We start from the raw sequence: 144,179 nt of genomic DNA on the forward strand, positions 1-144,179 counted from the left end.
GTCTTCATTTATTTTGTCTATTTTCTTCTCTTTAATTTTTTGAGTGTCTAATATGGGATGCCCAGCGTATAAGAAAATTTGAGCAGGTGTCTGTCCAGTAGTGTCATGTTTAATTTTATGGTTGTATGTGTAGAGGATTGTTTCTATCTTGCTTAATTTTACTTCTTCATCATCAGATGAATTGATTATACGAATTTTTTCATTTATTGTTTTGTGTAATCTTTCGACGTCTGCTACCCCGTTTTTTGCTGTATTGAGCTGTAATTCGACTTCTTCTTCTTCAAGCCATCGCTTCAAAGCTAAACTGGAGAAAGCGCCGTCTCTGTCTGCCTTTAGTAATTTGGGTTTACCTAGTTGATTAAAAATGCGCATTAATGCGTTTCTGCATTCTATCCAATCCTTAGTTTTAATTTGCTCAAGTGTAGCGAATTTAGAATAAATATCAATGCAACTGATGTAATGTTTTCCCTCAGATGAATAAATATCTACTACAAATTTTTCTCGGCAATGTTCCGGGTTGGGTGTGATTTTTAAAGGCATTTTTGTGTTTCTATGTTCTGTTTTGGCCAAATTGCATATGTTGCATTCGTTTATTATATTCTGAATTAAAAGTTGGCTATTTGGAAAGAAGTGATTTTCTTTAAATAATTTTGTCATTTTCTGTATACCAGGGTGTAAAAGTTTTTCATGTGATTGAAGTATGATTTCTTTGAATTCGGCGTATGAACCAACGTTCCTTAATAGGAAAAGACTGCGAATTACTTTTGTGTAGGTGGTATTAACAATTTCTATGTGTGCTCTTTGAATAATTTCAAAATCTACATCGCTCTCAATATAAATGGTAATGTTTCTATGGATAAAGTGATCGAGTAAAATTTGTTTGGCCTTTTCAAGTGTCATTACATCATATTGAATTGTGGTAATGGAGTTACCGAATATTTTTGAATGCTCTACTTTATTTTTATCGGATTTAATAAAGATTATTTGTTTTTTAAAATAATTTATTGGTTTTTCTGTTAAATGAATAAGGTTGCTATTGTCCTCTTCTGCACTATGTTGAGTAGCTTCACTATGATGATTTTCTTCAATTTTAATTCTTGATAATGCATCGGCAACTGAATTTTCTTTCCCTTTAATATAATCTATTTTAAATTGGTATTCGCTTAATCTAACTCTCCATCTTTCTAACTTAGCATTCGGTTCCTTTAAGTTATGAAGCCATCTAAGAGGTTGATGGTCACTGGCAATGAGAAATTGTCGTCCTAGTAAATAATGTCGAAAAGTTTTTGTGGCCCAAACTATGGCAAGTAATTCTTTTTCGATAGCACTGTAATTTAATTCGTGATCGTTAAGTGTTCTACTAATAAAAGATATAGGATGACCGTTTTGAGAAAGGACAGCCCCGAGGGCCAAGTTACTTGCATCTGTGGTTAAAACAAATTTCTTTTCAAAATCAGGTAATTGTAAAATTGGGTCACGAATTATCAAAGCCTTAAGTTTTTCGAATGCCTCTATGTACTCAAGTTTTTGTGTATCTATCTTTGCTCCTTTTTTTAAGCAGCTGGTCATGGGTTTTGCTATGTCTGCGTAATTTGGAATAAATTTGCGATAATAACCTGTTAATCCAAGGAAAGCTCTTATCTCCTTTACTTTTGTCGGAATTGGGTATGAAACTATGGCTTTAACTTTAATAGGATTTGGTTTAATACCATCAGGGGTAACTATGTGACCAAGAAAGTTAGCTTCCTTTTTTAAGAACTCACATTTGTCTAGTTGCAATTTTAAATTTGCATCTGCAAGCTTTGTAAAAACTAATTGTATTGAATTTAAATGTTCTGTAAGGGATGTTGAAAAAATTATAATATCATCCAGATACACCAAACAGTGTTTGTTAAGCAACGGTCGAAGGATATTATTCATGCACCTTTGAAAAGTAGCGGGTGCATTCCTAAGGCCAAATGGCATTCGAAGGTATTCGTAATGACCGCTTTTTGTGGAGAATGCAGTTTTAGAAATTGATTCTTCGTCCATTTCTATTTGATGAAATCCCTTTGCCAGATCGATCGTTGTAAAATATTGGCATTTACCCAGTTTGCCAAGAATTTCGTCCATATTTGGAATTGGATATCTGTCAGGTATGGTTATTTCATTTAGCTTTCTATAATCAATTACTACCCTGTACTTATTTACGCCAGAAGCATCCGGTTTCTTTGGTACGACCCAAGTAGGACTATTGTATGGAGAATTACTTTCCCTAATTAATCCCTGATTCAGCATTTCCTGTACTTGGTTTTCTACTTCGATTTCGTGTGTTTGCGCAAGTGGGTATTGCTTCGAATAAATTGGGGAGTTATGTGTTGTATTTAGTACGTGTTTAATTGTATTTGTAAATGTTAATTTTTCTCCCTCCTTATATTCAAGATTTCTAAATTTATTTAATAAGCCTTTTAACTTAAAAGTTTCCTCCTGATTTAGGTGATCTAATCGAAACTGTGAAAAATCTAATTTTTTTATTGATTCCTGATCTGAGCTTGCAATTGATTCTGGTGTCCTTTGGATATACAAATTTTGGTTTCTTTCGGATTCTGAAGTAATTAATTTGTATGTTTGATCAAAAAGGGTAACTGTATCATTTTTGTAATTAATAACTGATTGAGCATTTTTCAACAATTTTCTGCCAATTAGCATATCGTAATTATTAGAAAATCTGTGCACATAAAATGGTTCGGTTTTTTTGAAAATACTATTTCTGGGTAACATAATCAAGTCGTTCAAGGTAATAGGGCCATTTGATGTTAAAACTTCACATCTACTATTTTGAATGGGAAGACAAAATATATTTTCATTGATCATATTAATTGTTGATCCTGTGTCTAGAAGGCATTTGTATGAGCGCCCTTTGTATACTATTTTTATGTATTCGTATTTTCCGGGGCTGTTAACCGAAAATTTTTCGTTTAGTTCAGAATTATTTTGGTTTTGTTTGTTATTAATTTGTACAGATTGGACTTGTTGTTGCCCTTCATTAATGAAGCTATGATTTTGATACGGATTGTATTGATTTTGGTTAAAATACTGTTGCTCGTAATAATTAGGTTGGACTTGTTCGAATTCATGCGCGTCTTGGAATCTAATTTCGTCAATAGACATTTTAGTTTGTTCACTGTCCGATGGTCTTAGTCGTTTAGTAATCGGGAAGTTAGTATTTTTATATGTAGAGGGTTGTTGTAGTCGAGGGTATGTATTTCCTCTAAAATACGTTGTTTGGGGATTTTGGGCTTTGTTGGGATATTGTTGGAAATGATTTTTTTGAATAATGGGTTGTGGGTTTATGTATTGGTTGGGTCTGAAATAATTAGGTGCGTGCCACATGGGTGGGTTGTTAGTCATCTGCTGTGTATAGCTAGGTCTAAATGGTTGAATGTATTGATTAAAATTAGGTTGGAAGGGTTGGGAATATTGTGAGTAACTTGGTCGATTTTGAGTTTGAACATTTGTATTGAATTTTTGTGCTTTCGAATTCTGATTAGAATTTGAATTTTTATTACGATATTCTGGTTTTTCATAAAATTCAAAATTAATGTGTTCTTCATAAATTCCCTCATTTTGTGCAATGGTAATTAAGGATCTTAAGTCTGTAATATCGTGATGGGCTAAAATAGTGAATAATTGTATTGGTAGTTTCCTTATCAGTATCTTAATAGATTCTTTAATACCCTGAATATAAATAAGAAAATCCGATTGGTTACCTTCCAGGTGTAGTTTCGAAATTAGTAATTGACGTCGTCTCTCCGCTTCTTCGCAGAATGCTCTTAGGCTTCCTCTGTATGGTGTCTCCCTGAAGTTCTCCAGTAGTTTGTAGTTTGGTGTTTGAATTTTAAATTCCGCGATGAGTCTTGCTTTAAGGGTAGGCCAATCTTCGATGTTCGGAAGTCCCAAAGATCGTGTAATCTGTCCGTCCAAGTTCCTTTCGATGGCTCCCAGTAGAATCCTCTGTTGTCGGACATCATTTGTTTGGTAGAGCGAAATTACGTAATCCACTCTGCTGATAAAGGTGTGAAGGGTTTCTGGATCACCCTTGAATGGCATAATGTCTTTAAGCTGCCGACGGGCTTCGGCAAGGTTGATGTCGCTCAGCGCAATAATTGGTTGTGACATTTTTATTGTAAAATTTTTAACTTTTGTGTTTTATTTTTTTGTTTTGTTTCGGATTCAATGTTATTATTATTTTTAAGCTTTCTAGTTTCACTTGTTTTTTTTTTTTGTTTTGTAAATTTTTGTGTTGTATTATTAAAATTCTATATTGTTTTAATTTTTTATTTTTATATGTTGGTTTTAAAACTTAGTTGCCTTTGGACTTAATATTTTTGTTTCGTATTTCACTTCCACTTATTATTGGATAACCGAATTGGAATTATAATCCAAGTTGAAGAGTTTTCACGAATTTATTTTGGGAGATGTTTCGAGCACTGGACTATAAAATTTAACTTATTTTCCACTCGAAGGTTCTTTTTTCGGATACTTTTGTATCCTACCGACTGCGCCAGTAAAATTGTTGTTTTATTTATGAGTCGAACTAATGTCCCGTCAGTTGACTAAGGACAACGCCAAGAAATAAAAAATAGTTTTTAGGAGAAATAGTTTCACGACTTTATTCTTTGGATCTCAGCTTAAGACTAAAAATCAAATGCAAATTGGATTGAGGAGAAGCCTCAGTATTTGAACAATATTTGTATTTCGGGAGAGCCTCGCTCTTGGGTTCTTAAGATTAGGTAGCGTTGAAAGAGGGCAGTCAAATCTGCTTAGGTCAGGCTTTAGGATGTTTACAAGAACGGCTGCGCTGCCAAAGATAAACGAATGCTGCGCAGCTGGGATACGTTATGGAAAATTACTAGAGTGCATTACTGATTTCTTTGAAATAATGGAAGTGGCTGGTTTGGACCACCCAAATACGTCACTATATTACATATAGATATTATGAATTAGCACACGTTATCAATTCTTCCGTCCCACAAGTTAAACTCCAATCGTTTATTTCCCCGATTTTCCGCGTCAAAGCGTGCCGCCTATGGCCGCTTTTCATATTTTGGTAATTTTGACAAATCGTTGCTCATCAGCGGCAGAAAGCGAATTGTCCCAAATGGTTTAGAAAAATGCCCGAGGCGCATGAAGTAAATTAATTACGCCTTTCAATCATTTTGAAATGTATCTTTTTCCTGGCCCAAATTGGGCGCATCATTTGTCAGAGGGCAATCCGCCCCCACCCCTCCTAATTCGGTATCCCCAAAACATTTGCGTGTTCATGTCAGTTTGCCCGGTCGAAATGCGTCGATGGCGTCGAAAAAGAAATGGTAGGAGGAGTGCCTTCAAGGGAGTGAGTTAATCGAAAGCCATCAACTCGACGGCGGCGGCGGCAGAAGCAATAATCAAAAGCTGTAATTATGTATTATTTATTTTTTATTTATTGTGCATTACTCACGGCGAGAATCGGTACCGATATGAGGGAAGCCGATCGCCAGCTGATTTATTGTTGATAAATTTATGAAAAAATTTCCTTACCGACCCTTTTCTGGCCAGAACTTGCTGCCAGAGCGGCCCGGCAGGCTGGAACTCATCAATATCATTAATCATAAAATTAAGTATCATTTATATTAATTTATTATTGTGCCACAGAAATTTCAACAGAGCATTCGTTGCCATTCTCGGCACCACCGCTGGCTCCACTGATTTATCATATAATGCTCATTATCGTCCTCATATTTATCATGATGATGTTGTGCTCATTTTCGTCAGTCTCACGTCTCGCTCTGGCCGGCTACTCTGTCTCTGTCTCATTCGCTGGCCATCATTAATCAGCGGCCAATCCCCCCTCTCGCTCGCTCGTCATTAGCCCTCTCTCTCGCTCCTTTCGTGCCCAGCTCGAAGCGGTGTAATTAATTATGGTCTTTTGTATTCCGCCGACAATTTTCAGTGCTTTATGGCTCTCCTCTCTTCTGGGCTTATGAAATATTGTGTATAAATTGGAAGCACTTAATCATTTCGATTTACATTTTAATTAAAATATTATATATCAAAACGGGTCCCCGATGATCGGATGCCGGGTGCCGGCCGCCAGGGGGCGCTTAACCCAAAACATGTGTCGATGGGTAATGCCGCAAAGTGTCTGGCTTTTGCCGGGGTTCCCCATTATGGAGTAATTTGTAAGTTTTATATACTGGCAAAAAGAGTCAATTAAATAACCCAAACTATGAATTTAATTCCCGCAAACACGTTACATCCGGTGAGCTCCTGTTGGAAGGACATTTTAATCTACAACATTGGGTGTCAAAGGGCATTCCAATGGAAAATAATAATGGAACAAAAAGGGGACTCAAAGGCAGGCCAAGAGTCAGACAGGAGTCACTGCCGAACAAACAATGAATGGCATGAAAGGAACGACTCTAAGCCAGAATAGGAGCCAATCTAACGACTAGCTAAAAAATTAAAACGAAATGCTATGGCCAAGCCAACACGAATCGAAGAGGGAAAACGTCTGGGACTCCTTGGCCAATTCACAATTTAACAAACTAATAAATATTTTGCTTTCGCCTTCCGGCGCTGCAGGCTCTGAGCAATGTGCTCGCTCCAAAGGACATGGATTCCAGTGCCTGGAAAAATGGAGCAATTTCTTTGGCATCTCCAAAGTGCTGGGGACCCAGGGGCAGGGGGAAAGCACTTGGGAGAATGGTAAGGAGGAGCAGGCAGAAATATATAAATCAAAGGTTGCACTAAACTTTAGCCTGCTCGATGTCGTTGCCAGGATAACAACAAGAACGATGAGTATTGCTGGTGAAATGCATCTAGCAATGGCAACGTGAGTCGTGCAGACGAAGTAAAATAATGTGATAGCCCTGATAAAACTTAATTCAAACTCAAAAATTTATATAGTTTTGATTGTAAGCAGACTATATGAAGACGTTTATTAAATAAATACCCATTAATTCTGATAGTATCGAGATTAAATGTAGCACTAATCCAATAAACATGCAGATCGTTTGCGATCAAGTCGGATACTTTAATGGAACTACAAATGGTGTATATATTATTTATTTATTTCTATTAATTTTAAAGAAAGTTCACGTAAAATAAAACTTTAAAGAAAGTTGAAATATTCAACAAAGTTAATAATGAAGTTTATTTATTTAATTTTTTATTTTTTGGTGTTCAAATTGTGTTTCGTGGCACGCTGACATCACCAATGGGATCAGCACTGCGGAAGCCTTTGGCTGCTTGATAACTTGATAGGTGCTGGCTGCATTGTTGGTGCCACCGTTGTTGTTATTTCTCTTGTTGTTGTTGTGCTCCTGCCAACAAGGACACTTCGGTGTTGGCCTCAAGAAGGAGCAAGGCGACGGAGGGAGGGGGGATAGGATTGCGACTGGGGCTCCGGGATCCGCACATGGCTTGCAACTGCCAGGCTGTCGGATATGCACTGACATAAATTGCTTCAACTGACAACGCCAGCGGACAAGAGGAGCGTGGGGGCGAGACCTGCAGGATGGATACTGCCGTGCCCAGGACCTTGCCCCATGATTACTGCCTCTGTCTCTGTCTCGGTCTCGGCGCTGGCAATAACTTTTCTGTGTCCGGGGCCCCGTCTGCTGCTTTGGGGTAAAATTAATATTAAAATGGAAGCATCGCCTTCGCCCAATGTCCGACGCATTGCAATGCCAGCAAGGACCCACGTTTGGAGGTACACACTCTAAAAAAGAGACTTTCCCATTATTCAGACGGTTTTCGACCAATAAATCGCTGGTAAGACATTAACCGAAAATTTGTATTTTAACTTAATCATTAATTTAATAGTATTAACTGAAATTAAACAGGTTTTCCATTTTTCAAGAAAAACATTCTCGAAGTATTTTTCAGAACATCATATCGTTTTACGACTGGTGGTACATTTTTCAAATTAATCTTTAGAGTGATTACTGTATAATCCTTTTTCTCAGTGCACTTTCGAACTCCCCTCTTCGTAGCTGATGGGGGCACTGCCAGGGCAAAGGACATTTCCAATTTATTTACGCTCAGAGGCACTTTGTCTGCTCCGCTCTTCTTGGCCAAACTCCTCTGATGCTCCTTGTTCGGACTGCTCTCTGCTCCTCGTTCACTACTTTCTCCTGGTCCTTTCCCGCTGTATATGACAGTATTTGTGTAGCTTGTCAGGGGGAAACAGATTGGTAGAAAGGGGGGATCAGAGGTCGAATCTCTTTGCCTCTTTGCTGGTCTGCCTTTTATTTTTGACAGCAAAATGTTCCTTCTGGTCGTGTTAGCGTGAAAAGTGTTGAAAGGTGTGAAAATGAAAATTTACTAGTTGGCCGTCAAGATTTATGCTGCCCAATATTTTCGTTTTTCCCTTCGAAATGGGAGTACGACGGAAAGAGAAACTTTTAAACCTTTTGAAGCGGAGAAATGATAACATCATAATTCGTACATCACCTGTACAAAATAATGTAATTGGAACATAGCCCTCATAATTATGGTCTTCTAGAGGATAATCATATACATTTCGATCTGTGTCCTACTCGTCTATGTTTACTTGTAACAACTCACAGAATTATGAAACGTAAATATTTACATTTTTGTAAGAAAACCAACCGTGTCATCATGCTCTTCACATCAGTAAGGTATGATATACATATTTTTTCCAATTATTAATTCCCATGCTGCAACGCCTCTAATATCAATTTCCGCTTGTGCTTGGGATCCATTGCGAATGTCCTCCCCTGATTGTCTTATCGATTGCCGACAACCTGATCCAATACTTCACTCCCGTCTGTCACTCACACTGTCGTCGATTGGCATCCCGACTTGACATATCCCACAGCAGCAGCAACAAATCTTGTGTCAAGCATCCCGACACGCACTTGATAAATTATTATCTGCAGTCCGGGTGATGAAAGGCAATGAAGTTAGTGGAGGAGAATGGGCGAAAAGCCCCCACAGAGTTCGCATCGGTGCCCTCAGTGCCCTGCACTTTGCACTTTGGCTCAATTTATATTTAAAAGACAGGGGGTATTTGCAGTGCGATCTAAAGGATTGCAATGCAGAGAAAAAAAGTGGAAGGCCAATCGTAACCGGAAATGGAAGCTTAACCAATTTAATTCAGCCATCTTTCTCCATGATCTCTCAAATTGAAAATTACCAATTAGCTAATACTTTTATATACGTTTTTAAATAAGCAAAAACATAAAAGAAAAAATTGATCTTTTACTTTTGAAATACCTTATATTGCGGTTGAATAATATAAAATAGCTTTTATATTGAAGACAGTAATCGCTATATTTTTAATCGCAAAGCAGAGTGATATCGCTTCCACAAAAGAGTGAATCTGAGTGCAATATTTTTCTTTATGAAAAACACACAAACAATTCAGAATAATCTTTTACTTATATTTTCTTAGTATGGTATTTTTACACAGAATTGATTGATGATATAGTTTCCCTGAAATCTGACATGTTTGCATACATATTTAACGCATTTGTGATACTTGTTTTCAGTGCATCTAGGATGGACAATCTCCAGCCATGACCAGGGAAAGGGAAGGAGCTTCTGCAGGAGTGGCCGGAAAAGTGTCCAACAGTTCTCCAGAGCGACGCGTAAGTGGAGCGGTAAACAAGTGACCCGACCACGCCCACCGGGCACCCGCAAGGAGGCCGCAGGATGTTGGCAATCGAAGGCAGGGAAGGCATAAGGAATAAGGAAGCTGGGGAAGCCGAGAGTTGTGGGCAAAATGTTGGCTGCAGTCGCTCAGCGGGCGGGCGCCATTTACCAAGTGTCAAAAGCAAAGCTAAAGCTATTGTCGACATGACTTTGGACGACAACAACAGCAAGAAGAGTGCTTTCTCACCGAAAAAGTGAAATGCTTTGTTGGCAATTGCCGAGGAGTTTCCCGGAGCAAGTCGGAGAACTTGCAGCTGTGCAGGATCTGCCGGCTCTGTCGGTCTTGCTGGAAAGGATAGTGGAAAAGGAGCGATGGCGGCAGCATGTGTCAACTTCTTTTCAGACCGAGAAAGGGATTTTCCTCTCCGGCGGGTCAAGACGAAGGCGGACCCGATAGAAAAGTGGGTGACAAGTAACCGGAAAATGTATTTTATTGTTTGCATCCGGACATTTCGTTTTCCCGACCTCTGCCCCGACTGTTCGGGCATTTCACCCCGCAGAATCGCCAACCGACTAGTGACTTGGTCTTCTGGCACTAAATTTGTCGAGTAATTGATGATATTGCACTTTTTCTCCAAACTCGTTCAAGAAGGAGAGCTGCAGATGTTCTAAGAGTTGAGGGCGTTATTGTGGTAATGTCCTGGTTGAGAAGAGTGGCAGCGTAATGGATGGAGATATGTACTCGTGGATAGTTGAAAAAGGAAATGCTGGTGCTATTGGCATAAATGGAGTGGTGGCATATTATCAGCTCACCTTGGTTCAACAAAATTTTATGGGCCCTTAGCGTTTGGAATTTCTATTATAAGATTAACCAAAATATTTTATTGGTGCATTGTAATAAACACCGATCCTCAGTGCTCAATGCCATGTTCTCTGTCTCTGTCCACCTCCCACTGACCACCCATTTGAACCAGTTCGAGTCAGGCTAACTTGATAGATTGTCTAAATGTGCTGCGTATGAATGAATGAATGAATGAATAAGCGAGTGCGAGTACAGCCCCTTCTGCCAAGCAAGCCCCCTGTCCGCCAGCTGATGGCCACCTCGAATACGCCCGTTGGGTCCGCCTGATGCTTCTACGAGATTGATGGCCAAAATGGCTGTTGAAACAACGGCAAAGCGAACAGGCAGCAGTGACTGCCGCTCAATGAAGAAAAATAATCACCAACATCATTTATTTTCCGTTTTGCCTGCCGACGTCGTACAGCACACATCAATCTTTTGCAACAGCAACAGCCAACTATCGACCATGACCAGGCCTGGACTCTGGCTGAAAAGAGGGGGATTGAGATTGGTAACCGGGAACTGGGAACTGGGACTTTTGGCCGTGATGTATACTTTTGTGAGCCTGACAGCTTCTGACGTGGATGTGGACGTGGACGAGAAGCCAGGCTTCAGCTTGATGTTTGATGCTTGATGCTAGGAGCCTCCTGGTGGTTGGAGGATTGCGGGGTTTCTGGACTGACAGACGACTTTTGACGTTTGCCTGCAATTAACGATGCCATCCCACAGGCTCAGTGTTGAAAAATGACTGCAGCTGCAGGTGAAAATGGCACGCCAGAGTGTTGGTTAATGACACGACAACAGTTCGAGTCAGCCAGCGAAGAAGAAGACCCCTCCCCCGCATTTAAATCATTAATCCCAATGACAAGGACCCCACACACGCAGCCCCATCACTCAGCCAGAGTGATGTCAAAGATAGACGAGCAGCCCGGAGCAGCGGAGGACGTCTCTGGAAGTGGAAGTTGGATGTGTCAGGAGCAGGGGGAGACTACTCGGAGATGGATCTGGGGTCGGAGTCAGTGTCTAGGAGTCGCGTCCTCGTTTGCTGAGACTAATTTGTGGCTCTCTTCTGAGACGCCCACTATGCGAGCCATTACACTTTGAGAAAATACTGAGATACATGAAACTTAATCCTATGATAAAATGTATATGTTTAAACAATCATTGTTCAGATATTATTTTTATGGTTTTGTAATAAAAATAAAAAATTTTCGATTTGTTAAGTTCAGCGTCATATAGCTTTTTTAATACTTTATGTAGTTAGTATACATTTCGTATTACTTCCTGATATACAATCTGGATTTTCCACAGTGCAGCCACGATTTTTTGATCCTGGCTGAGGCTCGTTATGTGACTGGTGACTTGGTTTTGTTGCCAGTCACTTGAAAAGTCATTAATCATTTTGGGGGATTTCGCTTTTTGCGCCATTTGGGGCGTAGTTGTGCGCCGAGCTGTCGGAGTCGCTGGATTTCGACTCGGAGTGCTGCAGAAATCCATCACGCACCCAAATGGCAGCCACTCGCATCAGCCACCACCCAACACAGGCAACACATTCAAAGAGGCAACAGCCAACAGCTAACAGGCAACATCAATGTCAACGTCAGGCGGCGTAGCAGGACGCGGATGTGTTCGCGGATGGGAGCGCGGATGTGAGCGCGGACAAGGCGACGGCAGCGACGTCTGACAGGCGGAAGAAAAGAGTCACCCATCAAGTGAGCTGGGCCAAAAAGGACGAGGCGGGGTAGAGCAGTCACTGAATGAAAGTGCTTTGTGATTAGGAGTCAAAGCATATGCTTTTTAATTTGCATGTCAGCTCGCGGTGCCAGATGATGTTCTACACGCGCGGCTTAGATTAGGATGCCTGTCTATTCTACCATGCCTGTCTATTCTAGTCAGCAGGTTACTATCCGCAATTTGTGTTCTTGCCATGTGGGCTTTTGGGAAAATTGTAGCTTAAATGGATTCGTGAAGACTGGAAAGCAAGGGTTCAATTGGTCATATTTGCAACTTGCAATTGATCGTCAATAGGGGAAAAGCAAAACATAATATACATTTATAACTAAAAACAAGAATGAAAGCTATTCCTATCAGGTAGTACTTAAGTAGAGTGAGTGCTAAGAAGAATTTTATATTGTATTCTTATTCTAGCGCTCACAGATCCCGAGATGTTATCGTTCATATTTGGGTGTCCATACCTTTTGAAAACTACTGCAAAAAACTAACAAATCTTTTCTAAGATGCGCTATTTTATTACCACTTGATGTCAATTGTATTCTTTTCATGATCAGTTAACCTCTTCTTCCATGGTTATAAATAGGTTTGCCGTTCCGCATCAGCTCCGTGATTGGATAGCTACCGCCTTGGGCGGCGTCGGCGGTGGGTTCGCACTGTGGGAGATTGCCGAAAACTGGAGCGGCAGTCATCAGGACAACGGCCAAAACGGCGAAAAGAACAGCCTGGTGAAAATGGATTTAAATGTTTAATTAACTCATAATGGATTGAGAAATCTGTTAAACTCACAAACAACTTCATCTTGCGGGATTTGAATTTTAAGTATGAATTTTCTGCAGAGCGCAGCGCTTTTTATACCCCAGAGCAGTTTGTTATCGCTTCCACAGTATGATTACACACTAAAGCCGCGATAATTGGGAGCTGGGTCATATTGTAACTCGGTGGAAGAACATAAATATTTCCAAAGAATCGCAGTAATCAAGAATATTTTTTTTCCTGGTATTACTGCATTGGAGAATTACCTATATTCATCATGAGCTTTTATTATATTGGGTTTATATGGGGGTTTTAATTCGACATAGCTATTGATTCACAACTAGACACGTTAAAGACATCTTTTACATAAAGCGCTTGCATTTTTTGGGTATTTCTTAGGCTAACGCTGAGTTATGTCATTGTTGTTTATATCAAATATTATGTGAGGATTTAGTTGACTTAAATTTCTGGACTGAGCCAATGTTCTAGTTATATTTTCCAGTCGACAAATCAAAACTGGTCAACGGCAATCCACTTCTTTGCACTCCAGCTAGCTGATATCGCGAAGATCAACTAAATGTTAGAAAACTGATGTAAAAAGCTCAATTTTCCGAGCCCATGAGTCTAAGAAATCTCACCCTGAAGTTAAGGAATATATCTAAATCCATTGCACCATTTTAACCTTAATTTGGTTAAAAACCGAAAGTTAAAAATGTTGGTCAGAAGTTCTTACTTCTTTTTCACGTTTTGGCTTTTGAGATTCCCCAAATTTTCCCAGTATATACATACCTATGATGGTATAAATGTGAAATAATTTGGTCGTAGTATTGAAGTATTTTTATTTTATTTGTTCCGAATTATTGTTGCGAATATGCATAAATAGTTCATTTAAATCTATATGTCGTGTTCATCTTAGGATGGATAAAATTTAATAAGCAGACTTAAGATCAAACATACGGTCATGGGAAGATCGTTCAACCTGATACTGTGCATTACTGTGCTGGGTCATTACATTACGTTCCACGGAGGAAAAAATAAATGCACATCAATGTTTCCCAAGAAGTTATTGTTTTCATCAAGTTATAGCTATTTATTTATTTAACTATTAATTTCTTAATATCATGCAACGATTTCGTTTTTAATTGAAATTATCTGGTCAAGGCAATGAGATATATTTTACGGCCAACAAAACCAATTGCCTACTCCCCATTAAAATGTTGAAAAACATAACAAACTATTCCACTAACATTATTATTTTATAAATCTTTTAAAATTTTTCTCATTCAAAAATATGGCGCCACCCAGCGGCAATGAGCAGCAAGAAAATAATAAAGGGTAATTTTACTTGTAGACTACAAATGGTTTAACGTTATTACGAGTGTAAATTTAAATGTAGCTAAGTTTCGAACCAAAAAGTCTTGTGTATTGGGTAGATTAACTTAACGAAGTAGCGGCGACACCTGAAAACTTATCGAAGCGTTGACAGAACTGTATAACTTCTGTTAACTGTGAAACAGTGAATTCTGTGACAAGCTTTCCTTTTGTATCCTTTTGTATTTGAAATTTAGTTTATTCCTGTGTTCTTAGGAAGGAGAATCCGGCGTCGGGTAGGCTTGCTTTTTAATTAAGGTAGTCCTCGCCTTTTGAAAATTTATCGAATTAAAGAAAGACCACTTACTAAGAAATCTGCCATGTAATCAAGGCAGAAATGAATAATGAATTTCTAAGGACTTTGACTTTTCTCAGAAAGAGTAGACCGGAATGTATAAATTATGTATATTTTTCAAGAAGCTTAATACCTATTTTTAAAATAGAGTTTGGGATGTTCGTAAAACATGATTTAATGGCAATTAAATATTTTATATTAAGAGTTTAATGCTTTAAAATAACAAATATGGCTTGTGACTTGTGCCAAAGAAAGCCACCAGAAACGCAAAGGTACTAAAAGTTGCTGCTGCTGCCTGTCACCTGCCACTCGGCCATTGAGATCGTCTGCTAAAAGCCGGACAATTAATAACGCGCACACCCCTCGCGAAACCCAAAGCCAGTCAGTCACTTAATGCTAATACTCTGGAGGCGCGGTGACTAATTAAAACAGCAGTTAAATTAGCAAAGTAAAGCTGGGCGAGTAGTTGACAAATTGTCAGCCAGATCTCCACACAAACCAAACCGATCCTATTCGAATCGAAACCCGCCGCATCTATCAGCGGCGACAGAAACACTTTGCCTGTCGTCTGCCGGCTTGTTGGTTTGTTGGTTTGTTTGTTTGGCTTTAGCCATCTGGCGAACACTATGAGTTGGCCAATTCTGCGCCATAAGATGCCGTTAAATGGACACGCAGCGCGAGCCACATCTGGAGAACGAGCTAATGCCGAATCCAGAGTCAGAGCTGGAGCCTCGGATTGCTGCTAGTTCTCGCTCTGCGTAGCCAGAGATGCTTCCTGTTTGATAAATTTGAAAATCAATTGAAAATGCCTGAAAGGCCGACGCATCTTGGTGGGAGACAGACGGACACACACACAAGCCGAGAGAGATTCGCGGAAAAGCAGCTGGAAGCTGTTCCGACTCGAATCGGAGATGCTGCCCCTTGGGAACTGGAAACGCCATTCAGCACTTGGCCAAATCAACTGCTTATGTAGGACAGGAATTAAGTCAGCCGAATTATTTGAAAGTAATTTGGATTAAAACTAACCTTTGGATGTTCTAATTATTTCGGCTCGGATTTAACAAGTTCTTATTTCATACTATTCATAGCAATGGGACATTTGGAATTCTTCAGGAAGTACTAACTCCAAGTAGCACTCAATATGCCTGTCACTAACTGCAGTCACTCCATGAGCACGCACTGGCATTCGCATCTCTGGCACTGGCCATAACCTAGAATATTTTAGTTTTTTATTGATATTTTCTAGCCATCTATTTACCGCGACTGGATCATCTGCCCGATGCTCGATCCGCCAGCCCCGCGCCAATCGATGCAAATAAATCACTATGGAAAATGCAGTCGATGAAAAAAAGCGACGCGTAAGTGCCGCCAAATAAATTTCGCAATTTATTTATTGCAGAGCCGCGCGGGCTGCCGTTCAATTTGGATGATGATGGTGGGATGGAGTGTGGGGATTTCCCCCCTGCTGCACTCCAACTACTCGGAGTGGAGCGTCCATGGTCAGGTTTTTGGCTATCGGCAACAAACAGGCGCGTCGCGGAAGAAAAGTATTTTATTTCATTGCCAGCAAATTGGCAATAAGTGAAATTTGTTGGCCCCGCTCGGCAGGTGTGCGTGTGTTTGCGAGCTGGCCAATGGCGATTGAAGGAAATGGAAATTTGAATCGCACGCAGATTCCCTTACCGGGGAAAATTGGGTTAGCAATGCCATCTTTTGGGGCGGGCGTGCTCGGGCATTTTTAACAGGTCCTAAAGAGCCACTTAATATATCATCGGGGCGGTTTAATTTGCCGATTAAGTCGCTGCAGCAGGCAGCAAGCACCTGCGAAATTCCCGGGAAGCGCAAGCGTAACCGATCGACTCTGACCCATTTCGCCATTGTTAACATTCACTTTTGTGGCCGTAATTTATTGTTTTGCCTGCACCTTCAACGGCATGATTTTTGCATAAATAAATCAGCGGAATCAGTCGAGCTGGCGGGGCAAAGTGCAAATGAATTAGCATTTGTATTCACCCGATTCCCATACGCATCATTAGCCTAAGAGGCGGCATCAAGTGTAATTTAACCGTTAACAAAAGCCCATTGTGGGCTAACAACCCATTGTGAAGAGAGTGTGTGTGTGCGCGTGTGTGGAAAGCCTTTTACCCGCCAGCCGGAGAGAAAAGAATCCGCGCGGACGCAAATTGATTGAACGCCGCGAAGGAGTCGCACTGCAAGATGCACTGCAGTCGGAGCTCCAGCTGGAGTTGGAGTTGGAGTCTAAGCGAGAGATTCTGGCTAATGACCGCAAATTAACACTGGCCAAGGAGCCGCAAGACGAGTGTCATTAACAGAAGTGTTTGCCAGGCGGTCGCTCGAGTGGCAGCCACTCACTTTGGTCTTCGGTTTGGCGCGGGCTTTTAGCATATCTTCTAATAGATCGCCAACTTGGCATACTTAACTTACGTTCGCAGTTAGTGTTTTCCTTAACTCTTTCTGGCCAGTTGACCGTGCTAAGTTGGGCCATAAATCGGCAGTTAACTCTGGAAGATCTGCAGCTACCGTAGTCGCTGGGGGCACTCATAATTTAAAGATTCTTAAAGTTCGGCATGGGTGGCGGGAAAAGTTTTGGAGAAAGAAGAAGTCCATCTCTGTTCTGAATGCAGTAATTGGTGCTGTTATATTTTACTGCCAGATAATGACACCCATAAATGTTATGTTCCCTATTTCATTTTATTATCTTAACATTCTGGAAGTCAACTAAAGTAGCCCCAAAATCAAGATAATCCTATCAATATCCTGACTTTAATGCACTTACCATGTAAGCCATGACAGACTTTTATGTGGGAAGTTTCACCAAACTAACCCAAATCTTGCCCAATTATCTTACGCTATGAAAAGCTATCTGGTCCACCCCGCTCTTCAATTTGCAATTTTGAAGCGAAATGCAACATTTCGTTTGCAAATTGCTTGTGTGTAGGTTTTGGACAACTTTTTATTTCTGTTAGCATCTTTCTATTCCTATAATTACCGCAGAAATCGCATAACAAGCTGCTGCAACGATGATAAAAAACGAAAAGTTCGCAATGGGGGGAGTAGCCGGGGAAACTGGGTCAGCTGTGTGGCATTATTGGTTTAGTGGATCAAACCCACAGCGACTACGCAAAAGGCAATTTGAGTTGCAGAGCAAAACGACATAAAACAAAAAGCATGGACCTCCACCGGCCACATTTATTAGATCAATGTCTCGGCAACCAGAGCACCAACCGTAGTGCAACAGCTACCCACAAGACCAAGACTTGGACTGCTGAATAAATTGCAGAGGCTGCGGCCTACTCGAGCAGCAAGGAAAACAAAAAACCTGGGGAAAACACAAAATCAAACGAATGACTAGCATGAGGCCAATATATAATAATGGTTAAACGCCCAGGCAGCGTTGCACTGCACTGCAGTGCACCGCAGCAACATCTAATAACAGCAGCAGCAGCAGCAACATCTGCAACAACGGCCACAAGAACAAGCAAACATCCAAACAAGCAGCAAGCTAGCAACTGCCCATTAAACGGAGCTACGGAGAATCCACCTCGATTGGCACTGGCGAAACAATTTAAATAGAATTCGCCAGCATCAGTGGGAAATTCGAATTGAATTTGTTGCTGATGCATGTCCATGTTGCTGCTGTTCATGTTCAATTTTCCAGCACCACCCAACCGAAAAATCGGATAGTGAAGATTATCATTAAAATATATTGCTGCCTAAATATGTGAGAGATTTATACACTCTTGGTGTAGCGGAATATAACTGTTTGAAAAAGATAATATTTAGAGGAAATGACAAGGTTATAAAGATTATAGCTTTCCAACTTGTTATTATCTGCTTTAAATATAATTCCATTTCTTATTTCCGCTCATTTATGGACATAGCATACATATAGCTACGATTAAGGCTTAGTTAATCTTCCATGAAATTGATTCCATATTTTATCGGCTAAAATGTAGTCAAATAGGATAGATATCCATGGAAACCCTTCTTCATCTAGGGTAGCGAGCAGCGATTGTAGGAAACGCATGGGCACACTTGCCGCAAGATTTATATGCATGCATGATCGGTATTAGAAAATTGTCTGAGCAAATGTTTTTGGCAAGCATGTTGCACATGTTGCTCATTGCTGCCGCACTGCCACATACTCGTAGTTTCTCCAGCAAGATCAATAAAACCTGGCCGGCTACTGGCCTTGCCTTGGTCGGTTCCGCCTATTGCCGTTTGTTGTCTGCCAGCCTGCATATTAATTTATGTTTCGACATTTGCCTTGGCCCGGAGAATTTCCAAACCGCACTAAAACCACACCCAACCACAATTTGTTGTTTCGCCTCTGCCTCCTGCATTTCGGCTGTTTGGTCAGTCCGCCTGACAGGCGAAGCCTAAAATTCAATTAAAACTATTAAGGCTGAGCCTGGGCTACTACTGCTTATTAGACTTTTTGGCCGAACATTTCTTTATGGATGTTGATTTGGGGTTCTTCCGCCCTGCCCTCGCCCCCGGGGCTTGAGAACATTTTCGATCACAGATATCTGATCGACCCCTTAAGCCCCTTTAACCGATAGTTTGGTCGATTGCTTTGGCTACCGATCAACGACCGAAAGCAATCCAAAAGTGTGTTTATCTAAGCTGAACTGGGAATTATCACTGCTCGTAAAGAAAGACAGCTAAGTTTTATGACTTAATGGTGAAAAATCACAGTGTCGACGTCCAAGATCTTTTTCGCATTCAAATCAGAACAAGCACTTCCTTACGACTGCTTTAAAATTGCACTATAATCGTGCTGATAAAGATTCTAACCATAAATGATAATCATAATTATAGGCATTATAGGTTTTGAAAGATAGAAGCTACCTAGTGTTAACTTAAATAAAAATTTGAGACATTTTACTTAACATATCTCCTAATAAAGCTCAGTATATCTACAAACCATCTCTTGTATCTTTCAGTAACACCTACCACTTCAGGCCCCCATCCGCCTCACTTCGTTTCGATCTTGAGGCCTTATGATTCGCGATGATCTTGACCATGTTAATTCCCTCGGGGGTGTGTGCTCTGTTACGTTAACTTTGGCTACAAGCCGAAAAAAGATACGCACTGTGCGCGCTCCGTTAACCGGCAGAAACGAGAAACGGTCGACAAATTTATGACTTCACAGTTAACCACGGTCGGAGATGCAGATCCCAGAAGGGGGATCTTTTGACTGTGTGCCCAACTACCGCGCAATTTACGATCGGTTCATTTAGGTGGCCCATTGTCCACCGATGCACCGATGTTTATGCAATGTTTTTGTGATTTCATATCGGCCAGCTGGGAATTTGTAGCGGCAACGCCTTTGCCATCGCCATCGCCATCGCCTTTCATTGTGGGCGTTGGGATCTGGGATCATTTCCCTTTTCCCCCAAGACTTCGGGCATTTCAGTGCCATCTCCGTTGAATCTTTCTCCACTTTTCGTTGGCTGCTCATTCTGGGAGAAGCGCACCCTAGCCAAATATGTGCGAGCCAAAAACGTGAGCCGAACAAATTGTTACTGCCTTAAATAGTAAACAGATTTTGTCGTTCATTCCAGCCACGGCCAAAAACGGGCTCTGCGTATTACGGCAGCGACAGGCAAGAGGCTGCATTCGATTCTTCCCAGCCGATTCCCAGAGGGTTGAGCTGGGTCAATCCTCGCCAGAGGTCCCCAGGAGCATTTAAAAATCAATTTAGGCGCATTTATGTTTCACACGATGGCCCAGAGAGGAACCAAAACAGAAACGTCGCAATGTCTGAGCCGGGTAAGTCTTGAGTTTGATGATTATCTCGGTTTGTGTGACTTTCGGTTTCCAAGCTCGTGTACGATTCGTGTAGTATATGGTGTGTGCCTGTAAAATGGATGGAAATGTGTGTCACCGGGTCTCTGTGTCTCCCCATCCACCTCATCCTCCTCCTCCTGGCTGGCTGGCAATCCTCCAGCTTTAGATGCAACTCCCATTCCCAATCCACTGGCACAGCCTCTGCCATTTCCATTTCCATTCCCAATTCGAAACAATTACCAATTGTTTATTTGTTCTTACAACTTGTTGTCGACTTCCCCAGTGGCCTGATGGTGCTGGTGGCCCCACCGATCTACCGTTTTCCTCTTCGCCTCCACGAATTCATCAATTGCCACACTATCTTGATCTCGAGTCGGCGCACAGAAGTTTGCTCTGTCGAAACGGTCCCAAGCCTAAACTTTCCTTGGCCACTTTGACAGTCGGCACTTTATCTTCGCCGGCTTTTAATTTCACTAATGACAATTGATGATCGTAAACGTTTATGAAAATGGAAAACCTAATGAAACCGAATTTCCCCATGTGTTTAAGCCAAGTTAAATAAGCGTAAAGCAGTCCGAAATGAATTCAATAAATCAGTGGCTTTAAAATATATATACTTTTTTTCAAGTTCAATATGAAAATTATTAGTCGAATTGAATCTTTTAATAAATATGGTTCTCTAAAACAAACAATTAAATTTTAAAAATATTATTTTCCGCTGGGTATATAAATTAAATATAAATAAAATTTCAAAACTTTGAACTTGAATTCTCTTAAGTGTTCGGTTGGCATCCAATTAGCTCAGTTATTGAATAAAATGTGGCACTGCCACACACATTTGGTGAATGCTCGCGGAGGCATTTCAAGATCGCGGCACTCGTAAATCGCCGACCAGCCCACAATGCGATCCCAAAGACAATCCGCAACAGGGATGACTAGAAAAGTATGCCAGCAGCCTTTTGGACTCGGATTTTTGCTGTTCTGCTGCTGCTGCTGCTGCTGCCGCTTCGGCGGCACAGAAGTTGTCATCGTCAATTAGTTTAAAGGCAGTATAAATTTATGTTAACAGCAACCAAACATAATATCCCCCGAGAGTCCAAGCAGAAAGCAGAGCGAAAACGAAACGAAACAATTTTCCCTTTTCACCAACATCAACGCCAGCTACCGTTTCTGCCACTGTTGCAAGTCGCTGATGTTGCTGTTGCTGTTGCAAGTTGCAGATGTTACTGCGGCTGCTGCTGCTGATTTTGTTGTTGCGGCATTGTTTTGGGGCGCGCGATTTCGTGGCCGTTATAACAGGCCCAAAAGAATCCGAGGCAGACGTTATGCCTCAATGAAGTCAGAGTTGGAGTTGAAGTTGGAGCTGGAGCTAAAGATATCTGGGACGGGGAAGCGATCCCCCTGCCCTGTGAGAAGAAGGCCAATTGGGTCGTGGCTGGGCCTTTGATGTTGTCGCAGTTTGTTAGAATCAGTTGCGGCACAATAAGCCGCAATAAGAAACAAAAAGTTGCACATGGGCCCAGGCGTAGCATTATTTAATGTAATCGATCGTGATGGGTTTGTTCTAATTTGCGGTGATTTTGTTTTTGGCGCTTGTTAAGAACGACCGAAGTGAAAGAGCCAAGCGAAATCCTTTGAAGTTGGCCAACGATTTAGTGTCGTATCTTTTATGGTGTATCATAAAAGTTTACTGCCCGGGTGTAATTAGTCGAGGGGCATAAAGAAGTCATTTTTCGCCGTCTAAAATTGTGGTTTATTAACTGGATTAATGAAAATGATAACCAACCGAGAAAAGCATTTCAGTTGCTTCATTTACATTTATAATTATTATTACAAAACAAGTACTAAGTCCCCATCATACGTTTGCAGGAAGTCTACATCAATTTTTATTTTGAGAATGAATATATGAGTTTAATAAGTAAATTCAGGATTCTTTCTAGATACATTACTGGTTTCATGGCCATGTTCTTGTTTCCAGTTGTGTATCACAGACTAATCAGAGCTTGTACCTGCATTATATACATATGCGAAGACTTTTCTCAATCTCAAGCTGGAAAATTGCATGGACAACTAGATGGTAATTGCAGGTGTGCAACATGGTAATGACGACTTTGGCCAGCGGCCTGGTATTGGGTGGAAATGGAGGCCCCAATTGGGGGATGATTGGATGGGATGGGCCGGGCCGGGGCGCGATCGGGAATTGCGTTGGGAAGAGGCGGACGACTTCCACCCGATCATGGTCATTACGTGGGACTTGTTATGGTTGCCAATGATCAGATCACTGCTCATAGGTGACCCAAATTCTGGGCAAGCTACTTGTACATATTCGTAGGCAAAACAGTTCCTTTTTGTTTAAATATGTTACACTAAATACCCCAAAATCTATCTAAAACGGTCCAAAAACAGGGTTCAATGACCACCGATGGAATCACCTGCCTGCGCTTAACCCCGCTTAAGATTCGATGCCACTGAAGTCGGCCTGCCAATCGCTTGAATTAAGTAATTTCGATTCCGTCACGTCAGACGGCAATCCACGCGACGGCAGCTGAGGAGATAATCAAATAAATGCATTGTTAGCCGGGTTTCCAAGTTGAAAGAAAAGCGCCACTCGGGATTATTTGCTTTCCCGAGTGTCCCCACAAGGGTCAGGGCCAGACTCAATGAAAAGCCGGTCAGAGTGAGGGGGCAACCCGAACGAATTGTATCGATGGCTTGCCAATGAAGTGAAAATCGTGATTGCAAAGGCAAACAGCGGCCTGTAATTTTCACTAATTTCTACACGTTTTGTTTTACCTTTGGCTTGAATTGGCTTGCTTTTCTAGTTTTTTTCATCGTCAACATTTTGTCGATTTGCTTCCCAAGTAGCAAACAATTATGCGAATTAATGGCGAGCGGGGGAATGAATCGCGCAATTTCAATAGTCATTCCAATTGCCAAAAGTTCAAATCAATTGCGACTCATTTGAAGTGACGTCACAATCGCTCTGCTGCCAAAAAAGGCAATCGATCCACAAGGAAAACACAACCCAAGTGTCCATAGCAGATTTTCCAGAGTTCTCGCGAAAAACTCCATAACAGCAAATGCATTCTGCATTTTAAACTGACCAAAGGGTTTTTTTAGTCCATCTCAAGTCGCACGTCTCAAGGGAACGTTATCCGACGTTTATGGAATGGGACTTCTTGTCTTCCAACGATTGACCATGGGCGTAGTCGGTTCGTAAAGGTCTCCCGACTGTTATAAGAAAAGTAAAGTATTGTCTGTGAAGTGTAAAGTCTTTGTAAACAACAAAGATAGTTAGTTTGTAATGCGCATTTCCCCTCCGGATGAAAATCTTTACTACGCTCTTGGCCAGTTGATTTTCTTTCTGAGATTTCTGAAATCCATTTGGATGCGGCAGACTGCTTGGAACCATCGATGTCTGAACACGCTTATTTATTCAGTAGTTACTGTTTTTGCTGGCCGCAGCTGGAATTACTCGAAATGGCATGTAATGAGTCGAGTTCTCGTTGCCCTTTCGTTTTTTGCCGGCGTCTTCAGTTTTCCTGGAAAGCTTATGCCAGATTTAGACAGCGCCAAAGCTCTCTTCGCACTTGCATATGGAGTGCCCGCCATAACAAAACGGATTTTAAGCACGCAGTGAGCAACTGGCTCGTTGGTCTAGGGGTATGATTTCCGCTTAGGGTGCGGGAGGTCCCGGGTTCAAATCCCGGACGAGCCCAAGAAGAAGTAGTTTTTTTATTGTGTTTATTTTTTATTTCCTTTAACTGTAACAATTGCTAGTATAATTATAGAGGATGTAAGAAGAAAAGAAGAAACAGCTAAACTAAAATTCATCTCTGGCAATCTCAACAACTTTACTTAAATTAAAATGAACATCATTTTGCACATATAAAAAAAACTAAACCAACTTGAAAATAAATACTCAACGTGCAACGGATTCATATACACAAATACAGAAACAATCTTTGAAGTTTGATTACGAAATATTTATTATAAGAGCACTTAAGCGAACAGTTAGAATTACATACATGTATGTATACCACATCATATTATTTGCATGCGCACAATGTTAAGCTTTTAAAATTAAAAACTATCGAAGGGCTTTAAATGTTTTTGCTACCATCCTTTTTGCTATTTACTATCTTTTAAGCCCACTATATGAATGTATGCATATGTGAGTAAAAGATCATTATTGGGAAAAAAAGAAAACAGTCTTGGGCTCGTCCGGGATTTGAACCCGGGACCTCCCGCACCCTAAGCGGAAATCATACCCCTAGACCAACGAGCCAAGTGATCGTCGCGGCTCACATAATCAGACCAATTTTGCGCAGTAACAGTTGGTCTTGTTCACAATTTCCATAAAAATATTTTCAAAATGTATAAGAACTGGTTTCATTGCTACTTTCAAGGCTGGAGCTTTCTGTTGACCATGAAAGAAACCTGCTCTTTTCGTGCTGTGATATGAATAAGCTTTTTGACCAACTTGTGGCAACTGGCTCGTTGGTCTAGGGGTATGATTTCCGCTTAGGGTGCGGGAGGTCCCGGGTTCAAATCCCGGACGAGCCCAAGAGAAAACACATTTTTGCTTCAAATTATAAACTTTGCTTATAGTTTTTATTTTTGTTGCACAAATAACGACTTATGGGTAAATAATATTAACATTTGTTGTTTTGCCCCGCTTATTTAGTAAGATTAAAATTGCTTTAATTAAGGTAAAATATATATTGATTAATACCAATGGTTAACAAAACAAAAATAAAATTAGACGATATATTGTTTGTATTTTCTTTATGTATAATGCATTTACATGTATGTAAGCTGAAAACAATTTCGATTTATTTAATACAAACGAAAAATGAAGCAACTAAGCTTGAATACTTGTTGCTCGCTTGAAAGTTGACCTATGAACTACATAAACATAAATAAATGACACATTTTGTGGACATAGAGAATTGGATAAACGTACAGTAGAATAACATACAGATACAAAGATAGAATAGATGATAAATACATAAATTTGGCCCAAAATTGTTGTGGTTTTTATTGCTGTTGATGACGCAGTGGATGCTGCTGTTGTTACATTTGTGGGGGTTAGTTTTCCATTGCTCGACGTCCCTTCCACTTTTTGCATTGGAAGGGGGTGAACAGTCGTTGTTAGCTAAACTCCATTCGAAATCTGAAGCTCCTCATATATGTATGTATATATTTCACTTGACTGCTACATCACCAACATCATCATCATCATCATCTTAGTTATGATCTTCAACCAGTTTTGCGCTCTGTTAGAGTAATGTTATTCGTTTTATGTACATACATCATGGATGCTGTGCCGTTCGATTTTGTCTTGCATTTGGTAGCTTGTTTTAATTAATATATTTTAAATAATTATAATTATTTAGTTATTATTAGCACTAATTATTCTTTGGTTGTTCCACTGGTTCTGTTTGTTGTTTTCTTGCTCTTGGTTATTGCATTTCATTTTCGATATTATTTGTTCGATTTGTTCATTGTGCTTTTTCTTCCTGGGCTACCTGTTGCTGAATGTTAATGACGGCAGCCGTTTTAAACATTTGCTTGTGACTGGGCTTTTTTGGATCGGTTGTTCGTGCTGTTGTTGTTGTTATTTCTGATGATGCTGGTGATGTCTGTGCAGCGGATTTCCTTAAACTCTTGCCAAACGTGGAACTGCCCTTCAGACCTGCAAAGAGTCCCAAAAAGAGGAAATGTATCTACAATTAGTTATATTTTGGATTTTCACAGGAAGACAGATATACAAATGTGTGATTATAACGACAGGAGAACAGGGAAAGGATCTGGAGAGATTTACGGAAAGACAGAAGACAAAAGCAGGGACAGCCGTGATGATAACGATTACGTGTATAGAGTGTAGAGAGAAGAGTGCGCTGCCCCAGGAGGGAATAGAGTGGATCGAGAATGGCGTTTTTGCGTTTACCTTGGTAGCTCAAACGATTCTGATAGATGGCAAATATATCGAAGGGCCTGTAGCATGGCTCGTAACCATCCTCGGGCCCATCGAGATCTCGATAGAGTTGCGATCTCTGACTCTGATCAGAAGCGTTTGCGGCTGGCACGAGGGAACTGTTTAGCATATGGGAGGGTATCACGAAGAGACTTTGCTCCATTTTCTCGGGTGGCGCCCGCGATGAATCGGCGGTTTCTCTATCGGAATCGGGATTGGACTCAGTGTCGCTCGGGGCCGCTGATGTGGTTGTTGCTGTGGTTGTAGCTGTGGTTGCGGCAGGGGTTCTTGTTGCTGTGGCACCCAATATTTGAGGTGCAGGCTTGGGTGGTTGGTTGTAGTTGTGGTGTGTTGTTTGTGTTGTGTTTTTGTATTTTGTATTTTTTATTTTTTTTTTTGGGATAGTGGAAGATGGTAACAAAGTGGATTAGTTGTTGTCTGCTGTTGTAGTGATTAGTGTTAGTCACAAGTTATACTAATTGATCTAGAGTTAATTAAGGGGTTCTAAGTGATATCACTGCAATTTCTTACCTCGCTATCTTCACAATCAGCATCTTCTCGAGCGTCGGAGGTCAGGCCCTGCACGAAGTGAACATCATTTGATGGATCATCGGAGGCCAAGTGAGCACGAAATTGTTTGTTTCTGCAAGATGTTATTAATGTAAGGCTGTCCAATTGAATATAAATTACCGTACCTCAGCTCCAGTTGCTGCATCTGCTGGAAATGTCTCAGCTTGCTGTTGGCCATATGCAGTTTTTCCTCCAAAGCCGCGTTCTCCACACACTTGATGGAATACTTTTCGGAAAAAGCGAGAATTTCCATTCGCAGCTCTCCGAGATCCTCCCTAAAAAGTAATTAATGTTAATTTTCGTTTTAATCGAATTTTGGTCAAGGATTTAATAGTTAAAAACATGTATTTTAGGTCTCCTTCCACAAAATATTCATTCTACACTTACTCTTTCAGTTTGGCGCCATCCCCTCGCATTTGCTCGCCTCTTTGGACCTGTCGCAGGAACTCCTGCTTGAATCGAGCCACCTCCCGCTGTACTTCACTCTGGTGTGCTTTTCTCATCGCGTCCAGAGCAGCCAAAGTGGCCTGTAAATGTAGTAAATAAATCCAAAGAAGTTAAGAATCCAATAAAGGTGGATTGGTGGGCTATGAGCTGTACCTGAGTTTCCTCGGCCAGGGCAGTTTCCTTCTCGGCCAGCAGGCGCTCAATCTCCATCTTGTGCTTCTGCTCAAGATCCAAAGTAAGCCGCTTATGCGAAGTTTCCATGGCACTCAATCCCTTCTCGCAGAGTGTCTGAATTGTACAGTATGAAAGTTAGTTAGTTAGTTATATTACTATAATATATGATCTTTTAGAGTACAGTGGGATTGCAGTGATTGAACTCACCCTCAGCTGTTCGATCTCAGTTTGGTACCGCTTACGGAAGCTCTGCTCATCGGCTGCGTTGGCATGTTCGGTGTGGTAGACCTCCCTCAGGCACTCCAGTTGCTTGCCATGTTCCCGCTCGAGGAGCTCCAGTCGCTTCTCCAGTCGTCGACATCGCTCCTGCTGCCTTCCCAGTTCCTCGCTCAGCTCCTGACGCTGCTGCAGGAGCAGCTCCTGCTCCTGTTCCTGGCTAGCACACTTTTCTAATGCTTGGGCCAGGTCAGTCTCCCGCTGCTCAAGCAGCTGCTCACTCCTTTGCAAATCAGTTTCGGTTTGCTGCTGCAGGGCGGATAGCTTTTCTACACGCTGACGCAGATCGCAACACTTGTGACAGGAATCCTGCAAGCAAGTCAGCTCCATCTGCTCACTGACCATCACACAGGTTTCGGCCAGAGCTCGTTCCAGCTGGCGTAGGCCATCTTTGCGATCGTTCATGGGCGAAACGGAGCGACGGGTCCTTTGGCCGGCTCGAATTTGCTGCAATTGGGTGAGACTCTGCTCCAGACGCTCCTTACTGCCGAGGAGCACGTGCTCCAGGCTGTGCAATCGCTGCAACAGGTGGGCATTCAGTGGTGACTGGCTACTGGATTCGCTGCTGGAGGATTCGGGTGGCGTGCCCTCCTTTCTCTCCACCGTTTCCCTTTGCAACTCGCTTAGTTTCAGTTCCAGTTGCTCTTTTCCCTTCAAGGACAACGAACGTCTCCTCTCGGATTTGGCCAATTTCTGCTTAAGAGCCCGCACCTGACGCTCCGAGCTGCTGTACTTCAGGGTCAGATCCTGAATACGGGCTGCCATCAGCTGCAGTTGAGCGCCATCCTCGTGCTGCCGCCTCTCCAGCTTCTGCTGCAGAGTAGCTTGTGCCAGCTCCAAGGCATCGTATTGATTTTGCGACTGCTTCAGTTCCCGCTTCATGGCTCGAATTTCGTTAACGGCCTTCTCGAAGCGGGATCTCAGCTCATTGTACTCCTCGGCAAGGGAATCGCGTTGCAGGCAGTAGGGATCAATGTCGCTGATGGTGGTTAGATCGCTCAGTGAGTCCATCCGTTTAATTTTGTGACGCTGCAGGTTGCTGAGAGCGGCACCACCACTGTGATCCTGAGCCTGTAACTCTCTCAAACGCTTGTAGAGTCCTTCGTTCTCCTCGATTCCCTGCGCCAGACGGTCCTCCAACTGCTTGATTTGGCACTGACTCTCGGTGAGCTGCAGTCCCAGATTGTGCATCAGATCGGAGGCACTCTGTTTGGCCTGGGTAAGTTCGCTATTCAACTGCTGTTGCTGCTCCTGCAGCCGAGCAGTCAACTGCTGTTCGGTTCTTTGGAGGGTGGCCAGTAGCTCCGACATGCGGGCCTCCCGCAGTGAAGCCTCTGCCCGCAAGGTTTCGCATTGTTGCTTCAGTTCCCTGCTCTCAGTTGGCTGCATTTCCTCGGGAACTACCAATAGGGGCAATTCATCACTGGCCACACTGTCTACCGTACTGCGCCGTGAACTTGGTGGCGAACTGCGACTCCTTTTGTGCAAGCTGGCCAAGCTCCGATTACGCAGGCAACTTCTCAAAACAGGTGGTGAAGGTGACAATGGTGATCCCCAGTCCAGACTATCCCGCCTGCCGCCTTCCGAAGCCGTCCTGTACTCTTCATCCGAGGAGAAATGTGGACCTGCTGGGGTGCCTGGAGTGACAGGACTCGACGATGGCTGCTGCAGTTGAGCCTTGATAAAGTCCTGCTCTATATCTGTCTGCTTGGGAGGTGTGTCTAGTTGGGGCAATCCGGCAGCACTTCTCAGTACCGCCAGCCAGCTATTTCGCGAGCTGGGCGACAAGCTGGCCAAAACCAATCGCTGTTTGTCCCAAGTAGTCAGCTGAAAAGCGTGTTGTTTACTTGCCGCAGGTTCGGGTATAACGCTGGTTAGACTATTAACATCCAGGACACCGTCGAGGACACCTCGTTCCTCACACAGGGGATCTCTATAGTAGAAAAGCGCTGCACCGCTCAAGGTGAACCAGTGCTTGGACCACTCACCCGTCCGATTATCCTGCTTCATGAGCCAACCCTTCTTGGCATTCAGCGATTCCTCCTTAACCGGAGGCTTACCTTGACCAGAGGATGACTTACTGTTCGCCTTACCCACCGATCGCAGCTCATCCGTTTTGGCCATGTAGTTAACACACAGCTCGTCCAGATTGCATCCGCCATCGGGATCGCCCCTCTCGTGCTGGTAATGTTTCGGTGACTTTAGGTGCAATTGCAGCCTGGCAGTGGGTTTTGTCTTGTCACCCTGCTCCATAACCGTGGGTATCTTCTTGACTATGGCGGAAACAATCGCAGGCGTGGAGTTAGATGCCAGGGGCAGGGATTTGGGTCGCTCGCTGGCTGGATTTTGGGATTTGGTGCTGCTGCTGTTGGAGGACATCTGGAAGTCCGTCTCATCCCTGGCTGTCACTTGGTACTGGCTGTGATGGGCGAAATGATGCTGGTTGTTCAAGGCATTGTTCACCGCCGTGGACCAGCGTTTGTTCTGCTGCTGACTCAGATTCGTTATGGTGTTGGCAATGTCCTTGATCGTCTTTTCATCGCGTCGAATATCCTCGATCAGCAAGCATGTCGTGGGCTGGGAAACTGAAAAAATGATAAAATTCAATTAAGGAGCAAGTCAAATTGTATTTAGCTTAGCTTTTTCACCGAAGATCAAAGCAAAGACTATTTAGTATTATTAATTCAATGAACCAAAATCACCATTAACCACCATCAAAGAATAAAGGAATGATCGTTAAAACAGATAACCAGGCAATTATAAGCATACAAGCATGTCGGTGATCAAGGATCATAAATTGCACATCGGCCTTAGCCAAAAACAAAGCTCAACCAGCAATCTACGCATTCTTTTCTCATAATTGGCTCAGCGTCTTCATTAAATACTTTGAAATATGAGCATGTTGGTAATTTCATTTGGCTGGCTGACCGGTATCTCTCTTGGCTAAGCAAACCATATCAATGCCATTGACTGAAATTAACTTAGACACAGGATCGTGTGGACGGTGGATTGAGGTCTGAGGATTCGGAGCCACACTCCACCCCTAACAATATTTATGTCCAGCATAGGGCCGTAAAACGCGGCGAGAGAGCCAAGTTATGTGCGGGCAAATATAATAAAATTATTAAAACGGGCACACGGTGTATTGTAAGGGGATCCGAGGGATCGCGATAAGCCAGGCCAGAAAGCCCTGAAAGAGATCCCGAGAGCGCTGCAGAGTGCCATAATTTTATTAACACCCAAACAAGTCGAGGAGGACGAGCCATCAAGTACGAACCAGACGAACGAGAGGCGGCAAGCACCGAGTTGTCCCATAAAATATGTGATTACAAAATATATATTTAGACCTGTTCCAGCCAGCCGCCACATTTAGGTTTATTATGATTATGATACAAATTTCCGACTGGCCATAAAGTCGAGCGTCGAGATGACTGGACTGACTGAACCCGAACCTCGAACACACAGCGCTCTGGATGCGCATCAATTCGGTCAGTCGAACAGGTTGGTCGCTTTTCGGCTGCTCCAGCGGCGTTTATCTTGATTATTGAGCTGTTGCGAAAAGCGAAAGGAGGTGGACCAGCAGCCTCTGAACTCCAGCTTCAGATACGGATGCCAAAGCCAAGGCACCAGCCCCGTGTTCGGAATGGGTATGGTTACTGGGGATCCAGCTCAAAGCTCTGACAGAAACAGAGCTGGCCACTGACTGACTGACTCACCGAGCAGGTTCAAGGTTACTGTGCTAACAGCGCCAAGGGGAGGTTACGGGTTACGGAGTAATGGCGATGGTGATGACGATGGGCATGGGGTATGCCTTTAATTGGTCGACTTGTCGGCCCATCGCGCTAAAGCAAAAGCCTGACCAAAGTGGCCCTGGCGACTCTACGTCGATTAGGGTTTGGGGCCGGGACTATGTCAGCAATGGAATTTATAATGCTTATGATATTACACATATCCGAAGGGAAGGACAATAGTACTTTACCCTTTAAAATGCAGTTTGGTATGCTCACTACTCTGCTCTCAGGGATTCTGGGGCATATAAGAACGAATCAAGTTCAAGATCTTAATGTACGTCTAATATTAAGTTGACCTATGTTTCAAACATTCAATGCTGTTCTATTAAACCTAAAACCATATCAAAGAACATATTTGAACAATTGAACAATTAGTTTGCAATAAATCAAATTTACAATCTTAAGAACTCACTCGGAACTATAAAGTTTATTGACGGACCCCTGGGGAGCAACGAAAGTTAAAATATTTTTCTTAGCTTTAAGAAGTAACAACGAGGACCTCTCTGCCGGCTTACAGGTCATCCTTCATTCGGTTCGCGATTCCCCGCCGAACTGGCCATAAAACCATCCCCACTTGCTGCTTTATTATCTGTGGCTCTTTGTTTCGCTTTTGTGGCCTGCCCTTGATGTGTTTTGCACCATTTAATATTTATTGTGGCTTTTACTACGCGCTTTCAAGTTCAAGATCAAATCAGAGAACACAGACTTCAGTGGGGCGAACGAAATGAAGGCGCGTAAGGTGCTAAGTGTAATTAAGTTGATAAAAACAGTGTTCGCAGATACATGGGCTGGCTAGTGGCTTGATGCCGCTGTTGATGCACAAAGCCCTATAATTATGGTTCCTGGCAGTTGAGGAACCCAGGCGATGCGACCATATAAACGGGGTGGATCGGGTGAGGGTTTGAGATTTTCGGAATTGTCTCTGGTGGCGACTCTTTATTCATTTCTTTAATTAACAGCATTTGATTAATTATGGCCACAATTAAGCGCACTCAGAACAACCCACTCAATCATGGACGGGGCTTCCTGCAAATAACTCCTGAACTCCCCGAAATCCCCGATTCCCGTTTATTCCCCTCACTTTGCCAACGAAGCTCCCGCCTCAGACGTAATAAATAATCAAATTGCAAGTTGATTTACCTGCCCGGCTCTGCCTTTTGGGCGAACGAAAGCGAAAATTGCCTTTGGATTGGAATCTCGCTCCCGCCCGTCGGAACCCAGCCCTTCCGCCCGAGGGTCCCCTCACACGATGACTTTGAAAAATTTCTAACTGGCCGTGCAGCCCGCTGCTGCCTGTGGAAAAACAACAAAATAAAACCCTGCCAGACCGGACCCCAGCTTGTTGCATAAATTTTGCTTTCGAGTCGTTACACTTATGAATATTGATTGGTTATAGGTGATGGTGGCTTCTACTGCCGGACTGCCGGTGGTTCTCCTTTCGAGTTCCAAAGTCTCCCAGTTCTGGAGCTCAGCAGTCTCGTAAATCGCACAACCTGCATCGTTAGCTGCCGAGACGCCTCCTGGCCCATCCAGTGCTGTCATTTTGCATTTGCACAGAAGTTGTCCGGCCTCAATGGGAGCTGGGTCCGTCCGCATCCTAACCACGTTTGTTAACATGCTTTTTCTGTGTGGCTCATAATGGGGCTGCTCAATAGAAAGATAATGAATTCGCGGTAGAACTAATGGAACTCTCTTTCTATCTCTCCTCTCCCGGCATCCCTCCACTCTTTTTACAAAGTTGCAAAGGGCTGTAATTAGCGATTGATATAGTATGAAGGTTAGCCACCGATAACATAGCTCGGCAGATAGTTCAAATGCAAGTTCTGTGTCAGAAGCACACTGAGAAAAGTTTCAGAAACAAACTTTAAAGTAATGGAAAGACAAATTATGCAAGACATAAATCTTTGTTTACTTTAGTAAGCATTCTTTCAGTGCATCAGATTAATGTAATGCGCAGCAACTTTGTTGCAATCATAAGTAGTTACTTCTGCACTTCCTCCGGTCTCTTACAATTTGTCATTGTAATACAATCTTGCACTTAATTCTTGTGAAACGCAAACTTCTTCGGAAACTTGTTCGGTTGTAATGGGCCCTAGGTTGAAGATTTGATTGTTGGCCTGGGTTCAGTATTTTTTGGGGCGTTTAATCGCCGGTTAGCTGTGTAGCTGCATTTCGTCACCTCTACCGCGAGTCTGCTGAAATTTCTAAACTAATCCACAGAGCGAGGCTTTTCCACACCACAGCCCGAGATTTATTTGCACTGTAATTATTCACTTTGCCGTGAAACTTTGCCCATTACAAGTCCCTACAGAGAGACACATAGAGCTAGAGACATGGCTAGAGAAGCCACATGGTGGTGCACTCATGTCCAGAGGGGCTATCATGTAGCGCTGACTTGGAAAATATTTCAACTGGCCCCGGCCTGACATTGGCCTGCCGACGGCTATTAGGTGTAGACAGTTTATAATCTTTGTCGTTGTGCATTTTAAGAGCTTTTTTCATCCTCCATCCTGCATCCTAACACCCATTCAGAAAGTGCTCGCCCAGCCAACCGTCGTCCAATGAATTGCCTCATTTGCCGCACAATTTTGCTTATTGATGGAATGTAATTAGTCTATGTCAGCACCCAAGCTCCACGAAGCGAGTGAGCGAAATGCCCTAGAGTCCTACCTGGTAACTGATCTCGGCCTCGACGGACCTCCAGACCCATTACTAGCCAACGGTGCATCGCTAATCGAAAAAGGTGGCAAATGTGAGTGTGAAAACTGACCATTAGAATGGACCCAGAAGCGGTACTTTCCGCAGGTAAGTGCAATAATGAAATGCATTCTTATGATCTATTATTATTATTACGGATTGTGTGGGTAAATGAAATGAATAGTCGGAAGCCTAGAGAGATGTTGAGTTGCAATTGTTTCATATTCCTAGCTTCTTCAAAGTTTCGTTACTTCGATATTTTGTTTAAATTACAAAAAGTTATTAACCCTTGAATCACTGGAGATGCTTGGTATATTTTCGCTTTCCATTTCGTGGGCTTTGCAATTCGAACTGGTTCACGTCTTTAACTGGCGATTTATCAACGGAATAATGCCATTTGATGTGGATGCTGAGCCTTGAATTTGCAACCAAGGAGGGGAGTTGGTCCAGTCCACAGCCAACACCACCACCACCACCCTCTTTGGATCCATCCGTGATGGCACAACAACGGATCTGAGGCAGACACACTATAATTTAAGCGTGAATATCATTTTTCCATGAACAAGTATCCTGCAGCAATGTATGTGAGAACATTCACAGTAACTGCAATTACCGACCCACCAACCAACCGATCCTCACAACGGACCAACTCCACTCTAGAGAGTCTGGCTGGGATCTAAAGAAAATTTATGAAGCCTACCATTATACGATCTTAAGTAGTGGCGAGGATTCCTCTCCAGCCAGCCAGCCCTGCTTCACGATTGTCCCTGTCTTTGTGTGTGAATTCAAGGTTAATTTCGTGGCTGCGGCTTTAACTAGCTGCACGCACTGCCCCCCATCGCCATCTTCCTCAGTCGCTTCCTTGCCCCGAATATAGAATATTCCTGCAATCCCTCAGCGGAGTCTCTCGGACTCGCTGTCCGTCTGGGCCCAGGTTGATAATTTTGATTGCTGCAAGCCATAAATGATCATAAAAATTATAGCAGCCGATACGAGCTCAACCGAACCCACCGCTTCCACATCCACGAAAGGGCAAGCGGAACACAATTCGCGAAAAGGGTTCAAAATACAGAGCAAAAGATAACTAAGCTTGCCAGCCATTTTCATTAAAAAGTAAAAGTCAGATTCATCAACTGTATTGCGTAAAGATAAATGCCATTTTGGCCCTACAACCACTTATTATTCAGTTGACTGTTAAATTGCTTGAGTTATTACCACAACTTGATGAAGGTTGTTATGGATAGATCCAATTTTATAACATTATTCTAACACGAGATTCAGTTATAATTTCTTTAAAAGAACAGTATAGTTACTTATGGATTTTTAAATAAATACTTGCTAAAAGCTTTTTGCAATTATATGGTTTGTGTTTCCGCTAAGATAGATTATTAGATCAGCTTTTTAGATTTCCATACACAAAGTTAGTTTCCTAAACATCATATTAGATATTTTACTTACCCCGATTTGTGATCTCGTTGCCGGCATTACGATTGTTCTCGTCCTGGCCCCCCATGCTGACAGTCTTTGACTTTCTGGGCACCGCCGTCTCATCCTCCTCATCCTCGTCGACATCCTCACCCGTTTCCACTCCGTCGTCCTCCTCATCATCGGCGAGAGCTGATTGCGTGGTGGTCAAGGGCGAACCAGCGGTCTTCGTGGAGCTGGGACCCAGATCAAGGCTGCTCAACAGATTGCCTGCCGACTGGGAAGACGTTAGGGTGTCCTTGTGATAGGAGCTGTGCCGATTGCCCAGCTTAGTGGACAGTGTCAGGTCGCCGTTGCTCGATTGGCGTAGACTGCCGACCACCTGACCACCGGGCAGGGTGGCGCTTCTCTTGTGGCGACCCTTCGACTTGGGAAAGGCAGCCAGGATGTTGAGCCACCACTGGGACTCCTCTGAACTGGTGCCCTTCACAAAGGTCACGCGCTCGGGAGCGGTTATGGCGATGGAGTTAGGGTGACCTGTTACCTCCACGGCGCTGGTGACCTCCAACACTTTGGTCATATCGACGCACGCCTGCGGTATGGTTTCAGGCTATAAGAAAGATATGTAATTAATAATTAAGCAATGATTAAATACTAAATCTAATTAGGAGAATTAATTAATCGGTTATAAAATGAGCTCGGCCTATCGCGTAATAATATACATTTTTTAATTTAATGACTGGTAAATAATAAATAACCTAATTATTTGTTTGGTAAGTAAGTAAAAGTAAATCAATCTGATGGCAATTAAGAAGCCACTTTAATTCTTCCACTTCATAAATAATCGGCTGGTTAAGGAAAAGTACATTTATTGTTGTTTTTACCGCCAGCACACTTATTGGTTCTAGCGATAACGTACAGCAATGCTATAATACCATAATTAGAAGCTCTTTTGGGATTGTATAATATTTTATGAGCTTTGTTATCTTACAATTTCAGACCACCCCATAACAGAAAGTTTTATTATCTTTTTATTTTTTGTTATCACTAGAGAACCAACGAGACGGTATTTAAAACAGAAAAAAAAACAATTATGCCTATGGATGTTCAATTATAAATTTTAAAAATCTTTCTTATTTTATTATTACCTATAAAAATGGAAATGTTTTAAGGTATGTTCAAATTAATTACTTACATAATCATCGACCGAGTACGTCAGCTCGCCATCGTCATAGAGAACAAACCATCTTCTTTGCCAGCGCTAAAATTCAAAAAGAAGACAAATTTTATTACAAATCTTAAATATCAAACTATTTTCAAGTTTCTATTATTTGATCTTCACTAAGTCTAAGTATGTATCTATCGGTCGATGAGAGTGATCAACTCTAAAACAAATTTGCATTGTCGCTTGCAATTTGCAATATGAAAGGTGGGACGAGAAATGGTGAGGAAAGACAAGATCGGAGGTAAATAATGTTCAACGGCCCCGACAGAAATCATAATTCCTTTATAATTCGTTCTTTCATAAATTTTCAGGCGTTGTCATTCCCATGAAAGGCAACCAAGCCCCAACGCCTTCGCCTTTGCATTGGCACTGATTCGCTGTGGATCTGGATCTGTATCTGTATCTGTATCTGAATATGAATCTGAATCGGAATAGGAATCTGGATCTGATTCTCATTGTTATTGTTGGTTGCCAGAATCATAACAAACGTGCAACAGCCACAAGGGTATAGGACTCAACGTGTGTCTGATATTTATGCAAATTGTTAAAAGTCAAAGCAAATTAAGCTCAACCTTCAGCGAAGATGACGTTGAATTCTGTTGCCCCATTGCGCTGCAAGTTGCTAGTTGCACGTTGCACCTTTCTGCAGTTGATTTCTCCTCATCCACCTATGCAGTCAGGTGAGAGGGAGTGAGTGTGAGTGGAGTGCTGAGGTGTGTCAAGCGTATTATTTATAAGGCCTAGATGAACGCAGCTCGCACGCGAATAATCAAGAGTCAGCACCAATTTTTAGTTTATGGTCTAGTTCTTTATAGGTTTTTTAGTTCTTCTTTTTTCGCATTGGCTATTTTGCGATTGAATTCATAAATATGGAATCAAATTTATGGAGTGTTTGAACTAACGAAGTGAGAGGTAACAATATAGTTTTTTGGAAATAAACAAATATCTGCAATAACTTGGTGAATACAAAACAAAATGAACTGCATTTGTATTAAATATATAATTGCTATAGGCTGAGATAGCCGTTTTGCGGTTTCCCAAGCCCCAAAGCAAAGTCAAGCGTGTAGGAAACTTGATCAGATCGCGGGAAAGATTCTCTGCACTCAATTACGTCAAACCAGGTTGATTTCCTCCTTTTCGCTGTCGAGAGAGATTGGCAAATGGGTCAAATGGCAGTGGAATAGTAAATTAGATTATGTTTGCATCGAGATGCAATGCAAGCCGCGCCCCAAATAAATGGAACGTGCGCAAGGGTTCCCCCTGGCCCCTGGAAAACCCTTCCATTCACCACCCGTTTTCCCGCTATTCCACTCCTCACATTGTTCTCTAGTACACTAGAGGTAAGCTGCTTAGACCCCGGCGTTTAGAAGCCCCAGTTTCGTCTCACTAGGCAGACACACTCGCAGCGGGAAGACAATGCCACCGCCACCGCCGCCGACTTAATCAGCCCGGGAAACGACATCTCAATGCTGGCGAGCGTGTACCTATGGACATGGGCGTGCGTTGGTGCGGGAGCTGGTGTAAATCGGTTTTGGCAGGTACGCCGCTGGCGTCATTACCCCCCCAGAGGTTGAATGTCACCGGCGGCATGACTTGGGGGCCAAGCCGATAAGGCGCACACTGACCACTGTACAGTGTACACTGATAAAAATATGGCAAGCCCAAATATTGTTAAAGATAATGGGAGCATAAAGTAAATACACTTTCAAGTTAGAATGCTTTCACTTAATTAAATGCGTTTTTCTTTTAAATACAAGTTTAACTTATATAAATTATCACCAAAACAGAACATTAATTTGGGAAATGTTATCACCAAAAGCTTTTGCCACTATAGAAAATACAGATAAATCCAAAAATAAATTCCTTTGACGTAGGTACGAAATTAGATAAACAAATTTGATTTTATTTTCTGATTTACTAATTCATTATATTTGCATGCATAATATGCCAACATTTTTGATCAGTGTACCTAATAACAACGGTTTCGATTGCCCCAAGCAGTAAGAAGATGTTAGGCACGTCTGCTGATAAGGAAAACTGTAGCCCCAGACTAGGCCAGACCATATTAAATTAACGTCTGGAGGCGCGAACAGTCATACGATGTTGTTTATATTACTTTGCGGTCAGTTGCCAAGGCAGCAGAGCAACCCGTTCGATTAGTGGGTCAATTTGGAAAATGAGTTATTATTGACTCTGGGAAAATGTTGAGCTGAAAATTTAATCAGAGCCCGAAAATTTCCAATCATGCATTCCCCAAGTGACCATATTTGGATTAGTGATAACGCTCGATGCGACCCCCAAAGATTATCAAAAATACTTAATATGAATATATTAAAAATAGATTTAAGTTTTATAAATTCTTAAGCGTCTCCAAAGCTTCCAGAGAATTGGGCCATATATGACCCGGTATCTGTATAAATATGTATATTTTAGCAAATATATTTTCCAATTAGGTTAAAGAACTTGTGTGCATACACACATATAGTTTAAAAAAAAAAAAAAAAAAACAGGTTTAAGTTTTATGCAAATTGAAAGCTTATTTCTTCCGCATGCTTATCTCTTTCCTTCTCATCATATGTATGTGATATTGCAGTAGCCTCCTCCCACATCATATTTAACGCCCTATATTCACAATTAGCTCAAGAAAATATTTGAAACCAAATTGATTTCTAGTCAATTAGTTTTTAAGGCGCTGTGGTTCAGCTTAAAAAATTCAAATTAAGTGGAGTAAAAATATAAACTTTTAATTCTTGCTAAACATATATACACATATATTTTTGATAAACAAACTACTAGTATATAAATATATAAATTGGAAAATAAATTTTAAAATAAAGCATTAACTATAATTAATATATATAATATATTATATAATATATAATGTAGTATAGTATACGTATATGTATAGTATGTAGTATATAGTATATGTATTAATCTAATGTGCGAGCATGGGTTAAATCTAGCTGCATTTGAAACCGCTACTCTGGCTCGGCCACAAAGTGGGCTTGGTCGCAGTTGCCGACAAGTGAGATTGCTAATGAGCTGCTTTTAGGGGGCGTGTTGTGCTTGCTTTCCAACTTTTCTAGATTGATTCTACGCTGCCTCCGGCAGCCACCCCTCCCTCCATCATCATCCCCATCACGATCCAGTCCCGCTGGCTCCCAGTCACAGTATTACACGTATGCAAATTAAGCCGAAGTTCAATTGCGACCGCAGCAACAACACGAGCTCGGATCTTTATACACTTCTCCTTGCTATGCTTGACATTCACAAGGTCAAAGCTCTTAGTATTCTGACTCGGGGTCCAACACTGTAAAAAATTACTCTTGAAATAACGGTACACGGAATGATTTTATTTTAATCCATATGCCAAATATGTATGTTTATGTTATATTATGGTTAGAAAACAGCTGTTTTTTAAAATCGATTAAAAAATTGCTACTAAAGAAACATAAAAATACTTAAATGACTGAGACTTTTTAGAATATTTTGGTTTTTTGAATATTTTCATTTATTTTCTGTTTTATCGTTTTACTAATTTTTTTTCTCAGTGCACCTTCTGGTGTTCCATTTTCTATTGGGCTCCTTACCCGGCATTTGTTTGCAGATCACTTGCTTGCGCATTTTTATTGCATTTTACATATTACAAATTATTTTTACGCCGCTGCTGCTGCCGCCGTCGACGTCGACTGCACTCGCCCCCACGACAGAACAGTATTTAAGGAGCTGCGGAGGTCCAAGTCGCCGATTATTGTCTCAGTGCAGTTGTCAGTTGCAGTTCAGCAGACCGGCTAACGAGTACTTGCATCTCTTCAAATTTACTTAATTGATCAAGTAAGTAGCAAAAGGGCGACCAATTGAAGGAAATTCTTGTTTAATTTAATTTATAATGCAAGTGCGGAAATAAAATGACAGTATTAAATAGAAAATAAATTTTGTAAAATCATAAAATCAAATTTATTCAATCAAAATTAATTTAAAGTGTCACGAGTAGTGTGAACTCAATTAATTGGCATCTAATTAGAATTTGGAGGCCTGTGCCGAATATTCGTCTTGGAAAATCACCTGTTAGTTAACTTCTAAAAATAGGAATTTTAACATAACCCGCCCCTGTTAATCGGCGCCGTGCCTTCGTTAGCTATCTCAAAAGCGAGCGCGTGCAGACGAGCAGTAATTTTCCAAGCATCAGGCATAGTTGGGCATAAATTATAAACATACAAACCGAATACTAATATAGAAAAAGCTTTGCCGGTACAAAATCCCAAACAAAAACAAACCGTGTGTGCCGAAAAATAAAAATAAACCATAAACTAGGCAGCGCTGCCGTCGCCGGCTGAGCAGCCTGCGCACATAGCCGAGATCGCGTAACGGTAGATAATGAAAAGCTCTACGTAACCGAAGCTTCTGCGGTACGGATCTTCCTATAAATACGGGGCCGACACGAACTGGAAACCAACAACTAACGGAGCCCTCTTCCCATTGAAACAGATCGAAAGAGCCTGCTAAAGCAAAAAAGAAGTCACCATGGCGTTTACTTTGACCAACAAGAACGTGATTTTCGTTGCCGGTCTGGGAGGCATTGGTCTGGACACCAGCAAGGAGCTGCTCAAGCGCGACCTGAAGGTAACTATGCGATGCCCACAGGCTCCATGGAGGGGGATTGAGGTTAATCTCGTGTATTCAATCCTAGAACCTGGTGATCCTCGACCGCATTGAGAACCCTGCTGCCATTGCCGAGCTGAAGGCAATCAATCCAAAGGTGACCGTCACCTTCTACCCCTATGATGTGACCGTGCCCATTGCCGAGACCACCAAGCTGCTGAAGACCATCTTCGCCAAGCTGAAGACCGTCGATGTCCTGATCAACGGAGCTGGCATCCTGGACGATCACCAGATCGAGCGCACCATTGCCGTCAACTACACTGGCCTGGTCAACACCACGACGGCCATTCTGGACTTCTGGGACAAGCGCAAGGGTGGTCCCGGTGGTATCATCTGCAACATTGGATCCGTCACTGGATTCAATGCCATCTACCAGGTGCCCGTCTACTCCGGCACCAAGGCCGCCGTGGTCAACTTCACCAGCTCCCTGGCGGTAAGTTCATCGAAGGAAACGCAAAGGTTTCAAAAAAAAAACTAATTTGTTTTATAACACCTTTAGAAACTGGCCCCCATTACCGGCGTGACCGCTTACACCGTGAACCCCGGCATCACCCGCACCACCCTGGTGCACAAGTTCAACTCCTGGCTGGATGTTGAGCCCCAGGTTGCCGAGAAGCTCCTGGCTCATCCCACCCAGCCCTCATTGGCCTGCGCCGAGAACTTCGTCAAGGCCATCGAGCTGAACCAGAACGGAGCCATCTGGAAACTGGACTTGGGCACCCTGGAGGCCATCCAGTGGACCAAGCACTGGGACTCCGGCATCTAAGAAGTGATACTCCCAAGAAACACATAACATTAGTTCATAGGGTTCTGCGAACCACAAGATATTCACGCAAGGCAATAAGGCTGATTCGAAGCACACTCACATTCTTCCCCTAATACGATAATAAAACTCTCCATGAAAAATATGGAAAAATATATGAAAATTGAGAAATCCAAAAAACTGATAAACGCTCTACTTAATTAAAATAGATAAATGGGAGCGGCTGGAATGGCGGAACATGGCCAAGTTCCTCCGCCAATCAGTCGTAAAACAGAAGTTGTGAAAAGCGGATAGAAAGAATGTTCGATTTGACGGGCAAGCATGTCTGCTATGTGGCGGATTGCGGAGGAATTGCACTGGAGACCAGCAAGGTTCTCATGACCAAGAACATAGCGGTGAGTGAGCGGGAAGCTGGCGGCTTTGGGGTTCGGTTTCTGTCCGGATCGAACTCAAAACTAGTCCAGCCAGTCGCTGTCGAAACTAATTAAGTTAATGAGTTTTTCATGTTAGTTTCGCGCTGAGCAACAATTAAGTTTATGTTTCAGTTCAGTTTTGATGAAGGACTTGGCACTTTCAATGAATATTTTAGAACAAAAGCACAACTCATTCTAATAACTTGGTGGTCATATATTTTTTTAATGATAAGTTTAAACTTTTTATATTTCGATATTAAACCACCTATGAAGTCTATTTTAATCGCCAGATAAGCCATATATACTGTGTAAATATTTGTATTCTTTATCAGGAAATTCAGAGAAACGGGGAATTTACTATCTACTAAAAGCCAAACAATTTCTTACAGTTTTACGCTCTCTCTACTCTAGAAATTGGCCATTTTACAGAGCACGGAAAATCCCCAGGCCATCGCTCAGCTGCAGTCGATAAAGCCGAGTACTCAAATATTTTTCTGGACCTACGACGTGACCATGGCAAGGGAAGAAATGAAGAAGTACTTCGATGAGGTGATGGTCCAAATGGACTACATCGATGTCCTGATCAATGGAGCTACGCTGTGCGATGAAAATAACATTGATGCCACCATCAATACAAATCTAACGGGAATGATGAACACTGTGGCCACGGTGTTACCCTATATGGACAGAAAAATGGGAGGATCTGGTGGGCTAATTGTGAACGTTACCTCGGTCATTGGATTGGACCCTTCGCCGGTTTTCTGCGCCTATAGTGCATCCAAATTCGGTGTGATTGGATTTACCAGAAGTCTAGCGGTGAATTGAAGCCAATCTAATCAGGATAAATTATTTAATTTTTGCTTTTTAGGACCCCCTTTACTATTCCCAAAACGGAGTCGCTGTGATGGCGGTTTGTTGTGGTCCCACAAGGGTCTTTGTGGACCGGAAACTGAAAGCGTTTTTGGAATACGGACAATCCTTTGCCGATCGCCTGCGACGAGCTCCCTGCCAATCGACATCGGTGTGTGGTCAGAATATTGTCAATGCCATCGAGAGATCGGAGAATGGGCAGATATGGATTGCGGATAAGGGTGGACTGGAGTTGGTCAAATTGCATTGGTACTGGCACATGGCCGACCAGTTCGTGCACTATATGCAGAGCAATGATGAAGAGGATCAAGATTGAATTCGAATCAAATAAAATAATGCTTTACGCAAAAAGTAGGCAATTCATTTTCCGATGATAATAGATATGGGTCATCTATGGGGTGTGAAAGTGTAAAAAAAAAATTCGGTGTGCCCAAAAGTATGCAGCGAATTGTGTTGGGGCTATAATTAGATGTGCTTAATTATGATGGGTTTACGTTATGTATGACTCCATGTTGTGGCATTGTGTACTATACAGTTTCTTTACATCATTCGACTATATGTTCTCCTTCCAACCTTTGATCTAAATTGTAAGTGCAAAGTCAAGTCCAACTACTCAAGGCTTTTTCAGCAACAATATACGTAGACTTTACGCGACATTTCTAGAACGTCTCTAGTGCATCTCAACTATGCGAATGCATGTCGAAATTTTGCTAGAGCAATGCCGTGCATTGAACTTTGGCACATTTCCAAACGCACAGGCAGCCAGTCAGCCATAGGAAACCCAATCGGACGACCGAGAATCGAATGCGAAAACAAACAAATCTGCCGACACATTGCCCAGGAATATTGGCACTGAGGAGAGCCTACAGATACACCAGGAGAAAAACCCTGAATAGATACTTTCGGTATAAATCTAACGCAATAGCCCTCATACGGTCGAGTAACCTGAAAAGTTATTACTTGCTTTATGTTCAATCTATTACAAATGTTGAAAATGTTATTATGTTGAGTTCATGAAGAAGTCTCCAATCTTGCCTTGGCTTTTTCTCAGGGTGTATCTATATCTCAGCTATATGGTGGGGTGAGTTGTGGGCACGCCGCCTTGGCATACTTCCAATTCGAGTGCGTTGTCTTCCTTCTAGTCGGGGCCACTCGGTTCGTAAAAAATCAATAGCCAGCAGACCAAAAAGAGCCACAATACCATTGAGGAGATTGAGGACCCAACGCAGCGGAATGGAACCAACGGAATCGCATGGAGTGGAATCTGGCCAGGCCATATCAAACCATTTTTCCAGAGTTCCCACTCCCTGCCGTCCGCTGGCGTTGCAAGTTTGCTTTCCTTTCCATGGCGCAACTTAATTCCAAAAATCGATTAGTCACTGTAAGCGAACCATGCAATTGTCCAGCATTTTTCATTTATAACTCCTTTTTTTCGTTTAATTTTTGCTGGTTTCCTCCCCTTTTCCCCTTTTTTTTTATTTTTTGGCACACGCTTGATTAATTTGGTCAGCTGCCGGTTGGCAAGGGGGGAGGGGGGTGGAGGACATTTAAAAATGCAGGAAGTAATCGATTGGCTAGGGCACAATAGCCAAAATGGGAGAGGCGGTGCAATCGCAAAAATGTTGGGGTATGTTCGCCTGAAGGAAATGTCGGAAAATATTGAAAATTACGATACAATATACATTGCATGAAGTAATAAATATTCTGGGCCGGTAATTTACCAATTTAGTTTGTCCATTTTAAAGAACTAACATCCACACATTAATTTGATTGTAGGTGTACTTGTAAATGGTAGGTTAAGTTAAATTACTAATAATCATTTTAAATGCAACTATTCATACCAAGAGTATCTAGGCTGCGACTAGTTCTAGTATTTTCTCCAACACTGTAGATCGAACAAAAACATGCGACCGACCGGTTGCCGGCAGTAGGTGGAGATTAATCAACAAAAAAAATTTGCGGAAAAATGGAGGAAAAAATTACTGATGCTTTTTAAATGGCAATACGTGCCTGGTCACCAGGTATTTTACTAATTAACCTGACGGATGCACGCCACAGCCAAAGAAGATAGTGATTATGCAACTGCATGGATCGCTGCTGTTGTCTGTGTATATGAGCGTGGTGAGATAATGAAGTACTGATCTGATGGGAGTTTATAGCCAACACTGATAATGCACTCATTATGAAACCTAATAGCCATTCATTAATGGAGTGGGAAATCAATGGTATTATAGTAATTAAGCAAAGGTTATGAGTGTTGAAACAAAACAGCAGGATGTCTGATTGTTCCGTAAGTGTTCTGCTCTAATAATTGTTGGGATATAAAGAATTGAATGTCCATTTGCTATGTAAGTGATAAAGAAAAAGGTTGTAAATTAATATAGTCTTAAAGCAATGCATGAAAAATGTTACAATGGGTCCTAGAATACGTTGTGATTTGCTCTATAGCTTGAATGCCGATGTTCTGATCTAGTTCCCCTCGGGCAGAGTTCACCAATCTTGACTCGTTTTATACGACACGCGGCAGTGTGGCAAAAACGAAACACATGAACACATGTTAGATATGGGAGCAAATACCCCTTGCCCGCCAAGACCGCTCTCAGACTTTGAAGCTCTGAAAGCCAAGTCCCATTTGTATGGCCGACTCGTTGTCTCGGGCCTGAGACTATACAACTCTCGGCCTGCGATTCAGATTTTGACTGAGACACCGATGTGGAGCTTGGAGCGGCGCATAAAGATTATCTACGGCCGCACATGGCACCAGGCGGTCAGACAAGATTATATGCGAAATGCGAAGCCAAATAACAAGTGTTACTCAAGGCAGCAAATTAATAGCCAACATTTTTCTAAACTAATCACGACAAGTGCTCCGGGTTTGAGGCTGACACAGAAAATCAAACAGCCGGCTGAAAAGGCACAACTCCAACTTGGCCAACTGGTGGCCCAAAAACAGCAAAAAGACAGATAGATCTGAGCGCGGCTTAAATGCCAAAAAATGCAGTAAGCGAAAAATAAACATGAAGAAAAATGACAGGCAAAAACGTTACTTGCCCTCCGGGGGTCGTCGCATCCACCTTATCCGCCCCACTCCGAATATAGCACCATTGCTCGCCCATGGACCACCATTCCCCATTCGGGAGTGGAGCGAACTTGAGCCGACGATCTGAGATTCCGACACGTGCCGGGCGACAATGGGAATGGTCCAAATGTCCATAACAATGGCGCTGGAGTACAAAACAGCAAACATTTTGTAAATTTGCGTCCATTGACACTCCGAATGATACAGATCTCGCTGCTCTCGATCTCCGTTCTGATCCAGAGGGTCACCCTGTTTAACCGGGAGGGCCCGCCTAGCCGGCAGATTGGCCCACGCAAAGTTCCTACCCCTCGCCAGTTCAGTCCCCTACCTGAACTACACTCTCGTGGTACCCATTTCAGCCTTGAGGCAGCAACCACTTTGTATGTACAAGAGACGAATGTGAAATGATGTCGATGCACTGCAAAAATAATACCATACAAATGAGCTGGATATTTACTAGGTGAATTTAGATTAGTAGGTGGAGTAAAATCTAAAACATTTACTAAACTAAAAGAAACATCTATACCCCTTCCCAGTTCTACGAAAATTTCACGATTTACCTAATTCCCCTATCGCTTTTTTCAGTGTAAAAATAAGTAATATTCTGAGAGGGGGAAACGGGTGAAAGGGTGCTGACTGCAAGGGGGAGCTCGGGACCGGTCCTGGGTGCATGTAACACAATCAGGAAGTAATTTTTATGCTATGTACCCATAGCATGTGTCGCCGTCATCGTCGACGTAGCTGATGCTGCTGCTGCTGTCGCTGTTGATTTTGCCCAGTTTGTTGGTGTTGCCACAGCCGAAGTGGATGTGGATGTGGATGCGAGTGATCCGGCCAGTCAGCGGAGACAGTCGCTCGGTCAGGCGGCAGCCGGGAAGATGGCAAGTTGAGCTGGGTTCTCAACTCTCTGCCGAGTTGTCGGGGGAATTGCATTCGAGCGCCCGAGCTCAAACTTGAGCTCCCTTCTCCCTTTGGGAGGCCAAGTCGAGGAACTGGGTGCATTGGGGGGCATTGATTGGCAAGATGATGACGACGACGATGATGTGAGGCAATCGCTGAATCAATCTTGGCCAGTAGTTCAGCGTTTACTGTTATTAGTTGCTGGAACATTGCATTTTGATCGTTCCCAATATGGTTTGCTCTTCGTTTTTTAATAGAAAAAGAAAAAAGCCTGGGGCAATAAAATGGGTAAGCGATGGATGGCCAAAGAGTTAAGATACACTTCTGAATTTATATAAAAGGTGATCAGATATTGTTTAAAAGTTTGGTCTTCTTGAAGATTAGTATAAGTAATCCGATAGCATATTTATTAATCTTATATACATTTAATATTAACATAGAAAATACCCAGACAATGTTAAACAATTTTTACAATTTTATAGCCAGTTTCTTTGTTATGCCCTCAAGTTAATTATGACACTTTAATGAGCAGAAAATGAAATCGAAACCACTCTGGCTGAACAATCCAATCAACAACTCTATCTAAATAACAAGTATCTCGAATGCAATTTAAGCTGCCCCACGAAGACCTGCGAAATGGGAAACTAACGGAAAAACAACGAATTGTGAAATAATTCGGCAATTTCAAAATTGATGGCAAGCCAAAATTGAGGCAATAGAAATCGATTAGCGCCACGCTTCAGCTGACCAGCGAAAAGTTAAAAAAGCATTAAAAACAAAGCTGCAGAGTCGGAATAAAATGAAGTTATCGACAAAAAGGAAAATGTTCGGTAGTAAACGGACTCGTGCGGAATGCGTTTTGGTCTAGGCCATATTCTTTGGGTTTTCCTCTCCGGAAAACTCATTCAGCCATTAAATGCCGTTATCTGCTGATTACACAATAAAAGCACAACCACAAAGCAGCAGCAACAAATGCTACTGCAGCAGCGCCCAGAGCTAAGAGACCTAATTCGAGGCGCATCTGTAGAAGAGTTGCGTCAACTGCAGCAACAACTGCAACTGCAACAGCAACAGCAGCAGCAGCAAAAGCAGCAACAGCAACAATAGCAACATGCAATAATATAACGTAACATTTAGAACGTCTTTGTTGTTGCTGCTGCAACTTGTGTTGCTGTTACCCACAGAAAGGCTGACCAAGAGAAAAGGCTGCCGCAACAATTTCTCGCAACATTTTGCTGCCTTGCATCATTTAGAGCTGCACCCAGAGAAAATACGGGCCATTGAAAATGTAATAAAAATATTTTAAATTAGTTAACTCTTTAACAAGTTAACATAAGAGTAATACTTACTCATAGCATAAAGTGAAGACATTTTATTCAATTAATTTTTGATAAAATTATCAACAAGTGGAATGCATAATTTTCTGAAGTGCGCACTGCGATTAGTTAGATGAATAGTAAGGGGAGTGGCACATGCGGCAAGCAGAATTATGTGCAGCTGACTAAAAACTAAAAGCCGCAGCAAAAAAGAAAAAATAAACAGATTGGCATAAAGAACAGTGGAAAGCCTTTCACCACCACGCATTTTGAGACGTCCAACCAAAAATGTTTCTGAAAATTAGCTTTTAGGATTGAGTTACCTAACTCCATTAGGTAACTTCATAAGGTCACTTAATCACAAATATATCTACACAAAAGAATTATACTTTTTAAAGAATTATTATATTGTATTTTCGCCGTATTTACAACTGAAAATTTTATCTTAATTTATATTAGATTAAATCACTAAGCTAACAGCCTTCCTAAGTGTTAACAGTCTACATATGTGCAAATGATTAAGTTAATTCATCATCATTTGTGTTGTCATTTTCTGATATGAATCTTTACTCAGTTGATTAGGGATCAAAAATCAACAGAGAGAAGGACCTAAAGGTCGTTTTGAGTCTGAAGACATAGTATTGAACAAAGTCGTATATGTACATTATCATACCCTTGAAGAAAGCTTCAATATTAGACAAATTTAAGGAATAGTGATCAATTGAATATCGTAGCATATGCATATTTTTAAAGGATACCGATGTGAAATAAATGAAGATCACTACCGACGAAAGGGTATCCATCGTTCTTTGCAGCTAGCTATCCTTTCTGGTTTCGGAGCTCAGAAAATGCGGTTTGTGTTCGCCTTCCTACCTGGGCTGCCTTGTATCTAGGTGCAAGAAATCGAGTCTCAAATTGCGCCAAAGCCGCAAACTGGCCCGCTCCGCTCTTGGCCATTAGTTATTAGAGCTTGGTCAGCAGCAGCGTGTGGTGTGTGCTGTGTTGCGATTTGGCCTTTGTATTGGTGTCTTGGAATTTTCAACAAGTTTTGCTAAAATATGATATTACCCAAGCAGGTTGCAGCAAAAAAAAAAAAACAAAAAGAGCAACAAGCGCGGCAAAAATATTTGTATGGTTATTTGGAAATGGCGCCCCGTTCCCAGTCAGCGTGGATGGGTGAACAAACTCCAAAAGTGACTTTGGTTGCAAGAGTCGAAAAATGCATAAATGAAATGCATTCGACGAGGGGAGCGCGGAACTATGGACATCGTAAGTCAGCTGACCATTGATTGACGTTGATTGTGCTGGCGCGTTTGGTTTGTCGCGCGTTCAGTGAACTCATTTACAGATTCAGTTTCTTTTTTTTTTCTTTTTTGTTTGTTTTAGCAATGACACGACATTAAATGTCAGCTGGAGTACCCCCAATTTTTTGTCAGCCAATCTGACAGCTTTGTGTGAGTTGTGACCATGGCAGAAGCACTTGTGCAGGAAGATGGGTTGAATTAAGATAGAGTCATAGAGATATGCATGCACGTGGCCATTCGGCCAGGCATTTCGCACGATAATGAAGCTTATGCAAAGTGCCAAAGGTTGAAGGTCTCTCTTTGCTCAGCTTCATTTGTTGTCGAGATTTTCCCATTTGATTTATGAAAATTGCATATGTTTCTCCTTTGTGGAAACAAAGTGGGCAGTTCAAAGTTAGGAATTTTAGGCAGTTCCAAATGTTTAAAACTAGTTAACTGTCAGGTCGTACATTTTTTCTATCACACCAAAACCATGTTACACACAACAATTATGTTATATTTGCTTAGTGCATTAGAAAGCTTATTATAAAAAGCTGTATTATAAACAACGCATAAGATCTGTGGGTTATCTAGGGTTACTTTATAGACTGATTGCACATATATTTACTTTTTTTTTGCTCGAGCCTTGCGCACTTTTGAAATGAAAATGCCGTAGTCAGTAACATTTTAAATCTCAAGTTAATAGGAGTAATTTTACAATGGAGCGCAAGCCGTGTGAAATATTAAAATTTCTTATTTTGCTTTGGATCTTCCTTGCTACTGTTTCAGATGCCGATAAAAATAATATCGCACTTGGTAACAGATGTCGGCTTACACACAGAGGTTGCATCCCTTCTTAAAACCATTTAAAAAAATTTCTTAATTTGTAACTATGAAAAATGTACGAAAAATTTTGAATTTTCCTTTTTTTGCGTTAGTCAAATAAATTTTACATTTTCAATTAAAAACATCAATAATAGTTTCCTTTCGTATATGAGTATGAATTATCCGCGGAACTAGGGTACTCAACTGGAGCAGCAAAAGTTTGCGCAATTAACTCCCACAGTTGAGAGTGTAATATGCCATTATATATTGATGCAAATGAACTTTTGACTAACGAAGGTCAATTGCCTTTTGTCAGTATTTCTATATAGTTTATTATGGTCTGTTGTCATAGTCACAACACAAATGGATGGATGGATGGAGTGGCTGAGGTTCCCCAAAGCACAGATAAGCATTGGCTAATTACGAACCCCTGCCACTCCCCCCCTTGTATACAAAAACAAACTAATTGAATTGGCCAGAGTATCGAAAAATATATAACCAAAACAGAAACAGATAGAAAAAATCGAAGAAAAATGCCATAATGGGTTCACTAATTGCTTCAATTAGACATCGACTGGTGCCTTTGAAGGCAGCATACAGCAACAGGTGTGCAAAACGACCGACAAAGTTGTGCAATACCTATGGAGCTCAATTGCAGTCGGTCCCTCGGTTGGGGCCAAGTACTCGGATCTCTCTATTGTTTTTAAAAGTTCACGATATTTCTGTTGTTTTGCTTTTTGCGGTCACACCTTTGTGGATTTTTCAATTAAACGATCAGCTGACCTTGATACTTCTTGACTCGCAATTGAGTTTATGCTTACACGCTTCAATCTCGATATCTCGATTTATTCTGTATTCGATCTTCACTCACCTGAAAGAAAAATAAAATATTTGAAAAGATTCATTAGTGAATTATTAAATGCAAGAACACGGACTTAAGGGGAACAAACACACTTCCTTATTGCCAACGGGGAGATGCCTAATCTGGCCAGCCATTAAGAGCCCAAGAAACCCTCACATACACTCAGAGAAAAATATGCACAATACTTATGATCTATTAAATAATTTAAAGCAAGGATTGAGTAAATGAATTACACTTAACATTTTAATAATAATATTTTCTTATAAGAGTTGATCAAAACACTGTCTCTTAAATCTCTGTGTTGTACTTAAAATGGATCAGGAACTAACTGCAAATTGTTTTGCGTGCTATCCTTGATGCCTAAGAGATCCCAGCAAAGAGCTGGCTGGCATAATGAATTGTCAATCATTATGCAATCTTCGAGTGAAAAATGATGCAGCAGGTTTCCCTGCTCTGCTCTCGCTGGGATATCTCTTAGCCGGCGAATGCGTGGGCCGCCAACATTTAGACAGACTCTGAGACAGTCGGACGCTCGGACTGACGGACGGACAGACAGACAGGCGATCTTGTGATGTGCAACATGGTCTTAGATCTTTTGCCGTGGCATGTGGCGCTAGAGTAAAAGGCCTCGGAGAGAAAGAGGCTTGAACTCGAGCTCGAATCTCGACTTGGAGGAGTTGGGACCCATCATTTATAACACGGACAGCTCGAGACGGCGTTCCTTACCCTTTTTCGGCTCGCTTTTTGGCATTTGTTATGTGGCGTTCTCGTTTGCATTCAGAAATACGTAAACGCATACACATAGCATAGCATACGGTATACAGCTTCCAAAAGACTCGGCCCTTTTAGGAGACAAGACAAGTTGCGCGATGATGGATGCCACAAGCTGGGCTCATAAATTGAGCTTGTTTTTAAGTCGGGAAACAGAAGATGGAAAGATCTGCGGGGGCGTCTATTGGTTAGCCTTGTCAACACACCCAGTCTGAATGGCTATTGGGAAATGTGTGTTCGATTGAAATGCTTTCGAAAGAGTTTGATATGGATGAAAAATGATAGGAAATTGAGTTTGAACATCATTCATTCATTTATAGATAACTAAAATTTACTATATAAATAATAGCTAAGTGTAAGAAAAATTTAATATTAGTTTTAGTTTTATGTTGAAACTAAAAAGGAAACTATTTTTTTGTTAGTTACGTTATTGCTGTTACGAAAATTACAAATGAATGACATTAATTTAAACATTTATTCTAGTTTGCTATAAAAATAGAGCAATAAACGTTATGTTGGCTTAAATCCTGGAGACTCCGAAGCACTTGTTGTATTTTAGTACATTCTTGACTTGTCTCTAATTCGTTTTGACTATTGTGCAACATGTGAGAATACATAAAAAACTAGCCACAAAAACACATATTTTTTATTGACTGCTTGTAGCATTAATTGACAATTAAAAGTTGAACTAATAACCAATCAGACTCAATTCTCGCCGCAAATTGCAAAACAAACTGAAAACTAATCAATGCCATAATGATCAAATCCGATTGCCAAAGCACCGCAGGAAGTCAATTATTGGTTTAATCATTACCAAACAGCTCGAAGCTCTCATTTTCAATATTTGTAAATTGATTATTGCATTGTTGTTGCTCTCAAGTGAATGCAACTTCCTTTGGGGCGACAAAAGAGCACAGGCTGTGGTCATAAAAAGTTAATAGAGTTGACTATTAACTTGTCAGTGGGCCCCACAGCACACTTGTTGGCCATTTTGCAAGTGGCGACCATTGCGAAATATATACATACACAGGTATTTCGTACATGTACCTGCTCATATGTACATACATACATACATACGTATGTAAACTGGGGCTGGGAGAATCCAGAGAGTTGGCAAGTCGTCAACTCACCAAGTCGTCAATCATTTTCATTTCGTTAAACGTGTCAAATGACGGTCGCGAGCGGAAATCGTTCACTAGTAGTTATTTTCTTTTATGGGGGAATGGGCTAACTGCCGGCGACTGGGAGAGCGGCAATTGGCTTATTAAATGCGCCTTAATGCGATACGTGTTAAACGGGGAGTGAGCAGCAAATGCACGAAAAAAAATATACAAAGTGAACATAAAAAAAACAATTGCAACATCGCTGGACACGCCCACAAATCTGCAGCTGCAGAAGGCGTTTTTTCGTAATTAGTGCGAACAAGACACTCTCCAAACAGAGCTGCAAAAACAATACCCGCAAACGGGGGTAGCACACAAAAAAAAGTAATTACGCGGAAATCAAACATCTAACATCTCCCTGGTGATTTTGCAAAAGTCGTTACCGTTATGATGAAAACTTTAGTGCGACCATTTCCACCGCCCCGTCCCCCAGTTTTCCCAACAGCCATAGTATCACCAACTCTTTTTGTTTGGCTGCACAATATTGCACATGGGCACAGATGACAAAAACAAACTGCGGCAGCGGATAAAAAATGAAAAGCACAAATGCCGGCAGAAACGATAGACGAACTTGCATAAAGCATCAGCCGCCAGCCATCAAATGAAAAAAGTTAAATAATACCTTACTGAGCGTTTGAGAGGGGGGAGGGGGTTCTCAGAAAGATGAGTAGAGATCTCAAACGCGCTTGGATTCCTGAGATTCGAATGGGGGGTACTCTAGTTCTAGATTATACCGGAAGAAAGCTTTTTTAAAGAAATTATCAGCAAATCACATATTCCTGACAGACATCTAATAACTATTGTTCACGCCAGAAGGGCGCAAACAGTTGAGCGGCAGTGTAAGCGGCCAATGCTTTTACTCGAAGCTCCTCCACGGCTCGCAAGCACCGCTGCTCGCGCTCTCCTTCTCTTCTCTCGCTCTCCTCCCTTCCCGCAAGGTATTCACCACTCCGCGGTCCCGCGGTATTGCTACTGTTAATGTTAAGGTAGTCTTAAGTTACAAGTGCGCGAATAAAGACCGGAATTCTCGTGAAGTCGATCCCGAGTGTTTCATTACAGGGAAAAAAATCAGCAGCAACCGCAGCAACCCACACCCAGGATTTTTCCGCCCACTCCATTTCATGGTCCTTCGAGCCGGATGAGCTCTGATCCTGCCAGCGCTCCTTGCGGAAAATTCAAGATAAGTACGGCTTTAAATTCTATTCCGTCCGTGGTCGCCATTTTCGTTTTTCCAACGGCGTTTATTCTTTCCGTCCATCCGTATCAAGTGAAAAGTGAAAATATATAAGTACCTGCGCCCAGCCACCGTGATTACTTTTTTTTAAGTGCATAAACAAGCACTTTGCCAATACCGGCCTCCTAATTACGGTGCTCCGCTGATATCCAAGCGCATGTACACACATATATACACTGTCCAAAATTCACTGTTATCGTCCGCTGCTAAACTGCTGTTTTTTTTGTGTGTGCCTCAATAAAATATACAACCCAATACAAATAAAACTAAATTAAATTAAATATACACATATATATTAAATATATAATTATTGTAAATTAAATATAAACATACATATATTCACCCAATATATTCACATACAAAATATTCCAAATAAAGTTCACATCCACACAAATACCCATAGCCATATACACACACATTACGACATATCCATTGTCAGACCTAGCTTCCAACGATATTGACATACACACAGTCGCGACTTACGCAGACTTTCCAAGTGCAAGTTCTTTCGTCTCCTCTTTGTTCGTTATTGCCCTGACAAAAACCAGCGCATAGCGACGAGAGAATACCCTATTGTCGAGACATAAAATAAAATAAAAAAAGTCCGACGATAAAATTTAAAAATAAATAATTTAATAAAAAAAAAAAAAAGGGAAATAAACGATTGTTTTAATTATTATTATTATTGATTATTATTTAATAATTATTATTTAATAATTATTTAACCCAAATAATAATTTTTTTTTTTTACAAGCTATTTCTGGCTCCCATTTCTGGTTCCTAAATTAAAATAATAAAATTGTGGTCCTAAATCCGGTAGCTATTTTTATAAATTTAAACTTGAATTTTCTAGCTATTTTCCATATATTAGCTATTTTTTTTTCGGGATTTCCAGTCGATAGCGATTTTTTATAAATCCTTGGCTATTTTCCAGACTCCAGCCGGTAGCTATTTTTATAAATTTAAACTTGAATTTTCTAGCTATAGCTAGCTATTAACTAGCCAATTTCTAGCTATTTTCTAGCTATTTTCTAGCTATTTTCTATATATTAGCTATTTTTTTGGGATTTCCAGTCGATAGTGATTTTTTTTATAAATCCTTGGCTATTTTCCAGACTCCAGCTGGTAGCAATTTTTTAGCGATTTTTTCAGAAACGTCAATTCATAGTTTTTGTTTTTATATAAATTTGAGCTATTGTTTTTCTGGACCACCAATATAACTATATCTTCTTGTGGACTTCACTCTAGCTGTTGGTTTTCTTTTGTGAATCCTCCTAGCTATTTTTTTTCACACTGAATTTTAGCTATATTGTGCTTCATTTAAGCTTTTTTCAAGTTGATTGAAGATCTATTGGGCCTTATTTCACAAAGACTGCGATTTTTGTTTCTTTCGTGCTCCAATCTCCAGATCCCAATTGCAACTTTCTCCCGAATTCCGACGGGATCCTTTGTCTATCCAGATTTTGGTGCCCTCCGTATCTGGTTCTTTTTTTCTCAATTCCACATTTTTTTTTTTTTTTTTTGTTTGCGGCGTGCAGGCCTTCTTGACTTCCTTCTCTTTGGGCATAGCTGAGCATGCCCCTAGAGGGAGACAAGAAAAAGACCACCGCACCTGGAAAAGAACAAAAGTTCAACCCGCAATCTCCGCTATCCACTCGCGGTAAGCCAGCACCCAAGTCCGTTAGTCCTAGGGTCAAACCCGCGACTCCCACTCCGAAAGCAAAGGGTTCGCCATCGACCAGTTCGAAGACAACTCCTAGGTTGGTCATTTCCCGACCAGTGACGCGAGCGTCTAGTGAGTCTTCTCTATCGAGAAAATCCGAGAGTCCCTCCGCTGTCGGGACTGATTTCCTCCGCGTCACACGCTCTAACACAAGAAAAATGGCATCCTCTGAGCAGCCAACGCCCGCAAACGCAGCGTTGCATAAATTCATCGCCGTCAGCGATCGCGTAAGCCTTTTCGAAGCGAAGATCAACACTCCTGATCAAGCCTCTCCGTCCCTACACACGTTACAAGTCCGTCTGCAACAGGTGCGAGCCTTATGGGACAAAGTGGAAAGAGAGTACGAAACATGCTCTGACCTAATGGCCCAAGAAGGATCCCTCGACACAGTGCCTATTCTCCAGGCCAAATATGACTACTGCTACTCAGTATACGAGTCATGTGCAGCACAAATTGGCGAAACAATCGACAGAGCAACGCCTCAAGTCGCGCAGGCACCCTCTCAGCCGCTAATTTCGTCCGGCTGCCGCTTACCTCCATGCGACACGGAAGTCTTCGATGGCGACTACCTCCGATGGCCCACTTTCCGGGACCTATTCACGGCAATTTACGTAAACAACCCCAGGTTGACTCCGGTCGAGAAGCTATTCCACCTCCTTACCAAAACAAGTGGCGAAGCAAAAGCCATCGTGGCGAAATCTCCTCTCACGAATGATGGTTTCGCTTCGGCTTGGGAGGCGCTTCGAGATCGGTTCCAAAATAAGCGACTTTTAGTCAACAGCCAGCTCAAGCTTCTTTTTAACTTGAGCTCAATTTCGCAAGAATCTGGTCATGCTCTAAAAGAGCTACAATCCACGATTCAGGGGTGTTTAACAGCACTAGAGCATTCCCAGGTATCCACAGAAAACTGGGATTGTATCTTGGTTTTCCTTTGCGCGAGCAAACTGCCCAAGCAGACCCTGTCCTTATGGGAACAGTCGCTAACTGCTAAATCCGAGATCCCAGCTTGGGAAGAAATGAATGCCTTCCTGAGCGAAAGGTATCGGACATTGGAAGCCATCGAAGATATGAAACCGACTCAGGCAGTTCCAAAAAGGCTTCAATCCTTCGAGACAAAGGTCAGCACCAAACAGAAAGGGTGTGACTTATGTTCGAAGGAGAACCATCCGGTAAGATTGTGCCCGCGTTTTCTTCAAATGTCTGTTGACTCGCGCTCCGGGTATATCAAAAAGAAGCAGCTATGTCTGAATTGTTTTGCCAGAGGTCATCAGCTACGTGACTGCACAAGCACGCACAGCTGCTTTACATGTAAGGGCAGGCACCATACGCTGCTGCATCGCAGCCCCCCAAATTCCGAAAATGCGAGTTTCTCAACCTCGCCCCCTACACAGCAACTTCCGAGACCCTCTAGCAGAAATGCATCGGCAAGCACCTCAGCGGTGCAAACTTTTTTCGCGTCCGGCACTTCAGCCGTCCTACTGAGCACAGCGATGATTGACGTGTGCCATTTGGGGATGAGCTACCGAGCCCGAGCCTTAATCGACTCGGGATCCGAGGCGACGTTCATTTCAGAACGCCTGTTCAACCTCATCAAGTTGCCATTCCGCAACACCCAGACCCAAGTCTCCGGGTTAAATCATTCAGTCTCCGCGAAGTCCTCGAAGCTGTGTCACTTCGGGATTCGCTCTCCTACTAAGCCAGGTCTACAGTTAGACACTGAAGCTTACGTCCTTCCGGAGCTCTCAGGCAAACTGCCCTCCTATCCGATCCCTCGGAATTCTTTGAAGGACCTGCCCGCACTCCGCTGGGCAGATCCTACCTTTTTTGAGAGCTCTCAAATTGATGTATTGATCGGGGCTGACATTCTACCATCCATAATGATGGATGGCACCCGACAAAATATTTGCGGCTCGCTCCTGGGCCAAGAAACTATTTTCGGGTGGGTGCTAACGGGGCCGATTTCCAAGGGCAAGCCGAAACGGGTCGCATCCTTCACGACCCAGGTGCATGAAATAGGCGACCCTGATACGCTCGACACGCTTCTCAGCAAGTTCTGGGAGGTGGAGGATCTACCAGTAAAGATGGTAAAAGAGTCGGACTCCTATTGTGAAAGGAACTTCCTCCAAACAACGACAAAAGACGCAAGCGGGAGATACGTGGTGACGCTCCCGTTCCGGGATCCCGAGAATATCGGATCCGATTTAGGATATTCAAGGTCCATTGCGCTAGCTCAGTTTCTTAGAAACGAAAATCGTTTAAAAAGAGACTTTCCATTAAAAGAGCAATATGACAGCGTGATCCAGGAGTACCTGGATCTGGGTCATATGAAAGAAGTTCCGCCGACTCACAATTCTCCATCGTATCATCTTCCTCATCACGCGGTAGTTAAGCCCGAAAGCACCACTACAAAGCTTCGCGTTGTATTCAACGCTTCAAGTCCGTCGGCAAATGGGACCAGCTTAAATGATATTCTTCATGCTGGTCCAGTCCTACAATCCGATCTAACGATCCAGGTCCTGAAATGGCGTTATTTTCAATACGTCTTCAGTGCAGACATCACGAAAATGTATCGTCAGATCTGGGTCGATCCGAAACATACCCCGTTTCAGAGAATTCTGTTCCGAAACAAGGAAGGAGATATCCGAGACTTCGAATTAAAAACAGTTACCTTCGGGGTCAACTGCGCCCCCTTCCTCGCCATTCGAGTCTTGCAACAGCTGGCAGAGGATATCCAAGTGCCATTTCCAAATGCCAGCCGCATCATCCAGCAGCACATGTACGTCGACGACGTTCTGGCAGGGGCGAATTCCGTAATCGAAGCCCAAAGTTCAATTCGAGAGTTGCAAGCAGCCCTAAGTGCCTCCGGGTTTCCGCTGAGAAAGTGGACCTCGAACAACAAAGGCGTCCTTAAAGACGTCCCGGCCGAACACCTCCTTCATAGCGAGTTCCTCGACATCGATGCCGAAAGCACGGCCAAGACGCTCGGTATTCGGTGGAGGGCAAAGTCCGACGAATTCTATTTCGTTCCTCCAGACATAGTTGTGGAACCCTCCTATACAAAGCGAGAAGTTTTGTCCCAAATCGCTAGGTTGTTCGATCCTGCCGGGTGGCTCGCGCCGTTCATAATCCGTTCAAAAATGTTCATGCAGGAGATTTGGTTGCAGAACTTAGGCTGGGACGATAAGCTTCCCACTGAAATGTGTCAGCGGTGGCAATCGTTTTTAGCCGAGTATTCCGACCTCAACCAGATCCGCGTTCCGAGATGGATCTGGTACCAGCCTGAGGTAATCATAGAGCACCACGGTTTCTGTGACGCGTCCCAGAGAGCCTATGGAGCGGCGATATACATCCGCGTCGAGATGGGGCAAAAGATCCTGACTCGCCTGCTTACAGCCAAAACACGAGTGGCCCCGGTAAAAACCGTCTCCCTTCCTCGGCTAGAGCTCTGTGGTGCCGTGCTGTTAACCGAAATGGTGACAGCAATCCTCCCGCACATGCCCTCCGCCAGTTCAAATATCCGCTGCTGGACAGATTCCACAATCGTCTTAGCCTGGCTACGAAAGCCTGCGTGCAACTGGACCACATTTGTGGCCAACAGAGTTGCCAAGATCACGCAGGCGACGCCAGTCGACTGTTGGGCACACGTTCGCTCAGAACAAAACTCCGCCGATCTAGCCAGTCGAGGCGTATCCTTACATGAATTGGCAGATAACCATCTCTGGTGGCACGGACCAGAGTGGCTGCAAGGGCCACGAGAGCTATGGCCAGCACAAAGTGACACTCTTCCAGTGACCGAGCTAGAGCAGCGCGCGGTCAAAGTGCATTTTGTCAAGGCCCCGTCCATCGACTTTCTCGAGCGTTTCTCCAAGTTGGACAAGGCCCTGCGAGTTCTGGTCTATGTTCAACGCTTCCTTAAACGCTGCCGCAAAGGTTCGTTCTTGCCCAACTCACGCCCTACAAGTGAAGAGATCCGAGGGGCAGAACGAACTCTGACCTCCATTGCGCAGCGCAGAGCATATGGCCAAGAGCTTCAGCATCTGACCGAGAAAAGGCCTCTTCCAGTGTCAAGTCCGTTGGTGAATTTGTTCCCGTTCATTGACCAACACGGCCTGTTAAGGGCGTGCGGCCGTCTCACTGCCTCCAAAACCCTGCAATATGATGAACGTCATCCGATTATTCTCCCCTATAACTGTAGACTGTCGCGCCTTGTCGTCCAATTTACTCACCAGATTACTCTTCATGGCGGTAGTCAATTGATCGTACGCCTGATCCGATCGAAGTATTGGATTCCTAAAATCAAGAATCTGGTGAAGGCTGTGGTCAATCCTTGTAAGATTTGCACGATTTACAAGAAGAGACTCCAAACACAGCTGATGGGCGATTTCCCGACAGATAGAGTCTCCTTCTCTAGGGCGTTCACCTACACGGGTATCGACTATGCCGGCCCGTTCGAAATAAAAAACTATACAGGGAGAGCGTGTCTCATAACGAAGGGATATGTTTGTGTGTTTGTGTGCTTTTCCACGAAGGCTATCCATTTGGAACCCACTTCCGATCTAACAACCGAGAAATTTCTAGCGGCCTTCGCTCGTTTCGTAGCGAGGCGCGGTTGTCCTCAACGGGTCCATTCGGATAATGGTAAGACCTTTGTGGGGGCGGCAACTTTGATTTCCAGGGACTTTCTCCAAGCCATCAAAGAGTCCGTGACTGATGCATATAGCCATCAGGGACTCGTATGGCGATTCATCCCACCCGGGGCTCCACATATGGGGGGTTTGTGGGAAGCAGGGGTGAAAAGTTTCAAAACCCTGTTCCTTAAATCGACGTCAGCCCGCAAATATACATTTGAGGAGCTGGCGACACTTCTCGCTAAGATTGAGGCTTGCCTCAACTCTAGACCCCTCTCCCCTATGTCCGAAGATCCCTCAGATTTGCTGGCCCTCACACCAGGCCATTTCCTTATTGGAGGGCCGTTGCTTTCCACGGCGGAACCCGAGATAAAGGGCGAAGCCAAGTCGATAATAAATCGATGGCAACACCTCAAGGCACAACATCAGCAGTTTAGTGCACGGTGGAAAGAGGAGTATCTTAAGGAACTCCATAAACGAAGCAAATGGCAATTTCCGACCAGGAATCTCCAAGCCGACGATATGGTAGTTGTCAAGGAGGACAATCTACCACCGCACGAATGGCGGCTCGGCAGAATCGTTTCTGCCTTTCCAGGAGCCGACGACCGCATTCGAGTCGTCGAGATCCGTACGTCTCGCGGCACCATAAAACGCCCTGTCCACAAGGTTATTCTGCTACCGATGGAGGACAAAGAGTCCTCCGTTCCTAGGGATTAGGGCACTTCCCCCATTCCGGGGCCAAAAGAGTAGTCGGCTCATACTAAGCTTCTTCATTTCTTTTATTGGCAGACTTACTCACTTCCTCCAATAATGGCTCCGCGACCTCGTGCCACCCAGTCGTTGGAAAGCAGACGTACTCGAGGTATCAAATCCTACCGCTGCCGAGTCTGCTCTGGAATCCATGCACTTCGGAAGTGCAAGAGGTTCCACAAACTGAGCGCTGAAAAGCGCCTTCGGGCAGTACTTATTAATAAGTACTGCTCGAACTGCCTCGCCCATCAGCACTCAGGAGGAGACTGCCGAAGCCAAGAGGGATGCAAGAAGTGTGGAGGAAACCACCACACTCTACTCCACATGCACGAGGTCCGTCCCGCTCCGTCCCCAGCAGCGCTACCAGCTCCGACGCGCAGAGAGCGCCATCCCGCTGCACCTCGTCCGGTCCGGATTTCCCGCATTCCGCCACCAGCCCCAGTCGCCAACAATCAACGGCGTCCGAAGGTCTCCGTCGCGTCTCCGGCGGTGGCAACGGGGCAGCAGAAGGCTGTTCCCATTCTGCCTACAGCCATCGTCGTGCTGGACACGGGCTCGAAGACCTTCGAGACCGGGGCCATGATCGACCCATGCATGCCGGTGAGCAGCATCGACCGGTCGTTGGCGGCTGCGTTCCGGCTGCCCATCGCCCGGCTGGGAGGCAACGAGGTCTGCTCGGTGACACTCCGGTCCCGAACAAGCACCTTCCGACTCAACGTCGTCCTGAAGGTCGAACCCAGCCTAAGGATCCGGACACCCATCCAAGCTCTGAGCGACGCCGCCAGGGCCAAGTTTGACGGTGTTCGTCTCGCGGACGAGCGCTTCCACCGGCCGGCCTCCATCTCCCTCGTGTTGGGATCAGATGTATATGCCAACTTGATCCAACCGGGGTTCCTAAAAATTGATGATGGCTTGCCCGTCGCGCAGAACACGGTGTTCGGATGGACCGTTTCTGGAGCGTGCACGGAATGAAGAGGCCGATCCTGATGTCTAGCCGGCCAGGGATACCTTTGCCTACGCAAGGGGGGGGAGAATGTTCACGCCAGAAGGGCGCAAACAGTTGAGCGGCAGTGTAAGCGGCCAATGCTTTTACTCGAAGCTCCTCCACGGCTCGCAAGCACCGCTGCTCGCGCTCTCCTTCTCTTCTCTCGCTCTCCTCCCTTCCCGCAAGGTATTCACCACTCCGCGGTCCCGCGGTATTGCTACTGTTAATGTTAAGGTAGTCTTAAGTTACAAGTGCGCGAATAAAGACCGGAATTCTCGTGAAGTCGATCCCGAGTGTTTCATTACAGGGAAAAAAATCAGCAGCAACCGCAGCAACCCACACCCAGGATTTTTCCGCCCACTCCATTTCAACTATTATTATTAATATAGTTCGTAGTTAACCTTCTCTTAAAGGGATATCATTGTTTAAGCTATTTTTATCTTCATATAGGGTATCCACTGTCCAGAGATGAGAAGTGCAATGCTTTTTATTAGGGCTGGCCCGCTAGGCTTAGTGAGCACAGTAAAACCACACCACAGTTAGAAATATAGCCTCTCTTTCCGCCGTCAGACAGTTCGTCAATGCAACCACACATGAGCTGCCACCACGCCCCCCGGCGCACGACTGCACCACCCGCCCTCCGCCCATCGTTCATGGCGGCTCCATTCAACGACAATGACGGCGTGGAAATCCAATACGCGATCTCTCCAAGTCAACGTCATCGCCGTTAGACGCTCGGTCTACGTAAGCCTCGCCTTGTCTCAACTCAGTGTTTTATGTAATGGCAGAAGCAAAAAAGGGAGAAAAACTCCGAAGGCGAAGGCGACCAAAGCTGGCCATATTCCATTGACCACATGGCATCGCGTACTGCACTCCAAATATGAACGATTGAAAATTCATCGAAGTTTTTACACTCTCTCGAGGTTCAAGTAATCGATATGTGCTGCCTATTGGAAAAATCGGAAATGGTGCGATTTCGATTAAAAATTACAATTGTAAAATGGCAAGATAAACTTTCGAAGTGTTTCAGTTAGTTATGGGATTATATTCTTTTTACGAACACTTTAGATCTTTAAAATATCTCATAATAGTTGGAAAAACCAAAAGCTAAGCAATTATGTAATTTCTTTTTTCTGTAAGGGGCATAAAAGAGCAATGCTTCTATGATCATTGTCATTGTCATGAAATATGACCTTAAACAATGTGCAGAAGTAATTCTCTTATTGTCTCGTTTTTGCTGACTGACAGGAAAGAATGGACCCCAGAGATGAGTTTTCATTTTCCCCGTTTTGGCCTTTTTTGCCATTGAATTCATGTGGCGTTGTTGGCCACAATCTGCAGCATTTACCGTTGGCAATTGTGGGCCCTGCAAGACCCGAGCAATCAATTAACACACCTTTGGGAGGCCAAGGTGGGCAGGAGGAGATGGAGCACCCACGTCGAGAACTCCATCCACATCGCTCCATCCGCTGCACTCCACCGTTGACAGTTGCAAATGCATCAGGCGGTCGCGAGTCGTGGGCTAATTTGCGGTTTCAGCTTGCAGCCCAACTAATTAACATATAAATTTAGAGGTGTTGCACTTTTGTATTTATTTATGAATGAAACTGACAGAGACAAAGAGACGGCCTGGTCGTGGAGGTGGAGGAGGAGGCTGGCAGGGAGTGGGAGAGTTTCAAGTGCACTGAGAAAAATGTTCAAAGTCATATTTGACTTATACAAACGGTTCATATAATCCTTTAAAAATTAATTTAATTTAATAACTTAAAGGAATGTTACAATATGCACTGCTTAACTTCTGTTTGGTGGTATTTCATATTTTTGGAAATTTTTTTTTGCTTTTTCTGTCAGTGTTCAAATCTGCAATATGCATTTCGTACTCATATGCAAGCCAAGGTCGATTTCAGTTCCGTTCAACAGCAGCCACAGCATCGAAAACAGCATCGACAACAGCGGATTGCAGTTTATGGGAAAGAGTTTAGCCAGCCAAGATTTATTGGCATGTTATTCTAATTGCTATTTATTAGCGGTGGGAGACGGCAGAGCAGCTGCCTCGCTGTCTGACAGTCAGTCATTCAGTTAGTCATTCCATTCAATCGTTCATGCAGCCATTCTCAAGTTGGCAGGCCGTCAAGTGTGCAAATTAGTTTGTTTGGTTTGGTTTTTATGCATGTGCTTAACCCACTTGTACGTTGTGTGCTCAAAATTGATCACCATAAACAAATAACTGCATATTTGCAAAATGTCAAAACGAAATATATTTTAATGCTTGCAAAGGGCTTGGTAAAAAAACTATTATGCAATTACAAATAAAAAAACAAGAGTTTGATATATTTTTAGTTTTTTTTTTGTTTATCAAACTTGTTTATCATCAAAGCAATTCACACCTCTGAAATCGAATTTTTTTTATGTTAGGTTTTCGTGATTTCTTCTTTCAAATCTCCATCGTTAACACACAATTAACAACTATATAAATTCGTAACAACTTCTTCGGTGCAATAGCATCGTGATCGATTCGTTTAGGGGTGATCGATCGTTGTTCGCCCCGACCCAGACGGCATACTCATTAGTTCTAGATTACAGATCTCCCGCCTATTCATCCGCATCACCCACAGTCTCACCGGCAATTCATTTCCACTTCCAACCCATTTCGATCGGTACGCCCACAATCGAGCGACTGCAATCCGTAGAGAACTTAATCGATAGACTCCATTCCTATCATCCGTTAATTGCGACTAATGAATTTGCTTTCGTGTAGACAATTTTCAGTTAATATTCTAATTTTTTTTTTCCTTCACACCAGCCTCCCCCGCGGGCCGTATCGTAATTAGTTTTGAAAGGAAATTACAAACGACTACGCGCACTGTGGGCGTAAAGCTAAAAAATCGAAATCACTAAACCAAATAGTTTCGCATCACTATGGTTCGCCAGAGAGATGTGTTAGAAGAGAACGGGCCAGTGTCGTAAAATGTTGGATGCTTATTTTTATAGCGTATTCTCTCGGCTATCAAAATGCCATAAAGCGCGTCTGGGTTTCTAAGCCTGACCGCAAATCGCAGCTATTACCGCTAGAGAAACTAAATTAATATGCAGCATTTCGTGTAATTCGCCCACCAAGCCAAAACACTTCCTTAATAAAGCCCAGGGAGACAGACCGCCGACCGCCGGGCCAGCTAATGCGTGCATAATTTTTAATAAATATTTTTCAAGATCCCCAGCTGCAGCAGCTGGGTTGGCCAGTAAGGCCGAGACTGCGAGACTGCCTGCGGAGGCAGGCCGAAAATGCTTCCTGGTTTAATTAATAAAGCCCCTGAGAGAAGACACCGAGTCCCAGCCAGACTCCGACTCCTGGCCAACTTGTCAATCAACAACGTTCTTATTTTCCTTTAAAAACGGTGGCCAGAGCCATGACCGTGATGATTGTGATTATCAATTTTATTATCAGGCCCAGGCTCGAGATCAACCCGAGGCAAACACTTCCGTTTTAGAAAGGGGGGTCCATCTCTTCGACGACCAGGTCCATTGAACTCCCCCTGGAGGCGCGCTCCTCTTCCCCAACTCAATGCCTCCTCACGCAAAAGTCGTCATTATGAAAATATTTCCCCGCAACCCAGGATCTTCGGCAAAAAAAAAGCTTATCGGCTGCTGCTCAGCCAGCGCTTATGTTGCCCACGTGTCCGTCTGTCCAACGTCTTTGGAGCAGGTTTTCCTTTCTGGAAATTATGCACTTTGTATGCAGAAAAGTTGGCGAGGCGATAAAAATCTGCATAATTCCAAGCCGTAAGTTTATTGCCGTTTCCTAGCATTCGGGCGCAAGGGAAAAAGATGCTCGACGGGCGGCAAAAAATGATAGCTGGAGAAAAGGAGACCCCTCTGCTCTGGCCCTTTCATAATCGTAATCAATATTAAGTTATATATGATAAATTATCGGATACCAAATTGCAGCATTTAACTTGTCAAAGGAAATTATCGGAAATTATGCTAAAAAGGGTTTCAGCGCGGCAGACGCGGTGAAATTACTTTCGGAACTCCAGATGCTTAACTTAACTGTCGATTTGTCTTAAGGGCTATAAGACTGATCGGGGTATTGGGCCAATCTGAGAGCTACGTTGAACCAGTTATGGCCAGCAAATTGATTTGTTTAACAGTGATTATGACTGTGTGCTGTATCCCATGTTTTTATGTCAATTAAATTAGATACTTTACGTTTACTCAATTGTCTGCTCAAGTAAAAAAAGTTTGATTTTCCGTTGGTAATGATACAAGTGTAAGCTTTGATTAACTTCGATATCTAATCAAAATAGGATAGAAAATCATGTCTAGCCCGACACCTTCAGGCCTCACAATCAAGTTCAGGTGCATGCCCAACGGACCCAAGGCAAAAGCCATCCTAATAACGTTCAAAATAAAAAGTGCCCATGCAAAGAGTCGAGACAATAAGAAATTGACTGCACCTGCACTGTTTGTGGGGTCGTAAATCTGGGGAGGTGGTATCTGGGACTGCGGAGCACGTAATTGCCGCACTGGAGCTACATTATGGATACATTATGGCGGCAGGAAAGGGAGCAGGCAGCAGCGGTTCTTTGTGGGTAACCCAGAGCCCCGAGCTGTGGATTTGCTGGAGGCCAGGAAAGGGGAACCACTTGATGACTGCACAACGGAGATAAAGAACTGATGGCCGATGGCGATATTTCTCAAGAAGTTGGGAAAGTTAGACAACATGATACACAGGACTTGGGTGAAATGGAAATTGAGTGGCGAATTGCCACTACCAAAATAGGATACTTTTTACAAAAGTTTATGGCTTGCATTAAAATTAATGTTAATTTCCAGAGCCCTAATATTAAATCCCAGATATGTTAAATACTTAAAAATAATTAAAAATTCGTGGGCCAGTCAATGTGAATTTCGTTCATTAATTCAATTACAGACACACATTCGCCAAAAGAAAGTCTTCGCTAAACACTGGCTAGTTTGCTTAAATTTATTTCCTTCCCGTTCCAGCACCACAATTAGCCCCGCCCTCGATTCAAGACACTTGATCGTTGAATCTGAGTGCTTTTCCAGTGCTAGCCACGACACAGCTCATGGCAGAAAACAACATCCGGTTTGTGAGCTTGGAGATTGCGACTGCTTCTGCACAAATGTTAATTAAATACCTGTCCATCTATTAAAAAACATACGTAAATTTATGTTGTTAACAAGGAAGTGCGCTCTGCGCATGCGCACACTTTTATTATTATCATCAGCATCGCTGTCTTTTGCCAGAGTTTGTCGGAGTTGGCCGTCGCTCAGCACAAATCAGAGGAGGCAGTGTGGCCGCCACTTGGCCATTTCTACCTGTGGAGCCCACCTGCCTCCTCCCCCTCGACAAAATGCCCGCCAAACCACCTGTAACTGTTTCGCAGCCATTTGCATATGTCGCCGAACGTTTGCGTTGCGGTTTTAACGATGCGCTGCTGTCGCCACGTCGCTACGTCATTCGCTAATTGGTCGAGATACAAATCGCCACGAGAGAGTGAAGTGACGACGTCGCAGCCCCCAGTCCATAAGCCAAACCATAAGACCAAGACCAAGTCCAAGTCCAAACCCAGGAAGAGGATGAGGATGTGGAAGAGGCGTTGCCGGTGTTGGCCATCAGCTGATGCAACTGCGGGTTAATGCTGGCAGTACATGCACTGCAACCAAAGTAGCACTATATATGATTAAAAATTAGACAACGACCCCTAACTAATTTCACAAGTCTTATAATTATTTAATCGTAATAATGTTATAATATGGTCAACTTATTAAATTACAAACCATAAGATTGTATTCATTTGATTTTTTCAAGTGTATCAAGTGCCAAACTGTCATCATTACCTTACCGTACCCACCCCGTGTCACCTTTCTCTTGGCCAACAAACAGCGGCACTTTCTTTGCCAACCGCCCAAAAACAAATCGGTGGCTCTGGTGCGTCGCCTCTGTCCCGCCAGATGCTGTCAAATATTTGCTCAAGTGTTTCTGCTTTTCACACCACCCCGTCAAAGCCACCAAGTCGCCACCCATGACCAGCGTACTTCACTCCCCCTACCTATAGTCCCCACCCCACCTGGGTGGACAAGGCTGGCAATTTGCTTTATGGGATTTACTTGTAGTGAGGATAGGCGGTTTGGCATTTTTGGGAAAGTGGACATCGGAAATTTGGTTAGCCTTAATGCATTCAAGGTGTGATTTTTCCATTCGTGTGCCCCCAAACAAACTGGTTCGCCAAGTGTGGAACTCTTGGGATGAGGATCTCTCTAAGTCAGTCTGTTGGAGAGCCATAAAAATGAGGTGCTACACTTGCAGCGGTCATTAGGTTCACAATGTATTAGATATGAATTTATTTCCTGTTTCATATTCTGCTAAACAGACAAAATAAGCGAAGAATCGCAACACCTGCGGTGAAAACGATTTCATATATATGTTTAAACAAATTTCTATTAGTCTAGCCTCTTAGTAAGTCTGCTTTGTTGGATCCACATTCAATTTAATTCAATTTATTACAAAATTGAATGGCAATATTAGTGATCAAAGATGTCGCACATATATTTTAATAATATTATATTCGTTAGAACTCACCTTTGTTCTGTACAATGGATTGCTAAAGTCCCAATCTGGCGCCACAAACAGATATCCGCATTTGGAGACCTTTCGCGATGCCTAAAGATGTCGAAATAGAAAAAATGGTTATGTTAATATTTGTGGTAAACAAAAGTGTCACACATAAGCCTAATAAACACATTTCAATGCTGATTGCTTTTCGAATATAAATTATATAATTTTGGCTTGAATGTCTAGTGAATTATGAATATATTTTCTAGCTGTTTGATAACAAATGATCAATAAATTACCAAAAACTATTTAATCTTAATTAGCAAAACAAATTTATTCGGAAATATCATTGGCGAAAAATAATCGAAAAGGAAAATGAACAGAGTTATCAAATCGCGCTTATCTCCCAACCGTAAAAGAAATCAAATTTATATGTATTTTTAATTAAAAAACGCCAAATTTTTGTAGACTCCTTTTTTGTTTGGTAATCGCGCACGTGTTACGTTACCAATACCGCAACCAGGTATATCGGCTCACATCTATATAGTTTTTAGCCAAGCTATTCGTCTAACCCGTGACTAATGTTAATGACGTGCGCCAATTCAACTGTTTGCGTGGTATTTTTGGTTCTCGCTTTTTTTCTTATTTTTTTTTTGGGGGGTTAAAGCAAATAAAATAAATTACAAGTAGAAACTACTACGAAAACCAGACCACTTGGCTGCCACACATTGGTTGTGGGGTTTCAGGGGGTCTTGGCCTTTGCACACCTCTGGTCTAGAGCTGGCGAACAATAAGCGACAATTGGGCCGCATTTAAAGTGGATTTCAGTCGTTAGTCGCGCCCGCCATTAGGCTGCTGTCGGTCTCTTGTTTGGGATTGTTTTTGGTCTGCTTTGGGTGGGTGGTTGTACATACTTGTGTACATATATATACATTTTCGATTTGACAGAGCTGCAAACGAGAGTGCCAAATGGGGGGATAGCACAATGCTCCCACCAATTGAACCCAGCTGAACTGGCGTTTAATTTGAGGCAACTGTGACGGTGGCTTAAGGTCGCCAATCAGCTTCTAATTAAAGAAAGTGAGACAATCTTTAAATTTAAACAATGAAACAAATATGCTACAAATAAGTAATGAAAACATTATGTATTTGTAGAATATCTAAACTAACGAAGTGCTTTCTATAAATATCATTATGTTTTTAGAATCCATTTGATGGGGTTTCATATCAAAATGATAAATACATTATGGGCCACATTGTTTCATAGTTTTAGTTGATCAAATTAAACTAATATTGAATTGAATTGAATTGAAAAAAAGAAAATACTTTAAATTTCAAATTTTTAGCGTCCTCACGGTTTCTATTCCCACACAACATACCTTTGAAAACGCTCACCAATTAAGCCACCTTTTGCCATTGGCAACGACTTTAAGCATCGCCTAGGACTCGATCCCGACCGACCCCGATCATGTCTTGTAAGCTGACACCATAAAATGTTTACAAAACAATAAAATAGCAAAAACGAAAATCAAAGCCCAAAAACGAAATGTGTAATACGGTAGTGCCCGGCCACTCACTCGCCTCCAAAACTATCCAACAACTTAACAAAGTTGGTCAAAAGAAAAAAAATGCCTCCCACTCCTCTGCCGCGGAGGTCTAATCGGGGTACTCTATATACATTTTTTCTTTTTTTTTTTTGGGGTCTCCGGCTGTCTGGTTTGCAATTACGCTGGCTAATTTTATTTATCTGTCTTGGATTTTTTTTTTGCATTTTATGATATTCTCTGTGGTTGGTGTTGTTGTAGTCGGTGGTGGGTCGCTTAAATGCGCCATTAACATTGATTTATGTGAAAAGTCGCACGTTTGTATTCAAATAACTGGGGGAGAGAGAGAATGAGTGAGAGACTTGCAACCGTTGCAGCAACAGTAGCCGCAATTGCAATCGCAAGTTGCAGTTGCAGTTGCAGCTTGCAGCTGCTGTCAGGCTTTCATCAGGCTAAGTCAGTCGACACGTTTTCCACATAAATTTCAATGGGTCCGAAAAGTTAAGTGACAGAAATAGGTTCAGGTTTAGTGGGTAGCTAAGGTAGCACCTTCTAAGTAACGACCCGTTTTCCGATCGCTGGCTCACACGATCACCAAATTGCGATCTACTTTTGTCACATTACGGCCACCGCTAAACTGTGCGACGTGTGGGGACGCCGATGGATCCGATGGAAAAAGGGGTTTCAAAAATACCGTTGGCTACTCGTAATACCCGACCACGTAGCCCACAAGACCGAGACTCCACTGGCGCACTGGCAGACATTCAGCCATTCAAACATAAATTATCAATGCCAGCCGCAGTCGCTGTTTTGCTTGTTTGGAAAATAGAAAAAAATAAAAAAAAAACTTTTACGAAAACTACAGGCGAAAAAAATTGGCAAAATTCGCGACTAAATGAGTCACAATTGTCTTCTAAATTGTGCGAACTGTTTTCCATTTTCGGTGTCCCCAAAAGAATTGATCAAACATAAGAAAAGACTTTGTGTGTATGGATGCCAGTGTATACCCTCAGTAAATAGTTTTTAATAATTGTTTGGCAATTGATACTTGTGGGAAAACATTTGCCTCTCATAAGGTCAGTCATGCACTATGATTAAGATTGTAGGTTCACCTTTGAAAACACAAAAAATGGCAACATAATTGGCAGTAAGCTATTTTAATTAAAAGAACAATAAGGCTACAAGATGAGAGAAATATGAGAACTGTGGTATGTTTGGCCAAAATAAAGTGAAGGAATATGCTTATTGTATTGCTGTGTTATATGTTTAAGTTGTGGCTACATGTTCTATAGTAATTTCTTGGCTTTAAGATCCAGTAGCCAACTTTGAAGCCAAGCCAACTTCTAGTTTAAGGGTATTTCAAATCAAAAACAAGCCACCAAGCCATGCTGAATATTTATGCATCGCGCATGTCGCTGCTGACACACAAATGGGAGATTTTCAAATGAAATGGGGCAAACCACGGGGAGCTGGAGGGAGGGGGGGCTTTTGGGGGCTGCGCGTGCAGAATTTTGAGTGAGCCGCTGGAATGGTGGGCGTGGCAACGCCCCCAGGCGCTGGCTAATGAAGCAAAGTGCGCCGTGCAAATGTGGAACGACACAGACAGAAATAAAACCACAGCCCCCAACTGATTGATCGCTCCGAGTGAGTAACTCAGCCACAAATACGAATGCTAATGACAAATCAAAAGGTTGTGACTGTTGAGAATCGCGTATGTATTCGGCTTCAAGGTAATTTACCAAGTTTACAAAAAACTTTTAATTGAAAACCATTACCAATCTAGTGGATTTGGTCAACCTATACTACCTATATATATTTTAGCAAACTAAATTTAAGCAATGAAATTCTCTTTATATGACCAGTAATGATTTCTATCTAAATCACTAATATTTAGTAGTATTCAACAACATTTTTACAGGTTAAGTAAATGTGTGTGATGTGTTTTGAACGAAATGCGTGATTAAATACATTTCTGTAAAACTCAAAAACTTTTTATAAAGGAATCACACTACAGAAAACACTCGATATGAAGTCATGCAAACGCAATTATGTATGAGAGACACGGGCAAGAAAACTATAGACGATCGGTGGATCTTAGATCATACTTATCCGCAATAAATGCAGTCTTGTACTTACTGGTTCTGCCAGATTCGACGAGGTTCGCTATTGCGCAAGCGTGCAAGATACGAATAGAGAATGCATTCGGTTAGTTGGTGAATTAAATAGTTATAGAAAAAAAGAGAAGGGGTGAAGACGAACGAAATGACTCAATTAGCAGCGGGGAAGATGTCTCAGATGAGAGGCTGATGCTGATGCATTTTGACATTTAGCCACATTTGAGATGACATTCAAGACGCTCGAGATGAGGCCGAGCCCCATCTTACCACCAGTTGCAGCGGCAGCCAAATGAATTTAAATTGCATGAGAGCGACTTGTTTTCGATTTAATTTGATAAGAAACCCGGGGCGAGACGGGTCGTCCATAGTCGTCGCATACTTATGACTGTGAAATGTCAAATCAAAAGTCACGTTTTTCACTCACCGCCAAGCTAGCTGATTTATTGGCAGCAGTCGGGGCTATTAACTGAATCGTAGCGCTGGCCATAAATCGGCTGCCGGCTGAGCTCCACTTGCAGAGTTGTGGAAAATTTCACTTTTGCTGCCGCAGCGGCTAATAAGCCAAAAACCGATTGACAAATAAACAATTTGTGGCATCCCCTCCACATACGAGCATCACATACATCTATCTGCACATATGGTATACCGTGTTTAGTTAGTGAGTCGCACGCACACGTGGATCATATCCAAGTCCAAGTCAAAGTCAAGCCAAGCCAAGTCAAGTCCCAAACAAACCCGGTCCAACTTCGAGTTGGAGTGGAAAGTTGTTTGCAGCTTCAATCTCTTGAATCTCGTCGAATCTCTTGGGCTTTTAACTCAATTTCAGCCTGCTTTGGCTGCCTAGCTTTGTTTGTTTATTTATTTTTGTTTATTTATACATGTGTATTTTCAATCTTTGCCATTGCAGTTGTTGTTTCGCTTCGAGTTTCTAAGTTGCGGCTTAATAGGCAAGCCACAACAACCAACATCCTCATCCACAGTAACAACAACAACCGACTAAATCATCATTAGCCACATCCATCCAGTTGGCAAAGAGATGGCAACAGGTTTTTCAACCATCCCCTCATGCTATAAACAGTTTCTGCTGAAGTTATCGAATAGTATTTTGAATTTGATTTCCCATTCAATGAAGCCATTAAATTCAAACATTAAAACACGCGCATACTACACATAATTCATTAATATAAGTCGCATGATTAATGTTCTTTTTTATTAAATTGCAAAGAGGCCTTTAAATAAAAATTATATTTTGTTTTGCAGCGTTTGAGCATCATTTCACGCAATCTGTTAGAGATTGCTGAATTTTTTATTCGCCTTTTGGGATTTTCAATCATTTCTGTAGAACTCCGACACAAATGCTAATTAAGTGGATTCCATGAAAACAATACGGCGACAAAAACAAAATATTCACAGAAAGCGCTGGATAATCCCCAAAGTTAACTTTAAATAAATAAATATTTCCCAATAAAACGATTCTTCGGAAAGCGAAACCAAGGCGGCATTTTCGGTATTTCATTGGCGTAATGCTTATGTATGGGACATGAAAATTACAGACCATCAATTCTTATAATTGAACCATCAAATTGTAAAGTGGAAGTCTGGTCTTTTGTCATACAGTTCATACCTTCAGCAAAGTGGGCCAACGATCGAGAAAAGCAAGATCGAGTGAGACAATTGGAATTACTTGACTGGCCATCAATGAATGAAAACAATTTTTACCAGAAACCGTCTTTTTTTCCGGTTATAAATCGTATCAATCAATCGATGGGGAGGTTTCCGAGGAGCATAATTAATGTGTGAGAACAACTTTCTTCGCTGACCATGAATCGAAGCGCCTCCTCAGTGGTTCGGATTCCGACACAGACTGCGCCTGAAACAAAAATGAAAGTGGCCCTCGATTTGTTGGCCATAAAGGGCCGTCGCCGATTTTAGGCCCGATTAAGTCAATGACGGCTAATCTCTTCTCATTCATAACTATAAGTATATATATGTATGTGCCTTTACACACCACGCATGGAAGCGTCTCCGACATGAAATATGATTAATAAGTTTCGCACGATTATTAAGTCCCCCAGACCCTGATCAAAAAGCAAGAGGCAACGAGCTGGGAGAAGAAAGTGGTTTGCGATCCGCCAAGACACAGGTTGATTGACTTCAAGAGGGTTGGGACAAGGGTTAATGCCATCAGCATATTTATATAAATTTGTTGTGGGTAAGCTTAACTAGTAGCGACGTAGTTTAAAAATAAACAGTATGGGAAAATATACAATTTATACAGTTTATCAAGCCAATCTCTATATATACAACATAATAGTAAAAAATGCGAGCATTCATAATAAACCATCAACAAACTAAGAATATTATTTAAATTAAATAATATTCATGTTATCCTACTTTCAGAACGTATCTTTATATAAATAATAATCTTAATATTTATTATTATCAAAACCAAACTTGTGATGCACCTTTGACAACTTATTCAAGGGTATGGAAAATCGAAAGTACGAAAGAAATCGAAAGCGAAACTGCGCAACACAAACGAAACTTGAACAGAAACAGAGAGGCCGAACATCAAGTGCAACAAACCGATGAACCGTCGAGCTGAGAAGGGGCAGATCCTCGGCGGAAGGGGAAGGGGAAGGGGGGACGCAGTGGCATGGAGTGCAGCGGTTGCAGGGGTGTCCGAGTGGCAAGTGCATGGCACGGCATGGCATGAAAATATAGTGTGCTATGGCACTGGGTAGCAAGTGTGACTGACCAGCAGCTGAGAGGCAACTGCAGTTGGAAATGAAAGCGAATGTCGTCGATTTAGCGGTTGTGTGTCGACGGTTTAGTGCACCGTGAAAAATAAATTGAAATTTTTCAAGAAAGTATAACAATTCTAGAATACCAAAAAATTTAAGGATTAATCAACTGTTCTTGGTCCAAAATTAGATTTAAAAACTACAAAAAAAGAAGCTAACTATATAGTAGGATTACCATCCTTTGTAATTTTTCTCAGTGCAATCGCTCGATCATCGCCTGCGGTGCGCGGTCGCGCTTCAAGCTCCATTTACGAAAAAAAAGCGGATCGAAGCGAGGCCCAAAGAGATACGACCATCGCATTGGGGATACTGAGGGGCAGGCAGACAGTATGTCTGTTTGTCCGCGAACCGATCCGATCCGATCCGGAACCACCGCCAGCGATCGAATCCGATTCGAGGCGAGTCAACGTATCCCCAACATCCGACCAGTTCTGCATTGCATGCCAAGAATTTCGACTGCATCGCCCAGCTAGAGTGGGAAAGTTTGGGGCCCAACATTGTTGCAGTCCCATCGGCGGCCTCCGAGTTATTAACATAACATAATATTGACTTGGATGGGCGTTCGGCTCCATTGTGTAATATTTAAGAAAGACAAAAAAGAAATATTGGAAATTTCGGTTTCCTACACCTCGCGTCTTTCTCTTTCCAGTTTCACTTTCGTTGCACGCTCTGTGGGAAGTGCATGTGTGCATCACGCTGAGCGGGAATGGCTCTGAATCGACTTGGATGAGATCACCTGCATGGGTGACATCGTTTAGGACCGGTAATTAGTCTTCATTATGAGTGGAGAAATTGAGTATGAAACTCAACAGAAGGAAATGAAGAGGTTCGATTGTTTAAAGGTTTCCTATCCCCTTTTTTTCAATTTTCTATATAAAACTAGCTGTATTAGCTAGCTATATTATCTGATAGAAAGGAACCAGCCTTTTCCCTTAAAAAAAAAAAAACAAACATTACATCAATTAATAACAATCAATGCCCCCTTCAGATCTTTTTGTAATTGATCCAATTGCGATTTCCGTCGATTTACGCATTATGGCAACCACAATTAAAGAATAACCGCAAATTCAAACCAACAAACCCATAAGGCAACAATTAAAGTCAAGATTACAATTGCTCAAAAGGAAACCTCGACCAGACCAAACTAATTAAAACACCGGGGGTAACTCGTAAAAGCCAAGCCAAACAAGTCATAGAGAAGTAAATAAAATAAATGATATAAAAATCTAGTCATTCAGCCGGTGGTGGCCACACACTAAGGCGGAAAACGCAATCCTTTTACTATTGTGATGCTAAGGAAATTACAATAGAAAAACTGTCAGAAATTGATTTCCAAATGGGAAAACAACGCACGGGGCAGCCACGAGAAAACAAGAAATTACAAAACAATAGTTTAAAGGCAACATTTCACTTTCAATGAATCGGTTTGCGGAGGCTGAAGAAGGGCTAGGTGGAGGCTTTTATTGGTAGCTTCATCATCTTTCGCATCTGGATTCGTAGAGACGTACTGCGTGGATGGATGTGGATGTGGATGCTGCTGCTTGGTGGTGGCCTCTTCATTTGAAAGCTCGGCATTTGAAATCGACGTCCGATGGTGGAAAATCGTGCACATGAATTTCAGTAAGTAAAAGTAAAAATCACCTTCAACGTTTTCGGCTTCTTGTGCGCCGCAGCAGCAGCAGCATATGTTTGCATTTGATTGTGTTTCTTTTTTTGTTTCCAGCTGTACGAGTATGTATTCCTTATTTTTATTTTTATTTTTATTGCCGCACATGAGTTTGCAAGTTGCCGGGGACTCAAACTCAACTCCACTCTTTTTCGACTTTTGGGCGATAGACATCGCACATACAGTCGCTCGCACAGGTCGTGTCTGGCAATCTGACTTCACGTTGGCAATCCGACGAAGGGGCAGACGGTATTACAATTCATTTAGAAATGCATTTAAAAATACATAAAATACCCTCAGCATCGGCGGGGAGTGCGCGGTTAGTGTTGGCAAATGAAAATGAAAGCGAAAAGAATGCCGAAATGAAATGGAAAGTTTTCGCCAAGTTTTCGCAGTGTGATCATGGCAGTTGTATGCATCATATGTGCGGGAAAACTGGAAAGCCTTGCTATTTTATCAAGAGCAGTCTATTACTCAGCCTTAAACCTTAAAAGAACAACTGTGTGTGCATGTTATGAAATCACAACAAATTATATCAAACTGAAGTTAAAGACCCAGCACTGCAATTTAATCTCACACCAAAACGCCGCTAACAGATTTCCCAACTTTTCAAAATATATGCAATTACAAGCAATTGCAGTGTGGCCAGCTTATTTAGTTATGCACAGGACAATCAAGATTTCCCCAACACTTGCCGCTGGTTACATTCCCAATCAACAGCAATCATCGTTATTTATGAGAGTTGCACAACGATGATCTGTAAGAAAACATGGAAAAAATCCAAGACCCAAAATAAAGGGGACCAGAAGGACCACCTGGATTGATTGTCTTTGGGTATCCCAAATTAATCATCTGTCCGATTTCAAGGAAAGTCCGCGAAGAAGGGCATTTCGGGCATAAGAGGGGGCTGACAGATGACCAACAGCAAATGATTCGTTGTCGTGCCCTTGTGTGTCAAATTCATCATTAAATGTCAACGCTTCGGGGGACCTCATGCGAAACTCTCGCCAGAAAACCTAAAAGCCAAACCAAACCAAGCCATACCAATCCAAGATCGAACTGAGGGGGTAAATCGGAGAAGGTGCAGCCAAAAAGGTTAACAACTCGATGCCAATTGAGTAACTTAACAAGGAGAGCCACAGGGCGCTTAAACGGAGCAAAACAAAGGCGGAAAACTTGACAGGGCTAGGATAAATAGTAGGAGATCGATTTGGTGTTACTCTACTTTTGATAATGTAATATAAATGTTAATGTCCTTTACATATATCATTGTTATCAAATAAAAAAAAGCATTTTTGGAAAAAAATCCTTTTTATAAAAAAATATTTAATTTATATTGCTCATATAAGGAGAAATAATTTCGATTGCTGAATAATAATATGAAGAATCAAATCAAAATGCACTTTTATGTTTCTGGTAATACAATTCTTCTGATTATATGTATGTATTACAACATCTTTAGTTCACCTGCAAGCCATTAAGCCCTCGTCTGTTCTCCTAACCTTGACAACAATATTCCGCTTCCTTACATACAGTTTCCTTAAAGATATACCCCCTATAAATATATATATATGTACTTTATATATAAAACAGGCCCATAACAAGGCGTCTTGCAACGCGAGAAAACTTGCAGCAGGAGAAAAAACGAAATAATTGCGCGACTGCATAAATTTTCGCAGGCCAAAAGACGGCCAGACAGACCGACTCACAGCTACTTTCGTTTTTAATTTAAAAAAAAAATAAGAAAAACAACAACAAAAAAGTACGGTACTGAAGGAGGAAAAGCGCTTTGTGGTTGTGTGTATATTCAAGAGATCGTTGATCGTCGATCGCCGTCAAATGGCAACGAACCTTCGACAGACCGCAGCCAAGTTTTGCCTTTGCACATAAATTTCGTGTGGCCATCGTAACTGGCGGGGAAAAGTGAGGAAAAGCGAGGAAAACCGAGGGACAAGGGGCAGCATAGGGTACTGCCGATGAAGATCGATGATTGTCATCGTCATCGGCTGCTTTGCCGCTTGTTGCCGCTGCTGCTGTTGACACTAAGTGAAAGTGAACTTGATGGGGCCACGTCATGATCGCCGTCATTCATGATCGACTCCGTTTGATCTTAGGTTTCCTTTTTGGCCACAAACAGCTCTGCATTTTCCCCGCCATTCATCCAATTAGAAATGTTTGACATTTAACATTGTTCCGGGATACGCAATATGCGGCGGGCAGCTCGCAACTGGGCGGCTTAGATGAAAACCAAAGCTTTTCGCAATTTGACTGGAATTTTCACTGTATTTTCCTCATGTGTGTGTGCCCGTTGTCCATTGCCAGCAATTTGCGTTCGATTTTGGCCAAGAAAAAAGGTGAAAAGTGAAATATGACAAGGGGTGGTGGTGAGGTGAGTGAGTGTAATGTCTTATCTGCAGCTGCAATTCAATTTCTGGTTGTATTCGAACCCTCCTTTTTCCGCCAAATCGATGTTGTATTTTACAATTTGGTTTCTTTTTTAGTTTTCGGCCAGTTTTGATTGCACTTGGGTAGATTAGATAAGCAAATGTTAAGTTATGCGATCGTAAACTAAAGCTGCGGGTTTTTCTTTTTTCTCCTATGCGGTTGAAAAGAAAAATAGGAATGGGGACTGAACGACCAAAAGGGGAAACTTTTCGAGAAAATGATGCAGCCTAAATAAGCCATTAGTGAATTATATATTAGGCTTAGTATTTTAAGCCGTGGGTCATAAGATTAGGAAACTTAAATTTTTATTGACATTGAGTGAAAAAAATGTAAATCTTTTTGAATAGTAGATTAATAATAATCTATAAAACTGTGTAGCTAGGCTAGAAAATATTTTCTTAACCTAGCTTTAAAAAATCCCTGACGAAACTTTAAAATCCCCAAGATATTATTATAAAATTTTTGATAATCACCCATTAAATGACCTTTGAAGTAAATTTAGAAACTCCCACAACGTTTCTTAAACCCTTACCAAACAAGAATTTTATCTGAAATTTTTAATTATCAACAAGCTTACGTATGTTTTTTTATTTTTGACCGACATAGATTAGCATTGGAAATGGCTTTATCGCTCGGGTGTACTGATTGTATGTGCTTACCTGCAATGAGATAAAGAACAAGGTAAAAAAATTAGTTCGGTTGGTTAAGGTATGATAAATACTACGTTTTGTGCGGAACCACAGCCAACCGTTCATTGAGTGGTGCATTGAGGGAAAAACTAGCACAAATGTCTTTATTCGAGTCAGTAATTCAACAAAACAATGAACACACACAAACCAAAAAGGTTGGGCTATCTTATATGGTTTTGGGGCCGATCCGGACTCCGTGCGGTTGTTGTAATTACAAAATTGGTTCGGCAAGCGGTAGAGAGAGTTTCCCGATTACCCCCCGCTCAACCCATCAGCCATTCTGATGATTTTTATGAATGAAAACAGAGGCCAGAAACGGTGTTCGGCGTTTGTCTATTTATGGATAGGCAATGCTCGGCTCTACACGTCTATTCCTATATAGACTTTGGCCGGTTTCACATTTCATTCAGTGGAAAATCAGTTGCTCAATTAGCGAGAATCGGAAAAGTGGGACATAACAGCGTCGGCGTTGCAACTTCCTTTTTGTCTTTTTTTTTTCACTCCTCCACCTTATTGTCACATTATTGTTAAGGCAGAGAAACCAGCGAAACAAACAACCGGCAAGCGAACCAAATTCAACAGAAGAAGTCACTTAAGTGCCAACGTAAAAACGTTTAAATGCCATTGCGCATACGCCACGTTGAGCGGTCGAGGTAGGAGAAGAAGGTAGGTCGTCAGTCGCTAAGCTATTTAACATAATTTGGTCATGCCATTGCAAGCGTTATTACTTTTACGGCAAGGTCTGCACGGCAGAGCTAGCAGAGCTTTGAGCTCACTTGTAAAAGATTTTCCAGGTTTGCATTTGAGATATTGGAAATCTTCAGTGATTAGAGTGGGATGGTGATAAAAAATATATCTTAACTGCCACATAAATAAGAAAACTTTAGTTTATGCTTATATATTGTAATTATAACTTTAAGAGATAGCTCAATATAAAATTTAGAAAGACATCAACATGATTTGTAGGCATAACTTTTAACTCATTTAACAAGCAACAACTTTTTCTTTAAAGTTAATTTTAAGAAAAACAAAGTGTAATAGCTTCTTTAGTTTGGCTAGGGCATTCCTCATTCTAAGTTGGAATTTACTACCCTTTTTCGCGAGGAATCCCAATTGGGACTTCAGGCCTCAATTCACTTCGCTTTGTGACACAGATAGGTTGGTTAGGAGTGTGTCTCATTGTTGCCTGGGCAGTTATGTTTTTTCGGAAATTTTGTGTGTCAGGGGGGCAAAGTGTAATAAAACGCAACTGCTGCAGTTTGTGTTACTTTTATGGACTTTTGGTTTTCGGCTTGAGTCGATGCAGTAAACCCCACGTCGACGTCCAGTTACATAAAGGCTAAGCTTATTTTGCTATGGGTTTTTTGGTGTCGAATGCATCAGGCCGAGGAGAAATAAAATTTTGGAATGTGGGCGAAGTGGACTTATACTTTCGCTGTTATTTACGATCCCATACTAATTTTTGAATCTTCGATGCCATAAAGATTAGAGGGAGACGGACGCTGAAGACTTGGGAGCTGGTCAAGTACCGCTAGAATGAAGTTTGCGCGCGCCAAAACAATTCCAAACCGACAAGAAGAATCGCAAAAAGGAGCCAAGACGTTGGGGCCAGGCAACAAATTCGCATGACTTCCGTCATTGACATACAACATGACAGTTGATTTCTGTATTTGATATCCCAGTGAATTTACCACTGTCTCGTGTGTGAGTGTGTCTCGCCAAAAGACTCCAAAAAAAAAAGAAGAAAAAAATCAACGAAGAACCAAGGAATCTCTGGAGGAAAATGTGTGATGAGTGCCAGCCAGTCCGCAAGTCAGAAGACCCGGAGTCATCTTCTGACTACGTGCAACGTTAAAAGAACATTTCGCTGAGCCAGCAGCGGCACCAGAATCTTGGAGACTGCGACTCCACTCCCGGCATCTCGTCTCGGGCACTCTTCTTCGGGAACCGTTAAATGGTACAATATTGAAATTTATTTTTATGCTGATGCTGATGATGATGATCATTTGGCGTTGGAAGAACCGGTTGCGATGGCCCTGCTCCTGGCCATGCCAATGCCAGTGCGGAATTGCCTGGTTCCAAGGAACGCTGTTTTTGCCGTGTCCCAATGCCAATTGGCCAAATGTCAAAGCAACGCAAATTCATCATCAAGCCAGTGACAGCGCAGACGAAGTGGCAGAAAAATACTGGATGAACTTTAAATATGATGGGAACATGGGAAATAAGGAATGATGGGAATTTTCGGCAATGACTGGGCGTTGACTTCAATGGAATTATAATTGGAAAATGGGAAAATTTATATTGATTTAAATAAATATAATTAAAAAGGATTCATACTAAAAAGTATATGTACATCATCAATTATTTTTGGTATGGTAGGAATAATTGTATTTCTATGAATTCTTAATTGTAAGAATATGGTAAATATATCAGTAAATGTTTAAATATATATTGCAGTTCCATTTCAAGTGCAATGTGTCCCACAACCCGCACAGTGGCTGAAAAACATTACCAATCGAGGAGAATTGGTTGTGTTGGTGCTGTTGGCTGGCACTGGCACTGCGTGCTACTTATCGCCGTCACTTGGCCAAGAAGTCGAGGTGGAGGAAGAAAATTCAAGTATAAATTACCAAACCAAGCAAAGAACCTGCTACCAAGACTTATGACCGTATTTGATATTGCCTAATGGTCTGCAGGCTGTTTCGCCGGTTGCTTTTTTCTATTAAATGTTTTTCTCTTTCTGCAGCGGTTTAAGGAGAGAAGCAGCAGCAACTTGGCTACTTTTCAACTAGAAGTAGGAGTTGTTGACTGGAATTGCTCAATTTGTGTGTGCAGCACAGCAGCCAGTCGCACAAACAAAGCGAAACAAGCCAACTTAGATGATGCTGACGTACATTCGGAGCTCGTCCGCCTCACAGACCGGCGGCGTCTCTTACCAATCGAAGTCTCTTGGCTCGTTGGTGACGGCATTTCCAGCCAACATTGTTGTCCCAAACAAACGGCAACACCAACGTAGCGCGTAAGCAACAACAACCACGGCCACAACTTGGCAATTGCAAGTTGTATAATTTATTTATTTTTTCTATTTCTCTTCTATTGTACATACACTTGCTTGCAAATCGGGTTCTGCCATCTAACAATGCAGTTTGCTTCGATTAAAAATAGGGACATTTTAAAAAAGTTATACAAAACCTTATTAAGATTTCTTAAAAACAATTTCAGCTTGTGTATTATGGTTTGTTTTGTGGAATATAGTATATGTACGTTACGATAAATGTTCTTTCTCTTATTAATTAATTTTTTGAAAGCACGTTGTGCTTTATTTAAAGCTGCTTAAATTGTAGGATTGATCAGATTATAATATACAAATTTACTGTAAGTGTAATCGATATCCGTCAAACTAGTGTAATTAGTCAGCAACCTATCGATTCCTACTCGATTCAGCTATTTTTTTCGTTCGACGGATTTTCAATTTTAAATTGTACAAAAAGCACTGGGGGCTGTCTGAGCCAAGTGTTGTAGTTGCGCTGCCGTAGATCGATTCAATGAATTTAAAATGCATTTAACTTGAAATTTAGGTCACAAGTAGTGGCTGCTGTTGAGGCAGTTGCAGTTGCGCCGCAGTAGATGTTGCAGCAGCAACCAGTAAAGCTGCTGCAGTATCCACTGCACGTTTATCAAGTCAGAAATATTCTTTGCCTGGCATTTGGAAGACAACTTGCGAGTTAGAATTGTTTTTGCCAGCAGTTTTGCAGCTAGATGACTGGTTTTAGTTGAACATTGCTTTGGGTAGTGCCGGAAAGTTGGTTAAGTGCGGGAATGCCCTATGCCATCTATTCCACACTCCCCACTTCGATTCTAATTACGCTCTTAGCTCGTTTGAGCTTTTAGCCCGATTCTACGGACAAGTTAACTCAGGTGGAATTACTTAAAACAAGTTTACACTTGACTACTTGTTGCTATTGCAATTTGTGGTTTGTAAATATTTATGAGCTTAGACTAGCCAGTGAATACAACATGATTGGCATCATAAAATACCATGGAAATCTAAGGCAAACTAATATTTCGCTGATTTACCAGATGAAAATCATCTAATTAGACGAGTTTCAAATTCTATTTGTCTTGGCCAAACTTGAATGTAATATATCAAAGCTAATTAGTCGACATCTGGCTACTGTTGATGCTGCTGCATTTACCACGGCTTCTGGCAACTTTCACACTTTCCATTTTCACACTCGGAAATTAATCAAAAGAAAAATTAAGCACAGACGACGGTTATTTATTTATTTTTTTTTCGTGGTGCTTTTAGTTTGTTTTGTTTTTGATTCGTTGGAATGCTTTAAATGCATTTGAAAACCATAACAAATATTTTTATTGTAAATTGTTTTGGGCCTTAAATGGGGTGAGCGCCAAGCAGCAACAAGAGTAATACAATAGGCATTGTGGCCAAGTGGAAAATAAAACAAAAGCCATTGAAACCAAATAATACAAAATAAAAGGCGATAGGATTTTACTACCAAATGAATTAGAGATGAGGCTAAATGAAAAATGATCAGATAAAATGAAATTTTATGTAAGCAAAAACTTATTTTCATGATTCTAAACTAATATTTGAAAAACATTTTAATTTTCGAACCATTTTAAATTGCTTTACCCGTTAAGAATTTTTTTAAACACTTTCATTTGTGCACCCAGTGTTTTGGAATCTGGCTTTTTGATCTGGAATCGTAGAAATAAGTTGGTCAGTTGTGGGTTGTTGCATAGATCACTGCACACATGCATCGGTGGGGCTGTCCCCGCCACCTTTTATCCCACTCTCACCTCCAAACATCAGACATCAGCTAACTGCGGTTTTCACCAGAACTCTTTGTTCAATGGAAACAATGCTTTGAACTGTTACCGAGTCCAACGAACAAAAAAAAACAGCTCGTAAATGGGTTGAGATTCGGGGGCGTTGTCGTGTGGACAAATGTGTTTTGTGTCGAATCCCAAAAGGCCAACTGGGTCAGTCACACTATCACAACCAAAAAAAAAAAAAAAAAAAATGCAGAATGGGGTTCACATAAATGAAAAGTATTCCAGAAAGAGGCAGAAGAAAACTTTCTCGCACTCGAATCTAATGACTGCAGATGTCTGGACTCTCGAGGAATTCTAAACCGTCAGAGCAGGAAGTAAAGATGCAGGAATCAAACGGAGACAAGATCACTTTTCTGGACTGGCATTATCAAAAAAGAAAACAACAAAGAATGGGGGACTCTGGCAATGGACTGCACCGACTTGTCAATCAAGCGATTGACTTTTGCGCAAAATCCGCAGACAATCTGGATGCCAATGGAGTAGCGAAGACCACGAAGACGACTACTACGATGATGATGATGATATCTAAGCTGGGCTCAGGCTCAAGCTCAGCTCTCCACAGACCATCGATGGATCGCAGTATACAGTATCCAGTGTCCAGGTCCTCCCAACTAACAGTTGAAGAGCCTAGCGTAGTTGTGGCATTTTAGCTTGGCCTTAAGCGAAAAAATTATTCCTTTGCCTAATTTGGTTTAAATGGAAATTCCGCACACCATATTGTACGAAGGACTTTAAATGACTGAACGACGACGAGGGCCAAGAACCCAATGGCAGGGCAATGCCAAAGACTTCTCGGATTCGTGTCTTGTTCTAAGTGAACTATTTTTGGTATTTCTACTCGTAGCGGAAAGTTGGCGATTTGGTTTGGGCTCCCCGATCGAAGGGCCAAATTGTACTGGAGATGCGTCCAATCACTGCGAAATGATTTACGATCACGATAAAGAGATTAGTGCGGCAAGAGTTCCCTCAACCGAAACTCAAAGGAAAAGCGAAAATAAATGAGTTTGGCAATCAATTTAAATCAAGAGCGAATGCCTTTCAGATTGGAAAAGTCAGCTACAAGCTATTGCACTTGTAAAATATTCTTTGGTATACATTTCGGTTTACATGCAAAACCGCACCGATAACGCATATAAAGTAGCGAAATGATTTTATAAACTGTATGCCGTTCTTCTTAAGATGTAAACTAAATAGTTTATTTAAAAACTTTTCAACAGGGTCCATATATGATTAAATTTATATAACTCCAATGCATTGAGTTTGTAATCCTTTCTCTTGGAACTCATCCTCCGACTTACGATAAATTCGCTGCAATAAGCCGGATTAAATATTGCAGGTCGAGTCAAAGACCAATAAAAATGCATTTAATCCCCCAACCATATAATTTATAACATTCGCCGAGCCAAAGGCAAAAGGCAAACAAAAGTAAAAGTACAGAGGTCCCCGCCGCAGAGCCTATAAATACCGCATACACATACTATATGGCATATGGGTATGGTTGGGGCCTGGAAAACCCGAAGAGATTGAGATACCTTCGCGTATATAAACTCGTATATATTTAGGGACACAGCACACGGATTGCAGCGACGCATGTGGCATGGTGGCATGGGGCACTGGCACATTTGAACTTTAACACACGACCGAGCCACAATAAAAATTTCAAGTTTGTCCAAGAGACATATGGCCAAAGATCCGCTGATCCGCGGGGTCAACGTTATAAAATCGCAAGCGGCAGCAGCAGCCACGGCAACAAACAAAAAAATAAAAGGCAGCAACAAGCAAATAATTTATGACCAACTTGATGCATGGTGGCCATTTAAGTTATGGACTGACTTCTCCCGAAGGGAACCGTCGACAGGGTGTGAACTGCCCGATCAGCAATTGCAATTGCAATTGCAATTGCACCATTTATACCGTGGTATATATGTATCTATATATATGCGCACATATGAAAACAGATGACGCATCGTCTGCGTCTGCAATGAATGCACTTTTTCTGCAATTTGACTTTCGTCTAAAGGCAGACGAAGACAAAGCAGACGAGCTGTCTTCTCGTCTACGGATCGCAGTTTGGGGATCGGAAATCGGGAATGGGGGGTTTGTTTTTGGGCTCTTTTGTTTTCAGTTAGTTGTCAAAAGTCAGTCGGAGGCTGAAAGGGGTCCCAAACTGACAGACGCAGCTGACTGGGCGCCTCTTCTTTCCCAGCCGAAAAATGAAAAAAAAAAAGAAACTAGTCAGCCTTCCAAGTGGGTGTGCCAGACTTTACTTAGACTCACTCAAAGTTTCGTAAGACAACAATGCTGCGAGAAAAATATTACTAAAACTTTTCAACGAGACACTCGTCTAAAGTTTGCATGCGGAAATTTAAAATAATAATGTTTGAAAAGAAAGCATACTGTGAAAAAAGTGAATATTAAATATTGAAACTAAACTACTAAACTGGTAAAGTCCGAATATTAAGCGAGCATTTTAAATGAACTCAAATAAGTTTCCGCCACTGATCAAGCGAACTTAAATATGATTAATGGCTCGATGTCCAGGGAAGTTAAGTAAATGACTCGTCATCCGCCTCTCTTCAGCCTCATTTTGCTTCTTTAATTTTGGGTTAATTAGCATATACGCATAAATGCATTTCACCGACCAAAAATCTGAAATCTGTGAAATCCGAAATGATGGGGCTAAAAACTTTTGGCACCAGAATCGTGCGCAAGAAATTTACCCAACTGCAAAATGTCTGCCCAATAAAAATAAACAGCTCGTCACACAAAACCAAACAAAAAGCAAAAGACGGGGCAAAAAATGCACATTGATGTTAATTATTTTGGCAGTTGAATGCAGCAGCCAGCCAGCAGCAAGGCATAATGTTTATTTTTACAATTCTCCTTCTTATTGTGAAATGGGCGCAAAGTGCATATTAAAATGTCAGCCAGCAGAGAGGACAAACTGAAAGCGGCAGGTTAAGAAAATATTAAAAAAAAATATATATACAAAATAAGATGCGCAACTTTTCAAAATTACCAAAAAGCCAGCGTTATTTTTCGCAAAATTTGCCAAATTCGGCAGAAACACAAGGCAAGAGCCACAGAATTAAACGACACAAAAACCGGAGAACAAATAAATAAACAAATTCAGTGCGCTCACTCAGAAAAGAGTCGATTCAGCAGAAAAAATATATGAACCAAGCAAAACCGAAACGCTTTTTGATGCAAGATATCAAGTTGTGTCTGGAGGTAACCTCCTCCTCGTTGGCTGCCGAAGCCCAAAGCTGGCCAAGTCAGCTGCACTGGCCAATGGGTTGGGCCCTGGCCAAAGTAGACCCATTGTCGACATTCATCTGTCCGACTGTCTTTATGGGTTCCGACGGCGGCCCAATTAACCCTTATGTCTGATGGAAACATCCTTTAAATTGAATTCCATTTTGGAGCAGCACTCATAACATGACAAATGAAGTGGAACATTAAGATTAATCGCTGTAGTCAGCAAATTATATTAACAATATAAATTCAATGGCATGCAAAATACTCTATGATTAATGCTATATAACAAGAGCTATTTATTCCCGTATAAATAATATATTATGTAAGATTTTTTTTCGTTTCTAATAATTTTAAAAGCTTAAGTTTCATATTTACCAATTCAATTCACTTCCCCTCAACACTCGAATTCTTAAGCATCTTAGAAGGTCGCTTGACCCATATGCATTTTAATTAAAAATGGCTGAAAATGCATTTCGGCCAACAAGTTCTCGCCCAGTACTGGGTTAAGGCATTCCTTTTGGCTAGTCAAAAGACAATCCGACAATGTCGTAACTTGGCGCTAAGTTAAGCGGCTATGAAAGCCAGTTACTCCACCTCCCGATCGTGTCGCTTTTGTGGCCACTTGGCCCGGTGGCAGTTCCAGTTTTTAGCTGTTTTTTTTTTTTTTCTTACTTTTCTGCAAGAAAAAATACAAAAACAGAGAGCCAGAGGAACTGTAGTCTCCGCTCATCAATTGACAGGTAACCGCTACGCCTTGGACATTGATATGATTAGCGACTTTTAATTTAACGCTTCTCTGAAGCGCGTTAGAGCAGCAAGACCTCGGATGCATTGCTGCCTATGACTCCTCCGGGCCAGATCAGATCTGTTGCTTGAGTTTGCATTTCCGCAACCAGATGCAACACAAAGTAATCGAGTATACGGAGTCGCGTAACTCCGAAACTCTGGCCAGTTCCTCCACGAGTCCAGGCTCGGCTCGAGTCGTAATTTGTCAGCTTTTAGTAATAACTTTGGACATTTACCGTAAGCGACAGCGATCGCGATAAGTTTTCAACCTGTTGTCTTGGGGCAGCCGGAGCAGAGCAGAGCTCTTTGCTCTCCTGGAGCAGATAAAAGACCAGATAGCCACGATCCACCATCCAGCCTCGATCCCCGGACTTGTCCACCAGACACTTTTCGAGTCCGGACTCCGCGCCTAATTGATTTTCGCATGCGACGTGACGGTCTGCCTGCCTTTCGGTATTTTCGCTTGGGATTTTCTTATTTGGTGGCATAATTATTGTCATTCATAAATTGTGGGCTCGTTATCTATAGGCCAGTGAGTGAGTGGAGTGGCGAGGACTGGAGTGAGGTAAAGTGAAGTGGTTTGGTTTGGGAGATAAATGTGCAAATGATTTGCCAACTGCGATTTATGCCACAACGGCTTTTTCTCCACAGCCTCTTTCTCTCGCTTTTTATGACCACCATAAAAATGTTCCACGAAGCAGCTCCTCCAAACTCCACCAAAAACTAAATGACAAGATTTTCGAATTCGCTGGCGGACCAACTCCACCCGTTGATATATATTTGATAATTTCATAAATGTTCAGCAGTCAAAAGAACTGGCTTCGTGCGGTTACTATTACTAAGCCAAGAACAAAATGAAATGTACACCATTACCAATTTGTAAGCTTTTTGACCAATACAATATTGACCCATTTCGGTCTAACTTTGTATATAATGTGTTGCAACACAAATGGTATAAACCAGACTGACATTTTCAGCAATCGAAAGTGCAGAAGATTATTCTGTTAATCAATTTCCCTTTCTTTCTTGCTGTCAGCCTATAATTTGTGCCCTACGAAATGATTATAGCATTTGCTGTGCGAAAAAAAGACAACCAGTTTGTATTACTACCCACTTTTTAATGTCGGTTATCGCTGAAAGCTCATCGCGATTACACAATTCGCTGATCAGCACAAAAAACCGAAATTGCAATTGCAGCAGCAGCAACTGAAAAACTCCAGACTCCGAGGGTTAACATTTTGTAAATATTTGCTGCTGCATGTGAGGCTTTCTTATTTATTGAGTTCGCTTTTTTGTCCGCTCTGGCCGTCGTCTTGTTGTCTTGCTGCATTTTGTATTTTGGCCGCAACTCTTGTTAATTTCAATGTGAAAAAGAAGTCAAGTGAGGTCGAATCTGGGTATGAACATTTAGTCGTTGGGGCTAATAACAACAACCTCGAAAAGAGTCTGCGACCCATTGAGGTGGGTGAGATGTTGTGGTTTTTTTTCTTCTTGCCTGAAAACTTTTGAAATTGTTTTCTGCTTGTTTTTGCGGCTTGTAATTGTTGTTATTATACAATTTGCAAAAAGTAGCAAAAAATGCCAATAACAATGTAAACTGCTAAGCAACAATAAAATTTTACAAGCTCCACCAGTGGCAAGTTTTTTGTTTTTGTTTCTTTTTTTTTTTTTTGGTGCACTTCTTACTGCATATTTGACATTTCACTTGTGCAGCTGGTAAGGTTGCAAGTTGCAACTGAGGGGTATCTAGACTTTTATTTGTTTACTTTTTTATGTGAATTTCAATGATATTTTGTTGAGATTTTTCATGGCAAAATATTTCAGATTTTTGCGATAGATTAAACGAATAAAAATTGCAACAATAATAGCGACAGACTCGAGGGTCTTTGTTTTGTTGTTGCAGTTCCCTGATTTATTGATTTTCCAAGCAGATAATGTGTGATTTTTCTCATAGACTCTTGCAATTGCAGTTGTTGTTATTGTTATTGTTTCCTAATGTGAGAAACTTGTGTGTCAAGAGAGCTTTACCTATTGTTGCATAAGCGGGCGCCAAAAAGCCCACTGAAGCCCCCACCGAAACCCAACTGAATCCAACCGAACTGAACCGAACCCAGCCAACCTACGACGACGCCGCTGCAACTTATATCTTATGTGAACTCCAAAAGGCGGTCTTGGCATGTTGAAAAGAAGAAAAATGGAATGAAAAGATACAGAAACGTTTTAAACAGGCTAATATGACAAAATTTTCAGACAGCTTGTCTACTGAGTTAAATAGTGGGGGGCCCTACAGTCGAGGGTGGTCTGAGTATTTTGCGATAATGTGTTGCCAATTTAACTCCTGCTAAATACAAATCAGGTGTTTAGATAAATATAAATACAAGATCTTAGTATATTGATATAAACATTACGTTCAATAAAAGAAAATAAGTAAAAATTGAATCCCCTACAGCCAACTATCGTTTTAATCTATAAATACTTTTATTTTTTTCGTCCGATGGGTAATATATACTTCATTAAATATACAAGCCTTAATTTAAAACATTACTTAATAATTAACTTTTCGAGTGTGTGCAGGCAAACTTTTTGAACGCCCCTCGCCACCTGCAAGGGGGAGTAACCAAAGCTGTTGGAAACTATCTTACCCTGCCTGCAGCCAAGTAAATTAAGCATCGCCAAAAGCCACCATAAAAGGTAATTTGCATAATTTCTAATTAAAATATTTTTTAAAACTCCCAAGGCAAAGACGAAGAGAAGGCAGGCAAAGTTCCATTCGGTTTCAGGTTTTTTTTTCCCTGTTCGGAAAAACTCTTTTGGGCGTCTAGATAAAAATTTAAATTAATTTAAATTTGATTTTTATAGCCATTCACCTGCAGGAGAAGAAAACGAGCCGACAAAAGACTGTCCAAAAAAAAGGTTAAAGTCAGCCTATGCATTCGTAATTAATTAAATCGCTTTGAGCCTGATTTTTTCGCTTTTCGATTTCAAATTAGAGGAGTGGCATTTAAAGGGGCGGCGGGGAAAGACTTTTCTTTTTGTCAATTATTTGAAGTGGGAACGTGCTGCGGCAATGAAGTGAAAGTTGTTTCAATATCGAATCAAACAGTCTTCGCTGGAAGTGAAAAAATGAAGTAATTTTTCAGTTAAAAATAGAAAGAAAATAATAATACGAAAATACATTACACAGTTATGGGTTTCTCTATACATTTAAAATATAAAAACTTGTTACACTTTAGTTGGGTAAAAAATGCCGGGTTTACAATGAAAAATAATAACAAAGAGCTGCGGCCCGATCATCATCACTTCACCTGTTTTTCGTTTATTTCTCATTTTCATTTTCTTATTTGTTCAATGCTATAATTTCGATTTTTTTTAAGCAGATCCCATTGATAATGATCTTGCGCCAGTCACTCATCCGAACTTGACTCGTCAGCCGGTTTTCGTAGTGTTTTTCATTGTGTGATCGACTTTGTCCGTTTGTCAGTCGCTCAGTCAGTCCGTCAGTTTGTCACTCTGTCAGTCTGTCAGGTGTATTGAGGCATTCGAAAATTGTATCGAATTATAGACCCGAACGTATTGTAATCAACTTGACTCTGGACTCGAATGCAAAGATCATAAAGGAAAATATGGTATGTATGGTATCAAGAAAAACTGATTAGGTATGCAAATCTGGATAATCTGTGGGGTTTGGATTTGAAATTTGTAACTTCACTTTTAGTTTATTGTAATGTTAGTTTTCATACTACAGGTGAGTTACCAATTACCTAATAAAACTCGGATTTAATGTAGTTTAAGGCTTTCATCTCTGACATCTCAATGAACCTGTAAAATGTTTTGTAAAAACTGACGTAATTAGGGTATTTAACCTTCGTCGGTAAAACGTTTCAACTTTTTTTGCTGCCCGGCTCGCCATAATAATAAGCGCCCATTTTTTTTTTTTTTTTTTTTTTTTTGCAATGCAACACAATTTAGTACTTCTACCTCTCCGCCTGAACCCCAATCTCCTGGCTCCGTTTATAAATCATTTCTCCGGTGGATCAGCAATTACAAACACATGGCAGATGTTTAAGACTGGGCGAGTGAGAGAGAGAAAACCCCTGATTTTGATTACAATCGTCGGATAATGGGTAGATACGTACAGATGTACGGCTACAGACATATAATTTAATAGAATTGTTGTAAAAATGTTTACCCAGTGCGGTTTGAGGTTTGCGTTTCGATTGCATGAGTTGCTTCGCTGCGAATGCCGATATATAGCATTCAGTTGTCAGTATACTCAGCTTTTATTACGGCTAATGATAATGCTATATGGCATGAGTATGAAATTCCAGATACGCATACGAAGGTTGCTTCGACTGAGGAAAAGTCCTACACGATTTGCATGTTTAACGGCGGTTTCGCCGCTCCAAATATGGCCAAAAGCGTATCTGCCGACAATGGTGAATGTTGTTTAACATCCTACGATTATTTATTATTGCCACTTGAGACAATAAAGTCAATAATTCAATTGCACATTGTATATTGTATGCTGTATGCTGTATATTGCACACACGTGAAAGTGCAGCGGCAGAAACATTTTGGCGAAAGGCTCGGCCACAAAAATCTAATTAGTAATGCATTAGTGAGCCCAAACTTGGTGAATCGGGAAGTGGAAAATTGTAAATGGTAACAGTAGGTCTTATTATTTTCCTATTTTCCCGGCCATATTTGTGCCGCATTGATATCCAAAGTAAAAGCTTAAATTCTCCGAAATAAAAAACTCAACTCAATCTAAAAGTTTCAAGCCGCATTTAAAAGAGATCATTGATCAGTGGGTGTTCCTCCATAAATGGGTCATGGCTATATCCCTCCTCCTACCCTTTATAGCCATGTCTCTCTTAACAATAATTGTACAGCTGGGGGCTCCTCATTACACCCGCCATGACACACTTTCGATCGTGCCAAGAGATCGTGAAATGGGAGCACAGCTTTTGTTTAATAAAACTCGAATTGAAAACGAAATGAAATGATTGATTGATTCAATGACAATTGAAAAAGAGAGTAGCCAGATCTGTGATAGCGGAAAAGAGGCTGAACGAAGTGAATTAATGAGATCTAATACGACATTGATGTGATGTTCTAAATAAATAGTTTTGATGGTAAAGCCAGCTGAAGCGAATGCATGAAAATGGTACAAAGAAAGTGCATTTGATTCGTTTTTTTTTTGTTTATCTCGGTAAGGGAGTAGGGCTTAAGCTGGATGGATTATTACTCCTATTTCCCCAGTCTTAATCTAGTAATGACATCATTTGAAACCACTAATATGATGGCAACCATATAATAGTTCCCATTTCAATTGGAATAGATTCGATTTTTCTAGATTACATTGCCGTAACTCTCTGAGAACGTCTCTATCGTGTCTGCATAATGACAAGCCACAAAAGTGAATGAACAGAGAGTAAAAAAGTAGGAACCAAAATCATTACAATGCCCAAGACTTGGGCTTTCGAAAATGCCAATGGAGACGCACCGGGCCAGGCGGTCGGTCGCCAACACAATGCATTTGATTGAATAATGAAGCCCAAGTAATGGCAAAGCCAAACAACATCGACAGAGAGACACACCACATACCAAATAAAACCCGATTCCAGCTGAATCCAAGGCAAAACGCACTCGTAAGCTTGGCAAAGGAAAACAACACACGGGCAAAAGTCGAATGATAAACAAATGCAGACATAAAGAAAAAAAAAGAGACCAAAAGAAAACATTCGAATACAAAATAGAGTAGTTACAATTTAGAGGAAATTACATAACATTAGGCATGAGCAGTTTGAAGCAGCCGCGCGATTGTTGGTTGGGCAAGGCAAAAGTCATCGCGCGAATTAATGAAGTGGAAAATAAACAAATTCGTATAATCTACGGCAAGCGGGGGAAAACTCGAGTATGGCAGCCTAGTTTTCCGCTGCTTGCCGACAAGGTTGACGGAAAATGAAATTAGCTTCGTAAACATACAGAGACAAAAGGCGATGACAATTTTCCAAAAAGGTTACATAACTCTACCTCTTCTGTCATTAGGGCTTCCGACAGATATTCCATTGTTTTTCACCGTGGTCACTGGCCCCCTAATGGGGTTTTCGGTGGGTGGCGATGGGGGGCAAGGTTCGCCTGGTTGTTCTGGCAAATTACCTAACAAATTGCCAATGTTACACTTGTTAACTCGTTTCGATTTGCTGAGCAAGAAAGTGAACTCCAGCGCTGTAACAAAGACATTTCGTGCGGTAAACAATAAGACTTTTTTTGTTGAAAAATGGTGTGAAATTAACATTGGGATTTGAATGAGAAATGTTTGAGCATTTCTTTCATAAGCAAATCAAACCAACATAAGTAGTTTATGTAAAAACATTTAGAAACCACTTAAAAATATATATTATAATATAACACTACAGTTTACATAAGTATTTAGTTTATTCTCTTCAGATTCTTCAGGCTTAGCTTAGTACTTATAGCTTATATTGTATTGGAATTTAAAAGATTTGATAAAATAAATAGAGTCTTATATAATATTAAAGCTTCAAGTTGGCCGACGTTTTACTGATCATTCAGAACACGCAATGGAGTGAGGCATTTAGAATTGAGGTAGACTCTTCAGTTCTCAGCTTTCTTCAAACGCTTTTATTGCTTAACGCTTTGCCACGGCGATTCTAACTGTCATAGACAAACCGAAACGGGACGGAAATAGGCAAAGAAATTGAGGGAAGAGTGGTGTAGAGTGCTTGGCGGGTTCTCAATGAGTTTTACAGTTAAATGTGTTTATTTTTTCCATTATAATTTCTTAAAAATACGAAATGGGAATGGGTCAGAACTCCCGCTCCATTTTGACCACGTGTGCTGCTGGCCGGGAAGAAGCGAAGGCCCCTGACTCCAAAATCACTTGCTACATGCCCCTCCCTTTCGACACGTTTTACTGATCGTGCCAATAAATCACCGCCTTTTGTCGCCATCTCTTTCGCATTTCGGCTAGCCATCCCTCTCTGTTTTTGCCTGCTGCCAGCCAAAGCCAATAAATCAAATTGCAACCGTCAATTGCTGTTAATTTCCTTGGCGTTGCATGAATGTTTTGAATTTACTTTTTATCTTTTCATTTCTGTTGGAAATATATATTCGGACATACATTTTTCCACTTTTATATGTGTCAATATATAAAATGCATAAATTATTTATTGCAAAAAAGCAAAATGTCATAAGTGTCTGTCCATGTGGACACTGTGGGAACCTTTCAGTTGATATTTTCTGCATGAATTGGGTTTGGTTTTCTTTTTTTTTTTTTTTGGTTTGGAACCCTCTCTTTCTGCGGCTTGTGTTGAAATATTTCGTCGTTTTGTTGTGTCAATTGGCGGTCTATGTCTATAGTCCATAGCAGATAGATCGTTTGGACACTGGAAACCCCAAAAGAGGCCAGCTGGGCGGTTTTGTTAGTCATGAGGTCCAGGACCCGGAGAGCTTGTTGTAAATTTTGATGTATTGATTAGAGTAGGTTCAAAGACCCACTTCCCCCGATTGACCAGGGGGTGAGAGGCCAGACTCTGGCAAAGACATAAATTCAATAGTGGCCTAATGCAGTGAACGGATGTAAAAACCATTTATTCTCGAGTGATTTTATTGTGCATAAAATGTCACTTTGTGTCAACAAGTTTTCGTTCTTTTGTTCAGCTGTAGGAGATACTTTTGTAGAACCACTAATACATATAATTTATTTTCTTCCCGAATCAACACTTTCTTCTCACTAAAAAAAATAGGAAATTCCCCACAGTTCTATTCTTAGAGCAGCTCGTATTAAAATTAATTGCTTCACATGTACGGGAAAAACCTGTTAGCGCCGCTCTGGCCGGCTTTTTGAGCCCTGAAACGGCAACAAACAAAAAAGGTCAGCACTTTATATTGACCCAAAAAAAGGCAACAAACGAAAAACCAAAACAAAAAGCACAAACAACATGTACGCCAACGCCAAGAAAAGTCAAGCATTTCTATGTACTTATATACAAGTTTTATAGCGGCAACAAACTTCGAGATTCCGTTGATAATTCTCAGATGTCTGGTAAAAAGGTCATTTAATAGACGAGGGATCAGCTGATAAGAACTCGATGTCGTCGTGGGTTTTCAGAGGTCTGCCCGGCCATTTGAATTCAATTGAATTAATTTGGATTTTATGGTTCATTTAGATGGGCCATTTTCGGGCGCTAATTGAAGAGCCAGATCCGATAAGCTCGTCCGTCCAGATGTGCGCTGGGAAAATAAATAGAGCACCCAACTGACTTCAATTTGAAGAGGGAAACAAGAAATTTCTTTCTCAAGTGTCAACACAGATAACGGGGCTTTCGTGGAGGATCAATTACAACCTGTCAATCAGCGATTATATTTGAAATGTTTGGTTGATGCAAGTTCGTGTGCTTGGGAAGTTCAAGGTTTTGATAAGCATGATAAAGTGGGTAATTTCGAAAGTAATGACACTTGTAAAGAAATTTTCATGTGATCGAAAGTCCCTTAAAATTAATTTTCCTAACCCTTAATTTTCGGATCGTAAAGCAAGCCCTAAAATTCAATATTTTGGCCAGCACGCAACAAAAAGCCATCAACAAGAATTACCAGAAAATGCACGTTTATAAAAACACCTTTCAAGTGCAGAACACAATCTTGTCTTCGTGTTCTTCGGAGCAATTTTTCAAGAATTTCGCATATTTTGGCATGAGAACCGAAGTAGGAAGAAACCTTATGAACGAACATCATCACCTGGAGTAATCATAAAAATTTGCATAAGGAAAATAAAGCCTGTGTGTAATAACAGTAAAAATGCCTGAAATAAGAACAACACAAGACCCAAAGAAAACATGAAAAAAAGTGAGTGGAGTACATAATAATAATATAATTTTCTATAATAGAACTCAATGTGCCGAGTGAAAGAGATGGATAGAGAACAAACGAGCACAGCAGCAACTGATTGAGGGAACACAACAATAATAATAACAACATCAGAACACACACACACGAGACACACACGGGACAAGTTCAACAACCTTTTTCTCTGAAGGAGCCTGTGAAGAAAATCAACAACAGAGAGACAGCACACAATAAAAAAACAAGGTGAATAATACTGATTATTAACAAAATTTATTTAGTATAAAAATAGTACAATAAATACTGCGAGCACTAAGAACTATTTCTTTCAATTATCACTTTCAATCTTACACATTTTTAATTTCTTCAAGAAGATCTTTATGATCACTGACCAGTTCCTATTTATTCTTCTAACTGTTGTAATAGTTAACAAATTTGAATTAATTTAAATTTGTGATTAGCCCTATCTTTTGTATTTCTGTGTAGAAGAAGAGAGGGAGAGAGCAAGATCAATTGGGTGGGGGAGACCCGAATGGGGCGATTACTTCACTCACACCATGCACTCGGGGCATCCACATCCACATCGATGGTGATCATCGGGAAGAATTTCAAGAAACTCAAGAAGTGCAGGAAGAAGAGGAACAAAAATGAGGAGAAGACTGGGCGAAAATTGCCCACAAAAGGGCGCCAACAGAAACCACAATAACAACAACGAAACGGTACCTCGAAGAGAATCTTGGAAATTTCACAAATCAAATCAATATAATTGTTTTTCCCTACTCACTTTCCAGCTGGATATTGATATATGAAAGGGATAGATGAGGGCTACAATTACCTAGTAAACATGAGAAAAAATATCTACAAACGGAAGTTGATTCTTTTGTTCTTGTACCGATTTAGTTGAGTAAAATGATTTTAGCCTTTATTTTTACCTTCAGTCCGCCGGGTGCGTACTTTCTATTTGCAAAGTGCGGAAGCCGTGTTCGCTATCAGCTACACAGATATTAACTCTTGGATTGCCTTGCCCTAGGTTGTCAGTCATTTGCATTTGACGATGATTGCGCCATGAACCGTTCCATGAGTACTCATTCACCACTCATTCGCACTCACTTCAGTCACATTTCCAATGACTTTTTGTCCGCCGACTGGCGCGTGCAAGAAATCGAAAATGACTGACAAAATATATTTTCATATTCAAATCAGTTGTCCAACTGCTCCATCTCGACTGACAAACGGGCTGCACCTAGACCTTGTCAACGGGTTCGGTTCGGTAAAAAAGACCGATCGCAAATTCAAAAGCCAAACTTCTCCAATGCGCGGTTCAAATTGAACGCAAAAAACAATGAGAATTGATTCGAAAAAAAAAAATCAATTCAAGCTACCATTGCGCAAAGCAAAACATATTCAACGTGCTTTAAGTTTAATTTTATAAGCGTAGTTTAATGATTTAGGAATAACGACACACAGATCTAAATTTTAAAAAATGTGTGTACTAAAATTTAAAATTCATACAAAATCTAATTGTATGCTTATACTATAACTTTATAAATATTTTAATTTGCAACATTTTTAACGAAATAACATTGTCTAGTATTCTAAGTTCCTCGTTTATATATAAAATTTTCTGTCTTTAATTTAGTTTTAAGCCTTTTCAGTGTATTTCAAGTTTCCATTTAACAAAAGTGCTACTTTTTCATCTTGTTAGTGGATTTTTATATTGTTTTTTTTTTTTTTTTGCTACTTCTCCTATTGCTCGAACAAGCCACTCAAGCCATAATCTAAACGAATTGAATGGAAATAAAGTGGGCCACACACACACACGGCACACTGCCACATTTGTCAACTTAAATGAAAATGAATGAAACGCAATGAAATGTATCGAGTGTGTGAGTATATTTGTTGTATGTACAACCGCATCAAGTCAGAGGCCAAGCCCACCTAACGCCTCAAAAGTGAGTTGGAATTGGAATTTCTGTGTCAGACTCAACCTCAATTAGGTCTGTCATTGTCGAGCCAAGAAGTGATCATGTTAAATGCAAAATAATTTGATTAATTAAATTAAAATTACTTAATTTGTGTGAAGAAACATATACGAGGTGTGTGTGGAGAGCGAGCGTCTGACTTTCACACGAAATTCAGCTCAGCTGATGAAGCGACGACATTAGCCCAATTCGCTTTGATGATTTATTAGATTTTTTCTAGGTTCTGTAAATTATTTTTCTGCTGCTATTTCTTTATTTTGACCGCTTTGGCAGCAGCAAAAAATTAATTTCTCTTCTTTTCTTTCGACGGAAGTGGGTTAATAACTGATAACGCTGCGAAAATGTAAACATGACTAAATATGAACGTGCAACTTTGCGGACAAAATGGTTAAACAGTAAAATAAAAAAAATATCGCGTAAATAACTTGATTTTATTTGACATTTAATTTCCGGCGAGAGAATAAACATATACATTTTACGTTGCGGAAACACAACTTCTTATGGAGTTTATGGAGTATAATAAATCCATATAATATATTTAGTTAGAAGAGAAAAGATTGAATGATAGTTGATGAATCTGTCAGCGATTAGTTCTACTTCATTGATTTATTGCAAACAATCTTTTATTGTTTTACATTAAAAGATACATTATAAGATTCAGTAGATTTAAACGATCAGTTAGATAAAAAAGATTTTAAAGACCACCTAGGTTTTGTGACTTTAGCAAAAACCTTTAAAATATTTGTCAGAACAATGGTTTCATTCATTATCCACAAGCAATTAGCATAAAGCTAAAAATACCTTTGTTTACAAAAATAGTCTTCCACAGGCTTCTCGGATAAGCGTAGAATATTTTATGACTTTTCGTTTTCGTACATACCTGAAACGAGAACAAGAAGAGAAACGTAAAAATAATTTAGTAAGTAGATGTGAAAACTTAGTAAACGTGTTTGAAAGCCCCTCGGCCAAATAATTCTGCGGGATGGAAAGAACTGACTAATCACCATATAACGCCAAACACATCATCAGCATCATCAGTAGCATCATCACCAGGTAAACCCGTAGAGACAAGCCAATGGTTCTTATCTTAAATGATTCATAATTGTGCAGAAAGAAAACGTGTTGTTTCCTTTTGTTTTACGCTTTTTGGGGTCAAATATTTGCTTTCGAAAAATATTGTTATTTAAACTTCAACAACAACTAATTATGCCCCGAAAATGCCTATTAATGGGCACCATGATAAATGGTTTCGGATAAGGGGTAAAAAGACAAATTAGGACCGCAATTTGCAAGTCGGTAGTTAATTTTTTTTTTTGCTTCTCCGAGTTTTTGGTTGCGGCATGCCCCACATCACAACAATCGCACTCGCAATCTAGCTAGCCAAATATGGCCAAACAAGAAATATATCTAAAATATCTTTAATTAACAGTACAAACGTACAAATTATGCAAGACGTGCTCAAATATGGCAAACACCTAAATATTTCATGAGTTGATAAATTGCACGCATATCGCCGAGCCAAAAAATGCCACAAGCCTCAGACACCCGCAAACAAAACATTTCCGTACATACATATACATACAGTATTTGCGCTCTGTTCTGTACATGATATCTGCAGGCGAAGCTCGCCCATTACCAAAGAGCCCAAAAGATACAGATACCGAAAGCTTAAGCCAAATCGGCAATTCCACAACAACCCACGTACTGTGGGAGGCTAGAAACAAATCGAAGACAAAACATAAACATTGCACATGGTGGTGGGTGACTGACTTGGTGGAGCAGGGCTTATCGGGGAATTGGGTGGTTCGATGGATTTGGTGGCTTGGTGGTTTGGTAGTCCCAATACAAGTACACCCACCCGTTGACATCGGCACAGCATGCGGAATCCAAATCTGTTTGGTAAAATGCATTTTTCTCGAGTGCATTTTATTTTTCTGCCTGCAGTTATGTTAAATACTTGAGCTGCGAAAATTGGACAAAAACAAAGATCTATATATCACAGTCTTTTTTGCATTTAAATTATTATTTGTGGGCGGAAAAGGAAGTGAACATATGGGTTGATATATGAGTTCTAATTGATGAACATGAGATGGCTGATTTATTTGTAGTTTTAAGTTACTAAGCCGCAATTACTACTATGTTATATAATATATTATTCAAGCAATGTCATGGTAAAATGAATATATTAACTGCTGAAACATTGTATGTCGGCTTTTTAGCTATTTTAATTACATTCATATTGAATAAAACCCCCTTCGCTTCGTATTTTGAATCCATTGTTTCAATTTCTCCCATAAAAATATCTGTATCTTTGCTCCATTTAAACGCCTTCCTTTCCGACTTTAAGCGCTCTTTTTACCGAGTTTCGATCACTCATCATTTGCATTGCAGCCGCCACAATTTACAGTAATTGCAGACTGAAAACGCTCTTTTTTTGGGCAGCAAGACAACAAATTTATTTTATTTAAATGAAATTCCCCCGAGGGCAATGGCGGCGTTGTTTGCTATTTTTTATTCATTTTTTTAATGCAGGGCGCGGCTTGAAGCTCGGATTTTTGCTTCATAGGGGGCTGTGTGTTCAGGGTGTCTGCAGAGAAGCGAAATTATCATGTCCACCTACGTAATTTAGCATGTGTTGTTGCCGTTGTTGCAATTGATAAAATTATTGGTTATAAATAAATGCTTTTGCCATTGTCGTCGGCAACGCGGAGTCTGGGCCTTGTTCATTTTGTCTATTTTCGGGTATGTAATTGCCAATTTTTGAGGCTTATTGTTTTTGCCCATGCTCCCCTATATGAAGCAACTCTGCGTATCAATTTTTCTTATTTTGGGACTGTCTGGGCAGGTCTGAAATCATAACAAAAGATCTTCAAACTTCCATTGTTTCCAAAAACGACGTTTCCAAGAAGCTCATGAAAAAAGAACCCATGCCAAACATTTTACGCACAAAAAATCAAACAGAGAGCAGCCAAATTCTAAACTGCCAAATAAATGGAATGTATTTTAGATGATTTATCTAGACGCGCGGCAACAACACACAACACAAGCTGAGGAGAGCATAAAATTGAATCTTCTACCTGGAAGTGTTAAAGCTCCTCAGCTTTATAGGCCGCACCCGGTTCGCTACCTCACCTGCCCGTGGATTCCTATTGAATTTCGACTTGACTCGACTTCAACTCGACGCGGCTCGATCACCTTGACCGCACACCAAACACACACAAACATACAAAAAAAAAACCAAGACACAGATACTGAGAGACCGAGAGAGAGAAAAAATTTACATATCGCCATTTGCCACGGCCCCAAAACCCGAAGAATCTTAAAAAACGAGCTGAGCTCAAAGAAGTACGGCGATCGAAGCTATAAAAAGAAATTGGCATGGCGAATTTACGCTTGGAAAAGCCAAAGAAAACCCATGAAAGCATCGAAGATAATCATAATCATTAAAGTTGTAAAGGTGAAATGGGAGATACTAACAATAGATTTACTGATATGCATAAGCATCTTAGAATTGAAATGAAAATCAATGCATATTAATCTTATACTTAAGAATAATTTTTTAATAGCAAGAAACTTGCACTTTATACTTCCATTCATATTCTAATCTTCTTATTCAAATTACGCTTAATCATTAAAAATAGCTTTTCATGCATCTTCATTTTACTCGTTTGCTTTACAAGATTAATTAAGAAACATCTGATTCGATTTTGGAGTTTCCTTAATATCATTCCACAATAATAACTCATTAATCAAAACTTTGGTCGCAATAAAAATCTTCTAGCTCATGGCTGATTGCGATTTGTACACATTTTGACAGGTGAGTTTTTGATTTATTAGAGCTGTCTTATGTTTATTCATGAAGCGCACAGGTATTTTTCACATTCAGTAACCCTCAAAAAACTTGACTAATGCATACATAAATATTTATTTATTTCGTTTTAATACGAATTCTGAGTTAGTTATACAGGAAATTAGCATTTGATAGTTAATTACAATCGCTCGAGGGGCGGATATTTTTTTTTTTTTTTAAATCGGCACATATTTTCGGTTAGCCCGTTTCGGTGCTAAAATATGCGCACCAATAAATATTTGGCCAGGCAATTTACAATAATTGCGGCGACGGGAGGTGTGGAAATGTGGAATTATGGCATGCAGTTTGGACCGCGACGGGTCTAAACTAACGATTTCTACCCAACTCTGGCAAAGCTTCCGATATCGTGCAAATTACTTTCCAATTAAACAGCAATTTCAATGGTCGAGGAAGAGAAAGAGTGGAATGGCAAAATACAGGTTGCAGTCGTGGCAAAATCATAATTATAAACTAATTTGAAATCAAGATGCCCTTCTCAACACGTGATTATTTCAGGAAAATGCCAAGTCGCGCTGCCCCATCCCCCCAAGATCTTCTGGATCGCCTGAATCTTCCACGGCCTCCGTCTTTATCGCTGGCAATCTAATGGTGTTTGCCCGGTGTTACCCCTCTTGGGTTACCTGGGTCTTATTATTCCAGCTCTCTTTCAAAGCAAAGAACCGTGCCCAGGGGCAGGTGTAAAGATGCCATAACTCAGAAGATTTCGCAGCGCGCCATTTGAACTGGAACTTGGGCTCCAGCCCGGAGTTGGATAGTCTAGTATTGTGTCTTGATTGAGTGAGCCCGGCGAAGAGAATAAGAATTCAATTATGCAGCAAAATGTCACATGGGACGACTGGCGAAGGGAACAATGGACGGAGGCAGTGCATCTCTGCCCCTTATCCTCTGGCTCTTCCTTCTTCCTTCCCTCCGGCTGACGATGATGGCTGATGTATGAAGTGGCAAAATCGCTGCAGTGAGGCAGCAACAAGTGAATGTGCAAGTTGGGGATCTACCTGGACTTCTTTCTTAGCCAAATGCCGAGACTGCGGGGAGCAGCAGTAGATGGATGACTGGATGGCATGGCTTGGAACTGCCGCGGCTACTGAACAGAATTAGCTTTCAATTTGAGCAGCAGCAGGAAGCAGGGCTACGGCGAATAGATTGTGCGTTTGTGTCTTGCCACAGTGGTCAAAATTAGATTTGCGAAAATGAATTAAGTGGCAAATTCGATGATTAATTTGTTACCAATTTGAGAAATTAGAAATTTTGTATTTATTTGGTTTAATACATTAAAATTAAGATATTTAAAATATTAAAAAAAGGTTCTTAGCAATTGGCTTTCCGATTGATTTGTAAATAAATGCACCTCTTTCGAATTCGCTGAAAAACGATAACAGAGCTTTTCCCCTTATCTTATCCCACTGTTTTCGAAGACCTGAAAAGCCGACTTAATTAAGGCATAGCGCATAGATAGAATAGGTAGACGAAAAAAAGAAACAAATAAATAAAATGACGCCGCAGCGGAAGATGTCGTCGGGAGTTTATAAACTAAACTCTTGAGCTCAAACTCGATCTAAGGGGGTCGGATCTCAACTAAATCCGCAGATGGGGCTCTCTATTCCACATCTTGGTTTTAGACTCTTGCCGAGATTTCAGATTGTTTTTATAAGGAAATCTAATAGCTAGGACTAGAGATGAAGCTGAATCTAAAGCAGCCGCGAGTTGAAGCTGTTGGCGTTAAGAAGTCGATTTGGTTTTGCTGCTGCTGTAGATGTTGCTGGTGGAATGAAATGGAATGATTGATGATTTGTTGGCTGTGTATCGCGATAAGGTTGGTGGGCCCATTTGTTGTTTGCCCCCATAGCTGAACAAAGGCAAAAAGAGCGCCAGAGATTGGAGAAGAAGCAGCCAACTTTCTGGGCATTGTCTTCGGTTACCTCTGCTCATGTTTTTGAGCGACAGAGAAGTTCGTGCTGATAATTGTGACACGGCCCCATGCAAAAAAGAAAGACAGCGCAGAATCGAGATCCAAAGTGCAGAGTGACTGAAGAATATTCAGACGATGCCCCCTGCTAATTGCAACCACAGACAGGCAACTCCAGACAGACAATAAAGTACAAATAGCAGCAACAAAGTTAGTTAGATAAGCTCCACCAAGCCAAGTTGGTTGAATTCTTAACCTATACGGTGATCCGTAGATGCTCTTCTGTTCTATGAATATCTTGAATAATTTTATAGGTGTTTTCTCAAATACAAGCACACACAAAAAGCGATAATAACTTGTTGAATGTTTTGTAATACATTTTGTTCGGAATGTGTGTTGCAATATCTTATAACAATTAATATATTAAGATAACGACAGAAACATAGAACATGGCAGAGCACATATACAATAGATTAGATCCAATACTACTCCAATAACCAAATCCAGTATACAATCTGGTCAAGGATTTTGACTTCACAGCAGGAGAGTTGACTCCTCTTATCTGGTTGATGGTGCTTAGAATGCGCAACTGCCAACTCTTCGGTATCTTGCAGACTGTCTACTGCAGGTGAATGTATCTTCGAGATACGTTTTAGTTTCCTTTACTTATCAGGCCTTTAGCCAGTTCTTTTGTTTTCACACTTGCACAATTGTATGCCTTGGCCTTATCGCTTCGAAGTGTTACCTTGATGTTCAACAATGCAACTAACCAACTATAGATTTAGATAGCAACGAGATGACCCCAAAAGCGATCGTGGATGATGCAGGTGACTGGCGAGTGGACGGGTTCAATGCACTTGACTTGGCTGGGTGGCATATACACAACTAATTAACCTAGAAAAATGCAAATTTCTGCAACACACCCACTTCACATACCTATGTACTTAGAAGGGGGCTCCGACAGCTGGGAACAATTTCTAAGCCAAACAATCAATCAACGTTGGTTGTTGGCCACTTGAGCACGTTAAGACTGGAAACGAGGATACACGAAGGTATGTACATATATATGCTATAGGTGCCGGGATGCATGTACAGGATGGGTGTGCAAAAGTAATATTTATTATGTGTATACTTCTCTGACAAACAACACAAGAACTTGGCCGAGGCCCAGGCCCAGGCCAAGGCACACTGGCAGAAACCGAGAACTAACTATCCTCAAAGGGCCAAAGGGGAACACGCGAGACCGAGAGGCCGAGTGATTGAGGTCTATAGCGACTCCACTGGAGACCTGGAGACGGAATACAGACGCTATACAGGATGGTATGGGACTCCCAGAACGGGCCTCGTCGTCTCCTCTCCGATGGCATGCTGCCAATAGCTCGATAACACCCCGGGGACCAATTGAGATCTTTTTGGTGGGATAGGCAGGCACCTAGGACACCGATGGCCAAGCGTCTAAGACAAACAGTGAAGCAGAGAGGTTAATACAGACAAAAATAAGGAGAATCACAGACAAATACTCAACGGGGGCACACAGCTCGAAAATGACACCCTATGGCTAACAGTGAGTCCATTTTGGTTAATTCAATTGATTTTAAGCGCTTTTGTCATAAAATATTTTAAACAAAAAGGTGAGGAAATATTTTCTTATCTACAAACTATAAAATGTTATTTCTTAAACTTAAGTTAACTGTTTTGTGAAGGTTTCAAGTCGTTAGACATTGTTAGTCTATTTGTAAGAAACCATATATTTTGCAGCTTACAATGATGCAATAAATAAACTATTTATTAGTAATTTAAGAACTTTTCGTATTAATTTTTCAACCCGTCAAATTAACTTGTCTATGGTTTTTATTTTTTCGTGTCCCTTGGCCCACGGTGTCCCATGCCAATTGTTTTGCCAGACAAATAGACGGCCACCAAAAGCAGCAAAAAGTCCACAATTACTGCCTATAGGTTAGACCTCTTGGTGGGGCAGCAGCTTTAGTTTTAGTCTAAGTCTTAGTGGGGTGCCCAGTCACGCGCCCGGTCCAAAAATGAAAAAAAGGCCAGCAAGATGAGATTTTCTCGGGGTTATGGGCTGGCTGGCTGCTTTTTGGCGTTTGGGGCCACCAGAACCACGAGAAATGCTGCAAGCCTTTGACCTGACCTGTCAACATGGCACAGCCCCCAAAAAACACGAGCTTCATCTTCTCGAATATAATGGGTTCTGAAGTGGATGGTCCCTGTGCTGATAACTACAATGTTCCGCTCCATTGACTTGACAATGCATTCTGACATCCGTTTTGCACCTCGTCGCTTTTTCTTGGCCTTTGTTTTTGGTTTTTTTGTTGTTATGCGCATTTTCCTGTCTGTGTACCGCCAACTACAAAGGGAACCCCTAACGATAGGTGGTCCTATGCCATGCCATCTCGTCCCATTCGATCCCATGGCCAGGTAATCCGAGAGCCGTGTTAGGGACGCTTTTGCCGGCTTCATTACCCTTCAGATCGGCGACAGACAATGCAACAATTATGGCCCAGCATTTATGCACTAGTCAAAACCAAAGCAGAAGACAGGCGAACATGGACACTCTTCTGGAGAGCAAGAAACAAAAGCAAAAGTGTTGCTAAATTTAGAACGACTGCCAAGTAGAAAAGAAAATCTGTGGGCCTAGTCGGGGTGCCAAGCCTGTGAGGTCTGTCGGTTGAGTAACCGCAAAAGGGGACCGCTGGAGGGGCATCTTGAGGGGCATCTGAGGGGAACTGACTGCTGCCGACGCCTTCTAATTGCCGCTCGACGAGCGGAAGCCAAGAGTTGAGTTCTATTTTTACATACATATACATATTAGCTGCGGAGCAACTGCATCCACAGGAAGGGGGAGCCAAATGTGGAACACAGTGAACCGAAGGAGTGCGAAGAACACACGCTTCCCAGATTTGACTTTAAAATGTCTGCCGGCGGAGGGGTTCCTTAATGACAAGCGTAAAAATAGTTTCTAAGGTTTTGCATTCAAGTAGATCCAGCTGAAGGTTTATGTATATTCAAAGATTCAGTTTTCAAATCTTTTCAGTACAATGCAAGTTACATAAACTTATTTCACAATAAGCCCACACCTGAACGCATTATAGGAAACAGTCGAATGGTTTATTAGTAGGGGTGTTCGACCTTAGATCTGCCTACTTATGAAAAACTTACCCCTGCTTTGCTCCACTTCCTCATCCACTTCCCGATCCCCGCCACATCCATCGACTTGTTGACACAGTTGTTCTACCCACTGGCTATTGACTCAAATGACTTTCACACTCAAATAGTAAAGTTTATTTATTTTCTTCTTTGTGAACACTCAGCTCCAACGCTTCACTCAGCTCGGGGTAATTCAATATTGTAACTCGAGCTATTTATAAATTAGGAAATGCTGCCAGGAACAGCTAAGCCAACAAATCGATCAACTAGTTCTCCAGTTTATGGATCATTTACATACCCCCTGCACTCCGTACTATCATTTCTAGATCTATTCTCAACGAAAGGCGACATTTTTCACGGCTGTCAAGTGCTGTTGGCCTCCGGCCTTTTCAGAGGGTATTTCACTATGAGTTCTCGCTGTTTTTTTTTTCGGGTCTGTGACTTCCTCAATAAATGGTTAACAATACAACACAGTCGGTCGGTGTGTGAGCGTTTTGTGCTAATTTCATGGGGGTCATTCTGGCACTGTTTTTTAAGATCAGTCACGCAGTTGAAGTTCCGCCGGCTCACGGACACATTTGAAGCAGTTGGAAAACAAAAGTTTGATTTCTACGCGCTCTTAGCCCACAAAAAAGCAATTTTCGCCTGAGGCCAAGCTGCGCTAGAAATCTCTCGCGTATCCGAATCATTTTTGGGTGATCAATTAAAAAAAGAGCCATTCCAATTTGGCAAGCGGACAAGCGGCGAGCCCGAAATTGGTTTTGACAATCGCATAATTAATTTTCGCAGGCTTCTCGAAAAACCAGGCACTTGTGGTCGTCAATGTAATATATCAGAAAAACAACTAAACGGAATAATAAAACATTTGTCGACCTATAAAACTGCACAAAATTGCCTGTCAACTGAATTGAGAACGAGAACGGCAATTATAGAATAACCAGATAAAAATGTATTGGGGTCAGTTGTGTAAAAATACATTTTCACAAAATTATTACGAAACGAGAACAAAAATTGTAAAAATTAAAAAAATGATTTTACGGGGCAAGCGAAACAGAAACAGGGCAGGTTAATAATAGATAGAGAAATGTTGCACCTAGCTAGGGATACAATCCATTTAGATTTTATTTAAATCTTTATATTGATTTCTATTTAATTTTTTAAATTATAAATTGAGTCTATTTTGAGTCAGCATATTAAAACTAATACATTCATAATGTAACCAAGTGCAACAGCGCTTCTTTTTCTTCCCTATCTCAACTCTTTCATTCTTAACACTATCTTAATCTCCTTAAGAAATGAGATTAGATATTGTCGGCCAAAATGATGCTTAATCTTGGATTTAATCTTTCGACAAGTGTTTAGAAGTTGTTGACATATCTTTCCCGCTGTTCTTCAACCACCTTCATTTGCATAGTTCAACGAAAACTCCAACTTTCCCAATGGCAAACTAGTCTTCTGGTTTTTATTTTCTTATAGTCGGCTCAGTTTCCTTCGCTCTTTTACGACAGCGATTTTATGTTTATTAAATACAAATTCCAAAACTTATCGTGCGGCTTATAAGAAAGCAGGTTGGCCTTTCAGCTCAGACTTCAAGGCGGTGTGAGCATGGTGTTTTAGTTCGGGGCGTTGTATAGTATTGTCGTAAATTTTTTGGTAACCCAGCCCCAACGCAGGTAAACATTATAAACGATTTTCACTTTTTTCTTCTCGCTCGGTCAGTTGAGTCCAGGTGGGTTTTTTTTTATGTTTTCTATGCTTTGATTAGTTTTTGTTATTTTAATTAATTTTCGGTGGCATTTTATTTCGTATCGTCATTTTCTATCCCAAATTCTAAGACTACAAGACTACTACAGTGAAACGAGAAAGCGAGAGTTTTTATTTGTCGCGCCGCAATTTTGTTTATTGTTTAAATGATGGCTGTCTTCTGGCGATTTTTGTAACTTGATTGGACGAAAGTTTCAAGATTAGAAGATGTTTTTGCCCGTGGCAAACGATGCTTTAGGTCATACTAATGAATTAATCTTGGTCAAAAGCTATGTTTCTTCTTGGAAAAAGTCTTTGTAATCAAACTAAGTTCTGTCATTTTTGAAGCTCAAAGAAGCTGGGTTCGGAAAAATCGAATTTTTGAAATTTAAAAGCTGGAATCGTTTGCCCATTTTTTGCCCATGTTTGCCCACCAATTAGTTTTTTTTGCCCACGTCCAGTTTTTGAGATATGAATTTTCGAAAAAGTTCGAGAATTTTCGAAGATCAAAAATTTCACTTTTTTCAAAATTTTTTTTTTAATCGCAATAACATCGTTTGCCCACCCTTTAGAATTTTGAAATTTTCGAAAATTTTCAAAGATCAAAAATTTCACTTTTTTCAATTTTTTTTTTTTAAATTGCAATAACATCGTTTGCCCACGTTTGCCCACCCTTTAGAATTTTGAAAAAATTTATACTTTAGAAAATATAAGACATTCAAGTTTACCTCGGTCTCTTTGCCCATCCTTTAAAATTAGTTTATTTCGTTTGCCCACCCTTTAAAATTACATTTTAACGTTTGCCCACCCTTCAAAATTATTTTTTTTCGTTTACCCACTCTTAAAAATAAAAAATTTCGATTGCCCACCTCTTAAAACTAAATAATTTCGTTTGCCCATCCTTTAAAATTAGTTTATTTTGTTTGCAGACCCTTTAAATGTAATTTTTTGGGCAAACGAAATTTTTTAGTTTTAAGAGGTGGGCAATCGAAATTTTTTATTTTTAAGAGTGGGCAAACGAAAAAAAATAATTTTGAAGGGTGGGCAAACGTTAAAATGTAATTTTAAAGGGTGGGCAAACGAAATAAACTAATTTTAAAGGATGGGCAAAGAGACCGAGGTAAACTTGAATGTCTTATATTTTCTAAAGTATAAATTTTTTCAAAATTCTAAAGGGTGGGCAAACGTGGGCAAACGATGTTATTGCGATTTAAAAAAAAAATTGAAAAAAGTGAAATTTTTGATCTTCGAAAATTTTTGAAAATTTCAAAATTCTAAAGGGTGGGCAAACGTGAGCAAACGATGTTATTGCGATTAAAAAAAAAAAATTTTGAAAAAAGTGAAATTTTTGATCTTCGAAAATTTTCGAACTTTTTCGAAAATTCATATCTCAAAAACTGGACGTGGGCAAAAAAAACTAATTAGTGGGCAAACATGGGCAAAAAATGGGCAAACGATTCCAGCTTTTAAATTTCAAAAGCAGCTTCATTGAGCTCAGTTTTGACCATGTTTACCGATCAGATTATGCTGTCTTATTTAAAAATGTTTTAATTAAAATTAATGATGAAAGTCCAGTCATAGTTCATTAATAAGTTTAAACTGATATGTCTGCGAACGTTCTGCATTTCTAACTTTCTCACTGCTCAACTGAAAAATGTTAAAACTATAAAAATATCTATAAAATGTGTTGTTCACAACTAAGTTAATCCCAACAAGATATATTTCCAATAAATGTCTTCCAAAACCGCAGCAAGATGCAGAAGAAGCCTTAGATGAGATGAAGAACCAAATGGAACTATAATTTTTGGAACAAAAGAATAACAAAGAAAAGCCAGCACAGAATTGGAAACTAAATAAAGATTTATTCAGCACACACAAAACTACATTTATCCTATAGTTTTACCGGGGTGGCTTCCCTCAACTCCAAGTACAGTAAATATTCATTAGGCACTTTATCTTAATTTTGGGCAAGGTGTTAACAGTTTTAACAGAAATCGAAGAGAACATCGAACTAAAATTAGGTAGTTGTTTAGAACTTAAAACAGTTATAGATAGTTATAGACCACTGTTAATTTAGAAGTGTAAATTAACAACATCCTCTATTTTTTGTATCTAAAACTTGTCCAAAAAGGTGAAAAATCCGGAACTCACCCTATTGCATTCCAAGGCGGCGGCCGAGTGCTCCTCCCGCTGTCGAAAACAGTGGCTGCACTTGCTCTTGTTGAAAATGTTCGGCGTGAACTTGCGGCAGTCGGCGGTGCGAGCGTTTGTTGTTGCTCCTGCCGCGCCTGTTGTTGTTGGTGTGGGTGGTGCCGATTTCGAGGGGGCGGCAGGCACCGTTGTTATTATTGTCGTGGTTGACATATCGCTAGTGCGCTGCTGCGTCGGTTCAATAAAAAACCAAAAGAGTGGGGAAACTTGCAGAGGAGAAAGAGAGTGCGGAAATGATGGTACTTTTATAGTTTTCGCAGAAATGGCATGGCTATTATTTTAAACTCGATTTGTTTTGTTTTTCGTTTACTTTTTGGAAGGACGCGAAGTTACGTTAACCAAAACATTTGCTTGTTTTTGTTTTGGCTCTAAAAGCCAGCCTTTCTTAACTATCTCGCACTTCAGAATTTATCAGCTCTGATAAACTTCTTATTTTCGGGTATTTGGTTACACGCTCAGCGAGAGAGCGAAAAAGAGAGATGGGGAAATTATTCAATTTCGCTTTGCACTTTGATTCTTAGCTTTGGCACACATGCACACAATTACGCACAAAAACACACACGGACGCCCGCGTAAGCCCAACAAATACACATACACTCGCGCACGCGAGAACCAGAGCAGAAGTTTGGGGCTTTTTCTTCTTTGGCCTTCTTCGCCGCCTTTTGTTTTGTTTTTTTTTTTTTCTTTCGTATTACTCGTATTTTTGTTGTTATTTTTAGTGGTATATTCGTCGACCCGGTATTATTTGTATTATACTCGCGCGGAAAGCGCGCTCTTTTTTGAAGCACCGTTCGCGCACGCTGCTCAAAACGGAATGAGCAATCGGACCGATTCACCGAAAAATACCGAAACATGTTGAGACAACGAAAAATACTGAAGCAGGGAGAGATACCGCAAACAAGTAACGATATAAAATTAATTTCGTCGAGTTGACGTATATATACCCTTTCGATTAACATGTATCGTATATTCATATCTATTTATACTTTATATGGAATATTGCTGTCGTCTGTTACGGGTAGGTTTGTTTATAGTATTCCTATTGCCGCACTAGTTCACTAGAAAATAAGTCAAAATTAGTTTAAGAACTATAAATAAATCGATCTATAATTTAATATGCTTTCTAAAAGGGTATAGCATTCCGCTCTTTCTCTCTGCACATGTACTCTTTTGTCGGCAATGTTAACCGTTTCTGGTTGCAGTAACAGCTTCTGTTAGGGTAAATGTAAAGTTAACAGTCCACAATTTATCTTTTAAAATTTCTGAAATTGCCCAAAAAGTAAGGATGTCAAAATATGGCACTAGAAAAAAGAATAAAAGGCTACAAAAAATAACGAACCTAGGTATTGCTGACTAAACTTGTTAATTAATGCATTACGGAATAGACAAGTTAAAATGGATACAAATTTTGACAAGCCATATAATGCATCAACAAATATTTTGTTCTATTTATTTTAGCTTTAAGCTGCGAAAGCAATCCAAAGACTATTTAGTTGGATCCATTTCAAACTGGCATTTAAATAAACTTTTATTTAATAAAGCAAAAAACAGACTTTAAGAGATAAAATAATTTAAAGTTTCAAAGGGGTGCACTTAAAACATAGTTAGAAATTTTACGAATATATTTGTGATATGCGAACAATTTTAAAATATTTATATATGCCAACGTGCGAAAATTTGCTTACCTTTGTTGATAAATAAAAACAGTCCGCTAAAACAAAACAATTCGAATCGGTGGATGTTAACCGATTGAATCTCTAAGCGCGCAATGTTAGTTTCACAGTCAAATTCCTCTCATAGTGTTGCTAGAGCCTCATGCACTTGTTGCTTCATGTTGCAAGCTAAAGCAATAAATGTTGCTGGCGATTTTGACAACAAATAATAAATTCTACTTATACTTTATATATATAAAAGAGTTACTGAATTTACGTCAAGGGAATTGAATAGTTTAAAAAAAAACTTATTTTAGACTTATGTTGCTAAAATATATTTTGAGTATATTTTAGTTTTTCAGAAGTTTTCAACATTTTCCCTAGCAACAAGCTGCTAAGCCTGCCACACGAATGTTGCCACACTTCCGTCTTGTAATTGATGAGGTTTTTGACTCTCGAACTGGAAAAATGAATTATGCTGGTGGAAAAATCAAAGCCGGCAAAGGCAATCATTTCATGCCACAGACAATTTGTTTACAGATCTCGCCAGAAAAGGCCAAAGCAACAACAAGAGCAAGCGGTACCAATAACAATAACAATTAACTGCACACTTCATTAACAACCTCGGTCAACAAATTTTCAAGTGCGATGCAGAACAGAAGGAGAAGGCAATAGAGATAAACCCTTTTCAGGCAACACAAAAATATAAATAAAAGGCAATGCACTGAGGAAAAAAGTATATATAATTAAAACACTCTGTTTAAAAACAATATATTTTGGGTAAGTTTATAAAGCCTACAATCACTGAATTAATAAATTACATTGAATTTAATAATAAAAGAAGTAGTAATGTGAAATTACGATATACAAACGTTTTTCTCTGTTTAAAACGAAAATTGATTAATTGCGCTTGTCAAGGGTTCTGGCATTCGATGGGGCTTGCGGGGAGGGGCAAAGGCCGCAGGGAACGAGGTAAAAAGGAGTCGGCCCTCGATAAAATATTTTGACTGCCACCTACCATATGGGGGGAAGGGGGGCTCTGTGTGTAATGAGGGGAAAAGTGGGGGTTTGGGATCTCGGAAAGGAAAGACTAATGTCTGGCGCTGCCCTCAAAGAATTAAGGAGGAGGAGCCGCTGAGAATAAAGGTGAAATGAAGAAGCGAGGTAAGTCCCAACATTATTCACTTCCATGCGTTTTATTGAGTTTGGGTGATCGAAGTAGTTTTTATAATATTTTGTTATTTTAGAAAATAATACTTATTAATTTGAAAACTAAAACAAAAAGGGTATATTGCGCATACATAGCCATGTATCTTTTATACAACGCAAAAATATTTTAAAGCTGCTTTTGGAACAATGTGATAATAAATAATTTCCAACTATTTATATAAATAAATAAATTCCTTCAAATACTAAATTTTGAACGAAATGTTAATGAGATAAATATTTACTAGTGATAACCGATGACTTTAAAGGTGATTTTGTAACAATGTAATATTAAATAGTTTCTATCTCAGATTAACTATTTGTATATTAAATACAATAGTTCGAATGAACTGTTTATTGATCTAAATATTTACTATTTATACGTGATAAATAGTATACGTTGCTAACCAGCGAGTCTGGCATTTACGGTAATTAGTTGATTTTAATTTTGATTCGGATTTGGCTGGCTCTTGTGCAATTGCCGAAAATACCTCGATTGCATTGGCAGCTGCCTTGCAACAAAACATTGCATGATAATGGCTTCTTTTTCGGGTCCATTGTTGCGCTCTAAGTTGTTATTGTTGTTGTGGTAATACCTGCATAGCCGAAAAATGCATTACCGAATATTGATTTCGACGTGGAAGGGGGACACACTTTTTGTGCGAGTGTTTTTTTTTGTTTTTTTTTTTCGTTTTATTTTTGGTAGCCACCGACCGCCACTCGTTTTGCACATTTTCCACTCTCATTCAAATGTCAATCGAGTCACGAGTTGAGTTGTCCCCTTTTAACGGCCCTCCACCCCCTTCTCTGCCCAACTCCTCAGACTCCAAATGAATTTAAAGTAATGTGGAAGACAAACAATGAAGATGAAAAACCTATTTCCCTAAATATTTCCATAGTCCTTACCGCACGCCAGGTCGTCAAAATTCTGCACCTTTCAAAATTACCCAAAATGACTTCATAGTTTTCAGACTAATGCTGCGATCAGCTAAACTATTTAATACTCCATTTGAAATCGACTTTTGAAATAATATTGTTTTTATAGTCTTTCGAAACATTTTGATATTTTTGAATGTATCTCAAGCCCATTAAAGGTAAGTTAGGCTTAGCAAATGTTTCCCAAACATTAAGTTTCATGTATCATTAACCGATCCAACGGCAATTAGTTCGACGGACTTGCCCATGGGACTGGCAACCAAAAAAAAAAAAATGCAACATGGGGCAGGAGCAACAACAAGTGCATCCGATCCCGCCTTCGGGGTGTGTGACCAAAAACTTGGATCACGCTTCTTGTCGGAGCACTTGGGTTAATAAGTATCTCGTCTAGCCATGCAAATCGTGAACCGAATCGAAAATCAAAGCACTGAACTTGAGGCAATCTGAGCTGTCAGCTCCACCGCCCCCGTTAGCTCCGTAGTTGCTGAGTTTTTCATAATCTGCGCGTGGGCTGGCACTTTCCATATTTTCCCAAAGAAAAACAGCCTTTAAAATTCGAACAATTTTGCGCCCTTTTGACAGCAAGCGAGTCTCGATTCATGGGTAATTTTGTGAGAAGAGGGCGCGGTCTAAATGCTGCATATGACGTCTAGTTTGGTTGTTGCGGCTGCCTCATATAAAATTGCAGCTGCAACACTTTCACTTTTTTCTATGCTAATTTTCTAAAAAAAAATTTGAAAAAAAAAATTGTTTTGGGAATTTTGAAAAGTCTATTCATCTGAACGATAAAAAATATTGTGACAATGTGTTTAGGAAAGATGGAAAAAGTGAGCAATTCAATTTAACTTAGTATACAAGAAATGGTCACAATATTAAATTCTTCTTTTGTTTAACTAATTATGTATACAAAGCTGAATGTTTTATGCGGGTCAAAAGAAAAGCACATATGTAGTTTCGAAAACCGACCAAGCACTAAGAATACTATAAATATTTTCAGAAAAGACACTGATTTATGTTGAACTTGCCACCAAATTCCAATCGAGCTGTAAGTCTAGACTTAACTCAAAGATAAGTTATGAATAGATTAAGTGGAATAGCGTCGAAAATAGAACTACAAAGATATATGGCATATTTATGAAGACATTCGAGTTTGACATTTTATGAGTTTTTAGTATTTCTAGTTTTTATTTTTAGATGCAAAATAAATAATGAGTCTAAGCTATTTTCATGGCACGATTTTTACGGAATCAAACTCTTTATTTCAACAAGACTTGTATTATTCATATGCAATTCTAGGACAAAGCCTAAGCTATTTTCTTTATATATTCGTTTTCCTTTCAAAAGCAATGAAAACCATTTCCTATATACAACTAGTTTGCGGTTGCAAATACGCAAATATTTTTACATGCAACCATGTTTTTGGGCGTCAAAATGACTCCATAACTGACCGAAGCAAACTAAAACCTATAACGAAACCGATCCAAGGCCCCAACTAACGGAAACCACCTGCGAACAATTTTCATTCGGCAGCAACAAAACGAAGAAAAGCCAACGAAAAATGCCGCAAATCGACGTCTGACAGTCTTTGGCTGGTACTGGTACCAATTTGGCAGCGATTCGCGGACTCACGCCAATTCCAGGGTGTGGACCCCGGGGGAACAAAAAGGGGCTGAAAGACACGGCTTTGGGGGAAAATGGGGGAGAGGTACGGTAGCTCCAAACGTCCATAGACCTTTTTGTGAAAGTGAAATTTTCGCAAAATCCGCTCCAGAGTTTTCGAGTGTCGGTGTGTCTGGCAAGCCTCGACTGGCAGTTGGGTTTCCTGCACTTTTATTACGCTAGTCGCACTACTCTCGAGCAGTAAAAACAAAGCTTTGGGAGAAAATTAATTTTATTCAAGCCAACTAATATATATTTTAATACCATTTTATGCGTTTGGTTTAACATGAACTTTAATATGTACATTAAAAATGACAGGAACTATACTACTGCCACCGATCGCCTTCTAATAAAAACTCAACGCCATACAATTTCTTGTAGTTTTTTATTTTATTTTTATTATTAAAGGGGTAATACTTCTACTTCATGTTTGACTTTCATTTTAAGAACATGGACGTGTCACCAGTAGCTCTTGGGAATCTATACTCCTTACCCATGGCCTTGAATTTTCCGCTGCTAACTTTGTTAAGTCTCATAGCCAAAGATACAAAAACACGGATATGACTCTCATTGGGTATTATTTTTAATATATATAAATATCCTCCAAGAGCAACCCTGGTTCGATAACCACGTTAGGATTTGATAATTGGCTAAAAGCGCGTGAATAATAACAACCAGCAGCGGCAGTAGTTGCAACCACAGACGTCAGTGGCAACAGGCTGCTAGGAAATCGCGTTTCATTAACATGGAAGAAGGAAAATTGAAAATTGGGAAAGGGGAAAAGCGGCGCAGCCGTGACATGAGACGAGTGGCAAGGAAAAGCGTTGCAGGTAGGCCGTCCAACATTGCGTATACTTGTTGCGCTTGCCAAACTTATCTATCCAAGCTGTTTTATTTCTGTACGTTTTTCCCTCGTTTTCCTTTTGATATAATACCTTTTGTTTGTTTATTTTTCGGAAAAGCAGGAGGAAATATATATATTTTTTTCACTTTTCATTATGTCGGTTGGTTTTCTTACGGCTGACCGCGACAACATAATTTACCGTTAACTCTTCATCAACGCAACTCGGCACGCAAAGTAACAAAATTGTGGCGCGAGGAGTTTTCCATTTTCCGAGTTTCCCATTTGCTCGCTCAGTTTTGTCGTGTCTTATGATTTATTTGACATGACAGCCAAACGAACAATGATTTATTTGTCAATACAGCATTTTTAATGAATTTTATTTTCAATTATTTCTTTGTTGTTTGTTTTATATCTAGTTTTTTTTTTAACTACTCTTTTTGTGTTTGCTGTGCAATCGCAAAAGTCCAGATGCAGACCAAACACGCAATTTCGACGCCCAGTTGAGTTCCGAGTGTGAGCACAGTTTTTTACACTATGAATCCACAAACGTGGGTTTCCAACCAGCACCAATTTTGTGCACCTGCTGACCAGACACCGAATAAATACAGCAAAAACACAAACACAATTAAAAATAAGAAAGAACGCTTGATTACCTCGACTATCCGATACCCGTTACTCGTTACTAGTAGGGGTGCGCCTTTATTGACTTGGTATAGGAAATAGATTGAAAATTAGTAAGAAAATAAGTCGAATAAATAAAAATGTATGTTTTAGGATCGAAAACTATTTCTTCTACCTGTTTTTATACGCGGAATGGCTATAACAGCAAAACAGAAATCAATTATGGCTCACTGAGCTAAGTTTGCAATTTCGAATAAAAACTCAGTTCAATTGGCAGTACCAAAAATTAAGGAGTTTAATTAGAGTAGTCTAATACAGTCAGTGGAGGGAAACAAGTAATTAGAGTAGAGCTATAAAGCTAATATTAATTTTAATTAATTAAACTTACTTATTAAAATAAAAATAAATAAGTATTTAATTCAAATTATATATATTTTTATTAAGATTTTTGCACCTAATCCCGCTTAAAAGATATGTGCCCAAGTGCATCTCGCTGCAGCAAGGGCGAGCAAATATTAATTTCACTTTTGACTGCACTTGACCCACTCTCTTTTTAACTCAAAGTGAAGTGCATCTTGGCGAAGCACCAGCTTCGGGGCCCAGAGCTTTATGCAGATAAATCATATAATAAACAGAACACAGCAGGATATCACTTTGCTGGGTAGGATGGCCGCAAGAGACTTCAAGATTTGATTCGATGACGAGTTTCTTCCACTTGCTGGCGAAGAGATTTCGCGATGTGTTTGCTTTGCTGCTGAGTCACGGATGCTAAGGAAGGAGCTCAAAACAAATTGAAAGCCGCCATAAAATTGCACAAGAAATCGGTAAACTTAAAGCTGCAAAACAAATTAAATTATGCTCTTGAGGATTTAAAAAGCAAAACTGAAAGGCAAAGTAAAAGTCTAGGCCATAAACACTCATTCGATATGCGTATTTAATTGCAACTTTTTTCGATCGCCGTTTCCTGTTGGTTAAGGCGGTTTCCCCCCATCATAATCCCAACGGAACCCAATTTCGCCCTGTGGGTTGTCGTTCCTTCCCCTTGCCAACCACCAACTTATAACTACAACTCTTGCCATTTACCGAACCCAAATCTCCTGCTGGATATATCTTTTTTTTCTATCTTACATAAGCCGAATGCAAGTTGCATTTGAATACAATTAGCAGTTTATGATTTTCACTTTTACAACATTTTCAACATGAGGCAACCCCACTCCTTCCCATCGGAGTCCATCGATAAAGTGCATTGGCCAGCGGACAACACGTGTGTTGCTGTTGCATTTGCCCGCTGTTGTTGGCCATGGTAATTTCGACTCGAACAACTCATTTTCGATTGCGAAACAAGTGGCAAAAGGGCAGCCAGGCATGGGCATCCAGAGAGGTAGACAAAAACCCAACTTAATAGGACAATTGATTGCTTTGGGAGTGTTACAAAAGCTGGTGGAACAAACACCAAATGTAACCAATTACAATCGGGAGGGCAGGGAAACAAAGTTTTTGGTCGAAAATGAAAAATCAAAATGATGCATGAGCATGTGGAAACTTCTCTGAGGGGTCCATTTGGACATGCTTAAGTTGGCAAAACGGTGCTTGTATTTTAAAAATATTTAGTTATATTATTTTGTAAATTTCCTTTAATGAAAACATTAATTATGTTGCATTTACAAGCGCAGCGGACCCGCATCAAAAAGAGACACTTAAGCGTTCGAAAATTGTTTTATCCATTAGTCCGTCGTCAACTTGACCCAAACACCTCATCAAGTCGGAAAGTATCACTTTAAAAAGCTTTACAAATTACGACTTAATCGCGTGCCAACCACAAAAAACAAAAAACTACAAAACTACAGGCAGAACAACACGAACTCTTACGAAGTCAGCAGAAACACCATCAAGTTCAAAGTAACAAACACAAAACCACAAACTGAAGGAAAACTCTTTTTAGACCTGGGTTGTGCAAGGGGTCATTGAAATTTTCTGGTCTTTAAGTTCTAAACCTTAAACTTAAAGAGCGGCAGGAACCTAAAACTTCAAATTGTCATAGTCTGTCAGCTTCGTTAAGAAAACCAACTTTTATAAGTGCATTTTATCTAATTAAAATGCTTTTCAATAGATGTGTTTCCTTTTCGACTTCGGCAATCCAAAAGCTTGACCTTGTCTCTAAAATTTTAATGGTTTGGCAGCTGAAAGGTGACTTTGATTACTTGATTTGATTTTAATAATTCTAATTGCTTTTCGGATGCATTTCCTTCTCAGGCCGACTCTTGGCATTGATTGATGAAACGTAGCTTTGACTTTGAAATTGGTTCTTGAGGTTTTTGTCGTTGGCGTGCCAAAATCATCATGGTCAACTAATACAGACCGCAAAAAGTCAACGCAGGCAACAATTTAATATGAAAAGAGAAAATTCAAGCCATTTCGCTTGTCTAAAAAACAAAAAGAAAATACAAGTGTCAGGGGAAACTTCACACGACAGCGAATGGCAAACGGCAATCAAATTAGAACACCACATAAATATGAATATTCGATTAAATGATGAATGCACTGCTGGCCATTTACCACCGTATTTCGCCCCCACTTACAGTCAAACTCCCTTGTCGTGAATAAAAACGTGCCAAATGTATGAATGACTGAATGGTTGACTGAATGAGGTGGCAAAATGTAAACGCCGTGCTTGCACGGTGGGTAAATGAGTTGCTTAATGCAAGACATTCTGGTCTTGATATTTAAAAAGTACAATAAATTTAAAATTAAATAAATTCATTCCACATGTTTTATATAAATAATATGTAGCTTCTTACTAAAACTAACTTATTTTTCATAGATTGATATCTTAACTTGATGTCTACAGTATTATTTTAAATTTCAATTAATTTCTTGTAAATTTAGCATAATATGAATTTTTAGCCAATAAAAATTGATCTTTACCCACTGTATTTCCGCCAGTTCCTCGAGTAGCATTCAAGTGGAAGTGGAGTAGTGTAAACTGAAGAAGTGTAAGTAGCAGTAGCCTCTGTCTTTCGGTTGCCTTTGGCTTCTTGGTGGCGCAGCTGTTGCTGCCACTGGATTTTCGCTGGCTGACATACGCCAAAAAATGCCGGCCCCCTCAAACAAAAAAAAATAAAAAACACAGCACAGAAATCGTATTTTGCTATAATTTAATCAAAATTGGAATTGTGGCCTGTCCCACATGAATATTTCGATGGGGAGAGTGTTTTTTTTCCCCGGCACGCCCCTTCGCAGTATTTGCATTCGTTTTCATTCGGCGATTCGCTTTTGACAGTGTAACGGCCGCAACCTGTCATAACAGATGGGGTAAAATAAAAAATATATAAAAAAAAAATGGCAAAAAGCGCAAGTTACAATTTATGTTTGATGGACATTCGTCGGATTGGTTGGGTGAAATTTTGATGGTGGCGACGACGTTGATGACGTCCACAGTTGGACATTGATGGGAGTGAGTGTGCTCTTTAATTAGCTGCACACAAAAACACCTGGGCAAAAATGGAAAACTTTTGAGCTCGGCATGTCATCGCTTGAATGGGAAAACGCTGTTCGAAATGCATGGAATATGGTTTACAATCTGATCGCAGCTTGTAGATTAGCCAAAGAGCTCAACACATTCAGCCAATCTGTCGACACTTGTCAGGGAGTCATAAAAAGGCCACACCCAGTCGAGCTTAGGCACTCATAAGTATTCATATTCCGAGCTCTAAACTCTACCCAAAGATATGTTCATGTTTTACATCAAGCGCTTTATGGACTTCGGTTTTGGGGTTAAAGTTATTCTAATGTGATGTTTATAGATATTCAATAGTTGATAACGATAATAAAAATGTTTTTTTTTTTAAATATTCCAGGTATGTTTGGGTGGCACAATAAACATTTTATCAGATATTTTTCAGGTTCTGTTAAATCAAGACAACATTTTTGAAATAATAATCGTTGTATATTCAACATTCACCAAGAAATATGATATATATTATTAAGGTTATAAAATAAATACCTTAATAAATTTTAATATTATATCATATTCATCATATCAGCCATGAGTTATGTCTTCAGATAACACACATCAAGCATTACTAAAAATTTCTTGGATTAACAAATGGCTCAGCCATACAAAAAATCAGAAGTTCCTTGGTTAAAATGTTTTAACTTTTTCCGCCTTGTCCGTACAATTCTCCACCCACCACTAAGAACTATAAATAAATACAATATGCACATAAAATTTATTCACATAGGCAAATAAAAATCTTTAGCGTGGCTGCATAGAATTAAAAACCGATGAGGCAAAGATTTGAATGCACGTGTGTTAATCATAAATTTTAAACATGTTTCAAATGCAGTCGGCGGTGGAAAAATGGACAGGAGGACAGATGGACAGTGGGACAGATGGACGGACTGATGGCTGGAAACGATTCGGCGGTGTCGGCGTCCAAGAAAGCGAACGCAGCTATAATAAACGCATGAAAATATGCCTGAGGCGTGCGCCAAGCGATTTCACCTACAGATATATGTATGCTCTGCAGAGGCGGCGCAAGGGGGGATTTTCGGGGGAAAACGGGGGCTGGTCGCAACCACGTCGACTTGTCACTTTTTTGCATAAACGCACCCAATTTTCGATGCGTATATGAGTGAGAGCGAACGAGACTTTGGCTTTGCCTTTGGTTTTGGTTTGGTTTTGGCCACATGCCAGTGCGTAGTGAATTTTTTGTGGAAAGGGGGGCGTTAAGAGCTTGTCGCGCCTCAGTTTCAGTCTATTAAAAGAGCTGCAAGCTGGGCTCGGTGGTTGTCAATTTTATTCCATTATTTTCCCCTCACTGTTTTTTTTAAGCCTTAATGCTCTTGTAATGGGCCAACAAATTGCCATTGGGGCCGTTGTTATCCGAGGTCTTTGCGCCTGATCGTGTTGTGAATTGGCATCGAATTGCCAAGCCACAGTGGCAAATGTCACAGAACTCTGCAAACGTGATGGATTAACTGGGATAGAACACGCCACGAGTGATTTCAATTAGCTTTGCGAATATTTTAACTCAGGCATTAACTAATTTGTGTGTATCTACACGTTAAATCTTAACTAGCTAAAATATGTAAGAGGTTAACAGGCAGTTGTGAAACTAGTATTATCTAAAGCTTAATGGTTTATTATGATTTTTTTTTTCTTAAGGTAAACAAATATATGAAGTATGTATCATAAAGAATGGATCCCTCCAATCTAAAATGAAAGACGAGATCTATAACCTTAATAGCCAGAATGTTTAAATTTGGTTAATACTAATTTGTTGATACTTATCAACTAATAATATTAAATACTTCAATCCGGGCGTACAATAAAGAATGATGAACGAAATATGCAACTGCATCTCCTGATAACATATCAATAGTGTATATAGTTTTAGTCAGCTTGCTATTTTTACCAATTTAGAATCAACTTTTGGTGATATCAAAATCACCTTTATATTATTATGCAAATAGGTTTCACAATAATGCAAATGATTCTTATGTGCACTGTATATGACTCTAATTATGTGGTTTCATTTTTGTTGGGATGAAATTCTTCTGTTTTGAAGTCTACGTACAATTAACTTTTTTTTTGCCAAGCCACCTATAATTATAAGACAATTATTTTCTGTTCGAAAAAAGCCCTAGTAATGTCATTTTTATAAAAAAAACCTCATCGCTCTGTCACAGACAATGTGCATTTTCGCGTGCAACGGTTTTGCTCTTTTCCCATTGTGAAAATGAAAGTAATTGTAGGTAAGTTTTTCTTGTGATTGCATTTTTGTTGCCACAGACGGTGGACAAAACGATTTTCAACTAGTTTTGAGAGATTGCATTGGCCTGCACATTTCCACACTTCAAAGTGAACGAAAGAAATTGAAATTAATTAAATACATAAGCAACACGAAAGCGGCTTTTCCCCCATTTTTTTTTTCCTATCACCTGCGAGTCACTCAATCAACTGTGACGCATCGTGAACAAAAATTGTTTGTCAACAAATTGGAGCGCGACCAAGCCCACAACAAACAACAACTAAAAATGCAATTAAAAATCGAAATGGGAAAACAATAAAATCACCAGAGAAATATGTGCTTAAAGCATAAACATGAACCAAGCCAGATGGAGCAAAAAGCGAACAAAATATTTTACAACACTTTCGCTCGTTAGAAGCGGGCGGGTGCAGCCTCAGCCAATTCGGCTACAGTGCTGCACGAAAGTCTACTGCTCACTCTTGGCTGCACTGAGAAAAAAAAGTGTCTGCAAAAACGTATATAATACAAAGTAAAAGTTGGCTACCAATTCTTACCAAATGTAAATAGAATAAAATATAGCGTTTCCCCACATTAATATTGTGATATTGCATTTGTGAAGTTGTGCTCATCGGATCATCAAACAGTATGATTAGGCGGCTAGTTTTTCTCAGTGTGGCTATCTGTCTCCCCTCTATGCACTCATTGCCGCTTTAATTGCCCGGTGAAAATGTGCAGCAACTGCAGTTGGGGCTACAAAACACTGCAACACTAAGGCGCTTACCTGCCGCTCTACTCTAATTACCCGAAAACTCTTGGGAGTCGATGCCTCTTGATCATCTGTGATCCCTTTCTGTAAGATTTTTTGAAAGATGCCGCCGTGCTGGGCGAGCAAGTGAAATTCAAGTGAAATTAATCAAATTTGTTTTGAATTTAGGTTGAGACGTGGATGCGATTTGTTCGGGCGAGTGGATTGTGTGCGCCACTTGGCTAGGGTGTAATTAGATTGCAGTCAAGATTGTTCAACAAGTGAAATTTTAGGGATAATTAGTGTAGTTTTAGCTACAGCTGTTGTGCTATTTATTAGCTAACTTTAAAATGTATTTTATTTATATTTTATTTATTTTGTTAATAGCTAATAAATTGCTATTCAGACAGCATCGCGCATAAAACACTGATAGCCAAATAAATTTTTAGCAATAACAATTCATCAAATAACGCCCATTCAATGCCGCAGTTCGCTGACTGGCGAGGCCTTTCTTCTGCCGTTGGAAACTCAATTTCAATTTGCTGCCAACTCCCCCTCCGCGGCCAATTGACAGCTTCTTGGGCCAGCACCTTGGCGAAACTTGGGTCAATTGGTTGCCATAAATCTTCATAGAACATTGTTGACTGCCGGCGACAGTGCGAAATAAAAATACGAATTTCATTACAATTTGTGTCCGCACCCCGCCGATTCTCTCCCTTGCTATTTTAAATTATAGAAATGTAATAAATCAAAATCTCGTTAACTTGCTGCGACGTACAAATTTGTTTCAGGTTAAAGTCAAGTAGGTGTGAAAAGGATTCGGATTCGGAGTCGGAATCTATTCTAATTAAATAGGTTTACACGAATGCAATCGACGGATGGCTGGCTGCAGCGAGCAGGTCGCTCTGATTAATGCCGTCGAGCAAGATAATGACAAGACAACACCCAGAAAGCCACCCAATGGTCGGTGGTTGGGGGTTTTGGGTGGCTATATGCGAATCTCGATCATCTGCGCGCAGTCGTGTGTGCAACAGCAACAGCAACAGGTTGTAACTTGGCTGTGTTGCATGCAACCGATGATTAAAACGGGGCACGCCCCAAACTCTTAATTCTTGGCCATTTTCACTGAAATTGTTAAATATAATTTAGAAAGAAATTCTTTCTTTCCTCTGGCCTGACTGGCAATTACTACGTTTCTCTTGTTAATTTTGTTTTCTTTTTGCACTACATATATATAAAAATTTTTTTCTTGGTTTCATTATGATTTTTTTTCTATGCTGGCGCATTTCATGCGCGACTTCATTTAACTGTGCTTTGCATGATTATTGCCCCAGTTATCAGCTGAACGACAACAACGGCAAGAGCATGAGCATGAACAACAGCTTCTGAGACAAAATAATGTGCAACAAACTGCTGCATGCTACAAATATGGGCAGTGGATTGGGCTGTGCAGAAAAGCAAAAAAGAAGGTGCAGCTGGGCAGATCGCTTCGGGCCTTGTCGAGCTGCAGATATGTTTGCATTCGAGTCGTGAATGCATTCAACAAAACAAATATTCATTCATACACGCATTAGGGTCTTCAGATATTCATAACGTATTCGCAATCATAATACTTAGGTAATGCAACAAATATTAAATGCGTAAATTAATGTTGTGTAATTAAATGTTGTGGCTTATAATCAAATAAAAGATTAAGTAATGCTAATTATTTGGATATAAACCACATTTATTTCTATATTTGTATAGAGGTATACTATAAATTGCAAAAACCATTTGTCCGTTAATATAAACGTTCTTTGACTTGCAGCCACTCCGAAAATCAAAAAGCCATAAGCAGAATTGTATGTAAATTGTTGATTCGAAAACCAATGTTCTGCAGAAACGTTAAAACGAATCATGTCTTGATTTTCGCAGCTTATCCGCATTTATTTAGAAAATGTGGTCGAGTTAACTTCCACACCCAAGTGCAATCAAAATCGTAGACGTCCGAGCACTTAATTAAATTTACATTGCTGCAAACGTACTTCAAGCGAGCCATGCCCAACCTGAAAGGGGGGACCATTTCTGATTTTACATTTTAGATTTTTTCGCCGGGCCATTTGAGGGAAACTCGCTCGGGCTCACCTGCTGCTCGTTATCTTTAGTATTTATGTCATCGTTAAATTTGGCTTCCAGCTGCTTTTACCTGGACTCGAAACAAGTGCACACACGAAGCGTTCCTGCTTTGCTTTTTTGCTTTCCAGCCTCGCTGCTCGTGTCGCCCGGCATAGGTGTGGCACAAAATATTTAAACACAGCATAAAAATTAAAAACTAGTCTAATCACAGGCCCGAGCCAGATCCAAGTGTCTAGTGTTGGGGCTGGAAAATGGCCTCAACCGAGATCATTTACGGTAGGCCACACTTAAAGGAAGAGATAAATTTTAACTTAATGGCGATTTAAAGCCAAGAAAGGATCCATAGGGAGAAGTGTCGAGATAGTGAAAGGTTGAACGTCGAATCCAGAGGTGTGTTTTTACGCATTGATTTATTTTCATTCATTTCGATTGACACGTCTTAAATCTTCATTTTATATCGGGCGATTTGCAAATATCAATTAACTTCGTCGATTAAAGTAACCCGGAAAATTCCAAATATTTTAGTGAAAGTTGGGAGACTAAAAAAATAAATAATAAAATGATTTTAGAGCTTGCTAACAAACTTTTTGTTGAATTCACTCATATGTATTATAGGTTTCCTTTGTTCTATCATCAATGTAAAGGTATAAATATTTTTATTCAATATATTTTTATCCAAATATAGGTCATTATTTTTCAAACATATGTATTTACCCAAAACCCACTTCTCACGATAGTCAAAATCCGACTGGCAAAGGAGAGTCTGGAAAATGGTCCATGTGCCATTTACGAAGGAGCCATGGAAATCAGATTTGAGATTAAAACTTCAAATGAATACTAATCCCTGCTTTGGGAACTGGAGACCCCAGTAAGGTTTAGCCAAAGCGTCCAACTCTCAAACTATCGTACCGACAACAGTCGTCGTTGCCCCCTTTCCACCTGACCAGTGCGTTCTGAGCAAAGTCAAGTGATTTTCCTGAAGAAACTGGTTGCTTTGCCAAGTCTTAGTACGTCGTATTAAGTTTAATTTGCATGGCGAACTGAAAATGAAAAAAAAAAATGGAAATACTTTTAAAAGACCCCCAGGCGCCAGCGACTTGACACATTTCTGCGGGCCATGAGAATGAACTTTTTGCGATGCAAAATGCTTTTCCAATAGTTGACCCAATTGCCCCAGACACAAATGCTGAAGAAAGGGCGACCCCGCGGATTGACATCAATCATTGCACTATGAGACATTATTCTAAACGTCATCCCACTTTAGCCGTCCTAGCTGGGTCAATTAGAAATGACTTGGCAGCTTTTGGGTAAGAGCGCCAGTACCAAGTGCAAGTTACTGGGTGAGGGAGAGCCCAGCAACACTACCACCCATTCGATAGAAAAGAAAATCTGCAGCTAAACGACAATCGATTAGGGTCAGCCTTCGTTGGGCCTGGAAAGTTGCCCCAATGAACGCCCAGCAAGTGGCGCCCATGGTGAAAAACTGCAGTTGGTAGCCAAGCGTAGCCTAAAAAATATGACACAGAAAAAAATTAGATCGAAGTTCAAATCGTTTGTCATGCAGGTGACTAAACTTCTGGTAAGATTTTGGATTTTTTTAGTGGAATGTTCAAGCCGTATCTCATTTTGGTTTAGTAGTTAATCATCTGGAAGTTAGATTCTAATTTTACAGGAATTATAGGCATATTTATCTAGATATTAACCCAAAAAGAACATACTAATCATAAAAATAAGCATTTTCCTCCAAAAAATTTAAATAATCTGAGACACTTTTGGGAAACATTTTCCGGTGCACATAAGCCAGCATGCTCGAGTTCAGTGGGCCAAGGAGTAAACAAGGCTTGGTCAAGTGGCTAGTGGCTGCGATTTGCATGACCAGTCGATTGCGATAGGTGTGCGTGAAGCGATCCCCGAATCGAACGTAGTGGGTCCCGCAAAGAGGAAGATCGAAACTGGAACACTTCAATGTGCCAGAGCAATTACTGCCGCAGTTCCAACTTCTCAGTTTCCCAGTCATGCAAGCGATTTTTCCGGTGGGCATGTGGTATCAAGTGCACCAGAGGATCGGAGGGAAATGGATTTTCTTTCGCTTGGGCTGCGTTGCGTTGTCTATGACTCCCATCGCTGGTTATACTGGCTTAGTAGCTGGCACAGTGAGCCAATTGATCATTTGACCATGGAATTTAAATACAGTCCATGGCGGTTAGCACTTTTTGTGGTTTTGCCAATGATTGCTAAAGGAAAAGAAATTGGTAACCAGCTGTGGGGCGCAATTTAGGCGCCTGTTCAGTCAGTCGCTTTGCCAGTGTAATTTTTTAGAATAATGACTATGCAATATTATTGTAATACATAAAATGCAATATTTCAAACAATATAAACGCAAGAACTCTGACACCACCTACCGGAAATCTAGGGAATATAAAAGCTTTAAAAGCTCTGTAAGCCGCGCCATCTATAGGCAAATATAAAGAGGTGTTTAAGTTGACTTCTACTAAAATGCTGCATACTTTTAGGGATAAACGATAAAGCAGCGTGGTGTCGCCCTCTAGCGGACGTACACTTAAACGTGCCGCGCTGCAGCGACACCTATAGGAGAATGGTAAAACTATTTTAAATTTAAAATATCTATTTTTTTTGTACTTTTAACATTATTTGGGGACTTATAGATCTAAAAAATAGTAAGTAGTGGCAAAGAATGTATTGAGGATATAGAATGTCAGGCAGGATATAGAACTGATAAGACCAAACCTCTCTTATTCTTCACACTACATACAGGCGTATTCTGATAGGCGAGCACTGAACTGTGCCATACAGATTGTTAATCACAGATTAAGTGCATAAAGGCTGTATTTTGCCATTCAATGGAATGTAAAGTCAGTCTTTATTCAGCATCATTTGTGAATAAACAGTTTCCAGTCCTTTCATTTATCGATTTTAATCTAGTAAATTTGGAACTTCGATAAAATTGATAATCTGTACATATATCATGCTTTTAATAACATTTTTTGTTACCAAGACTGTGGGTGTATTAGGGTTCGTGGAAGAACAACAGGTAATTGATATTTTATTTGAACTTAAATGGAAAAACAGTTCCTCGACTGTAAGATACCCGTTATTGAGCCAAACAAAAAAAAATTTAGTCAGATAGACAACTGTGTTTTCGCATTTTGTTGTTTTTCAGTCTTGTGCTCTACCAGACGACCAAGAAGATAAATGCAGTACCATTTGCTACCCTACTATTAAGCCCTTGTTAAAGCATGTAGGATTATGCCAACAAAATAATGAAATAGTTTACCAACTCCAAGACAAAATTCGCGAACAGGAGATCGAAATAAATAGATTTAAGCTTGAAAATGATAGATTGAAAGTTCAATTGGAGGAAGACGAAAAATCATCTGAATTAAATAATCAACTTAAAGAAGCTCTTGACAATAATCGAAACATTGTGAGCCAGTTTAGTGCGAAATTAAATATGTTGATTAATGAAAAGAACGACGAAATCATCAGGCATCTAAGTGAAGAGAATGTATTACTAAAACAGACAAATAGTGAACTTAAAGAGATTGCAAACGAAAAGGAAAATTAACTGAGGAGTTATTGGACGCAAAACAACGGATCTAAGGAGAAAGTGGATTATAATCCAGCAGCTGTTTGGATTATGATTATGAAAAAGGTCTGAGGCGAATCAAAGTTCCTGGAGCTGAATCCTTTGAAGTACTGTGCCATTCCGAAATCGCTGGACACGGTTGGACAATTGTACTGCGCAATCTGGGTAATGCGAATTTCAACCGTAACTGGACGGAATATAAGTATGGATTTGGTGTTTGGGGCTCGTCCTTTTTTAGAGGACTAGAAGTCCTTCATTTAATGACTCGATCGCAGCCCCATGAAGTGTACGTTGTGGCTAATTTAAAAGACGAAACCACTTTGTCAAATCATTTTGACGAGATTGTCGTCGGCGGCGAACCTGAAGATTATCGTCTAAAGTCGATTGGCAAACCTAAGTCCAAGGAATTACTCTTTATGAAGAGTCAAGTTAACGCCAAATTTACGACTTATGATCGGAACAATGCCGGAACAAAAACCAACTACGCTGTTATGAACAATGCCGGATGGTGGTACTCAAAAAAAAATCAATTAAGGTAGGCGATGATAATACTCTAGAATATATAAACATTTTTATTGACCTTCTTTTTAAAAGCTTTACAAATAGTCCTAATGATGTTGAAGAAATTCTGATGCTAATTCGACCTAAAACTTAACATTTCTTTTCGGAATGGATTTGTACGCATATTAAATTAAGCTACGACTGGAAACCATAAAAGAATACCTTCTAAAAGATTATAACTTAATTTTATTGTACGTAAGAAAAAGGCTGTATATTATTTATACTCAAAAGTTTCCGTTCTGTGATTCGGGAAAGTTTTGATTTTCTTCTCATTTGGGGACATGTTGTTGCTGTTATAAGTATTCTCTACAGCAATTATAAATCTAATTTAAGAAGTATATGAAAATGTTAAAGCTAATTTATCAAGTGGTACCCCAACAAATAGAAATCCGTAAGAATGCTTGCAAGTGCGTCATAGATACTTATCAAACATGCCCCCATTTGCTGGGCTAAGTGAGGCGAATAATTCATGTCAATATCAAAACTCATTTACCTGCGGTTGCCCCAGTCTCTCAGTCTCTCATCAAAAAGCTTGTGACGCAAAAACCAACTAAGAAGTAGATCAAACGAGGCTGTGGAGCCAAAATCCATGGGCGGGGGTGCATGGCAATTCTAAGGCCAATTGAGGAAAATGCGTTCAACCGCAATGCCGCTTATAAGCCATCGTTGACAACCCAGTTTGGTGACTGGGAAACGAATGTTTCGAAATCTCGATTTGAAATATGGAAAAGTTTTTGTCTCAACTTGCCACAGATAGGCGGCAATGCCGACAACGAAGCGATTTTAATTACTTTCCCCCAGTCATTCATTCATTTCCACTTGTTGCCCATCAGTTAAAAGTCAGAAGAGGAAACTCACCAAATGGTAATTCCATTTCCATTTCGGACATTTCACGCTTGAAAGGATTTTATCCCACACCGACCACCAAAACTGATGTCTATCGTCCTGTGGCCATTACAACTTATTGCTACTACTGCGGCTACACTTAATACACCAAATTAACTTTTTCGTGGGGGGTTTTCCTCGGCCCACGGCCACGCCCCCTTGCCAACACCGCCTAGCATGCCGCCCACTCGAAAAGCAAGGACGCGTTTATCTGCCGGTTATCTCGCCTTTTGTTGATTAATAGCTTTGCGGTAATTAATTTGCCATGAATGAGGTGCATTTGTATAGAACGAGATGGATTGGTATGGAAATGAACTCGAACGGTGGGATGCGCTCATGGATGTCAATGTGATTATTATTTAAATCAAGAGGATGTTTGGGAAGTATTTGATCTAGAGAGAGATATGATTTACTATGTGTTAATAATCTCAACTCTGATATCAGAAAATATTTTGTGACGCAAATTGAGATGTGGCAAAAATGTATTGCTATTTGCCGTTGATAAACTGTGATGATTGTGAAATGAATAATTTGGGTAAGATATAAGTACACGAGAGTCATGAATTATTCGAAGCTACTACCTTTCGTAAATCAGTTATTTAAAACAAGCTTATGATAAGGATGTTTGTCCTGGAATAGATTTAACCAATAGTTCTTCATCCTTGGCAGAGTCCTTGCATTACCTGAAACTTTTCTCATTATATCTGCACTGGCACAGCGACAAACAGTGGAAACCGGAGTACTCCAGCGGCAGAGCGAACTTTCTGCCCGCCCACAGCTTCAGGTTTTACCAATGACTTCCGTCATCACCGACACACTCAAAGTGTAAATTTGCATTTGCTTCTAATTACGAGCGGGTACGAGAAATTGCCCAGAACTGAGGCCGGAGAAGGCCCGCATTTGCAGCATTTGCAGCATCGGAGCATCTTGGCAACTCGGAAACTTGGCATCTGCAAATGGAGGAGCACTTGCGGCAATTGCAATTTAGAATTTCAATTATATTTATATTTTTTATGGGGTTTTAGGGTGGTGCCTAGGTGGAAAATGCCCGCACACACGGAAGCGCTGGGAAACTACAAATCAAGTGCCACGCACGCAAATTTCCTTTAATTAAAACCAAACTTTTAAGAGCCCCTCGTCTGCATCTTCTTCACGTTCCTCGGCCGCAGATGCATCTTCACTTGGTTACCCAACTGCAAACTACTTGGGCTCAACTTAAGCGAATCCATGGCGACATAATCTTCGAGTGAGGCCTAAAGTGCGGGCCGCTTTTGTTGGTCGCAGGGCGAAGGGATTAAAGGCCAAAGTTTGCTCAGGTGAAGAAATACAATTAGCGAGTAGGACGAGGACACTGTGGATCAAATGAAGTACTCAAATTCATTTTGAAATGTCTTGTCATTATATTACAATGAAACTTGCATGCTATTTTTCGAAATTTAAATTGCACGACATTACTAAGTATTCGAAATTACTGTTCAAGTAACTCAATGATTAAGTTTGCTGAGTTTTTAATCAATTTTTACCAAGGTTTAAGCAAGGTTATTTTATTGCAACTTATACAATGCATAGTTAATATTATTATTGACTGGTTCACTTAGCGATTAATACCCATTTTTTGTGGCTCTTTTGGTTTTGATGCGCATGTGCCTGAAATTAGCTCCTGAAATTGACACTGATTGGGATTATGAATATGAAGTCAAAGCCTACAAAAATCTCTTTCAAGTTTGGTTTCCAAATGGCCCCGCACAAACAAACATCCATCAAGAAGTAAAATTCAGTTTTCTTCGCGTTCCAGCCGGATGTGCACTTAGTTTAAAAAAAAAAAAACGCGGTGAGGGCAAAAAGCGGACGAAAAGGCAGTAAAGAAAACTTCGCCGCCCTTCGGAGCGATGCGAGTGCAGTGGGAAACTTTTCTAACCCATATTAAAACATATTTGTGCAAAAATATGCAGATGCCCGCAGAGTGCAAGGAAGTTTTCACGAATATATGTAGGTTCATGCCATATCTATGAATGGGCAGGTGGCGGTGGTGCGTTGGCAGTCAATTGCTTATTGACTTGGCTCAAAAATTGTTGAGTGTCGAGTTCTAAGTCCTAAGCCGCTGCTAACATGTTGGCGAAAGTTCCCGGCACCAGATACGGAAGAGCCGACATCTTCCTCTTCGGAATACCATTTCTTTCGGGTTTAGTTTCCAGTTGAGTTTACGTGAGCTTGGATTTCAAGCTGTGCGCGCACATAAGTTTGCGGCTTAAGCATGTGAAATTCATATGGATGGAAATGGAACCACCCGCACGCCGCCCCACATATTCAGCTCCCGGAATTTGCACCCAACTGCAGGTGGGGCATAACATACTGACTGGGCTAATGCATTGCTAGCCACCCAAATAACCTAAGACATTGCGTCGAGGGGGCTGCCAAAGAAGTCAAGCCAAGTTACTAGTGCCAAAAGTTTAAAATTAAACGTAGTTATATCCAAAAAACCAACTTGATTGGAAACGTAGGGTATTACCAAACTATATATAATAAAGAATGTGTATCTTAAATAATTTAAATAATTTTTGTTTACTATTTTATTTAAGCTTTTTTCTTATTCGCCAATACCATCTTAACATAAATCAATAAGCTAACGTAGTCAACAGTTTGTTGTTTACCTTTTTGGTGACGCAAATATTTAATTATAAATTCAGCTCGATTAAAGTTTAAAAGAGCAAAGAATGTCCCAAAAATGTTGCGATGCAAGCAAAAGGCTAATTATGTTTATGCAAAGTGTTTTTTTGGACTTTGAACCTAATGGAATATAATTTGAACAAAATTATTGAAAATTGACGGTAATTGAAATGAATTTGAACAAATTTCAGTGCACGGCTTTGGGTGTCGTGTTGGGCCACCATCAAAGGAGTCAAAGAGCGTTGAATGTCGAATGTTGCAACTTTGACACGCGACGCAGACGTTGGCCCAGAGTGCTTTCCCCGGAGCTCTGCAATTTTAAGGGCCTAGGCCTCCCGAAAAGGGTTCATTAGACATTTTACCAAAATTACTGCACATTTCCAAAAAGCAACGGCCATATGATTAGGTCTGAAGCGGTGGTTTATTTGAAGTAGAGGGTTTACTTTGATTTAAGTAAGTTAAGCGAGTTCGCGTTGTAAGTTACTTGAACATTAAACGGATAAAGTCACTAGTACGCACACTAAACAGCTTACTTTCCAACCGGGAAGAGGGACTTGTGCCCGACTAAACACAAATTCGATGAAATAAAAATAAATTAGCTGCTTTAAATGAGTCAAATAAATTCATTTAGGGCTTTATGCGCTCCACTGAAGTATGCCAAAAGGCACCGTCTTCGTCGTCGCAGTCATTCGCATCACCCTCTTTTTCGGATGGCAGGGTTAAGAGCCAAGTTAAAGGCAACACGTATTGCCAAACTCGATTGCCGCTGGCGCCGCACACCAAATGCAATTTCACTTCACCCTCGTCGAGGTACGGAAAAATTTCCAGGGTCTCCGGTCGCCAGTATTCCCCTTTCGCTGCAGGTGATTCCCCATCGAGACACTTATCTATTGAGTGAGCTTGGTTCGCTTCGTTTGGACCGCTCTTGAAGTGAACGCCAACGAAATAAGAAAACAACAAAGTTTCTTTTGATTATGTCAATGGAATTTGATTATCTCAGCAAAATGTAACCGAATTGAAAAAAATATGTTTTTTCTTGACGCTCATTTGCATTTACTTTTGCCCGGATATAAATGTGGCAATTGGAAAGGGTGATTTGTTCAAATGTCCAGCTCAGTAAGATTCAATAATTATATATACACGTAACACATTAATGTGATTCTATGGTAAACATTAGTTCAAGGAAGCAAATTTGTTTTGAGAACCCCAGAAACAAAGGCATCATCAACAACGTCAAGAAGCAGCTCTAGTTTGTGTTCAATATATTGATTCTTGGAAACGTGCCTCTAGAAACTGAAACTGTCATAAATTCAGTAAAAAAAATATTTAAATATAAATTAGCAAACTATTAAAATTCATATCAAAAGCCACGCACCTTGCGCCTGTTACCCTAAAAAAATTGGAAACCGGTCAATAACCACAACAAATTCAAAACCGGATTGGAAGAGAAACGCTGGTCACCTGTGAGGAAAGCCCCCAAGTCTGTTCCAGTGTCTGGGACAAGTTTTTATTTCAGTGCGGGTAAAGAACCTCCGAAATTCAAACATTATATGAATTCACAAAAATCGTATAAATAGAGAAAGACGTGACAGAAAGAGCACAGTATCGAGTGCAACATCGAAGCATCCTCATCATCTGGGATATTAGTACAAATTGAATTAATTTTCAAATTCAACATGAAATTCTTGGTAAGTTTGGCCCCCAGAGCTACAACTCGCAGTGATTAAGGACTATATAATAATAAACGGCCATTCAGGTGATCGTTTTTGTGGCCCTTATCGCCGTTGCTTCCGCGCTTCCTCAATTTGGATTCGGAGGATTCGGAGGATTCGGTGGCCAACAGCAGCAGCAAGAAGGATTCGGCGGTGGCGGCTTCGGAGGCTTCGGACAGCAACAACAGCAGCAGGAAGGTTTCGGAGGTTTCGGCGGATTTGGAGGATTCGAGCAGCAGCAGCAGCAGCAGCAAGGAGGCTTCTTCTAAGGCTGTTACTTTAGTTCCTCAACTAAAAATTAAAATAAATTATTTGAACGTATTAGTATAACAAACACAAAACAGTTTTTGTATCTAAATACTCATTTACATGTTTTGACAATGGTTTATTGTAGGCCTTTAGATCGACAGAGATTTCATTAATAAGTAACCTTAATTTATTTTGCTTGCTTATAAATACGTTTGGGGGTTTTTTTTTTGGATACAAGCAACATCAAGAAAAAATAATTAACACAGTTTTATACGTTGATTAATTTTTTCAACATAAAAATTGTTTTTATTTAGCTAATCGAAAATCACTTTATGGGCTGATGAAATTTTTAAACTTTAATTTCAGGAAGTAATCGTGTGCTATAACAACATTAATTGCAAACACTTGAATAATTCGCAAATGATGTTGGCATAAAAACCAAGGACAGATACTGACTCATTCAAAATTGTGAAATAACAAAATGTTCTGACAGTAATAATTCAACAAAAAACCTAATTTGATTAGCGAAGAGCATACGCCAAGAAGAGCTGATTGCAAACCTGTATTTTTAGTGGGCCCGTCAACTCTAGATACTTGAACATTTTCAACAACAGAAAAAATCCCCTATAAACACACAATGATTTGAAGTCCGAGCGGCGATCGCACCGTGTCCAACCAGTTTGGAATGGGCATAAAGCCTAACAAAAATTTAGATAAATACTCATAGCCAGCAGCCGAAACTCAAACAGTTGATTTTAGCATTCCGGTGAAATAAGATTGTTGGCTTGAGGAGCAAGGTTCAATATATTCAATATTCAAAATGAAATTCACGGTATGTATCGCTAAAAGTTAAGTTTGTAAAGGCGGTAGAATTTTATTTAATTGGCTAATAAACTAACACAACATTTTCAATCGGAGCATCACAAAATATATTTAAGAAACTAATGTAACTAAATTGTATCTCCAATTTGTATAATTTTTTTAGATAATCGTATTTGTTGCGCTTCTCTCATTTGCATCGGCCCAGTTTGGTCCGTTTGGTCAAATTATCAGGGGTATCGAACGATTTGAAGGTGGTCTGCAACAACAGCAGCAGCAGCAAAGCGGCTTTGGCGGTGGTCAGCAGCAGCAACAGCAGGAGGATGGTGTCATCTTTAGAGGTCCTTTCGGCGGCGGAGTGGAGTTCTTCCAGGAGCAACAGCAGCAGCAGCAAGGCGGTGGAGGTCAGCAGCAACAGCAGCAGGAGAACCTGTTTAACTTCTTCGGCTAAAGCTCCTTAATAAGGAAAGTAGACATAGACTGACCACCATCTATAGAACTCTGAAGCAAGACATCACTTAAAGCCATGATCGTAGAGATAAACACAGGATAAATAAATATGTTTAAAAGTACACAATTATAAACCAAGACAAAATAATGCCTTTTCATAAAGTTTAAATATTTAATTCTAGTTAATGAAAAAGTGAGCTAATTTTAGTTTAATAAAGCAATAATAATTTGTCAAATAAAATTACACAAAATCAAATAAAAGCAATTTGTTTACGAGGCCAAGGGAGCAGACAATTTGCCTGCTATTTGGATGTGAAATCAGTAATGGCTTCGTGTTTTGTGTCAAAATCGCGATGATGGCCATGGCCAATTGTTATGGCCAAAGTTTTAAGCCAAAAATCGCAAAACTCTAATGAGTGCTATCGTTGAAATCAGAGGACAGCAAGTGGGTGTGGAAGGGTTGGTGGAATTTTTGGTTCCTTTATCCGAAAGCACCGAAACACCATCAAAGTCATTAAGCGGAAAACCCTTTTGGCTTCTTTTCCACGCATTTTCATTTCGCCTTGTAATGACTTCATCCCGGCTTCAGAGTCTTTGGGGTTTTGGTTCTGGTTTTGTTATTGGAGACAATTTCGAAGCCATCCTGTAGTTGCCTGTCTGACAAAACAACGCCAGTCAGCTATGCAGCCAGCCCCACCCACCAAGAAAGCCAAGAGCACCAACACTCGTAACTACAAAACAACTTTTTAATTGCAATTAAATACGTAACAAGTTTTTAGTTGTAAGTGCGACTACGGAGCACACAGGGAACTTAGCCGTGGCAGTAGTGCCCATTGGTGCCGGAATATTGTTGTTGTGGGTTACCCTTATCTATCCCCTGCTATCTGCGGAATACATATACAAAGATATATACTATATACGTATCTATGAGATTGCCATTGCAGTGTTTGCCTCACTCGCTCTCTCTGTGTGTATTGCAAAATTGAGTTGTGCGCTTTGGGGTTTTAATTGTTAATTGTTGGCTCAGCGGGCAGCGCTTTTGACGTCGTTGATGACAGTAGACTGTGGGGCCAGAACGATGTGGATTGGGTCGTAAGAAAATCGCACTTTGGGGATTATATTGAAGTCGATGGGGAGTGGCAAGAGGGAAGCGGAAAGCGGAGAGAGATAAAAGATTCTGGGCCCAATCCTCTGCGAGGAGGCGGAAGAAAAGGATGTTGCGGATTAGGGAATTAAATTGAAACCCCTAATGATTTTCGGGTTAAGCGGGAAAACACACATTTTGCGGGAACTTTTAATCAAATCATCAAGTTCATCGAGGCATACGTATGCAATCATTACCCGAACGGCTTTATGACTGAACAATTAAGAAGAAAAGGTTGAAAACGGCTGGTAAATTTGCTTAATAAATTACTGGGAAATTCCGATTCGAAAATAGTTTAGCTAAAGCATCGTAAACATATTTGAATTTTGATAGACGTAATACTGCTGTTTTATTTAAATATATGCTCGTAAAGATTTATTTGATTCTGTTTAGATACAATCGGTAATCGTATTATGTCCGTGGAAAGTGAAGTACCTTGGACATTAGCATTTTCCATACATTGTTAATATTTGATATGCCATTTAATTTGAATGCAAATTAAAATTTGATGGGGCCACTGATGTTGTCGCTTACCCACTTACCTTTTGCATCTAATGGATCTTTATGTGCTCCCACTTGGCCAGCGGTTAAGTAATTCGCCGGGAGTCATTTTGTGAGGCCAAAGCTGTGCCAGTAACCTCTAAGTGTCTGTTTTTCTTCACCTGTACCGGGATTCGGTATTCCTGGACTCACTAATTTGGCCGCAATTTACATAAAGGACGCGCGGCCCCAAATGTTGTTAGCCATGGTAATTTTCCGTTTCTTCGTCGTTTTTTGTTGTGTATTTTTCGAAGCACCCGCCGAAAAAAAAACGTAATTTCTTTTGCCGTTCAACTTGATTAAATTAGAGTAAAGGGAGGCATAGCGACTGTGTACTAATGAGAGGCAGCTGCAGTTTAGTGCCCGTCCGAGAATATTATCCAACTTCCCAGGGCTTCAACGCCATCTCTCTACTCTCCAGACAGTGACGTATGACTTGGCATTTATAGTTTTGAGCCGCAATTTTCAGTGATTTATCTATGCATGAAATGCAAACAAAATCTGAATAATTACCAACAAAAGCTAACTGAACTGACAGTTAGACAGCCAGCCCAAACAAAGCAAGAAATGCGATACGAACCAAAGCGGCGGGACCGACTATGTGCGCTAAGGATAGACAGGACTACAGGCAGCGACTCTTGAGCTGTCAGAAGGCATCTGTGTGGGAATATTATAATATTTGCAATCTGCAAAATGCTGTTTTCCCCGTACTCATATGACGAGAAATGAGCGGGCTGAGACAACAAAGCGGCACCAGTGACATGCTCAAATATGACGGAAGCTGCAGGTCGTTGTTTTGACCATTAAAAGTACTTGATGTGCTTAAAAACGTTTGATAAAATAACTATTATATTCGAAGTAGTAAACTTAAAAACCTTTACCAAATTTTACAATTAATTTAGTTAGTTTCAATTAAACTAAAACACTGAGAAGTGATTTATAATTAGTTTAGTGCGTGACATGAATAACAGCACACTTCACTTCCGGCCAAAGATCATTGTGTTGAACTAGTGGCCGCTGGCAATCTAATAACAAAGTTTGCGCACTTAAACACTTTGGCCTTTTGGCTTCAACTGGATCTGGCCACGCCCTCTTAGGGCTCCGCCCCGAGAAGGAAGTGGGCGGCAGAGGGATCCCCATTATACCGCCGACTTTCTATGCCTTTGCAGTGCAGCAGTAAAAATTACTGCACACAGCTGTGCTTCATGGCTGCGATGGCGAATCTGGAGGAGGCTGGCGCTACTGTGGCAGTAAGATTTTATTAGCGGTGGTATTAGCAGCGACAGCAAGCCAGAAAGGAGCCCATCCTGCCACTCACACCCACTTTGCCATGGACAGGCATCTACAGTGGTTGGCGTTGCATATTAATGCAGGCATAAAAATATTTACAACTTTTTTATGCAGCTAACAACATTTTTCGGCACCGCTGCCGACGGGCGTTTTGTTTCCTTGGCAAATTTAATATAATTTCTGGTCGTTTAATGAGGGTCATTCAAAAGTGTTCGTCGAGAAAACTTCCATTTTCGCAGAGTAGCCGGCGGGCACAACAAGTGTGCCGGCCATTATGAGTGACCCTCAGTAGGGTGTCGTAAAAATCGCTCAAGAACATTATGCAAAATAAGAGATGCGGCCATAAAATGAAGAGAGTCTGAAGCCCCCGAAGCACTTGAAGTGCGAATTTGGCCCACTGTGCCGATGATTTTCGGAACGGCATTGTGAGCAGTGAACAGTGGAATCCGCATTTTGGAGTCGCCTCCGGTTTTTGTCTTTCGCTTAATCCCTATGCCGGCTCGCAAATTCCAATGCTGGTTTCTGTCATCCCCAAAAGTTGCTCGGCCCCTCCACAAAAAGGATGCGGGTGTCGTGACCCATAACCAAAAGGATTATACAAATAAAAATAAAAAATATATATAAAGAAGAGGCCATGGGTGGGTGAGGTGTTATAAATTTGGGACAGCAGGTGAAAACAATTTGGTGCATAAAGTTTTCGCTTAGCAGCTCAGCGCGTTGGCGACCCAAGGACCTCGTGCCAGGATATGGCTCTGACTTCTGTTTTGTGGCCCAATGCGGTTTGACACAAAACAGAGAAAACAAAAAGGGGCCTAAATAACAGAAAATAAAAAATCTCGAAGAAGAAAAACATCAAGTTGAGGAAAAAGTGACGAGCACACACAAAAATTACTGACTTGGCAGGCATATTTTTGCATTTGCAGAGCTACGATTGTCAAAAGGGTAAAAGTGGTATAAAAGGATGAAGGATGTAGCA

At 40.7% G+C, this 144,179-nt stretch overlaps 7 protein-coding genes and 3 non-coding genes across 12 annotated transcripts; 7 read left to right on the top strand and 3 right to left on the bottom strand.

The window, feature by feature from the left end:
- Positions 1-12,706: 12,706 nt before the first annotated feature.
- On the bottom strand, positions 12,707-13,021 carry LOC6611287. The gene is made up of 2 exons (XM_002035801.2): positions 13,001-13,021; positions 12,707-12,936 (listed from the first exon to the last, which is right to left on the bottom strand). Exons 1-2 carry the CDS (start codon positions 13,010-13,012, stop codon positions 12,769-12,771), a joined length of 180 nt encoding a protein of 59 aa, XP_002035837.1. The 5' UTR covers positions 13,013-13,021; the 3' UTR covers positions 12,707-12,768.
- An 11,072-nt stretch (positions 13,022-24,093) lies between these two features.
- On the top strand, positions 24,094-24,165 carry Trnap-agg. The gene has a single exon. It is a non-coding gene; the product is annotated as a tRNA-Pro (tRNA).
- A 498-nt stretch (positions 24,166-24,663) lies between these two features.
- On the bottom strand, positions 24,664-24,735 carry Trnap-agg. Its single transcript has one exon. It is a non-coding gene; the product is annotated as a tRNA-Pro (tRNA).
- A 206-nt stretch (positions 24,736-24,941) lies between these two features.
- On the top strand, positions 24,942-25,013 carry Trnap-agg. The gene has a single exon. It is a non-coding gene; the product is annotated as a tRNA-Pro (tRNA).
- A 190-nt stretch (positions 25,014-25,203) lies between these two features.
- Positions 25,204-114,557, bottom strand: LOC6611291 (protein outspread). 2 transcript variants are annotated; one of them, XM_032727773.1, is made up of 11 exons: positions 113,689-114,557; positions 69,864-69,944; positions 37,003-37,068; positions 35,841-36,417; positions 27,826-30,479; positions 27,598-27,732; positions 27,385-27,524; positions 27,123-27,272; positions 26,959-27,070; positions 26,401-26,749; positions 25,204-26,145 (listed from the first exon to the last, which is right to left on the bottom strand). In XM_032727773.1, exons 1-11 carry the CDS (start codon positions 113,899-113,901, stop codon positions 25,952-25,954), a joined length of 4,671 nt encoding a protein of 1,556 aa, XP_032583664.1. In that variant the 5' UTR covers positions 113,902-114,557; the 3' UTR covers positions 25,204-25,951. The 2 variants fall into 2 exon arrangements, with proteins under 2 accessions (XP_032583664.1, XP_032583665.1); XM_032727774.1 differs by lacking the exon at positions 26,401-26,749 and having other exon boundaries at positions 26,057-26,145.
- On the top strand, positions 40,780-42,600 carry LOC6611292 (alcohol dehydrogenase). The gene is made up of 4 exons (XM_002035803.2): positions 40,780-40,866; positions 41,521-41,655; positions 41,723-42,127; positions 42,194-42,600. Exons 2-4 carry the CDS (start codon positions 41,557-41,559, stop codon positions 42,458-42,460), a joined length of 771 nt encoding a protein of 256 aa, XP_002035839.1. The 5' UTR covers positions 40,780-40,866; positions 41,521-41,556; the 3' UTR covers positions 42,461-42,600.
- Positions 42,706-44,091, top strand: LOC6611293 (alcohol dehydrogenase-related 31 kDa protein). Of its 2 annotated transcripts, none has more exons than XM_002035804.2 (3): positions 42,706-42,852; positions 43,282-43,686; positions 43,739-44,091. In XM_002035804.2, exons 1-3 carry the CDS (start codon positions 42,757-42,759, stop codon positions 44,054-44,056), a joined length of 819 nt encoding a protein of 272 aa, XP_002035840.1. In that variant the 5' UTR covers positions 42,706-42,756; the 3' UTR covers positions 44,057-44,091. The 2 variants fall into 2 exon arrangements, with proteins under 2 accessions (XP_002035840.1, XP_032583666.1); XM_032727775.1 differs by having other exon boundaries at positions 43,300-43,686.
- An 18,361-nt stretch (positions 114,558-132,918) lies between the features above and the next one.
- On the top strand, positions 132,919-134,904 carry LOC116800394 (ficolin-1-like; the record flags this gene model as incomplete). The annotated part of the gene is made up of 2 exons (XM_032715082.1): positions 132,919-133,421; positions 133,481-134,904. Coding segments are annotated over 2 exons (564 nt in total), but the record flags the coding sequence as incomplete, so codon positions are not given.
- Positions 134,905-138,580: 3,676 nt separating this feature from the next.
- On the top strand, positions 138,581-139,052 carry LOC6611295 (heterogeneous nuclear ribonucleoprotein A1). The gene is made up of 2 exons (XM_002035806.2): positions 138,581-138,687; positions 138,756-139,052. The coding sequence occupies exons 1-2, from the start codon at positions 138,676-138,678 to the stop codon at positions 138,978-138,980; spliced, it is 237 nt and encodes a 78-aa protein (XP_002035842.1). The 5' UTR covers positions 138,581-138,675; the 3' UTR covers positions 138,981-139,052.
- Positions 139,053-139,690: 638 nt separating this feature from the next.
- LOC6611296 (cyclin-dependent kinase 8) lies at positions 139,691-140,405 on the top strand. The gene is made up of 2 exons (XM_002035807.2): positions 139,691-139,792; positions 139,946-140,405. The coding sequence occupies exons 1-2, from the start codon at positions 139,781-139,783 to the stop codon at positions 140,228-140,230; spliced, it is 297 nt and encodes a 98-aa protein (XP_002035843.1). The 5' UTR covers positions 139,691-139,780; the 3' UTR covers positions 140,231-140,405.
- Positions 140,406-144,179: the final 3,774 nt, after the last annotated feature.

The sequence above is a fragment of the Drosophila sechellia genome, chromosome 2L (genome assembly GCF_004382195.2).
Source record: "Drosophila sechellia strain sech25 chromosome 2L, ASM438219v1, whole genome shotgun sequence".
Classification (NCBI taxonomy): Eukaryota; Metazoa; Arthropoda; class Insecta; order Diptera; family Drosophilidae; genus Drosophila; species Drosophila sechellia.

Bases quoted from the DNA above. Each gene is read 5' to 3' on its own strand.
- LOC6611293 (XM_002035804.2), top strand. From the start codon at position 42,757: ATGTTCGATTTGACGGGCAAGCATGTCTGCTATGTGGCGGATTGCGGA. The intron at 42,853-43,281 runs GTGAGTGAGCGG...TCTCTACTCTAG, and splicing joins TCATGACCAAGAACATAGCG to AAATTGGCCATTTTACAGAG. The intron at 43,687-43,738 runs GTGAATTGAAGC...TTTGCTTTTTAG, and splicing joins GATTTACCAGAAGTCTAGCG to GACCCCCTTTACTATTCCCA.
- LOC6611291 (XM_032727773.1), bottom strand. From the start codon at position 113,901: ATGTCAACCACGACAATAATAACAACGGTGCCTGCCGCCCCCTCGAAA. The intron at 27,525-27,597 runs GTACAGCTCATA...CTACATTTACAG, and splicing joins CCCTGGCCGAGGAAACTCAG to GCCACTTTGGCTGCTCTGGA. The intron at 26,146-26,400 runs GTAAACGCAAAA...GACTCTTTGCAG, and splicing joins GAATCGTTTGAGCTACCAAG to GTCTGAAGGGCAGTTCCACG.
- LOC6611292 (XM_002035803.2), top strand. From the start codon at position 41,557: ATGGCGTTTACTTTGACCAACAAGAACGTGATTTTCGTTGCCGGTCTG. The intron at 41,656-41,722 runs GTAACTATGCGA...ATTCAATCCTAG, and splicing joins TGCTCAAGCGCGACCTGAAG to AACCTGGTGATCCTCGACCG. The intron at 42,128-42,193 runs GTAAGTTCATCG...TAACACCTTTAG, and splicing joins ACTTCACCAGCTCCCTGGCG to AAACTGGCCCCCATTACCGG.